At 41.5% G+C, this 115,622-nt stretch overlaps 14 protein-coding genes and 2 pseudogenes across 20 annotated transcripts; 1 reads left to right on the forward strand and 15 right to left on the reverse strand.

The window, feature by feature from the left end:
* Positions 1–2,262: 2,262 nt before the first annotated feature.
* LOC118308866 (odorant receptor 131-2-like) lies at positions 2,263–4,876 on the reverse strand. Its single transcript, XM_035630294.2, has 4 exons — positions 4,731–4,876; positions 4,480–4,620; positions 3,493–3,757; positions 2,263–2,653 (listed from the first exon to the last, which is right to left on the reverse strand). The coding sequence occupies exons 1-4, from the start codon at positions 4,874–4,876 to the stop codon at positions 2,276–2,278; spliced, it is 930 nt and encodes a 309-aa protein (XP_035486187.2). The 3' UTR covers positions 2,263–2,275.
* A 1,245-nt stretch (positions 4,877–6,121) lies between these two features.
* On the reverse strand, positions 6,122–10,267 carry LOC118309521 (odorant receptor 131-2-like). Its single transcript, XM_047332555.1, has 4 exons — positions 10,114–10,267; positions 9,337–9,475; positions 7,673–8,173; positions 6,122–7,016 (listed from the first exon to the last, which is right to left on the reverse strand). The coding sequence occupies exons 1-4, from the start codon at positions 10,176–10,178 to the stop codon at positions 6,714–6,716; spliced, it is 1,008 nt and encodes a 335-aa protein (XP_047188511.1). The 5' UTR covers positions 10,179–10,267; the 3' UTR covers positions 6,122–6,713.
* Positions 10,268–14,763: 4,496 nt separating this feature from the next.
* LOC118308910 (odorant receptor 131-2-like) lies at positions 14,764–17,603 on the reverse strand. The gene is made up of 3 exons (XM_035630366.2): positions 17,538–17,603; positions 16,544–16,663; positions 14,764–15,624 (listed from the first exon to the last, which is right to left on the reverse strand). Exons 1-3 carry the CDS (start codon positions 17,583–17,585, stop codon positions 14,809–14,811), a joined length of 984 nt encoding a protein of 327 aa, XP_035486259.2. The 5' UTR covers positions 17,586–17,603; the 3' UTR covers positions 14,764–14,808.
* A 1,992-nt stretch (positions 17,604–19,595) lies between these two features.
* On the reverse strand, positions 19,596–23,816 carry LOC118308867 (odorant receptor 131-2-like). The gene is made up of 2 exons (XM_035630295.2): positions 21,454–23,816; positions 19,596–20,393 (listed from the first exon to the last, which is right to left on the reverse strand). The coding sequence occupies exons 1-2, from the start codon at positions 21,664–21,666 to the stop codon at positions 19,596–19,598; spliced, it is 1,011 nt and encodes a 336-aa protein (XP_035486188.1). The 5' UTR covers positions 21,667–23,816.
* A 48-nt stretch (positions 23,817–23,864) lies between these two features.
* LOC118308912 (odorant receptor 131-2-like) lies at positions 23,865–26,161 on the reverse strand. Its single transcript, XM_035630375.2, has 2 exons — positions 26,006–26,161; positions 23,865–24,655 (listed from the first exon to the last, which is right to left on the reverse strand). Exons 1-2 carry the CDS (start codon positions 26,159–26,161, stop codon positions 23,867–23,869), a joined length of 945 nt encoding a protein of 314 aa, XP_035486268.2. The 3' UTR covers positions 23,865–23,866.
* Positions 26,162–26,499: 338 nt separating this feature from the next.
* LOC118308868 lies at positions 26,500–27,519 on the reverse strand (annotated as a pseudogene).
* A 702-nt stretch (positions 27,520–28,221) lies between these two features.
* LOC118308905 (odorant receptor 131-2-like) lies at positions 28,222–30,158 on the reverse strand. The gene has a single exon (XM_047332727.1). It carries the CDS (start codon positions 29,446–29,448, stop codon positions 28,657–28,659), a length of 792 nt encoding a protein of 263 aa, XP_047188683.1. The 5' UTR covers positions 29,449–30,158; the 3' UTR covers positions 28,222–28,656.
* Positions 30,159–31,188: 1,030 nt separating this feature from the next.
* On the reverse strand, positions 31,189–36,147 carry LOC118308870 (odorant receptor 131-2-like). Its single transcript, XM_047332556.1, has 3 exons — positions 36,115–36,147; positions 33,281–33,394; positions 31,189–32,616 (listed from the first exon to the last, which is right to left on the reverse strand). The coding sequence occupies exons 1-3, from the start codon at positions 36,145–36,147 to the stop codon at positions 31,789–31,791; spliced, it is 975 nt and encodes a 324-aa protein (XP_047188512.1). The 3' UTR covers positions 31,189–31,788.
* Positions 36,148–36,275: 128 nt separating this feature from the next.
* On the reverse strand, positions 36,276–38,656 carry LOC118308908 (odorant receptor 131-2-like). The gene is made up of 2 exons (XM_047332557.1): positions 36,930–38,656; positions 36,276–36,302 (listed from the first exon to the last, which is right to left on the reverse strand). The coding sequence occupies exons 1-2, from the start codon at positions 37,632–37,634 to the stop codon at positions 36,276–36,278; spliced, it is 732 nt and encodes a 243-aa protein (XP_047188513.1). The 5' UTR covers positions 37,635–38,656.
* Positions 38,657–39,837: 1,181 nt separating this feature from the next.
* Positions 39,838–41,737, reverse strand: LOC118308871 (odorant receptor 131-2-like). The gene is made up of 2 exons (XM_035630298.2): positions 41,585–41,737; positions 39,838–40,874 (listed from the first exon to the last, which is right to left on the reverse strand). The coding sequence occupies exons 1-2, from the start codon at positions 41,735–41,737 to the stop codon at positions 40,062–40,064; spliced, it is 966 nt and encodes a 321-aa protein (XP_035486191.1). The 3' UTR covers positions 39,838–40,061.
* Positions 41,738–44,063: 2,326 nt separating this feature from the next.
* On the reverse strand, positions 44,064–46,888 carry LOC118308903 (odorant receptor 131-2-like). The gene is made up of 2 exons (XM_035630358.1): positions 46,058–46,888; positions 44,064–44,971 (listed from the first exon to the last, which is right to left on the reverse strand). Exons 1-2 carry the CDS (start codon positions 46,208–46,210, stop codon positions 44,147–44,149), a joined length of 978 nt encoding a protein of 325 aa, XP_035486251.1. The 5' UTR covers positions 46,211–46,888; the 3' UTR covers positions 44,064–44,146.
* Positions 46,889–47,907: 1,019 nt separating this feature from the next.
* On the reverse strand, positions 47,908–50,288 carry LOC118308872 (odorant receptor 131-2-like). The gene is made up of 3 exons (XM_035630299.2): positions 50,136–50,288; positions 48,952–49,722; positions 47,908–47,943 (listed from the first exon to the last, which is right to left on the reverse strand). Exons 1-3 carry the CDS (start codon positions 50,286–50,288, stop codon positions 47,908–47,910), a joined length of 960 nt encoding a protein of 319 aa, XP_035486192.2.
* A 1,437-nt stretch (positions 50,289–51,725) lies between these two features.
* LOC118308873 lies at positions 51,726–53,720 on the reverse strand (annotated as a pseudogene).
* A 2,025-nt stretch (positions 53,721–55,745) lies between these two features.
* Positions 55,746–57,928, reverse strand: LOC118308907 (odorant receptor 131-2-like). The gene is made up of 2 exons (XM_035630363.1): positions 57,779–57,928; positions 55,746–56,569 (listed from the first exon to the last, which is right to left on the reverse strand). The coding sequence occupies exons 1-2, from the start codon at positions 57,926–57,928 to the stop codon at positions 55,814–55,816; spliced, it is 906 nt and encodes a 301-aa protein (XP_035486256.1). The 3' UTR covers positions 55,746–55,813.
* A 5,513-nt stretch (positions 57,929–63,441) lies between these two features.
* Positions 63,442–76,961, reverse strand: matn4 (matrilin 4). 2 transcript variants are annotated; one of them, XM_035630345.2, is made up of 16 exons: positions 76,826–76,961; positions 75,945–76,120; positions 75,457–75,615; positions 75,050–75,281; positions 73,725–73,847; positions 73,072–73,194; positions 71,945–72,067; positions 69,552–69,674; positions 69,321–69,443; positions 68,624–68,746; positions 67,423–67,520; positions 66,867–66,998; positions 66,356–66,539; positions 66,094–66,246; positions 65,022–65,126; positions 63,442–64,828 (listed from the first exon to the last, which is right to left on the reverse strand). In XM_035630345.2, exons 1-16 carry the CDS (start codon positions 76,905–76,907, stop codon positions 64,770–64,772), a joined length of 2,118 nt encoding a protein of 705 aa, XP_035486238.2. In that variant the 5' UTR covers positions 76,908–76,961; the 3' UTR covers positions 63,442–64,769. The 2 variants fall into 2 exon arrangements, with proteins under 2 accessions (XP_035486238.2, XP_035486239.2); XM_035630346.2 differs by lacking the exon at positions 71,945–72,067.
* rbpjl (recombination signal binding protein for immunoglobulin kappa J region-like) lies at positions 76,865–109,897 on the forward strand. 6 transcript variants are annotated; one of them, XM_035630348.2, is made up of 16 exons: positions 76,865–76,999; positions 82,413–82,548; positions 82,830–82,946; positions 83,413–83,509; positions 88,893–89,043; positions 93,325–93,459; positions 93,649–93,719; positions 93,873–93,988; positions 95,452–95,629; positions 96,380–96,517; positions 97,700–97,812; positions 100,168–100,308; positions 100,488–100,643; positions 101,009–101,112; positions 103,768–104,119; positions 109,496–109,897. In XM_035630348.2, exons 4-15 carry the CDS (start codon positions 83,473–83,475, stop codon positions 104,102–104,104), a joined length of 1,677 nt encoding a protein of 558 aa, XP_035486241.1. In that variant the 5' UTR covers positions 76,865–76,999; positions 82,413–82,548; positions 82,830–82,946; positions 83,413–83,472; the 3' UTR covers positions 104,105–104,119; positions 109,496–109,897. The 6 variants fall into 6 exon arrangements, with proteins under 6 accessions (XP_035486241.1, XP_035486240.1, XP_035486242.1 ...); XM_035630347.2 differs by having other exon boundaries at positions 76,887–77,025; XM_035630349.2 differs by lacking the exon at positions 82,413–82,548 and having other exon boundaries at positions 76,893–77,025.
* Positions 109,898–115,622: the final 5,725 nt, after the last annotated feature.

Consider the following 115,622-nt stretch of genomic DNA (forward strand, 5'->3'; position numbering starts at 1 on the left):
TCGGTGTGTAGCTGGAACGTCAATGTGCGAAGTTGAGGAGTTGAAAACTAGCAAAGAGCCACTACGCTAATTAGCTTTTTGCATACAATAGCATTTAGCGTTAGCTGGTTTCAGCCTTTAGCCTGTTTTCGGCTACATATCGGCTAAATCGGACGACACACAGACTGTGTATTCGGGAGCCGTCTGGTCTGTTCAATGTCCGATTCAAACTGATTCCAATGTTTGTGTTCACACTCACAGCTCGTATGTCCAGGTGTCGTCTGCAGAAGTCCAAGGTTGTGGAACATGAGTGAAAGCAGAACTTGACTGTCTCCTACGGAAACTGTCTGAGGTCTGTCCAGAAAGTTGCTTGGTTTGTTGCAAGGGGCCTTTTTGAAGAAAAGAAATAATTAAATTAATGAATAAAATAGAATAAACATAAAAAGTGGTCTAGTTATAGTTTGCACCAATTTGTTTTGAAAGTGCAATGGCCAGCGGGCAAACTCCCACAAGACGGCAGTGACATTTGCAGATGTCCCGACCTAAACTCGATGATATTCAGTTTTTAGAAGAGAAAAGTAACGAAAACCTCAAAAAACAACCAACAATCTTTGGTTTTACACAGGTTCATGTTTCAGGAGTTTCTCGCTTCAATATTTTTTAATGGTGATTCATATGTGATTCAAATGAAATCTCTAAACAGACTTCTTAGCGCGGTTGACGCTGCGTTCGGCTCGTTGCTGCTCGAAAGATTAAAGGGCCATTACACTAATTTGACACGTGTCAGTTTGCTGGACAGTTGTACACTGGCATCTGAAAGCCATGGTCCAGTGACAGACTTTTCATCATGGACAATGAGTTCCAGTGTTGCTGGAGCTTGAAGTCAGGACATCCTGGCCTTTGTCCAAATGATGACACAGTCCGTCAAAATGATGACTTACAATCTCTTAATGTTGATTTCGAGGTTTTATCGTGAGATATTTCAAAGTCAGTGTATTTACTTTCTCATGGCGTTCTGTCACTCTTCATGCTTTTTTTTTTTTTTTTTTTGGCAGGAATTAGTTTCCATAGTTTACGCATGAACTGGGACATGGAAAATTAGATTACACCAGAGAAACACTCATCACTTCCTCTGTGTCAGTGTCAGGGCTCTTACTGAAACTTAAACTCAGCGCAGATGTTTAGATTTCGTCCACCACCCCCTCAGTTTAAAAGTTTAACATGAGAGAGAAGGAGCTTCCTGCTGGAGGTCCGTCACCTTATCCACCAGTAAAGGGAATACAGTTTCCCATCAGCTATGAGCATAGAAGCCAATCACTGATGATCCCTACCTCTGCAGATGAACTGTTCATGACCGACAGTGAGAATCAACTGAGATCAGATGGAGTTCTTTTTTCCTTCAGTTTTAGTTACTTTACAAAACTGACAATCTAGTAATATATCAGTAATTCAAGTTTTTTTTTGTTGAGAATTAATTTTTCAATTTTAATTTGGTGATGATACAGGAATTTAACACAAACTAGACTTAATGGTGCACAGCTCCCTACATTCTCATAAAAGCAGAGAAAACAAACAAAAACTGTTTTATTGATATTGATTAACATCTAACCACTGTGCCCACACCTGTAAACTATATTTACATTTTGTTTAATTTGCAAAATTACTTTGTATAAACTACAAAAAAGTTTGAAATTTACACCTACCCATTAGGAAGAATACAAACTTTTTTTTTCTCGCAGCTGCTGCCATAGATCCAGAGAATGTTCCTATTAATATTTCACACTGGGAAGCGGCTGCATTTCATAGATATGTCTGTGGTGATGAGTCCATCTAGTGGCCATAATCTGTTTTTACACCTCAGTGTTGAAATGTGCATCTGTCTCCACCTCTTCACTTTCCTTTCCTCCTTTACTTCTTTCGACATGCCAGCTCCCAAACGTGAAGGCAAATCACCTGGCTCGCCCCCTGGTGGCTGCCTGCAGTATAGGTCTTAAACATGAACCTAAATGAACGTCATGTTTTTGTGAAGAATACTTGAAACCAGATATTGTACCATAAAATCCTCCGGAAAATGTTTACTGTCGTTATAAATCGGGTGAGAAGCAGAGTCATTTTCTCATAGACGTCTGGTTTTTGCAACCAGTGGAGTCGCCCTCTGCTGGTGATTCCAGAGAATACAGGCTTCTGCGTTGGCTTCATTTTCCGGACCCTGGTGACTTCATCCATTTTTATACACAGTCTTATACTAAACGAAGTCAAAGGCACTGGAGCAGCTGTCTGGACCTTCTCCAGGGTCCTACTGTACCAACTTCCCCCTCCTTTCTGCAGAGTTGCAGCGTTTACAGCAGAAGTGCCGCCTGATGTGACCGCTGAACTTCTTGTCTCTGACGCCGTAGACGAGCGGACTGAGCAGACGCGGGAGCACGTTGACGAACAGGAAGGAAGTGAAGACGATCTTGGTGCGGGCCTGGGGCCAAGTGGTGACCAAAACCACGTTGATCGAGGGAAAGATGAACGACAGCATGCAGAGGAAGAGCTGGACTCCGTGCAGCAGGATGGTGTTGCGGGCGTTTCTGGTCGAGGCCTGGGAAGAACCCGAGACCGCCCGGGCAGCGCACAGGACCTTCAGGTAGGTGACGATCAAAGTCAGGAAGACGCAGGAGAACAGAAGGATCTGATGGGAAGGTGTGGGAGAAAGATGCAGAGATTTAAAAAGATGGCCACTTCATTCTGCCGCCAATCAAAACTCGTTAAAACTAAGTGCTCCGTCTACCAACTTATCTTTTTAATATTTGTAATATTTAATAAGTGTGTGCGATGACTCGCGTGTAGTGATCTTGTGTATGATGTAATTTGTAAACTGGTCTCCCTTGTGAAAGAAATGGTGAACCTTGAGTTTCCCTGAATAAAGATCGAACCTGCAGTGCAGAGCCTTTGTCTCCCTCCTCTGGTAGTGAGAGTAATTACACTCAGTCCCTTCCCACCTAAACATTCGGATGCTTCCCTCGTCAGCCTCGGGCGAGGCCAAATTGTATTGATCGCCCCCTGGTGGCTGGCTGCAGTACATGTCATAAACCCCGCCCCCTCCATGTTAGCAGGTGGGACATGGACCAAAAGAAAAAAAAACTAAGTAGATGTTAAATAAATGTTTCCAAAGATGGTTTCTGTCATTGTAGGTATTTCTTATCACACTGATGTATGTCCAAGTGTTCGTGCTTCTCATCAGTTTGGTTTTAACTAGTCATTTGATGTTATGAAAACGGGGTGAAACTTAATGTTTGGCAGATGAGACTGACTTCTGATTGGTCGAGCGCGTGTTTTCGACGGGACATCGATTGAAAAGGCACCACTCCACAATCACTCCCTGCGTCGTCCATCTTTCTCTGCTATCTACAGTCACCACGAACACCAGATTTTAAACTCTTGTCAATGTCAACTTCAAATGATGGTTATTTTTCAGTCCCTCACTCCAGCTTTGACTAAACAATGTCAGCGACGCGATCAGTATTTCACCTGAACGACCAAACCTTGAGCCTTGTGGTACGGCGCGTTGTAAAGAGAGGTGGTGAAACAGACGACAGTCCCCGTGGAGGCAGACGGCGGCTGGACGGCGAAGAGGATGATGATGTCTGCGAGGCCGGGGATGAGGGACACGCCCCAGATGAGAGCGATCAGAGCGTGGGCCCGCTGCACGGTGCACATCTGGACGTGGTGAAGAGGCCGGCAGACAGCGATGTAACGCTCTACTGCCATGCCAGCCAGGTTCAGAGGACTGTTCCTGTTCAACACAAACACACACCATACGGATTTGTTCACATGATTTAATCCAGAAATTCTGCACTAATTCCAATGGAGCCGGGGACGTGTTTGTATGTTTTTGTTATGTCTCATTATTTATTTCTTTTTTGTTGTATTTGAGACTGTGACTTGACATTTTTTTTTATGTCTTATCTTGTTGATCATATTTTGTTTTATTAATTTGAATATGCAAGGTAACTTTAATATAAGGCTGTCGGATGTAATGCGGCAAAAAAGTAAAATATTTCCCTAAAACTGAACTAAATGTTGCTGGTTGTATAATATTAAAGATTTTAGACCTATTTTTTTTCCCCCCTTATATGTTTATTGGCTTTTAAACATACTGATTGACAAACAGCCATACATAAAAATAAAAAAAATGCTCCCCCCAATAACAACAACATTCTCGGTAATAAAATAAATAATTAAAGAAAAGAAAATACATTTAAAAAAAGCACATAACAGATACATCATGTAAACGCCCCCGTTGTGCGGCGAATAGAGGAATATCTCATCCCTTATCTCTTATCTTATCTTACATGTGTCGGCTGATTCACATTCCCCCTCTGAAAGTTCTGCTGTTCATGGTTGAAGTTGTAGTCATACACCTCTCGCGGCCCACAGGGTTTTCCTGTGTCCAGAGGCAAAGCTGCGGAGCCGGAGGAAACCTGACGGACGCACACGAACACGCACAGGACCTACTTGTTGGTGGTGGTCAGGAGCAGAATCATGGTGCAGCAGGGGGCAAAGCTCAGGGGAACCGTGTAGGTGAGGATCTGCAGCGCCACGGAAACTGTCAGCATGAGCATGTCGTTGATCACCAGGTGGATGTAGAGCACATACCTGCAGGGAGAGGAAGCGGCATGAGGCGGACAAACTACCAGCCGACACTGTATTATCTTCGGCGTCAGAAGGAAAGAAGGAGATCACACATGGCGACTGCGACCTGAGACCTGGGCTCTCGCTGGAACACCTTGTTCTTAAAGTAGATGTGCACAAAAGCGCCGTTGACGCAGTTGATGATGACGCCGAGGGCGAAGGAGGTCAGGTTCTTGGAGAGAGCTTCGTCCAGACTGTCCAGACGTGTGGATGAGTTCATGTCACAGCTCGGTTCAGCCAGAGCTGGACAGGCAATCCATCCAGACTCTCACACCTACTGTTTAATAATTCATATTAACAAATCACCTGAAAGACACACCCTCTTTTTGCTCTTAATTCTTACAAAATGTTTTTACAAAGACTTTATATCTCATTTGATGAAAATGAATGAGGAAAAACAACATGAGAACCAATATCTGAAAAATGCATGATCAATTATAAGAAAGACTGTGGTTAAATTAAAATAAAGTTGTGATTTATTAATGAAAATACAAATCAACAGAAATACAGAAACACCCTATCAATAATAAGTATGTTACAGTTAATTGTCCCCCCACTGATTGATCAAGGACAAAAATAAAATTCACAAAAGCCAATTGTTATCAAGTTAATTGTAACATTTTTTTCCATAATTGTTTTTTGTGATACCTGATGAATCAAAGCTAAACAGAAAGAAGAATAGGACCCAACAACATTTAAACTATTCCACCTTTAATGCTGAAATGTTTTTATACAACTTGCACATAAATAAAAAGAATTATTCAGATATTACGATGCAGTTTGTGCAAAATGTTTAAGAAAAACTAGCGATTTAAAGAAGGTTTTTTTTTTACGTTAAGAGTTAAAGGTTTGTTTGTTTAAAGGGGGAGACGGAGCTGCTGTGTCTGGCTGCCAGATGTGATATTGTCTCACATGTAGAGATAATCATAGACAAACTTACGTACTTGGTCTGAGGTGCTGAGCCGAACAGCCGTCTGCGACAGTGAGAGGAACAGGAAGAGATGAACAGGTTTTATAGATTTGAAATGCTCGTGATGCCGTGAGATGAGATCAACATGAAGAGGTGGGAGAAGGGAAACTATGATGTCAGAGTTTGAAATACAAGTGAGTGAAATTAAGTTTGGTTGAATTTCGGTAAAAATAAATATTTGAAACACTGAAATGTGGATTTATTATCAACGAGACAGAAGTGACAAAAATTATCATTCAATCGGAAGGCCCCTATTCATTTTCTGTTGATCAGCAACTCAGTTAAACAACTAATTAATCAATTTTCTATGTCAAAAATGTTAATAAAATCCCGTTCTTGCGTTTCCTCCTTCAAGCCCGGGTTTTCTACCAGAGGCCCGGGGATGTGAGCTGTCCCTTCCGGGCCGCGCCCTTCTGGAGACCTCGGAGGATGTTCGATATTTGTCTGCAGGAAAACACAGTGTCAAAAGGGCGTCAAAATTTAGAATAACGCAATTACTATTGTCATAAAACTTTGTTGAAAGCATTTCACAGAACCTTTCCACATGACCTTCACACACAGAGTGCAGGCAGCATTATTATGAAGTCGAACAAACATGGACGGGACATTGATAAAGTCCAGAGAGTCGTTACAGCGACTTCATCAGAGCCAAAGAAGTGCATTTTATAATGAAATAATAATAATCGGTCGACCCGTAATATAGAAGCAGGTGGGTACATCGTCTCAAATGGACCTATCTCTTTTCCTACTGTCACTGGGTATGTGAAGGCCCTTTAATGACAAATGCACTAAACATCAAAACATCCCAGTTCCCATGATGCTTTGTTTAAGAGTCTTTACAAATTAATCTCACAGTATTTTCCACACTTTCTGAAGTCGCATGTCGTCATATCCGAGTCACAAATTGATATTTTCACCATGATCTGTCGTCCACCAACTCGGGACCCCAGTGTCTCTGGACATTACTGAGATATATATGAATATCAGCACACAACAACAACTTTTCCAACAGTCACCATGAATCCATCGGCCGCACGCCGACTGTACAGAAGGCCGTGAAATTCAAACCACGCGAATGCAGCAGAGCTCAGGCGGACGGAGCAGTGGACGGACAGTCAGTGGCGCTCGTCTTCGGGTTCATCCGAACGTTCCCTCTCTGTAACGAGGGCCGGACCCTGGCGACGGTGTGGCTCCGAAACGCCAGGTGCCGCAACCAGTACTTCCTGAACAGCTCGTCCCGGAAGCCGTAGATGATGGGGCTGAGGAAGCGGGGGATGATGTAGACGAGCAGGAAGAAGACGTAGCGGATCTCCAGGCTCAGGCGAGGGAAGATGGAGATGAGGGCGGCCTGCAGGGAGGGAACCACGAAGGCGAGCATGCACAGCTGCAGCTGGAACAAAAAACACGTGGGAGAATCTTTGAGTCCAAGCTTAAAGCTACAGTGTGTCATATTTAGACAAACTTATTCACAGAAATTTAACATATGGTCCATAACTATGTGTTCATATATGTATAATCACCTGCGACAAAGACTGAGTTAAATATAGTTACATGAGGTGGACCCGACCTCCGTGTGAGGCGCCATGTTTGCTAGGTCGCGTCGAATACGGTTGTTGCACAAAACCGTTCCAGAATACGTCGCATTTGCGTAAAATTTCAGCGCTGCCGGAAAAAGGGGAAATGGAATCAACGGTGCGCCACCATAAAGTGTCCCCTGTCGGGTGCTCAGTTGGTTGAAGTTTGCAACGTTACCACCAGATGCCGCCAGAAAATTACACACTTTTGCTTTAAGAGTAAACTAGTGCGATTCCATGATCACTGAGGACTTCTACTGTTCATGTACAGAATATTGATAATGTGCACAAAACCTCAAAACAAAGTGAATGTGATATGTTTTGTAGTGAAACCAAGTGGGGTCATTTTGATGTTAATCTCAATTGTTGACCTTTGCTCCTGAATGAAAAAAAGTGTCCATGCTGCAAATCTCAACCGGCCTTTCTGATTGTGGACATTTTGACTTGTCTGTTAATGTCAGGTTTTGTATATAGATGCTGGTTGAGTGTCATCACTGCTCAGCTCACGCTGCACACTCAGGGGCGGTTGCCCGGCTGTGACACCCACCTGCACCCCGTGCAGCAGCACGGTGTTTCTGGCTCTCTTCACCAAGGCCAGGCCCGCGGAGGCCGCCCGCGCCGTCAGCATGATCCTGCAGTAGGTGTAGAGCAGCGTCAGAGCCACGCCGGACAGGTACGTGCCGTCGAAAATGCAGTTCTTGTAGTAGTTGGCCCGGTCGGGGAAGAGCAGCGAGTGGTCGCAGAAGATGGTGGTGCGGAGGAAGCTCGGGGGCTCCGTGACCAGGATGACCAGGAGGTCGGTGATGGGCGGCGTGGCGGCGAGCAGGAAGATGACGCAGATGAGGAGGCGCGTGCGAGGGACCGTGCACATCTGGATGTAGTGCAGTGGGAAGCAGATGGCGATGTAGCGCTCCACGGCCATGCCGGCCAGGATGAGCGGCGTGGAGCGGGTGGTGAGGACCGCTGTCATGATCTGAGGGAGGCACATGGAGGTTAGAGGTCACATGAGTTCAGGGGAGAATTCCCAGGAGGGGGTCCTTAATAGATAATGGATGAAACCACATCGGACACCTCAGGTCCAGTGTGTTTATTTCCAAACTAAGTCTATACTCAACACAACCTCTTACTGGGTTTACAGGATCAGGTCATGTGACTGAAATCACTTGATGCTCGATGGGAATGATGTGACAGAAAGGGGCGGGGCACCTTAACATGACATTGTCATGGTTATATTGTGAAATGTTAAAAATATAAATCAGTCATATATAAAACAATGTTCCCATCTGCCATTTACTGGAATTTCTGAACTGTCTTTTAACTTCTGATGACTAATCTATTTATTTCTGATGATTTCATGTCTTATTTGTTTAAATGGCCTTGTGAAGCACTTCGTAATCTCTATTAATAAAGAATATTCCTATATTTTCTATCAGTTTTCCCACTGTATCGAATATTTAAATTCTTCAAATGAGAGAAATGTCAATTTAGACTTCCTGAAGTTGACCACATCTTTATTTAAGGTTAATAAATCTGACGCCAGTAGACAGTAAATTACCATAGTCCATGTAGACCATTTTTATTTAGGCTCGTGAACAATTCTTTACACTTTACAAAAATCAATGACATTTCTGTGAATGATATTCATTTTCTCATTCAACTGTCTGCCCTCGTCATTCTATCATGATGTTATAAAATACTAGTCATACTGAGTTGGGCGTGGATTAGAATTTAGGCATTGATTTTTTAAATTTCTCAGATCACAATATGTGATATGTCCCAGATTATCAAATTCAGGCAGATTTTTTGGGAACATTTATGGGTGTGGCATGTCTCCCCTGGGTATGACATCTATATAAAATCTTAGCGATCACAGAAAGGTCTGGTGTCGATCTAACGTGTGACCTAGTTATCGGAAAGAATTGCAAAAAGCGTACCAGATTACCCAAATTCACTGGCTCTACTTGTGAGATCTGTACGTCTGTGATCAACACGTTGTAGACATTTGCACTGGTTGTCATCAAACATCCGATCCTCTACAGTGTGAATAATGCAGCAGCAGTTCAAGACAGTGAACTTAATCCTTCCACTTTGGGAAGAACCTGTGACAGAACCCGGGCCGAGGTGGTGTCCACTCACCAGAAGGCAGCAGACGGAGGCGTGGATCTTCCTGAAGATGTAGCTGGCCACGTACAGGGCCGTCACCAGGGTCAGCTGCAGGGCGTCGTTCATCACCATGCAGATGAACATGATGTAGCGCGGGTTCTCAAAGAAGATGCTGCGGTCACAGACGGAGCACCGTGTGATTCACATGATCGTTCTAGTTTCATCATTAATCTCTGTGCTTTTTTCATAATAATCAAATATTGTTAAAATACATTGAATGTAAAAAAAAGGGAACATTTACTGAATATACTCTTCTTGTATTTTTTAAATAATTGTCCAAAATGCAAAGATCATCAAGTCACCATTAAATTAAATTGAAAAATATCATGCAGCAAATCCTCACACAAGGTGGAACAATGCCTCTTTTTCTATGTTTTTGCTTTAGGAAATTTCTAAAAAGATCAATTACCTTCTACAGAAATTGCCAAATAATCTTCTGTGAACGGACTAATCAATTAATAGAGTTATCATTTCAGTTGCAGATTACAGGACAGAGACAGTGGACTCATCGTTACGCGGTGTAGTTAAATCTGTTTGATAAGACAAACAAATTATGACAAAATGGAAAAGATTGGAGGCAGGAAATATCCAAATTAAGTAATCAACATATGCATTTTGTTTAGGAGATGCTGCTGCTGCTTCTGCTGCTGCTGGAATCAACTTAAACAACATGTCATTGAACTTAACTTCTGACTCAGTTACATGTTTAGAAATAAAAGCAGAAACTTGTTTCAGGCAGCGGGTGTGTACCTGTGTCGCAGGAAGGTGTGCACCATGCTGCTGTTGATGACACTGAGGGCCAGCCACACCAGCATGGCCACTGAGTTCTTGGTCAGAGCGTTAGTGAAGCTGTCTTTGGGTGCAGCCGCAGCGCCCCCTGTCTGTCCAAAGCTGGTATTGCTCATCAGCAGGCCCAGAGGGCTGAAGGTGTCCATCCTCGCTGACGTCTCCTGCTCAAAATCTGAAGAGACAGAGAAATCTAATGGGATGCTTTACAGACAAAACAATTGTATTCATACAAAGCAATGCAATGATATATTTAAATATAATAAACACCAAAGCAATTGTAAGATTCACAAGGGGGCATATTTTTTGAAAGTTTGCACACGTTATAATAAATGGGTTGAATATTTTATCACTATTTTACAGGAGCATGCATGCACATAATCATGACACATAAGAACATGCATGAAATACATGCAAGGTTATATAAAATACAATAGCGTCATATTTTCTTATGATAAATATACAGACATCTTAACCTGTACAAACCTACATCCACAGAAATCCCATTCACACGTCTTCAGTTCAGTTCATGGTTCACAGTCGTTTAAAATGTACATGTTGCTTTGAAATCTGCATGAACATCAGAGGAATCTATTTATTATGATGACAAAGAATTTTTAAAACAGCATTAAAAACATTTTAGTTAGTTTGCTTTCTAATAATCTAAAACTTGCACACAGACCAAATCCTAACAGGTGCAGATTTTCTCCATTTTGGTGCTACACTTAGAGGCATTTTTTAATGAACAGGATATATTAAAAGTAACATAATGTGTGTTTAATTCATTGTAATAGATAAACATATAAATATCTGAGCTCAACATGATGTCCTGTGATGATGTGGGACACAGTACTCCTGTTACACAAAAGTTTTATAAAATGTAAATCATGTATTTACAGTATTACAAACTTAAAAACTTACTTCATTCATGATCTCTTGAGTCTGTAATGAAAAGTTTACAGGCATTAGAACAGAAAAAAAACATCTCAAATTTCCTTGGTTATATACAGTGTGAACACCTATTTAATACTTACAAATTCATAATATTAATACAAAGTGTGTGTGACACACAGTCTTTTCAACCTTTTAAAAAAAAGAACATTACACACTACCTTTTTTACAGTAACAATAAAGCAAAGCATAACAAACAATATTCACAGACAATAAACTGATGACAGTCTTCTCTCTCCTGTGAGACACTGACTGTCAGTGACCTCCTCCAGCAGCCTGGGCTCTCGAATATAAAGTATGTCGCATTTGTGTGTGTGTTCGTGCGCGCGTGTGTGTATTGATCAAGTCGTCATAGGGATAGGGTAAAGGTCATGTTTGTCTGATCTCTGAGCCACCAAGAAAGATGAGCGGGAGAATAACTTGAATTAATTGTCAAATATGATCTGAGTGAATTTAAACAGAAAGGCCATTAAATGAAAAGTGTATTTAAGTTGATCACTGCTGATGGGTGTGTTATAAGACTATCTATCTATCTATCTATCTATCTATCTATCTATCCATCCATCCATCCCTCTCTCTCTCTATCTATCTATCTATCTATCTATCTATCTATCTATCTATCTATCCACTGTCTATCTATGTATCTATGTATCTATTTATCTATATATCTGTTTATCTATCTATCTATCTATCTATCTATCTATCTATCTATCTATCTGTTGATCTATTTATCTATCTATCTATCTATCATCAATCTATCTATCTATCTATATCTATCTATCTATCTATCGTTTACGTAATACACCCAACCTGACATCAAATCATAACCACAGTTACAACATGGTTCAAATTACAGGGTGTTTGTGTGTGTGTGTGTGGGGGGGGGGGAGGTGACGCCTCTACAGTAATTAATCCTCAGAGACGCCTAAAAGAGGTACAAACCATACTTTGGGAGGGGAAGGGCTCATTCATATTTCATATTTTCGTATAATTGTAAATATGATGGTATTTTTGTTGACACGTCATAACTGTAAGTAAAGATGGACGAAATGACAGACTGACTCACGATTGGTCGAGCGCGCGTGTGTGGGCGGGACCTCGATACGTCGGCGGTTCCGCTCCACGATCGCCACTGCGAAAAAAAAAAGAAACGCAAGATGGCGTCATCCGTATTCGTGATATTTTGGCTTTATTTTTTTCGTACAACAGAAGAAAGTGGGAGACGCGTCGTCCATCTTTATTGACAGTCTGTAATGCTTGTGGAAGAATCCTGTTGGTAATTACTATTCAGGCACCCCTAAAGTGGACCGTACCATTTCTCAACCTTGACGTCACATGAACGTCTGGTGTCCTCGGATAAACCAGCATCGTACGTACGAGTCGACGGAAACACCCGAGGTCAACGTCAGTCTCCTTAACATTTTAATCTATTACCTTACAGTTAAAGTGTCTGACTAAGATTGAACTGGCGAATGCTAACGTTAGCTAGTTTATAAGTTTTGCCAGGTTTGCTAAATAATATTAATCAGCTGAAGCTGACGTAGTCTAGCTAATGTTAGCTAGCTGACATTAGCAAAACTACGTTAGCTAACTAATGTAGTTAGCTAACGTAGTTTAGCTAGCTGACATTAGCTAAACTGTTAGCTAACGTAGTTTAGCTAGCTACTGTTAGCTAATGTTAGCTAGCTGACAGCCTGTAATTATAACGTTAGCTAACATTGCTGCTTTGTCTTGAGGCAGTGGAGAATAAGTTGTTGTACATATTTGTTTTGACATCAACACAGAGATTTATATTTCATTCTTAGCTGTCTTTGTGTAGCTATGTTGGTGTAGATAGTATGTTGCCTGTTTGGTACAAACTTTTTTAACAGGCTTCCCTTTTGTTTTCACTCAGGTGTTTTACCTGTTGGGGGTAATTGAGCGATATCAAAGTCAATGCAAGAGGACAGGAGACACACCCTGAGACCTGCCGGTGCTTAATGAAACAGTAAGTTAGAGTTTTAATGTGTATTTTCTGTAGCTGTCACACAAGCTTAATGATGAGCAGCATGTTGATGGTGGAGCTTTACATTGATGTGCGTTTGTGTTAAGGAAGCAGAATGACCGGCAGGTATTAGTACACAAACAATATGACTTGTAAGACTTCAATTCACCGAAGCACACGTCTGCGTTGTACCCCCAATTGCTCGTAAAATTAGCACTCATAACCAACAGTGAATCATACTTGCTTACTGTAGGGTGATTGTTAGAAGCGTGTGGGGCAGATGGGGAAGCACATGACTCCTGACACAGCTTGACAAATCACCCTCTCCAAGTATGACTAACCTGCGCTTGTCATCATGATTAATTTATTTCTAATTTGTATAACGGGGTGTCAATGTTTGTCTGTAGTTTCTGTTAGTGAGCATTTGATTTTAAAGCCTAATGTGAAGCAGATTGACATGTATGGTTTCAAAATATAAACATGTCTCAAACACAATTGATGTGATATTATCTTTATTTACCCAAAACAAAGTAAAATAACCGTTTTGGGTGAACATATTTGATTGATATCAGTAGATATAGATCTAGTTTTTTTCCCCCCTGACTTTGTTGTTGGGGAAATTGAGACATTGCATTGTTTTCAATTTTCAGTTTTTTAAGACAGAGCATAAACTGAATTTGAGAGAATTACTTTTCACAACGAGGTATCAAAGATGTAGTTGATGAATTGAAAATACAGTAATTGCCGTCATTAATTTAGTGAGTCAAAGATACAGTTTACATAAAGCAACAATGTTGGTGGACGTGTAGTGTAGAAGTGAGATAATGGTTTTCACCACCAGATGGTGTTGTAGTGATGGAGCTGCCAGTGTGTGCTCTCTCTTTCTTTGATGAATGAGGAAACCTCCATAATGAACTCTGAAATTCTGCATAACATGTCGTCTTGAAGACAAGTTGTCATAAACAAGTGTTGGAACGGGGTCAGATGTTTGTCTGTTGACTCATGTCCAAGAAGCCCGGAGCGTTTCTCTAGTAACTATAACTGTAGTTCCACCAGCTCACTGTGGCTCCCTGTTAAGTACGACTTGTCCCAGTGACCACACCTGATGCTTTCATTACATTTCTATCATTCACTGTGTCAGTTTAAATTTTTCTCTCAGACCAAATGCTTAACACAACTTTTTTTCCCCCCTTTATTGTATGAGTAAGTGCACATATAAATATATCTCTTCTTCTTTGAGCCTCTGCGCCAGCGGCAGCTGTGGCTGGAAGCAGCATGTTTTGTGGTGGTCCGTCTGTCCCATTCTCGTGAATTCAGTATCTCAAGATCGCCTTGTAAACAATGTTTGTCCATAACTCAGAATATTTGAATGCTTATTTTGAACAAAAAATATATTTAATGGAATACAAATGATGAAGTAATGACATTTTATATCCAAAAGGTCAGAGGCCAACTTCGCTGTGGCATCATTATGTTTTGCATAAACAGTTTCCTTGCCATTATTTAAGGTTATTTTTCCTTATGTTATAAGTTGAGTGGTTGGCGGAGGTCTTCGACAGTGAGGCGGTAACTAATAGTTTTTACCAGCACTAACCAGCCATAACATTCATTTGCTAGAATAAAAAAATATCCAAATCTATTGTCTTTTTTTAACATTCATAACTAGAGGGTGTGCCTCAACAGAGATGAAATTTTCAGTCAAAACTTTAATTCTATATAATCAGTTACATTCTTTGCTGGTGCTGCGGTGTCACACTTTGCGGTTTCCCCCTGCACCTGATGCTCAGGAGGTACATCCTCAAGTACTTCCTGAACTTTTTGTCTCTGACGCCGTAGATCATCGGGCTCAGGAACCGCGGCAGGATGTAGACGATCAGGTAGTTGGCAAACCTGATCTCTAGTATTCTACCGGGAAAGATTAGATGAAGAACCAGCTCCACGCTGGGGGAGATGTAGGAGAGCAGGCACATGGCCAGCTGGACACCGTGGAGCAGGATGGTGTTCCTGGCTCTATGGGCGGACCTCTTCTCTGTGGATATGGCCCTGGCCACGAACATGATTCTGAAGTAGGTGAAGATTAGAATCAGACACACGCAGGAGAAATAGATGATGTCAAAGGCTTGTCTTTTGTACGCAAGGATCGGGTCTTTGAACACGTTCTGGCGCAGGCAGAACACCGACTCGTGAAAGAAGCTCAGGGACTCGGTCGCCAGAGTCACAAATAAGTCCGTGATATCTGGAGCCATACATATAAACCAAATCAACCCGATGACCATGTGCGTTTTTCTCACTGTGCAGATTTGGGAGTGACGCAGAGGTTCACAGATAGCTATGTAGCGCTCTATGGCCATGCTGGCCAAGTTGACTGGGGTGTTTCTGGTGGTGAAGACTGCCACCAGGATGAAGAAGCAGCAGAAAGAGACGTTGATCTTGTAGAAGATGTAGCTCAGAACAAACAGCGTGATGGTGACCGTCAGCTGGATGGCGTCATTTATCACCATGTGGATGAAAAGGATGTAGCGAGGGTCTTCGTAAAAGGTCTGGGGGACGACAAGGGGAGAGATGAAGTTGGTAAGAGAACAGATATGGTTCGTAGTGTGAGTGAGGAAAGAATCAGGGAGTCGGATGGTGGCTGGTGTTTAGGAAAAAAAAATTCTGATCAGCAACACTGACCATCTTGAAAATGTATAATTAAATTATAAAAAATAACAAATGTGTGTAGGCCTGGAAACAATAATTATTAACAGTTAATCTACCAGTGATAACGTTGATCAAACAATTGTTTGGTCTATATTAAACTGTACTGAATAGAGAAACATGCAGATTGTACTTTTCAGTTAGTATTTGGAAAACTGGAAAATGTACATATTGGTTTACAATAGAGCTGCAACAGTTAATGGATTTATCGATTATAATCGATTACTAAACGTGTCACAAACTATTTTAGTAATTCATTAATCGGTTCAGAAAGTTTTTATGAAAAAAATGATCTAAGTTCATCTTCTTAATTGTGAATATTTTCTTGTTTCTTCGGCCTCGAAAACAATAATTGTTTACAATTAATCTGCCAGTGACATTGTTGATCAAACAATTGTCTGGTCTATAAAACATTAAAAAATAGAGAAAGGTGCTGATTTCAATTTCCATGAAAATTGGAAAATGTACATATTAGTTAACAAATTTAGTAAACAATCAAATTGATTGCTAACAGCTTCAGCAGTGAAAAGGTTAATGTCACTTATGAAGCAAAAAGCCAGAATTCAGTTTCTAGCTTCTCAAATGTGAAGATTTTCTGCTTCTGTCATACATATCTGCATATGTGCTCTTTTAAGTTTACATTATTTGCAGTACAAGCAGTTGTACACTTGAGTTCTAAGTAACTGAGCGATATTAATTTTTGGCACTGAAATTATGTTCTTATTATCTGTGAGTGCAGCAGTTCAGAAAGTTTGTTTGTACCTGGTGTCTGAAAAAAGTGGCGACCAAGGTGCCGTTGATGTAACTGAGGATGAGCCAGACAAGAACCACGATCAGGTTCTTCACAAACGCTGTGGTGAACGTGTCTCTGATGAATGTGAGCTGGTTCAGCAACAGAGGGAGACAAAGAGAAGGAAACAAAAACTGAGTCTGTCTAGAGTTCAGATCTTAATGTTTTCATTGTGTTTCTATCTGCTGATATCAGCTGACCTGCTTTAAACTTTAACTAATGGTAAAAAAAAAATGCATCAGGTATAATGTTTGATTTGTCATGAGCACTAACAGGCATGTTGGCCTTCTTCACTTTTACAATCACACAATCTAGAAATTACATTTATATATCCATATGATCTTGTAATTATATCTGCGTTAATAATAATAACAACTGTCAGGTTAAAAATGACAAAGAACAATTTCTTTTTCTTTTCCACAATTATTCAAGATGGTTCATCAGCTAAAATCTGAATTAAGAGTATTGAGATTTTAAAGTAACACATCAGTACATGTATATAGATTTAACAGTACATGAATATGAGCTGATTACAATCAGGGGTCTAAACAAGATATTGTAGTTAATCTGCATATAACTACATAAAACAGAATCATGTTTACTGCAGGTTTATTTTCAAGCATCTGACCAGAACATAAAATGGGTCCTGTTCATATTTGTTTGAGTAGGAACCAGAGCAGGATATGATTTTATTTTGCTGCATAAAGTAAGCTTTTTTTAAAAGTTTCTGTAAATCGTAATTCTCCTTTTCAGATGTGGCCACAACTAAGAAAATCATGGTGGCATATTGAACTTGACAACATTTTCTTGCTTTAGTCTTTAAGGAATAAACGGCTCAAGACTTAAAATGAAATAGAGAAAAATATTCAGATCAAAATTAACAACACAACAGTGCATGGAAATCAAAAAAACTGTTTTGGATTTAATTTCCTAACATATGACACAAAAACAGCTGTGTCACCAAACCTGATAAGGAAAACTCATGTTGGCTCCTGGACCCACTGATAAGTTCATATTTCACTCAGACCTGAGAGAAAGACAGAGAGTACAATACAGAAACGGCATAATATAATCAGTGTGATAAATCTATTTACAATAATTCTCAATTGAGACCACATCTGTTTAGATGACAGCAGTTAACTCTAATGAATTCCACTAATGTTCCTGGTTGTTGCTGTAAACCTGAGACTTTATTCTTATTATTCAGGAATTTGGGAAAATGACCCTGAAATTCACTTTTTGTATTAAACAAATACATCAAAACGTTTCCCCACACCCTTTGCTTGTAGAACACAAAAATGTAACTTGACTTTTTAATTTGAATTCCATGACATTCAGCATTCTGCAATTATTCCCTCTTCACAATCAGCCTTTTTTTTTCTCTTCCTCACATCTGTCTGACATGAACATCAACTCACTCACATTACATTGCATATACCATATACTTCCTGTTGAAACATCTACTAGTGTTAATTATTTCATTAATATTGACAAAAGCTCGTGCATACAGGTTTTTTCAAATGTGTACATATTATAATTAATGTCTAGTGTTATAATATAAAGCTAAATACTTTTGCAAAGATCAGTCAGCTGATCTTTGCATGCAGTAATTTTCCTGTACAAAACACATGTAATATTATGTAAGTATATTAATGCATACATTAAATTTTTTCCAAATATAAGAGCAGCTATTCCAAACACATTTGAAAGATTTAAACAATTTAAATTTAAATAAAGCTTGATTAACAGTGTTAATATTTGGATGGAGAATGTGCTGTAGTCAGGAGGAACTACCTCACCTCTGCCTTGTTCCACCTACCTGAGTCCAGGTCCGACACTGACGGCAGACGGCTCCACACATGAACCTTAACAAACATATCTGGGCATAATTGATTTTCTTCCAGTGTCGTCACCCTCCTCATTGTTCAACAGAGATAAGAAGGATTGAGGTAATATAGCCATGGAGGTTAAGTTTTCACCTTTTCACCCCTGTCCATTTGTTTGTTTTTGAAACTTGTTGGAATTATGGGACATGGGCCAAGAAAGAACCCATTAAATTTTCGCGCTAATGCAGGAATTCTTTTTTTTATCACTTTGGTCAACATTGCGAGATAGGGAGTTTTAGTTGCTGTTGACATATTCACAGATTTCCCAGGGAATAATTCATATTGATGAATACAAATTAAGCATATTTATCGGGGGCTGATATCTATGAGGGTTGGAGCCCAAATTAATTTCGAATTTTGGATATTGTTTGTCTTTTGGTTAATTTCTGTAGACTCTAACATGAATTTTGCCCTAAATCTGTCGGGTTTAATTGGATTTTTAGTTATTATGTGGGATTGTAATGTTGCTCCGCCTCTCTGTTGTTAAAGTGGGAGTGGGATCGATTGTTTTAATGGATGAGTTTGGGTCACCTGTGAGAATGGGGAAGCGGAAGAATTTAATATAGGTGGCTTAACGCCAATTGAGTCTATTGTTGTTAAGATTTTTTTTTCTTTTTGGAATTTAATTAATCAGTAATCCTTTGGTCAATAAAGTGCCCTTGTTAACTTGGATCAACAGGCCCGGTGTGTGTTGGATTTTGGATTGCGTGTCGTCAACCTTGCTCAAGCAGCGGCTTTAGGACTGAATTATTATGGAAACCGCTGCTGCAATGAGTGTGTGCAATTTGGCTGGGGTTGACAGTTGGGGCTCTACTGACTCTCTAATTAAGAGAATGCCGTTAAAGTTTTTTATGTTGATTAAGAATTGTGTTAACCAAAAAAATTAGTCTAAATGAAACCTGGAAAAAATGAAAGTATTGGCACAAAGTTTGAGGGGTAGTATTTGTTGCTTTTTACTCGTAGGACTCATAGTATCCTCATATTCAATGTGAAAACAAAATCACAAGAATTTGTACAGCAAATGATCACACATTGTTGCAGAGATCACTGATTTTTACATGTTTGATAATATACATGAGCTGTTTGCATGGATGTGATTTTACACGGAGATGCTGTCACTGCAGTTTCAGAGTGGGCATCACGTTTGACACTGTGGCCTCATTCGCTGGTTGCTTGTGCTCACTTTACACAGCAGGTACCTTCTCACGTGTCGCCTGAACATCTGGTCTCGCAGGCCGTAGACAACAGGGCTGACGAACCGCGGCAGGATCTGGATAAAGACATAGATGGCAAAGTCTATGGCCTGTTCTTGTTGGGGCAGCAAGTAGAGCAGACCTTGTTTAAACATGGGCCCCACATAAACAAGCATGCACAACAGCAACTGGAAACCGTGGAGGAGAATAGTGTTTCTGGCTTTTTCGAAGTTCACAGTTGCTCCCTTGGCGGCAAACAGAATCCGGAAGTAGGCGTAAAAGAGCGTGAGCCAAACCAAGACGAGACAAACGATGTGTGATGCGTCCCTCTTCTTCATGCTGTAGGTGCTTCTGAACACTTTGTCTCTGGAACATAACGATTCTGAGTGAAAGAACTGCAGCGGCTCAGTGACCAGCAGGATGAACAGGTCAGGGAGGATAGAAACGGCTCCTGCAGCCCAGATCAAACCAATCAGGACGTAGGTGTTCCTGACGGTGCAGATCTGACCGTGGCGGAGGGGGATGCAGATGGCGATGTAGCACTCGACCGCCATTCCAGCCAAGTTCAGTGGGGTGTTGAGGGTAGTGATGATGGCAACGATCAGCAGGATGAGGCAGAAGGGTACGTTGATTGTACGCAGGGTGTAACTGATGATGTGGAGGAGGGTGGACAGCGTCAGCTGCATCATGTCGTTTATCACCAGGTGGATGAACAGAATGTAGCGGGAGCTCAGACTGAAGACCTGAATGAAAAATGAGGCGAGGAAAAGGGAATAAACAACAGACAAACTACTGGCAAGCAGCAGAAAACAGGCAAATACAACTGACTCACCACAAGTCACAAAAACTAACCTTGTTACTTTAATTACATTATAATGATAACATCAAATTTTAACCAAATCTGTGATCAATAGACAAAGCTTCCCTTCCTGTTAGAGGTGGACGTTTTCTGAACATAACAGGACTTTACGAATTTCTATATGACAAATCATGAAATCACAGATTGTCTATACTGAAAATGACTGATACTTAACAAAAAAAACATAGAGCTAGTAAAAGTAAGCCAGATCATATGAATGTTATCTACTTCTGCCAACACATGGGGTTTTTTTTGTCTTTGAAAGGAATTTTGTTATTTTGTTTTATGTTTTAAATTTATAAATGATTAGATAAATATATCCTCGATAATTAAATGGGCACATTGTATAATGTAGTTATACCTATCCTTTGTACTTTTTTTTTTTTTAAAGCTATTGAAACAACAACAATGTATTTTGTATGTTTATTTAATTTCATTTTTGTGTCTTGCATACAAAGTGCCCAATCCTCACAGGTTTACAAGACAATCACAAGACAAGATCAATTGAGCTGATCAAACATTTCATTAAGTTTCTTTACAAAATTAAAAATGTTTACACTAAATATTTTCCACTCCCCTGGAGTGGCATTAAACCTGTAGGTCTCCAGGGCTAATGATAGTGTTCCTGTGCGTAACTGTGCACTGAAGGATCCTTGTCTTTTATTCAAATTATATTTCACTGTAGCGCCTTCTTTATTAGACAAGTATGGAAGTTTCTTTATACACAAGAAACAATTTTGCTCCTAATCTCCTCAATATCATAAAGTAACCTGTTCTTAAAAAGGAATGAAAAATCGTTCGCATGTAATAGGGAATTTATCTGTATGTTCTGTATGTATAAATTCATGTTCCTTTCAGCAGACTGGGAAAGAATAGTAACGCTGAATTTTCCCTTTTTTTCCCACATCAGTCCATCCTTCCCACTGTTGTGTATAGAAACAGACCTGGTGCTTTCTGAAGGTGTGGACCAGAGTACCGTTGATGTAGTTAATGGAGATGCAGAGAGCTGCGACGATCACATTCTTGGTCACAGCCGTTGTGAACGTGTCCCGGTTGCTCACGGTTACAATAAAAGAGCCATTGACAGATGAAAAATTCATGTCTGGAATGGCAGAATCCGTCCTGTCTGAAACAAACAGATAATGTGTGTAGGTCATTCTGGGCTCTCCAAAGTGTGAGGAAGTCGGGATATTTTTTTAAAAAAAATTTTTGCGGAAACTGACAATCTGACAATAGGCCATCAAAAATATCTGCCTGTGTCACAAACTGTTGAATTTATCCTGAAGCTGCATCAGGTATTTCAGAGGAAATAGTAAAATAAGACCCGGTGCTGCCTTTGTCTGAGGTAATTAATAGTTAAGGATTATTTCCTCTTAGGAACCGCTGTAAGAAGAAGACAACTGGCTCATTGTCCTATAAATTTGCCCAGACTGACTAAACAGTAATTCAGAAATATCTGTCAATAATAAATCTAAATCACAGAAATATATACATGACACAAAGCACATACACGATGCAGCAATCGAATATATATAATGGCATGATGATACACCAAAATGACTCAGTCATTTGGTCCACGCAGGATCAGTTCAATGCAGTAACAGCAGTAAGCATGAAAAGACTGTTCATACCCATTAGGAGGTCACACACTTTAACATCTGGACGGCGTCTTGTGGCAGCTGATGCAAGGAGTTTATATAGGTTGATACAGTAAATGACATTTGGGATTATTGTTTGTTCCCCTATCCTAACAGGCCTCCAGGTGACGAACACTGAGAATGGCCTTTTCATTGAGGTAGGAGACGTCATGTCTCAAGCTAGTAAACCTCTGAGAAATTGTATATTTTTAGATTCTGGGAGAAGGAAAATATTTTTAAAAAATTGTTCATAAATAAGTTTAGATTTGGAATATTTTTTAAACACAATTATTGAACTTTAATCGTAGAATCAGCTTCACAATATTATGCCAAGGAGATTTAAGAAATAAGACGAATAACCAGTAAAAAAGAATTCCTTTATTTGTTTAAAGAGCAAAAACAGGGATTAGATTGTTAAGAGTTTGTGTAAATAAACTACACTCTCGTACAAAAAAGCACTGCATTGTCTATAAGATCTATGAAGAACTTAATGCTCTTGTAAACAATTGTGTGCTCTAGTAATTAATTTAATTATAAACACATAGGTTGTATGGATATGAATGATGATCAACACCATTAATATCCTTACAACCTATGTGTTGTATGGACACTGACCCCCACCCACATACAATTACAAAAAAGGGGAAAAAGTGGCTTCTTTTGAAAATGAACAGAAATAGTGAACCTGATTCCCCCTGGAAGTTTGAGTAAAAGCAGCAATTTGTATAAATTTCTCAACAGATGATTTACAATATATCACTTTTTTTCACCGTCATATTTTTAAGACCGTAATTCTCTTTGTATTTTGATTTTGATTAAATTTCCACTATCATATGATTTGTGTTCCACAAAGAAATTTGGTCAACTTTGAGATATATATATATATATATATATGGGGCTGCTCTCCACTGCTGGAGACAGCTTCTGACTAATCTTACTAATAATTCAAGAAAGCTGGGACTCGTCATCATCAGATACATTGTCAATACAACAACGGCGCGTTCACAACCACAGCCCATTTAGGGTTCTAAAACAGAACTTTGATTAAAAAAATGAACAGCTGTTTGTTCAACAGCGCGATGTCAGTCGCCTAGGCTCAACTACTGCGTGTCACTTTTTGCCGTTTCAAAAAGAAAACTGCAACCAGCAACACCGCGGGCTAAACATGCATGTTGAGAACGGGCTCTACACTAGCCCCCATTCTCAAAAAAAAAAAAAAATCTAAAATGACCACTTGAAGCTGTTTTTGCCTATTTGATAAATGTTTCTTTATTCTATCGATTCTTGCACTTTTGGGTAAAATCTTAATGGTTTAATGGACTTATTGTAAGTTGCTTTGGACAAAAGCGTCTGCTGAGTGTAATGGTTGAGACATGCGCTCTACTGACTGCAACTCTAGTAAAGAGAATGTCGTGCTTTTATAACTGTTATATTTTATGTAGTTGTAGAATTTTGTGCCTGTGTAAATTAAACCTGAAAAATGAGAAAATAGTGCCACAAAGTTTGAGCTGTAGTATTTGTTGCTTTATATTCACTTGTAGGACTCAAAGTATACTCATATTTTTGCTGCAATGTGAAAGGTAAAAACAAAATCACAAGAATTTTAAACACAATTGATGACACATTTTTGCAGAGAGGTCAATGTTTTGTAGATGTTGGATAATATACATGAGCCGTTTGCATGGATGTGATTTGACCCAGAGATGCTGTCATTGCAGTTTCACTGTGGCCTCGTTCGCTGGTTGCTTGTGCTCACTTTACACAGCAGGTACCTTCTCACGTGTCTCCTGAACATCTGGTCTCGCAGGCCGTAGACAACAGGGCTGACGAACCGCGGCAGGATCTGGATAAAGACATGGATGGCAAAGTCTATGTGCAATTTTTGTTGGGGCAGCAAGAAGAGCAGACCTTGTTTAAACATGGGCCCCACATAAACGAGCATGCACAACAGCAACTGGAAACCGTGGAGGAGAATAGTGTTTCTGGCTTTTTTGGAGTTCACAGTTGCTCCCTTGGCAGCAAACAGAATCCGGAAGTAGGTGTAAAAGAGCGTGAGCCAAACCAAGACGAGACAAACGATGTGCGACGTGTCCCTCTTCTTCATGCTGTAGGTGCTTCTGAACACTTTGTCTCTGGAACATAACGATTCTGAGTGAAAGAACTGCAGCGGCTCAGTGACCAGAAGGATGAACAGGTCAGGGAGGATAGAAATGGCTCCTGCAGCCCAGATCAAACCAATCAGGACGTAGGTGTTCCTGACGGTGCAGATCTGACCGTGGCGGAGGGGGATGCAGATGGCGATGTAGCACTCGACCGCCATTCCAGCCAGGTTCAGTGGGGTGTTGAGGGTGTTGGTAATAGCAACGATCAGCAGGATGAGGCAGAAGGGTACGTTGATTGTACGCAGGGTGTAACTGATGATGTGGAGGAGGGTGGACAGCGTCAGCTGCATCATGTCGTTTATCACCAGGTGGATGAACAGAATGTAGCGGGAGCTCAGACTAAAGACCTGCAGGAAAAATGAGGCGAGGAAAAGGGAATAAAGCAACAGACAAACTACTGGCAAGCAGCAGAAAACAGGCAAATACAACTGACTCACCACTAGTCACAAAAACTAACCTTGTTACTTTAATTACTTTATAATGATAACATCAAATTTTAACCAAATCTGTGATCAATAGACAAAGCTTCCCTTCCTGTTAGAGGTGGACGCTTTCTGTACATAACAGCACATTAGGAAATCTGATCATTTCTACATGACAAGTCATAAAATCACAGATTTATCGACAGATTTTATAATGAATTTGACTGATTCATGAAAAAAAACCAATATACTAAACCGGAAGCAAGATCATAGGAATATTTGCTAGAAAATTTGTCTTTTTAATGCCCTGCTTTTACCCTAGATAATCAAAAGGGGCACAGTGTACATAACTTGCTATTTTAACTATTATTTTTTGAAAATAAAAAAACATGTATTTCATTTCATTTTTGTGTCTTGCATCCAAAGTTCCCGATTTTCACGAGTTTACAGGACCGTTAAAAGACAAGATCAGGATGTATAATTTTTTACAGCACAGTTAACTAAATATTTTGCCTCCCTTCTTGAACTTAAAATCTCAACTCAAGTTTTTCATAATCATCCACACAGAAGTTTTTAATTAAAATAGAGTTTTACATTTTACTAAAAAGTATGTCCCTATGTCCTTGAACATAAACAATTATTTGAACCTAATTCTCATAGTTTACATGGACATCAATCTATTTACCAGAAAAATAGTGTGAACATTTTTTGATGACCTTAATCCAAAGGTCATACTCGGAATAAACAATAAGTGGAGTATTTTGATTTTAGTCACATTATGTTGACATGTATACGTATTAATACCATTATAACATCCTTTTAGAGTTTGTGCAGCATTTTGCAACATTGACTACTTGAAGTCATGATGCTCTGTAACATATAAACGGGAATATAAGTGGAATATGTTTTTAGCAATTCATGTAAAACAGCATAACCTTTAATCAGCCTGTCCTCCCCTGGAGTTGCCTTAAACCTGCCACTGTAATGATGGTGTTCCTGAATGTACAGTAACACATCACATATATGAATTATAATTCACATAATTAGGGTTGTAAAATTCTTCATACACAGGACACATTTTTCTTCCTAATCTCCTCAGTATCCTACAGTAACTTGTTTTGGCAAAGAAATGACAGATCATTCACATTAATAGGGATTTTAACTGGATATATGTACAAATTAAAAATTTGATGCCCTAAATTTTAATTTAGCATTTTTTAATTTTCCTTTTCCCCCCTCAATTCAACCTTCCCACTGTTGTGTATAGAAACAGACCCGGTGCTTCCTGAAGGTGTGGACCAGAGTACCGTTGATGTAGTTAATGGAGATGCAGAGAGCTGCGACGATCACGTTCTTGGTCACAGCCGTTGTGAACGTGTCCCGTTGGCTGGCGGCAACAATAAAAGAGCCATTGACAGATGAAAAATTCATGTCTGGATTGGCAGAATCCTTCCTGTCTGAAACAAACAGATAATGAGTGTAGGTCATTCTGGGCTCTCCAAAGAGTGAGGAAGTCTGTAAGAGATTTTTTTTTTTTTTAAGTGGAATCACTAAAACAGTCATTCAATATCTGTTTTGCAGGAAACATCCCTCTTTTATTCCACTCACAGAAATAAGTACATGACATAAAGCACATACAACATGCAGCAATGTCATATATATGATAGTATCATGATACACACAATGATTCAGTCATTTTGTCCACGCTGGATCAGTTCAATGCAGTAACAGCAGTAAGCATGAAAAGACTGTACGTACCCATTCGGACGTCACACACTGTAACAGGGTTTGATGCTTGTTCTGACTGTACACAGCAGATGCTTTTTCAAGTGATGTCTAAATGTCTTCTCTCGTAGCCTGACACGATAGGACTAATAAACCTGGGCAGTACCTGGATGAAGATATAACTAACAAAGGTTGCATGAGCATAATTTTTCTTTCTTACAATATGACCTATATAAGTCAGCATACACAGCAGTAGCTGAAAGCCATGAAGCAGGATTGTATTCCTGGCCTTTGTTGCATCTCCATCCTCTTTAGCAGCTTTAGCAGCAAAGAAGATCTTAAAGTACGTGTAGAAGATAGTGAGCCAAACACCAATTAGGGAAATTGTGTAGGAAACATCCCTCTTTTTTAAACTTATAGGGTGTCGGAACAGGTTATCCCGCTCACAAAAAATAGTGGAATGGAATAACCGCGCAGGCTCGGTTGCCATAACAATAAACACATCCGGCAGCGTCGAAACTGCACTCATGGCCCAAATCCAACCAATCAGAATGTATGTTCTTTTGATTGTGCAGAAATCGGCGTGTCGCAGTGGTAAACTAATAGCGATGTAGCACTCCACTGCCATTACAGCTAAATTTAATGGAGTGTTGAAGGTGGTGAAAAAGGCAAAAGTAATGAGGAGGCAACAGAAGGAGGCATTAATTTTGTAGAAGAAATAACTAAAGACTAACAGGCTGATCGTTACAGTGAGCTGCAACATATCGTTCAAGACCAGGTGGATGAAGAGGATGTAACGAGGATTCAGGTAAAATATCTGAAAGAAAAGAAAATCAGTCAGTGTCACTGTTTGATTCTCTTAGCCGTCCATGTCTTTCCACTACAAATAACAATCACTGATAATTGAATGAAACGATGATAATAATAGTGATAATAATAATAATAACAATAATAATAATAAAATGTAAATAAAAGGCCTTAATGCAGATCGTGAAATTATAATCCCCATTGCTGGTTGATAAAATTACAACAATTACACAAATAGCAGTATTTATTACCAACATAAAAACACAACAATTTAAGATACATATAGAGAGTTGGGGCTGCACGGTGGCGTACTGGTTAGTACTTTCGCCTCACAGCAAGAAGGTTCTTGTTTCTAATCCCGGTTCAAACCAACCAGAGCCTTTCTGTGTGGAGTTTGCATGTTCTCCCCGTGTGTGCGTGGGTTCTCTCCGGGTTCTCTGGCTTCCTCCCACAGTCCAAAGACATGCAGAATGGGGTTAGTTTCATTGGAGACATTCACGTTCGTCTCTGTATGTGGCCATGCGATAGGCTGGCGACCTGTCCAGGGTGAACCCCTCCATTAGCCCAATGTCAGCTGGAATTGGCTCCAGGCCCCCCACGACCCTTAAATGGATAAAGCGGTATACGATGGATGGATGGATGGATAAAAGATTTTAAAAGTGGCTCGTCATGTCCCACCTGTAACTGTGGCAGAAAATAACAGTCTTACAAATGAAATGTTTTATGAAAAATTTGAGTTGTGTTTCAAAAAGGGGAACGTTTTTTTGTTCTCGTTGGTTATTTAGCACAGCAACATGAACTTTGCTCTTGTCCAGGGTTTGATGCTTGTTCTCACTGTACACAGCAGATGCTTTTTCAAGTGATGTCGAAATGTTTTGTCTCCTCGAGAAAGAAGGCAAAATATTTAGTTTCAGACCAAACTGTAAAATATCCAGAAATGTATTAATGAAGTCCTTACAAATCCTAGGCCTCCAGATGAAGAACACTAAAAATTGACTTTTCATTGAAGTAGGAGACGTCATGTCTCGAGCTTGTAAACCTTTTGACAAATTACATGTTCATAGATTCCTGGAGAAGGAAGGTATTTTTGAAAAATCTATTAAAATTTGTTTAGATTTAGAATTTCTATAGTAGAATCAGCCACAAATGATTATTCCAAGGAGATTTAAGAAATAAGTCGAATAACCAGTAAAAATTAATTCGTTCTTTATTTGTTTAAAGAGCAAAAACAAGGATTGGATTGTAAAGAGTTTGTGTAAGTGAACTACACACACATACAAAAGCACTGCAGTCTTTATCTTGATGTCTCTGCTAGTATGTAATGTGTTTTCTTTTCGTGTCCTTTAATATGAAGCAGTTAAAGTAAAGCAGGAGCATATTAAAACAGGACTTCATCATGGCCTCTTTAAGATTTTTCTTTGCGGATGAGTGGTAGTGCTTGTTCTACAGAGCAGATATCTTTTCAGGTACTTCCTGAAAGTCTTGTCTCGTAGCCCATAAACAACCGGACTGACGAGTCGAGGCAGAACCTGAACAAATATGGAGATGCTGAAGCGAACGGCCATCACCTCTTTTGGGAACATGTATGTGACACTATTTATCATGAGATGGAAAACATAGGTGAGCATACACAACAGCAGCTGGAAGCCGTGGAGGAGGACGGTGTTCCTTGCCTTCTTGGCATCTGTATCCACTGCCTGTGCAGCGAACAGGATCCTGAAGTATGAATAGAAAAGCGTGAGCCAAACAATGACCAAAAACACATAGTTGTATGTATCTCTCTTCTCTTTGAGACTGGGGTTCCTGAAAATGTTGTCCCTCAGGCAGAACACTCTGGAATGAAAGAATTCCACGGACTCTGTGGCCAAGGTGAAAAATAAATCTGGCAGCACTGAAAGTGTACTCAGCACCCATATCACGCCGATCACGATATACGTCTTCTTGACCGTACAGATCTGGTTGTGGCGGAGCGGGAAGCATATGGCGATGTAACACTCTACTGCCATAACGGCAAGTGTCAGAGGATTGTTCAAGTTCGAAAATATAGCAGTCATGAGCAGAACTATGCAAAAGCACACATTGAGAGTGAAGACGATGTAACTCATCACATGCATGAGGGTGAAGATGGTCAGCAGGATTATATCATTGATCACCAGATGGATGTAGAGGATGTAGCGAGGGTTCATGTTGAAAACCTGCAGGGGAGCACAGCAGTGATAAGGAGACAAGAGGAAAAGAACAGACACAGTGCAGATGATTACATGAGACACAGTGTGGTGTTTATGACTTAAGGGATGAAATGAATGAGACGAGAATCAGACCTGGTGTTTCTTGAACGTGTGCACAAGGGTGCTGTTGATGTAGACGATGGAGATGCACAGAACCACAGTGATCACATTCTTGGTTATGGCTGTTTGTATGTTGTCCCGGCCGGAAGGCACTGTGGAATTTCTGCCAGCGTTTGAAAGGCTCATGGCTCTAAGGACCCGAGTCTGTCAAACCTGTTTCATCCGAGACAAATCTTATTGTAAATTAGAACAGAAAAGAGTTTTAGCCTGACTGATTCATCAGCTGCCTTTCACAGATAAATTGGTCCCAGCGTTATCGTATTTTACAGAATAAACAATAAAGAAAAGATGAGCCTTTATGTTTATATTTTAAATGTAAAAATATCTTAATTTAATTCAATATATTTCACTGTATTTGTGTCTTAACTTTTTTTTTAATACCCATTTATGATATACATTTTGACATAATATACATACTGCTGCTTTGAGTGTTCTAGTGAGCCATAATGAACAAAACCAGCATCCTGAATCAAGTGTGTCTGAACACACTATATGAAAACAATGAAATCAACAAGGTTCAAAACAGGTTTCTGAGAAATATTGTATGATAATAGGTAAATAAAAATAAAATAAAAAAGGACAATGATCAATATACTGTCTCCTTATGCACACTGAATAACAGTGAAAGAAAAGCTCACCCACCTTGGTGTTGGTCACTTACAACAATCATACGTACCTTAAGTCTGATGTCTTTTACAACACTATATATATAGAAGTTACTGCAAATGTCATGGGATCAGGAACGTGTGTGTGTGTGTGTGTGTGTGTGTGTGTGTGTGTGTGTGTGTGTGTGTGTGTGTGTGTGTGTGTGTGTGTGTGTGTGTGTGTGTGTGTGTGTGTGTGTGTGTGTGTGTGTGTGTGTGTGTGTGTGTGCGCGCGCGCGCGCCCGCCCAGTCAGTTAAGGGTCAGCAAGAGTCTGCCTGTAACTAGAGTCTGACCAATTCATCAGTTGGCTGATTTGAGCTGTTCACAAACATCGATATCCGTGATTATTAGTCAATATGAAAACTTTTATTTTACACAACAAACAATGCAAACAAAAAAAAAAACTGCATTTCAGGGGACTGTTAGGCTTTACTGAGTGACATTCTAGGTGATAAAATCTATAATCAATATTTTTTAAAATTAAAATGTAAGAGATTATGTATCTCTCTTAGTGATGAACTCAGAGAATTATCAGCTGAATTTGCAGCTCCCCATTTACGTATATAAATACAGATACACATTCATACATACATATGTATGTATATCTATAAATGTATAATTCATGATATAATGAATATATATGAAAATCGCACATCGATAGGACTCTACATGATTTATTATAATTTTGGCTTTGTGTAACCTTTCGATTTGTGTGTGTTAAAAAACAATCAGCTGTTCTTTATCACGGAGGGATTTATTATATCTACAGGTAACTGTTATAGTTTCTCTGACTCTTTAAATACAGACATTCTACAAACATTTCTTGTATTTCATTCAATTTATTGTAAAGCCCTTATCAGTATCATCAACTGTATGTGTAATGTATAAAATATGACATTACAATGTAGATTAGCTGGAGGTTTTAATGATCACATGAAGGCCTGTCACCTTAACTACTTGCGATAAACAATATTATCATAATTTCAAGGACATGTTTTGAGACTGAATCATGTAAGCTTGCAGTAAAGGCCTATTGGTCATTGGGTGTGAAAGTCCTACACAATTTGTGTTGCTGCTGTGAGAAATGTTACCCAAAGTTTAGATTAGCGATAAGTCCACAGACAAAACCAGCAATTTGAAGACACGGTGCCTTTAACAAAAAACAAAGAAATCCCTATTTTCTGACATTTTATAGACCAAAGTAATTATAAACCCGTAATTTATTTATCATGTGACGAGAACAGATGAGAGGATAGAAGCAGCAAGACTTGTTAACATTCATTCTTATGTCAACAAACACACATATTAATGTCGTATGACGAGTCGATAATCTGATTATAGTGACAGGCCTAATCACATAAGTAGTTAATTCTGCTGCAGAAGCCTGCAGTCTGTGGTTCATGCTTGAATTGGTTAAATAACCAATTATTTAAAGTTTGTTAATTAATGATTCCATGAAAGGGTCAGATTGTTTTCATTCTTAGTGCCATTCATACCTTGAAATCTTTATTTAAAATCGTTCTTGTTGGTTATTTAGCACAGCAACATGAACTTTGCTCTTGTCCAGGGTTTGATGCTTGTTCTGACTGTACACAGCAGATGCTTTTTCAAGTGATGTCTAAATGTCTTGTCTCGTAGCCCGTACACGATAGGACTAATAAACCTTGGCAGTACCTGGATGAAGATATAACTAACAAAGGTTGCATGAGCATAATTTTTCTTTCTTACAATATGACCTATATAAGTCAGCATACACAGCAGTAGCTGAAAGCCATGAAGCAGGATTGTATTCCTGGCCTTTGTTGCATCTCCATCCTCTTTAGCAGCTTTAGCAGCAAAGAAGATCTTAAAGTACGTGTAGAAGATAGTGAGCCAAACACCAATTAGGGAAATTATATAGGAAACATCCCTCTTTTTTAAACTTATAGGGTGTCGGAACAGGTTATCCCGCTCACAAAAAATAGTGGAATGGAATAACCGCGCAGGCTCGGTTGCCATAACAATAAACACATCCGGCAGCGTCGAAACTGCACTCATGGCCCAAATCCAACCAATCAGAATGTATGTTCTTTTGATTGTGCAGAAATCGGCGTGTCGCAGTGGTAAACTAATGGCGATGTAGCACTCCACTGCCATTACAGCTAAATTTAAAGGAGTGTTGAATGTGGTGAAAACGGCAAAAGTAATGAGGAGGCAACAGAAGGAGGCATTAATTTTGTAGAAGAAATAACTAAAGACTAACAGGCTGATCGTTACAGTGAGCTGCAACATATCGTTCAAGACCAGGTGGATGAAGAGGATGTAACGAGGATTCAGGTAAAATATCTGAAAGAAAAGAAAATCAGTCAGCGTCACTGTTTGTTACTCTCAGCCGTCCATGTCTTTCTACTACAAATAACAATCACTGATAATTGAATGAAATAATAATAACAATAATTAAATGTTAATAAAAGGCCCCAATGCAGATCGTGAAATTATAATCCCCATTGCTGGTTGATAAAATTACACCAATTACACGAATAGCAGTATTTATTACCAACATAAAAACAACAATTTAAGATACATATAGACAGTTGGTTTCCTACTGAATACACATGATGTCAGCTACACATTGGTTGTCGTTGAACACTTCCGTTCCTGTGAAAGCACATTTAAATCCACTAAATCTGGATTTGGATCAGCACCAAACCGCACATACTCATAGATGACAGTACAAAAATATGCCTTTTCCCCCCAAAATTTCCATTAATTATTCAATGGGAAAAATGCCTCAGAATGTTAAAAAAAAAAAGAAGATCTCTCTATGTTTGTAAAAGTGATCAATAAAATTCCTGGATCAGCTCCTTTGTCCGGATCAAAATTTATTGTGTTCTTCCTATAAACAGCAGTCCCTTTAAATTGAATCAAGCCACACCAAATCTCAATTTCATGGAAATCTGTTCTGCAGTTTTTGTGTGCTCCTACTGACAAGCAAACCACCTTGTCGTAGGTAATACCGACAAAAACGAAAAGAAAACATTCTGACCTGGTGTTTTCTGAAGGTGTTAATCAGTGTGCCATTGATGTAGTTGATGATAAGGCCAAGAGCCACAGCAATCACATTTTTGGCTACAGCTGAGCTCAGAGACTCTCCATAACTCTGACTCGACACATTAAAGTTGGAAATGGAAGAATTCATGGAGACGATATGAGGATCCTGTCACCCTCTGTTACAGGGAAACATTTAAAAATATTTTAATGTCATGTTGATTTTGAACAGCCAATTCAAGTTTTAATAGGTTCTTCTTTGTACCAAAAATTTTCTTATTTTCAAAATGTTCACACAATTGCAGCAATACATTGGTCAATTATACATACACAGTAAAGTAAATCTGAAACCAAACATTAGATAACATTAGAAGTAAAGAAACCTCAACTGCAGAGCCAGATGCTGAATAAAATATACAATATACATGAAGAAAACACATGGAGATTTCCATCTATATATCAGATAGATGCTGAATTTAGGAAATCAAAGTAATTATTGTAAGTTAACAAGTGCTGTACAGAAGTATTAAATGCATTTACAGTTAAAAAGGATTGCAGTGCTATAAACAACATAATGATAAAATAATAGTGTGATAGCATCAAAACCTTTCCTACCTCCGACGGTGCACCTAATTCACCAGACATCAACTAAGCCTGAAAGCAGATTGTTGGCTTTATATCAAGCTGCATGAGTCCTGCATAACGTCAAAGATTATGTCATTGTGTTATTCAGCTGTGTGGGAGTGAACATGAGCTTGTTGACACTGTCAGTCTATTAAAACAATTATAATATTCTGCTTATTTCTAACATATTTGTGTATTCTCTAGTTTTGAACTTTCCCCTCTTTCTAAACTAAAAGACACAGGTGATAAATTAAAGAAACAACCAACATCTAGTGTCTTTGTAAAGTGTTGGGCCACCGTGTGGCTTCAAAACAGATTCAATATGACTTGGCAATGACTCAAACTCTGTGAAATCCAATTTAAAATACTACAATTTAGGATACCGTAATTTCCGGACAATAAGGCGCAGCGGAGTTTAAGCCGCAGCAGCTAAATTGAATGATTTGTACATCAATAAGCAGCACTGGACTATAAGCCGCAGGTGTTTTAATGGTTAATTACCATATGTAAGAGTTCGTGCAAAGAGGGGACTGTCCGGAAAGAGATGGCTGCTTGAGGAAGCTCCCATTTATTAACATTTCAACAAACAAGTTGCATATTTGCATAACGTACTAAAACCACCAAAGTCCTCATCTTCAGTGTCGGAAACGAACAGGCTCAGGGTGGCTTCGTCAGCCACTCTCCTCTCTCCTTCGTTGTCGCTCTCAAAACCAACGAACTCCTCTTCGTCACTGTCGGAATCGAACAGCCTCTGAAGGGCCTCAGCTGAGCCTGTGGCGGCGTCCTCCTCTTCATCATGCAGCAGTCCAGCCTTTCGGAACCCTTCGGTGATCGCGGATGTTTTGACACTCCTCCACGCCATCAGGATCCACTCGCAAACTTGAGCGAAAGTTGCTTTTCGCTGCTTTAACCGTGGACCGCGGACCGGTCATAGAGCCCTTAGAGTTAAAGTTGGTGGACTGTAACCTGTTAGATTTATGAGGTCCCCTAGTGGCCGTTAGCTGTAAAAATCCATAGATTAGCCGCACCGTTATATAAGGCTCAGGGTCGAAAAATGGGGGAAAAAGGCGCGGCTTATAGTCCGAAAATTACGGTATATATTTTTATTCTACATGCGATTGATTAAAGAGATCTGACTACTTCCTTGCAATAATTGCATAAGTTAAACAAGAATAGCTCTCATAGTGCATACCTCCGCCAAGCCCCAACAGTCCCCTTAAATACAGTCATTTTGTATTTTAAAGTCAGAGACAATGCCCCCAAAAAGGCCGTAAATGTCAATTTTAGGCAAAGTGACAAAAAATTTCGCTGAATCTGTGCTAAAATTGAATGTATTTTTTTCTTGGCCCATGTCCCATCCTTCCAAGTTTTGTGCAATCTGTTCAGTAGTCTTGCACAATCGTGCTGACAAACAAATGGACAGAGGCAAAAATAGACCCAATCTCAATGTCCACACTCAATGACTCACAGACTTTGAGGCACGTTCCTGTTAAGTCCGTGAGGGGCTTATTGTGCGTCCACACGGGACGTGACGCAATTTTTTGATGTGGGTAGATTACATTCAAAGTCAATGCACAGACACGACAAGACACGAATTTCACAGCACTGACTCGGGCAAAGGAAATGGTGCGATATGTGTAATGTGAATCAGGCGAAATTCACGGGGCGTCCATCGATCAAGTTGAAATATTTTAGCAAGGGTGATATATTCACAACACGATAGCCAATGAGCGTTGGGATCCTCCCTCCGCACCTTTCCTCAGACGTCCTGTCATTGCATCAGGAATGGAGGATCACTACTGTGTCTGTGTGTGCGCCGCCAGACTAGCTAGTTAGCCCCAATTAGCACAGCCACTTTGTGTAGCTTGCCCAGCGGCACTCCCGTCTGCCTTTTTTTCATGTTTTTTCATGTTTTTTCAACAGTTCATGTTTACCTGCGTGTGTGTCTTTGTCTGCGTGTGTTTGTTCAGATTTGTCAGAGAAAGTGGAAGGGATTGAACGGGCAAACTTTCATGCGAGTGACACAATAATCACAAATGTTTGCTTGTGACCAAACTCGCAGGAGTCGCGAAATTTTGCGTCATTGATGCAGACTTTGTCTGAGGGAATTACCCACAGTTCATAGCGTTGTGATGTGAAACATGGGGTTACCAGGGGGAAGCCAGGGAACGTTTAAAAAAAAAAGAAGGTAAATTTGAACTCAAGTACCTTGGCCGAGTTTCCCATTTTGACCAGCGCCATATTGGCTTTTTTGCAACCAGACTTAGAATTGGGGGCGGGTCTGACTGAGACCTCTCCCATTGCGCGCCCACCTACACCTGCGACCATGCACTGATTGGACGGACCAGCTGTCAATCACAGTATCTACGCTATGGTACTTTATCGTCTATTTTACTCTAATTGAGACCACAATGTACAAAATGAACATTTTGCTGTATTGAAGAAGACTTGAAACTAGCGATTATTTGAGACTATGAACTCCTTAGAAAATACACACTAACACACATGGTGTTTTGCTACAATTTTCAAATATTCCCTGCACCAGTATTGCCATATGTATGATGATGATCTCATTTGTGCAAAAATGTTGCCCTCTGTATTATATGATAGATAATGACAAATATACATGATTTATGATAATTTAGTCTTTGTGTACCTCTCTGATTAGTTGTTTTTTGAAAAAAACGCAAAGAGCTGGCCTTAAAGCGGCAGTAAGCGATTTTGGAGAAAGCTTGTTTCTATCATTTTACAAAACATATATTGCTTTAGAATCGCTAACTGCCCCTTTATGGACTGAGGGAAATATTACATCTTCAGGTAACTGTCATAATTTCTCTGACTCTTTAGATACAGACATTTTCCAAACATTCATTGTAATTAATTTAATTTATTGTAAACTCCTTGGATGGATGGATAAAAGATTTTAAAAGGGGCTTGTTATGTCCCACCTGTAACTGTGGCAGGAAATAACAGTCATTCAAATGTTTTATGAAAAATTTGAGTTGTGCTTCAAAAAGGGGAACTTTTTCTCGTAGCCCATAAACAACCGGACTGACTAGTCGAGGCAGGACCTGAACAAATATGGAGATGCTGAAGCGAACGGCCGTCACCTCTTTTGGGAACATGTATGTGACACTTTTTATCATGAGATGGACAACATAGGTGAGCATACACAACAGCAGCTGGAAGCCGTGGAGGAGGACGGTGTTCCTTGCCTTCTTGGCGTCTGTATCCACTGCCTGTGCAGCGAACAGGATCCTGAAGTATGAATAGAAAAGCGTGAGCCAAACAATGACCAAAAACACGTAGTTGTATGTATCTCTCTTCTCTTTGAGACTGGGGTTCCTGAAAATGTTGTCCCTCAGGCAGAACACTCTGGAATGAAAGAATTCCACGGACTCTGTGGCCAAGGTGAAAAATAAATCTGGCAGGACGGAAAGTGTACTCAGCACCCATATCACGCCGATCACGATATACGTCTTCTTGACCGTACAGATCTGGTTGTGGCGGAGCGGGAAGCATATGGCGATGTAACACTCTACTGCCATAACGGCAAGTGTCAGAGGATTGTTCAAGTTCGAAAATATAGCAGTCATGAGCAGAACTATGCAAAAGCACACATTGAGAGTGAAGACGATGTAACTCAGCACCTGCATGAGGGTGAAGATGGTCAGCAGGATTATATCATTGATCACCAGATGGATGTAGAGGATGTAGCGAGGGTTCATGTTGAAAACCTGCAGGGGAGCACAGCAGTGATAAGGACACGAGAAGAAAAGAACAGACACAGTGCAGGTGATTACATGAGACACAGTGTGGTGTTTATGACTTAAGGGATGAAATGAATGAGACGAGAATCAGACCTGGTGTTTCTTGAACGTGTGCACAAGGGTGCTGTTGATGTAGACGATGGAGATGCACAGAACCACAGTGATCACATTCTTGGTTATGGCTGTTTGTATGTTGTCCCGGCTGGAAGGCACTGTGGAATTTCTGCCAGCGTTTGAAAGGCTCATGGCTCTAAGGACCCGAGTCCGTCAAACCTGTTTCATCCGAGACATATCATATTGTACATTAGAACAGAAAAGAGTTTGAGCCCGAGTGATTCATCAGCTGCCTTTCACAGATAAATTGGTCCCAGCGTTATCGTATTTTACAGAATAAACAATACGGAAAAGATGAGCCTTTATGTTTATATTTTAAATGTAAAAATATCTTAATTTAAGTTCAATATATTTGGCTGTATTTGTGTCTTAACTTTTTTTTTAATACCCATTTATGATATACATTTTGACATAATATACATACTGCTGCTTCGAGTGTCCTAGTGAGCCATAATGAACAAAACCAGGATCCTGAATCCAGTGTGTCTGAACACACTATATGAAAACAATGAATCCAACAAGGTTCAAAACAGGTTACTGAGAAATATTGTATGATAATAGGTAAATAAAAATAAAATAAAAAAGGACAATGATCAATATACTGTCTCCTTATGCACACTGAATAACAGTGAAAGAAAAGCTCACCCACCTTGGTGTTGGTCACTTACAACAATCATACGTACCTTAAGTCTGATGTCTTTTACAACACTATATATACAAAAGTTACTGCAAATGTCATGGGATCAGGAACGTGTGTGTGTGTGTGTGTGTGTGTGTGTGTGTGTGTGTGTGTGTGTGTGTGTGTGTGTGTGTGTGTGTGTGTGTGTGTGTGTGTGTGTGTGTGTGTGTGTGTGTGTGTGTGTGTGTGTGTGTGTGTGTGTGTGTGTGTGTGTGTGTGTGTGTGTGTGTGTGTGTGTGTGTGTGTCCAGTCAGTTTAGAGTCAGCAAGAGTCTGCTTGTAACTAGAGTCTGACCAATTCATCAGTTGGCTGATTTGAGCTGTTCACAAACATCGATATCCGTGATTATTAGCCAATATGAAAACTTTTATTTTACACAACAAACAATGCAAACAAAAAAAAAAAACTGCATTTCAGGGGACTGTTAGGCTTTACTGAGTGACATTCTAGTTGATAAAATCTATAATCAATATTTTTTTTAATTAAAATGTAAGAGATTATGTATCTCTCTTAGTGATGAAGTCAGAGAATTATCAGCTGAATTTGCAGCTCCCCATTTACGTATATAAATACAGATACACATACATACATATGTATGTATATCTATAAATGTATAATTCATGATATAATGAATATATATGTGTTTGTATATATGTTTTTTTTTTAATCCCTTGTATCGGCGCCCAAAAATCGCACATCGGTAGGACTCAACATGATTTATAACAATGTTGTCTTTGTGTACCCTTCCGATTTGTGTGTTTAAAAAAAAAACCCAGCTGTTCTTCATCATTGAGGGATTTATTAAATATACAGGTAACTGTTGTAGTTAACTGACTCTTTAAATACAGACATTCTACAAATATTTATTGTATTTCATTCAATTTATTGTAAAACCCTTATCAGTATCATATACTGTATGTGTAATGTATAAAATATGCCATTCCAATGTAAATTAGCTGGAGGTTTAAATGGTCACATGAAGGCCTGTCACCTTATCTACTTAAGATAAACAATATTATCATAATTTCAAGAACATGTTTTGAGACTGAATCATGTAAGCTTGCAGTAAAGGCCTATTGGTCATTGGGTGTGAAAGTCCTACACAATTTGTGTTGCTGCTGTGAGAAATGTTACCCAAAGTTTAGATTAGCGATAAGTCCACAGACAAAACCAGCAATTTGAAGACACGGTGCCTTTAAAAAAATACGAAGAAATCCCTATTTTCTGACATTTTATAGACCAAAGTAATTATAAACCAGTAATTGATTAATCATGTGACGAAAACAGATGAGAGGATAGAAGCAGCAAGACTTGTTGTTAACATTCATTCTTATGTCAACAAACACACATATTAATGTCGCATGACGAGTCGATAATCTGAATATAGTGACAGGCCTAATCACATAAGTAGTAAATTCTGCTGCAGAAGCCTGCAGTCTGTGGTTCATGCTTGAATTGGTTAAATAACCAATTATTTAAAGTTTGAATTTTTTTAAAAATAATTAATGATTCCATGAAAGGGTCAGATTGTTTTCATTCTCAGTGCCATTCGTACCTTGAAATCTTTATTTAAAATCATTCTCGTGGGTTATTTAGCACAGCAACATGAACTTTGCTCTTGTCCAGGGTTTGATGCTTGTTCTGACTGTACACAGCAGATGCTTTTTCAAGTGATGTCTAAATGTCTTGTCTCGTAGCCCGTACAGGATAGGACTAATAAACCTGGGCAGTATCTGGATGAAGATATAACTAACAAAGGCTACATGACTATAATGTTTAGGGAACCAGTAGAAAAGAGCCTTATTTACTATATGAGCTATATAAGTCAGCATACACAACAGTATCTGAAAGCCATGAAGCAGGATTGTATTCCTGGCCTTTGTTGCATCTCCATCCTCTTTAGCAGCTTTAGCAGCAAAGAAGATCTTAAAGTACGTGTAGAAGAGAGTGAGCCAAACACCAATTAGGGAAATTATGTAGGAAACATCCCTCTTTTTTAAACTTATAGGGTGTCGGAACAGGTTATCCCGCTCACAAAAAATAGTGGAATGGAATAACCGCGCAGGCTCGGTTGCCAGAACAATAAACACATCCGGCAGCGTCGAAACTGCGCTCATGGCCCAAATCCAACCAATCAGAATGTATGTTCTTTTGATGGTGCACAACTCGGCGTGTCGCAGTGGTAAACTAATAGCGATGTAGCACTCCACTGCCATGACCGCTAAATTTAATGGAGTATTGAAGGTGGTGAAAATGGCAAAAGTAATGAGGAGGCAACAGAAGGAGGCATTAATTTTGTAGAAGACATAACTAAAGACTAACAGGCTGATCGTTACAGTGAGCTGCAACATATCGTTCAAGACCAGGTGGATGAAGAGGATGTAACGAGGATTCAGGTAAAATATCTGAAAGAAAAGGAAATCAGTCAGTGTCACTGTTTGTTACTCTCAGCTGTCCATGTCTTTCCACTACAAATAACAATCACTGCTAATTGAATGAAATAATGATAATAATAGTGATAATAATATAATAACAATAATAAAATGTTAATAAAAATGCAGACCATGAAATTATAATCCCCATTGGTGGTTGATAAAATTACACCAATTACACGAATAGCAGTATTTATTACCAACATAAAAACACAACAATTTAAGATACATATAGACAGTTGATTTCCTACTGAACACACATAATGTCAGCTACACATTGGTTGTCGTTGAAGACTTCCGTTCCTATGAAACTACATTTAAATCCACTAAATCTGGATTTGGATCAGCACCAAACTGCAGAAACTCATAGATGACAGTACAATAAATATGCCTTTCCCAAAAAGACTTCCATGAATTTTACTTGGAAAACTCCCTCAAATTTAAAAAAAAAAACCCCAACAACATCATGTTTGTAAAAGTGATCAATAAAATTCCTGGATCAAAATTTAATGGGTTCTTCGTATAAACAGCAGTCCCTCTCAATTTAATCAAGCCACACAAAATCTCAATTACATGGAAATCAACGATCAAACCAACCATCATACAAAAAAACTGGCAAGGGTGAAAACGTAACCACCTTGTCGTAGCTAATACCGACAAAAACGAAAAGAAAACATTCTGACCTGGTGTTTTCTGAAGGTGTTAATCAGTGTGCCATTGATGTAGTTGATGATAAGGCCAAGAGCCACAGCAATCACATTTTTGGCTACAGCTGAGCTCAGAGAATCTCGATAACTCTGACTCGACACATTAAAGTTGGAAATGGAGGAATTCATGGAGATGATATGAGGATCCTGTCACCCTCTGTTACAGGGAAACATTTAATAATATTTTAATGTCATGTTGATTTTGAACAGCCAATTCAAGTTTTAATAGGTTCTTCTTTGTACCAAAAATGTTCTTATTTTCAAAATGTTCACACAATTGCAGCAATACATTGGTCAATTATACATACACAGAGCCAGATGCTGAATGAAATATAAATGAAGAAAACACATGGAGATTTCCATCTATATATCAGATATATGCTGAATTTAGGATATCAAAGTAATTATTGTAAGTTAACAAGTGCTGTACAGAAGTATTAAATGCATTTACAGTTAAAAAGGATTGCAGTACTATAAACAACATAATGATAAAATAATACAGTGTGATAGCATCAAAAACGTTCCTACCTCCGACGGTGCACCTAATTCACCTGACATCAACTAAGCCTGAAAGCAGATTGTTGGCTTTATATCAAGCTGCTTGAGTCCTGCATAATGTCAAAGATTATGTCATTGTGTTTTTCAGCTGTGTGGGAGTGAACATGAGCTTGTTGACACTGTCAGTCTTTTAAAACAATTATAATATTCTGCTTATTAATAACTTATTTGTGTATTCACTAGTTTTGAACTTTCCCCTCTTTGTAAACAAAGACACAGGTGATAAATTAAAGGATCAACCAACATCTAGTGTCTTTGTAAAGTGTTGGGCCACCGTGTGGCTTCAAAACAGATTCAATATGACTTGGCAATGACTCAAACTCTGTGAAATCCAATTTAAAATACTACAATTTAGGATATATATTTTTATTCTACATGCAATTGATTAAATAGATCTGACTACTTCCTTGCAATAATTGCATAAGCTAAACTAGAATGGCTCTCATAGAGTGCATACCTCCGCCAAGCCCCAACAGTCCCCTTAAATACAGTCATTTTGTATTTTAGTCAGAGAAAATGCCCCCAAAAAGGCCGTAAATGTCAATTTTAGGTAAAGTTACAAAATATTTGTCTGAATCTGTGCTAAAATTTAATGTATTTTTTTTTTTTCTTGGCCCATGTCCGATCCTTCCAAGTTTTGTGGAATCTGTTCAGTAGTCTTGCACAATCGTGCTGACAAACAAATGGACAGAGGCAAAAATAGATCTCACACGGGACGTGACGCAATTTTTTGATGCGGGTAGATTACATACAAAGTCAATGCAAAGATGCGACAAGACACGAATTTCACAGCACTGACTCGGGCGAAGGAAATGGTGCGATATGTGTAATGTGAATCAGGCGAAATTCGCGGGGCGTCCATCGATCAAGTTGAAATATTTGAACTCGGGCGATATATTCACAACACGATAGCCAATGAGCGTTGGGATCTTCCCTCCGTCACCTGTCGTCAGACGTCCTGTCATTGCATCAGGAATGGAGGATCACTACTGTGTCTGTGTGTGCGCCGCCAGACTAGCTAGTTAGCCCCAATTAGCACAGCCACTTTGTGTAGCTTGCCCAGCGGCACTCCCGTCTGCCTTTTTTTCCTACAACAGTTCATGTTTACCTGCGTGTGTGTCTTTGTCTGCGTGTGTTTGTTCAGATTTGTCAGAGAAAGTGGAAGGGATTGAACGGGCAAACTTTCATGCGAGTGACACAATAAGCACAAATGTTTGCTTGTGACCAAACTCGCACGAGTCGCGAAATTTTGCGTCATTGATGCAGACTTTGTCTGAGGGAATTACCCACAGTTCATAGCGTTGTGATGTGAAACATGGGGTTACCAGGGGGAAGCCAGGGAACGTTTAAAAAAAAAAAAAGGTAAACTTGAACTCAAGTGCCTTGGCCGAGTTCCCATTTTGACCAGTGCCATATTGACTTTTTTGCAACCAGACTTAGAATTGGGGGCGGGTCTGACTGAGACCTCTTCCATTGCGCGCCCACCTACACCTCCGACCATGCACTTATTGGACGGACCAGCTGTCAATCACAGTATCTACGCTATGGTACTTTATCGTCTATTTTACTCTAATTGAGACCACAATGTACAAAATGAACATTTTGCTGTATTGAAGAAGACTTGAAACTAGCGATTATTTGAGACTATGAACTCCTTAGAAAATACACAGTAACACACATGCAGTTTTGCTACAATTTACAGATATTCCCTGCACCAGTATTGCCATATGTATGATGATAATCTTATTTGTGCAAAAATGTTGCTCTCTGTATTATATGATAGATAATGACAAATATACATGATTTATGATAATTTAATCTTTGTGTACCTTTCTGATTAGTTGGTTTTGAAAAAAAAGCAATCAGCTGGTCTTAAAGGGGCACTATCTAAATTCCCACTCACACTGAAGAGTCAATGTATTTATTCTTAGTGTCATTCATACCTGGAAGTCTTTGTTCAAAATCGTTCTCGTTGGTTATTTAGCACAGCAACATCAACTTTGCCGCTGTCAAGGGTTTGACGCTTGTTCTGACTGTACACAGCAGATGATTTTTCAAGTGCTGTCTAAATGTTTTGTCTCGTAGCCCATACACGATAGGACTGATAAACCTCGGCAGTATCTCGATGATGATATAACTAACAAAGTCTACATGACTATCATATTTAGGGAACCAGTAGAACAGAGCCTCTTTTACAATAGGGGTCACATAAGTCAGCATACACAGCTGTAACTGAAAGCCATGAAGCAGGATTGTATTCCTGGCCTTTTTTGCATCTCCCTTCCCTGATTTAACCTCTTTAGCAGCTTTAGCAGCAAAGAAGATCTTAAAGTAAGTATAGAAGAGAGTAAGCCAAACACTAATTAGTAAAATTATCTGGGAAACATCCCTCTTTTTTAAACTTATAGGGTGTCGGAACAGGTTATCCCTCTTACAAAAAATAGTGGAATAGAATAACCGCGCAGGCTCAGTTGCCAGAATAATAAACAAATCCGGCAGCATCGAAACTGCGCTCATGGCCCAAATCCAACCAATCAGAATGTATGTTCTTTTGTTGGTGCACAACTCAGCGTGTCGCAGTGGTAAACAAATGGCGATGTAGCACTCCACTGCCATGACAGCTAAATTTAATGGAGTGTTGAAGGTGGTGAAGACAGCGAATGTAATGAGGAGGCAACAGAAGGAGGCATTGATTTTGTGGAAGACAAAAAAAAAGACTAACAGGCTGATCGTTACAGTGAGCTGAATCATATCGTTCAAGACCAGGTGGATGAAGAGGATGTAACGAGGATTCATGTAAAATATCTGAAAGAAAAGAAAACAAATCAGTCAGGGTCAATGTTTGTTACTCTCAGCCGTCCATGTCTTTCTACTACAAATAACAATCACTGATAATTGAATGAAATAATAATGATGATAATAGTAATAATAAAGGGGTATAATGACACTAATTGTTATCATGATTACTAGTAGAGCTCAAGGCCCCACAGACCCCAAATAATCAAGCCAATAAACAATAAAGATCATGAAATCATAATCACCATAGCAGATTGATAAAATTAAACCAATTACACTAAGAGCAGTATTTATTTACAACATAAAAACACACAACAATTGAAAAATTTAATAAATATCTAGACAGTTGGTTTCCTACTGTATCCACATGTTTTCAGCTACACATTGTTTTTTGTTACATGTTTCCAGCTCTTTTTTTTACCGATCAGCTACTGAGAAAAGACTGTTCCTATGAAACCACATTTAAATCCACTAGATATGGATTTTTATTTGAATCCACACCAAATTGCACATACTCCTAAATGACTGTCCAATAAATATGCCTGTTTTTCCAACAATTTCCATGATTTATACCATGGGAAACATGCCCCAAAATGTTTAAGAGAGTGATAAATAAGATTCCTGGATCTGCTCCTTTGTCAGGATCAACATTTAATAGGTTCTTCCATTAGACAGTCAACAACAGTCCCTTTAATTTTAATCAAGCCACACAAAATATCACATTCTCATAGATATCAGTCCCCTAAATATGCCTATTTTTTCCCCATCAAGATCAATGAATTATTTCCTGGGAAATAAGAGAAAAAGTCAAAAAACGCTCCCACAATTTAAAAATAAGTCCTGGATTTGCCCCTTTGTCTGAATCCACAACAACATGTAAGGTAAAGTAAATTTAATAAATGCAATGCTCTGTCTTGGCCCATGTCCAATCTTTCCAACAAGTTTCATGGAAATCTGTTCAGAAGTTTTTGTGTATTTCTGCTGACAAACAAACCAACAATCAAACCAACCAACAAACAAAAAAACAGACAAACTTGAAAACCTAACCACCTTGTTGTAGGTAATACCAACAAACATGAAAAAAAGCATTCTGACCTGGTGTTTTCTGAAGGTGTTAATCAGTGTGCCGTTGATGTAGTTGATGATAAGGCCAAGAGCCACAGCAATCACATTTTTAGCTACAACTGAGCTCAGAGAATATTGATCAATCAGACTTGACACATTGTAGTTGGAAATGGTGGAATTCATGGAGACGAAATGAGGATCCTGTCACCCTCTGTTAAAGGGAAACATTTAAAAACATTTTATAATTTTTGATCTGTGAATTCAAGCTTTTAACAGGTTCTTTTTACCAAAAATATCATCTTATTTTGACATTTTTCAAACAATTGCAGTAATACCTTGATACATTATGCATAGACAGTAGAGTTAATCTGAAACCAAACATTACATGACATTAAAATTAAATCAACCACAACTGCAGAGCGAGCTATGGAATAAAATATAGAAAATACATTAAAAACCCACAATAAACAGATGAAAATAAATATGTATGTTTTATACATTAGAATTGGCGTTAATCACAAATAGTGTGCAAATTCTGAAAGGTTGGTGTGCAATAAGAAAAGCATAACATGGCAGAGTATAATGAATGCAGAAAATGTGTGCACAGAGGTAAGGCAGATGTAAGCTGATGGTGAAGAAAGCAGTATTGAATTAATTTGTTTTATAGTGTCCATCCATACATCATGAATCGTCTAAATATATTTGCAGGTTTTAAATATTTCTCCAAACCGATAACATTATTTTCCTTTAATACCAGTAGTAGTGCTGCAGAATAATCATTTTGAAAAAATTATAAGAATTACATACATTTTTAACCTTTTTTTCTTTTCTAATGAACAGATTTGCTTTTGTTCTATTAGAGATATGCTGAATTTAGGAAATCAGAGTAATTGTTAGTTAGCAAGTGCTTTACAGAAATATTAAATGCATTTTCAGTTAAAAAGGATTGCAGTACTATAAACAACATAATGATAAAATACTCCATAAATAATACATATATAATACATATATAAGCATCAAAAACGTTCCTACCTCCGACAGTGTGACTAAGTATCAACATTCACCAGACATCAAATAAGCCTGAAAGCAAATTTTTGGCTTTATATCAAACCGCATTAGTCCTGCAGAATGTCAAAGATGATCTCATTGGGTTATTCAGCTGTGTGGGAGTGAACATGAGCTTGTTGACACTGTCAGTCTTTTAAAACAATTATAATATTCTACTTTTTAATAACTTATTTGTGTATTCACTAGTTTTGAACGTTAATAAATTAAAGGATCAACCAACATCTAGTGTCTTTGTAAAGTGTAGGGCCACCGTGTGGCTTCAAAACAGATTCAATATGCCTTGGCAATGACTCAAACTCTCTGAAATCCAATTTAGAATACTACAATTTAGGATATATATTTTTATTCTAGATACAATTGATTAAATAGATCTGACTACTTCTTTGCAATAATTTCATAAGCTAATCTAGAATGGCTCTCAGTAGAGTGCATACCCCAGCAAGCCCCAACAATCCCCTTAAAAATAGTCAAGCTTTACAAAAGTCATAGAAAATGCCCCCAAAAAGGCCCGAAATGACAATTTTAAGGAAAGTGACAAAACGTTCACCCATTTTCAGAATCTGTGCTAAAATTTGATGGATTCTTTCGCCCATTTCCCATCCTTCCACCAAGTTTTGTGGAAATCTGTTCAGTAGTTTTTGCACAATCATGCTGACAAACAAACAAATGGACAGGGGAAAAAATAGGCCCAATCTCAATGTCCACATTAACGGACTCAGACTTTGAGGCGCATTCCCGTAAACTCCATAAGGGGCTCAGGTCTGTCCTGTCAAATCAAGGGCTCACCTGTCGACTTTTTGAGCCCTTTATGGCTACTTTCCATAAGTCAGCATCGATGCAGACTTTGCCTGAGGGAATTACCCACAGTTCATAGAGTTGTGATAGTGAAACATGGGGTTACCTGGGCGAAGCCCGGAAACGTATTAAAAAAGGTAACCTTGAACTCAAGTGCCTTGGCCTTGAAGGCAGTAAAATACGTGAAATATAAAGTCCTAAACACATCATAGTCAGCAACAGGTTTTTGCATTGTCAAGTTGACGTGCTGTCCCATTTCCTATCTGTACCATTCCAGGCCCTTGCAGACTCTCCCAGGAAAGTTTGTCATCTGCAGAACATTGGAATGAGCAATGACTTGAAACTAGCGATTATTTGAGACTATGAACTCCTTAGAAAATACACACATGCTGTTTTGCTACAATTTACAGATCTTCCCTGCACCAGCATTGCCAGATGTATGATGATAATCTCATTTATGCGATAATTTTGCCCTCTGTAATAAAAATAGATAATGAGAAATATTACATGATTTTGGATAATTTTGTCTTTGTGTACCTTTTTCTGATAATTGTTTTGAAAAAAAACAATCAGCTGGTCCTAATCACCGTGGGAAATATTACATCTTCAGTCAACTGTCATAGTTTCTCTGACTTTTTAGATACAGACATTCTCCAAACATTTATTGTATTTCATTTAATTTATTATAAAGTCCTTAAAATTATATTATCATACTATATGTATACTGTATAAAATATGACATCCAATGTACAGTAGATTAGCTGGAGGCTTAAATGGTCACATGACTAGATAAGACTGCAGTCTTTGGTGCATGTTTAAATTGTAAAAAAAAACCTGATTATTTAAAGTTCGGGAAAAAATTAAAATTAATGATTCAGTGAATTTGCTGATTGTATTGCTTGTGTTGCTTAATATAATACAATGGCACTATCTTAATTCCCATTCACACTGAAAAGTCAGTGTATTTATTAGTGCCATTCATATCTGGAAATCTTTGTTTCCAGATATGAATGGCAACATTAACTTTTCCATTGTCCAGGGTTTTTTCTGCTTGTTCTGACTGTACACAGCAGATAATTTTTCAAGTACTGCCTAAACGTCTTGTCTCGTAGCCCGTACACGATAGGACTGATAAACCTTGGCAGTATCTGGATGATTATATAACAAACAAAGGCTGCATGAACATAATATTTAGGGAACCAGTAGAACAGAGCCTTTTTTACAATAGGGCCTACATAAGTCAGCATACACAGCAGTAGCTGAAAGCCATGAAGCAGGATTGTATTCCTGGCCTTTGTTGCATTTCCATCCCCTGATTTAACCTCTTTAGCAGCTTTAGCAGCAAAGAAGATCTTAAAGTAAGTATAGAAGAGAGTGAGCCAAACACCAATTAGGGAAATTATGTGGGAAACATCCCTCTTTTTTAAACTTATAGGGTGTCGGAACAGGTTATCCCTCTCACAAAAAATAGTGGAATGGAATAACCGCGCAGGCTCGGTTGCCATAACAATAAACACATCCGGCAGCATCGAAACTGCGCTCATGACCCAAATCCAACCAATCAGAATGTATGTTCTTTTGATGGTGCACAACTCAGCGTGTCGCAGTGGTAAACAAATAGCGATGTAGCACTCCACTGCCATGACAGCTAAATTTAATGGAGTGTTGAAGGTGGTGAAGACAGCCAAGGTAATGAGGAGGCAACAGAAGGATGCATTGATTTTGTAGAAAACATAACTAAAGACTAACAGGCTGATCGTTACAGTGAGCTGAATCATATCGTTCAAGACCAGGTGGATGAAGAGGATGTAACGAGGATTCAGGTAAAATATCTGAAAGAAAACAAAACAAATCAATCAGTGTCACTGTTTTTTACTTTCAGCCGTCCATGTCTTTCTACTACAAATAACAATCACTGATAAGTGAATGAAATAATAATGTGATTAATAGTAATAATAAAGGGTATTTATCATGATTACTAGTAGAGCTCAAAATGCCTGTTTTCACCACATCAAAATCAATGATCTATTTCTTGGCAAATCAGTAGAAATGTCCTTTGTCCAGATCCACAACAAAATGTAATGTAATGTAAATGTGACACCGTTTCTTGGCCAATGTCCCATCTTTCGAATAAGACAAACAAAACAGTAATAAAACCAACCAACAAACAAAAGTGGACACGGGTGAAAACCTAACCACCTTGTCATAGGTAATACTGACAAATAAAAAAAGAAAGAATTCTGACCTGGTGTTTTCTGAAGGTGTTAATCAGTGTGCCATTGGTGTAGTTGATGATAAGGCCAAGAGCCACAACAATCACATTTTTGGCTACAGCTGAGCTCAGAGAATCTCGATAACTCTGACTCGACACATTATAGTTGGAAAAGGAGGAATTCATGGAGACGATTTGAGGATCCTTTCACCCTCTGTTACAGGGAAACATTTAAAAACATTTGATAATTTTTGAACTGAGAATTCAAGCTTTTAACAGGTTCTTTGTACTAAAAATGTTATCTTATTTTCACATTTTTCAAACAATTGCAGTAATACCTTGATACATTATGCATAGACAGTAAAGTTAATCTGAAACCAAACATTAGATAACATTCAAATTAAATTAACCACAACTGCAGAGCGAGGTACGGAATAAAATATAGAAAAAACATTAAAAACCCACAATAAACAGCTGAAAATAAATATGTATGTTTATACATTAGAATTGGCGTTAATCTCAAATAGTTTGCAAATTCTGAAAGGTTGGTGTGCAATAAGAAAAGCATAACATGGCAGAGTATAATAAATGCAGAAAATGTGTGCACAGAGGTAAGGCAGATGTAAGTTGATGGTGAAGAAAGCAGTAATGAATTAATTTGTTTTACAGTGTCCATCCATACATCATGAATCGTCTAAATATATTTGCAGGTTTTAAATGTTTCTCCAAGCCGATAACATTATTATTTTTCATAAATTTTTAACCTTTTTTTCTTTTCTAATGAACAGATTTGCTTTTGTTCTATTAGAGATATGCTGAATTTAGGAAATCAAAGTAATTGTTGGTGAGCAAGTGCTTTACAGAAATATTAAATGCATTTTCAGTTTAAAAAAGATTGCAGTACTATAAACAACATAATGATAAAATACTCCATAAATAATACAATGTGATAGCATCAAAAACGTTCCTACCTCCGACAGTGTGACTAAGTATCAACATTCACCAGACATCAAATAAGCCTGAAAGCAAATTGTTGGCTTTATATCAAGCTGCATTAGTCCCGCAGGATGTCAAAGATTATGTAATCGTGATATTCAGCTGTGTGGGAGTGAAAATGAGCTTGTTGACATGGTCAGTTTCCTAAATAAATTATAATATCATTATGCTTATTACTAACATAAATGTGTATTCACTTCCTCCTCCTTATAAACATAGACACAAATTAAAGAAACAACCAACATCTAGTGTATCTAGTGTGGCATCAAATCAGATACAATATGCCTTGGCAATGATTTAAAGTCTTCTAAAGAAATCTACTGGAGAATACTTCAATTTAGGATATCAATTTTTTTCTACATGCTATTTATTAAAGGAATCTGACTTCTGCAAATCTGTGCAAAAATGTAATCGTTTTTTTCTTTGCCCATATCCCATCCTTTAACCAAGTTTTGTGGAAATCTGTATCAGAAGTTTTCGCACAATTGTGCTGACGAACAAACAAAAGGACAGGGGCAAAAACAACCTTGTTGATAGAGGTAACAAACATGACCAGTTTGAGTTTTTATTAGATTCTGACCAGACTGTACTGTATTTACTCAAGTCTTGATGTCGATAAATGACTTCTTAGGATATGCTCAGTTTACACAAGAGATAACTTTTCAGATACCTCCTGAAAGCACAGTCTCTAATGCCGTAGATGATTGGACTAATGGCTCGTGGCAGGATCTGGACAACAATATAGAGAGTAAAGAGAGAGTCTTTATAGTTCATAGGGGACCATTGCTGCAGAACTATTAATAACTGAGGGAATGCATATATGGCCATACAAAGCAGCAGCTGAAACTCATGGAGGAGGATTGTGTTTCTTGCTTTCTTGGCATCTTTGCTGGCTGTTTTTGCAGTGAACATGATTCTGAAATAAGTGTAAAAGATAATGAGCCAAACTATAACTAGAAAAAACATATATGTGATATCTCGCTTCTTGATAATGAGGGGATCTTGGAAGACTGTTTCCCTGAGACAGAACACTTGGGAATGGAAGAAGTCCATTGGCTCTGTGGCCAAGGTGATGAATAGATCAGGAAGAACTGACAACATGGTGGTCGCCCAGATTAAACCAATCAGCATCAACGTCCTCTTGACGGTGCAGATCTGCACGTGGAGGGGGACGCAGATCGCGATGTAGCACTCGACAGCCATGCAGGCCAGATTCAGAGGGGTGTTTTCAGTGGTCTGCTGATGACGAACAGGACAATGGCCGTAGTCACTTGGGTCATGTCGTTAACCACCAGGTGAATGAAAAGGGGAGTCGTGTAGAAGATCTTGAGGGGAAATGCAATGGCACGAAAGTAAAAAAAAAAAGAGAGATTAATTTCATTCAGTGTTGACATTGCTCAATATTAGATTCATAGCTTTGATAACTTTTGACTGATCTGATTTGCATTTGTACTTGGTCTTACTAAGTTTTCTTTCCCTATGAACTGGCACACAAAAACACTATAGTGTGCACTCGATGCAGGTTTACCTGCCTACAGAGAACTATACAAAGTGCACGCAAAAATCGGTAAGTATTGATTTAATGCCGAAGTCAGCCTGCCTGTGGATGACAGGAAAAAGTTGAAGATGTTTTGACAGAACAATCACTTGGCCACCGACTCGGTGAGAGAGAGAGACAGTTGGGCAAAGAGCAAGGAAACAGATTTCATGAGCTATTGACCTACTGTAGAGATTGACCTTGAGTACTCGACCAATCAGGCATGTTCAGTGCTGCAAACCCTGCCCCAATGGTTCATGTACTTTTGTTAAGTACTACCCCTCGTTCAGGGACTTCTTGGGGGTAAAACCATTTCTCCAGAACTAAGTTTAGACCCGGGTCCCTGCGGTGCAAATGCAGTGTTCCTGCAAAGTTTCCAATAACCTCGTGAAACCTCCTACGAATCCTATAAACACAGCTATAATGTCTTCTGCATGCATTTACACCTCCATTGTAGAGGTTCTTTACATTTAAACATGTTTTTTGTGCTGTAAATTAAATGATGTGATTGTACCGTGAGATTCATCAATGCTGGTGATGATATTGAGATTTCTTACAAAAGTTATAAAGATCATAATTTGAACACCATGTAACACAGGCAACAGACCACTGCAGCAACCCAAACAATGACATTTACCTGATTCAGGTAGAACATTCAGGCGTTAAAGCAAGATCCAAGTGGGGTTGTTAGCTTTGTGCGACTGTTCTATCAACCAAATATACATGTAAAGTATGTAGATGCTGACATCAGCAATAAGGTCAAGTAGTGAAAATTTTGATGATATGCGTATTTATTTGTGTTTTGATTGAATTTACTCCTGATTGTTTTTCTTTTTCTAAAGCGTAATGTTTGTGTCAGTGAAGAGTAATTTTGCTTGGTTTAAAAGTGGCTGCTGATGACAGTTATGTTTTGTGTAGTTAAAGGAATATCAGACCTGGTGTTTGCTGAAGGTTTAAATAAGGCCTGCATTGATGTAGTTGATGGGAAGCCCAAGAACCAAAACAATAACATTCTTGGTCAGAGCTTTAGAGAAGGAGTTTGGAAGCTGACCAGCCGCTGTCACATTTATAGATGATGCGTTCATATCTTGAAAAGGGAAGTTAAACCTAACAGAAGAGAGAACATAATCATGTGCAGGGATTAGTAAGGACATAATTTTATAGACAGAGGTGCAGAGTTGCAAAGGGTTATTTGTGTTGGCAGGAAAGATTCCCCATTAAGTCATTCAAAAAGAGCAGGAGATCAGGGCAAAGAGGCTAGTCAAAATAGATACATCAGTAGAAGTAACGTATTGGTAAACATTCAACAAGGAAATATGAAAAATAGAAATAATTTGTACAATGTGAACATCATATATAAAGTGTGAACACAATGGCACATAAGGCAATGTGCAATGTGATTTTTGCACAACTGTTTAGCACATGGCCTTAAAAATATAGATGTCATTTTTAAGTTGTTTTGCATTTGTCAAGGAAAATAAATCCTTGATCCACCGTTTTATAACCGCAGATTTTTTTTTTCTTTTTCGACTGTAATCTGCTAAAAAACAGGGTGAACTCACTAGCCTGAGTGCACATACTTATACTGTACATACACACATGTACTTTCACTGAAACATATACTTTCACAGAAACACATATCCATATAAACAGTTCATACACATAGTATGTACATGCAAACAGACAGGACTGAGGCAATATTAATTAGCAATTAGTTCATTGCCTTGTTGATAATGAAATGAACATTTATCAATTGCCACTGTTATTTTTTGATATTTTACAGTAAAGTGAATGAGACTATATCGCTCATAAGTACTGTTTGGTCATAAATTATTAAAATCTTGAAAACTTGAATTGTAGTGAAAAGATTCAGCTGAAGTAAAAACCTAAAAATGTTCTATTACTACAATCAGTTCCCACCATGAGCAATCACTAGGCGACTGTGGAGGAGAAAAAACTCCTTTTACACGTTATAGCATTAACACAAAGGCATGTTTGAACTTAAATATACAGTAGCTGTTCCTGCAGCCTCTGATTAGTAAGGATGGTTACATATTTAACACCAAATAGTTTTTGGACTGTACGCAGAGTAAATATTAGTTTGCATGTCTCAGAAAGCTCAGATGCTTTGCAAATGGTCTAATATCTGTTAATGGTAGATTATGGCTGGACATTGCAGAACCTGTGTGGTGGTTTAAAATCTGTAAAGATTTATTCCGTATAGAGAAACCTTACCCCAGGCAGACGATCGGAGAATCAATCTATAATATGAAAATCAACATTTCACCTACTGGAACTGAAGTTAATGCATTTAAAACTAATGTAATCAAAGCAGCCGCATTTGAAAAAAAAAACACACCCTGCTTTAAAAGCTGTAAAGAATTTCTCATCATGTCATCCATCAGTCGTAGAAAGATTTTCTGAATCTGGACTGTTTGCTCTTTGTCACTTGATTTATTCAATTCTTTAAGCAAAAGTTCCAGTCATGTATCAATTAAGTCTACATACATGCAAACAATCCTAAAAGTACAAACTCACAAAATTGAGCATTCAGGCACGTACCTGAATTTGATAAAAAAAAGCGTTCACACCAAACGCAAAGCGAATTTATGTGTTGTATTACTCGCGCGAGTGACCATTTGTATTTACTTGCGTGAGAAAACACAACCAGAGAATATCCGCCAGTTGTTTGTCGGACGTGGACGTCGGGAGATATTTCAACGCTAATTGTCTTTCGCGACATCGATTTTCCGTTGCGTTTGGTGTGATCGCAGCATTAGAACTATAAACCTCAAAGTTGAAGCTTTATGAAGGCTTTATTAAATAAAACACATTACATAATTATCAGTTATGGCTGTGCCTTTGGTTGATACAGTGCTTTTGGTTCATTCAAATCATTCATGAATTCCAAAGGTGCTTTTAATGGGTTGAAATTTTAATCTGAACACAGGACAAGAAGCCAGTTACAAAATAGGCAAGATGTATTCAACTCAGTCACATATGAGTGTAGCAGCAATAACATACATTGCCAACATTTATGAGTTTGGATTCATGCAAATGTATAACAGCAGTGTCCGGTTAAACTTTACATTGTATGGATTTTACTACTAAAGAATTGTAAAGGCAAGGAAAGCACAAGCTAATTTGAGTATTTTGTTTGGAAAATCTTTAAGATATGCTAACTACACAACAGATGCCTTTTCAGATACCTCCTGAAAGTTTGGTCTCGTATGCCGTAGATAATTGGACTAATGGATCGTGGCAGAATCTGCACTATGACATAAGTAGCAAAGAGGGAGTCTGTATAATTCTTAGGAAACCATTGCAGCAGAGCTTGTTTTAAAAGGGGCTCTGTGTACGTCGCCATACACAACAGCACCTGAAACCCATGGAGGAGGATTGTGTTTCTGGCTTTTTTAGCATCTTTGCTTGCTGTTTTTGCAGTGAACATAATTTTGAAGTAAGTGTAAAAGATAATGAGCCAAACTATAACAAGATAGACCATATAGGTGATATCCCTTTTCTGGATAATGTGCGGATTACGAAAGGCAGTTTCCCTGAGACAGAACACTTTGGAATGGAAGAAGTCCAGTGGCTCTATGGCCAAAGTGATGAAGAGATCAGGAAGAACTGACAGCATGCTGGTCGCCCAGATTAAACCAATCAGCATCAACGTCCTCTTGACGGTGCAGATCTGCACGTGGCGGAGGGGGACGCAGATGGCGATGTAGCACTCGACCGCCATGCAGGCCAGATTCAGAGGGGTGTTTTCAGTGGCGAACAGAGCGATCAGGATGAAGGTGCAACAGACGGAGACGCTGAATTTGTAGATGGTATAGCTGATGATGAACAGGAGGACCGTCAGTGTCACTTGGATAATGTCGTTAACCACCAGGTGAATGAAAAGGATATACCGAGGATTTGTGTAGAAGATCTGGAAGGAATGAATTATTTAAGATTAGATAAGATTATTAGATTCATCTTTATTTCAGACACATACAGTAGGTCCATATCATAAAATATAAATACAACACAAGGACAATATAACAAAACCTGCACATTTCAGTTCCCTAGTGATTAAAATACACAAAGACATCTGTTCCAATGTTTCCAAAAACAACATGAGTACCTTGTGTCACTTTGTGTTGGCTCAGTCAAGGCCCTTGTAATTATTGTTTTTTAAAGTGTAAATAAAATTCTTTCACACTGCATGAAACTTCTGGTAACCAACATATGTCTAGCACTTCCCTATCTCGGGAGCTTGAGCAAGATTCTCAGCGCATCATTAAAGGCCACCTAATGATGCATAACGATATTCTTCAATATTAATAATGTATCTAGTAAAATTTTAAAATTATAAAGTTCCATTTGAAAAATAAAACTCTTGCAAAGACAACTGCAGGCCTATCTGAATATTTTAATATTGGGTGTTTTGAGATCCATCCTTTATTTTTAATGTCTGTGTTATTGAACAGTATTTGTCAAGTCAACTTCATTGTCAATTTCTGCAATATGTTCCAGATATTCAGAGGAATTGAAAATGTGTTTACAAAAATAAGATAAGTAATATATACAATACATTAATTCTAATGGTGTAAAAGTAAGGCAAAACAAAACGACAGAAAAACTAAAGAAATTGAAAATGTGCAATGGAAAGGAAATACTGTACAGTATGTGAAATATACAGGACACTGAATGAATACATTGAAAAAGTGCAATATATGGGACATAGAAGTCAGATTAAATATAATAAATGTAGAAGGCACTGATGAAGTGACAATTTGTTCCTGAGGTAGCAGCAGTCCCTGAATGAGTAACTTAACAGATCCGACATAGTTCCTGTAGAGCTGTTGAAAATATCCTGCCGGTATCAATAATCACTGTTTTAGATACACAACATTTCTCTCAGCAGAGACTAGGGGAAATTGGGATCGACCAGCCGACCTTCGGGTTAGTGGACGACTGACTCTACCTCCTGTGCCACAGCGGCCATGTTCTGCATCCCAACCAGTTACCCAATATTACGAGGATTTAGATTGAACAAGTTGATCAGGAGGTCACTTAATTTAAACGTTAATATTTTTAACATAACTTTAGTAAAAGCATCCTTATTGTTTGCATGTAATGAAAGAGAACCTTGTACCTGGTGCTTGCAGAAGGTGCGAATGAGGCCTGCATTGATGTAGTTGATGGAGATGCTGAGAACCACAACAATCGCATTCTTGGTCACAGCTTTAGTAAAGGAGTCTCGATACGCAATGACCACGGTCATGTTGCCAGATGACGCGTCCATGTCTCAAGTCTGAAGATGTAACACATGAGAAAACTAGATGGTAAATATTGAGAATAGTTATATAATACAATTGAAATGTTAATTGTTAAAAGATGTTTTGGAATATAAGCTTCCAACAGACTCTGAAATCATCAATGTGTTCTGTTGAAAAAGCACATCATCAGAAAAGCAGCACTGTTTTAATGGGATCTGATGAACTCCACGATTTTTATTTGAAGAAAAAAACATTAACATTCAACACTTGCCTCAACATTTTCATTCTAGAGATCAATAGGGTAAAAAGAAAAATTGATAGATATCAATATGAAAGTCACTGAGTTGATTGCTTATATGAAGACAATAGTTTTTGTATAACACGTGAACACATGAAATTTTGTTAAATCTGTGTTAATTGACGTACATTTACATGCATGTCGAACTTGTTTTGTTGATGTATTAAGGGTCAAAGGTTTTTACAGAGGAGATTTTGTATATCCCTTTTAATACCTCCATAAATCTGAATATACAGTTAACACCCATTTAAAAAAAATCAATCTTCAACATGTTTGTTCGTAATGAAATGTTCTACAAATCAGACTGTAAATGATACAAGAAATAACTCCTCAGTAAAAAAACCTTCATAATATGGACAGGAACAAAAAAGAGTTTGATTTGTTTAAGCTTTACTCAAGTAGAGATTTTTTGGACTCAAAGTGTGACATATAAAATGTAAATATATCAAATATAATTAAAATCTACAGACCTTAATTGATGAAGTGAAGAACAATAACAAACTAAATGTGTATTTGGGATATTTTCTTTGCTCAATTATGAAAGATGTGTAATGGAAGCAAAAATAGCCCAATATCTCAATTTTCACCACTGCATGAAAGACTTTGTTTGTACCTGTAGCGTCTGACCTTAAAAAATACAAAACTTCTTGCACATTGTTTTGTGAGTTAACAGTTGTGAGCATTTATTTCTTTCCAATAGCTTGAAATATAAAATAGGCTGTTTGCCTCAGACTCAGGATAAAAATCAGTTTATTCATATTCAAAGTTGGAGTTAATGAATTTTAAATATTACATTAAGATTATTAATTTGATTTAAATATTATTGTTAATAATTTAAAAGAACAAGTGTACTCATTTTCACTTTTGCTTGTCTTTGACTTTTCCACTACTTCATAAAAAAAAACGAATCGAATGATTAATCGTTTAACATTCAAGGTTCTTAAAAAGGTTCTTAATGATCGCTTTTAATCATTTTTGTAACTTTAGTATAGAATATCTTTCATATCTGAGGTTCTTATTTCTTAGTCTTGCAGACTGATATTGCAGCAGTGACCTGGGATGTAAAGTATTAATGTCCTGCAAAAGAAGAGGAAAGAATAGAAGTTATAGATTTACTGTTAAAACACACCACTCAAACATGCACCACCAACACGCCTGTGTGGTCTCACATGTTTGTTGTTAGCTCGCTTGCATACAGTAGAAGAAACGGAGCCTTACCTGAGTCGCTTCGTTTACATCACCACACCAACACCGTCGCTTCAGAAGAGCTCAGACTTTATATGTAGTTTGGTTGGTAATCGGCCACGGATTTGGAGGGTTACGTGAATTGCCAGTAAACATCTCAGTGTGCTGAATCTTGCATACATATATTCAATGTGCGATTTGTGAAAAAAATTATTCGACCGTGTTAAACGGGAGTGGCCTCGAACTCCCAACCTCTGGCATGTGAGACGGACGCGCTAGCAAGGAGGCTAAAACCCATCGGCCCTAGAGACTGTCGCTAGCACGTCTCTTCACGCGTTGGCTAGCTGACCACCGTTACACATGCAATGCCCTGGGATTGCTCAGTGGGTTTCAACCCTCCCTCTGGTACAAAAGGTTGGGGGTTCAATTCCATGTCATCCCAGTGTGCCCTTAGGCAAGGCCCTTAATGCTACCTGCTTTGATATTTGTAAGTCGCTTTGGACAAAAGCGTCAGCAAAATGAATGTAATGTAATATGTTTTAAATTAAATCCCCCTTACAAATATTTCTGCTTGGTACAGAATGTTACCAAAAAGCCGTGCATTGATCAAGGCTAATGAAACCAGGATCATTTGGTAAATTAGCCCCAATGTCATCTCTTGTCTCACGAACACGAGCGCTGACAGTGGGTGGTCCATTATGGATTTTATCGGATTTTCGTCGAGCAGTCTATCTCACTATAGACTGTTCACGTTACAACACTTTACTTAGTTTAAAAATATATATTTGAGAGGTACTTTATATGGTCTATAGGTGAAGTAGCATTGAGCACTTTGAAGGGGGCTACATTTTGTCTCCAACAGGAATAAAAATGATTCAGTGGAGGCGGGGATATGTAGACCAGAAAGGGGGAATTCCAACGCATCCCCCTGGTAGATCACACCCTGCATCTATTGATGCACTTGGACGCATCATCAGTGAAAGTACCTGGGGTCATTGGAAGTTTCTGGCTTTTTGACTTCAACTTTCTGAAGCTGGATGGATTATCTTTATACTCCCCGAGGGGGAAATAGACTTACAGCAATGGTCATTACCAATGTACCCAAATGCAGAAAAATAATGCTGATGGCGTTTCTTTTTCATGTGCCGCAGATAACCCAGGAGGCCGTAGGAGAGATAACAGAGATTTTACTGTGAAATCTTCTGCTCCCACTTTAGTGGTCATACACTGTGCACGTCATCCTCTTCCGCCTAAATTAAATTCAAAACATACATTTTCTGGGGACGTCGGTTAGCTCACTTGGTCACGCCGGCGCCCCATGAACGGAGACTGGAGTCCTGCCGCAGTGGCCACGGGTTTGACTCCGGCCCTTTCCTGCATGTCTTCCCCCCCACTCTCTCCCCCCTTCACGCTAAATACTGTCCTGTCAGTATCGGTTCATAAACCCACCACCTCCATGTTAGCAGTTGCAACATGGACCAAACTAAATAAATCAAAGTGCACGTTAAACAAATGTTTACAAATGTGTTTTTTTTGTCATTTAAGTTAGTTCCCATCACACTGATGTATGTTAACATGCTTCTGATAAATTTGGTGTCAATAAGTTATTTGATGCTACAAAACACAGGCTGGATTTTGTTAACACTACAGTACTAACGTGAAAGTTTAACGTTATAACGTGATCCGTTTTTATTTTTCCGCCGTAGCAGCGATACGCTTCCATAAATCTTTTCTCTTACAGCAGTGGTTAGTTAGAATGTGGAATTTAAAATGTCCCACATGTTATAATGCCCAGGCCTAGTAATGTGGGATGGAGTCAGCTCTGCCTGTTGGGATCTTTTGGTAAAAAGAAATCTCTCTTGCGATGTTTTACTGTGTTTTTAACGACTTTATCGTGGCCCTGAGGGCCTGAAAGTGCAAAATGATTGACTGGCTTTGTTCGCTTTGGAAACAAAACATTTGGAGTTCTTCTGTTCAGCACCTCATCACCAGCTCAAGTTGAAATCACTTTGTATGACTTTCCACAGGAAGGACCTGTGGGACCTCCTGACATTTCCAGTAAACCCTCGGTGTGTTCAGGAGGTGAGTCATGCTGCAGGACACACATCATCCTTCTCATCAGCAGCCTCATTAGGCCCCGACGGTAAAGGTCACACACACACTGGGGCAACTTGTTATGTAGCATCCAGCATACACACACACACACGCACACACACACGCACACGCGCACGCACACACAGCATCAGAGGGATTTATTAGATAGGTCTTCTGAGAGAGTTTCTTATCATCGTGAGCTATTCTGTTATGTGATCATTAGGAGGAGTATTTACATGAAATGGCTTTTTTTTTGTAAATTGAAAAACATGTTGCTGCATACTCAGTGGAGAGCAGCTGATTGACTGACAATTAACAAGGTTGTTTGAAAACAAAACTTTTCTCAGTGGACTGTGGCTCTTTGGTCACATCAGCTGGAAATCCAGTAGGAGGACATCATTGTTTGTTCCTCGCTCATCTCAACTTTTACTGTAACACAAATTTGCAGAAACTTTGGATCAATGCAGATTTTTTAAAAGTTGTTTCGCATCATTTCAAACTTGACAAGAGAACGTTTGAACGAGCAGATTTGAATCCCCCCGCTCTCATCCTCAATTCATCAAACTCACACTTGAATGGATTTTCATACCCTGTCAACCAATTCAGAGCTGAATGATTAGTTGATTGATTCATAAATCAATGGAAAGATTATCCTCCAAAATCTTTGTTAACCGTGTAAGTAATATTTTAAAGATTTTTTTTAAAAATTTGTATTACTTAGGACTTGTCAATAAATAGACTCTAAATAAATACGTGAATGCGAACAATTTAGGAAATGTTTTGTTCCATTATCTGACGTTTAATTCATCTCTCTAGGTTTAAACGTTCAGATTCATCAGTAATGAAAGTATTAATATGCTGCAGAGCTCATCAGATCCGCTAAAACTTTTGTTGTACTTTGTGTTGTTTGTTCACAAAAGGGAAGAACCTGCTGGGACAAACACGTCTTGCGTCACGGTCTGTTGAGAAATCGCGTTTAAGGTCATCGTCAGTAACGACGGCTCTTCGTCTGGAAGCAGACGATGATCCCCACGGAGCTGCTCTTCAAACGCAGCACATGACAATCCACGGGGAATTTGCTTTGTTGCTTGCAGAAGTTCACTTACTTGCATGACTCTTATGACCTTTCAAAAAGCGAAAAAAACAAAACAACACTTAAACCTTCTGTGGATTTCGTCTTCTGGGTATTCATCGTCATTCAAATGGAGTCGAGTTGTGAAGAAACTCATCATTACACGTGTAAACAAGAAAAGTTAAGTTTAAATAAAAGTTTTGAGTTCATTGCAGTTGATCACCCAGTAACATTTTATTTTATTTTATTTTTTTTAATTTTTTTTTACCCCTTTTAAAAACAGATAAAAACAATAAAGTTAATATTGTCACAGAAGCACAAAGTAGTAGAGCCTGACATATGTGGATTTTTGGGGGGCCAATGCGATAAATATATATATATATATATATGACGGAGTATACAATTTCACATACTGATGTAGCAGCAGTATATATTAAAAAGAAAATGGTGTTGTTGTTGTCAAACCCTCATGGCAAGTAAACCCTCAAGTAAATGTTAGACTATAGAATCATGAGACTAGAGCTGCAACAATGAATCTATTAATCGATTAGTAAATTAATCTCCAACTATTTTGATAATCAATTAATCGGTTCAAGTAGTTTTTACGAGAAAAAAAAAGTCAAAATTATTTGATTTCAGCTTCTAAAACGGAATATTTTCTGGTTCCTTTGCTCCTCTGTGAAATTAAACTAAATATTTTTGGTGTGTGGACGAAAACCAAACATCATCTTGGAGTTTTGGGAAACACAATCGACATTTTTCACCATGTTATGACATTTTATGAACCAAACAACTGAACGATTAATCGATAAAGTAATCATCAGATTAATACATTACTTTCATAATCGATTAATCTTCACCCCCCAAAAAAACAACGCATCACTTAGCAGTGAAAAGTTGACTCTTTTATTGCCGTCTGTGCGGTAATACAGGGATTCATCAGAAAAATATGAAAAGGTAAAGCAATTAGAAAATATACAAAAACATAACAGGTGTTCATATATAAAGGAGAATAAATTTGCGGTCCTTTTATACAAAACTGCAAAAAAATTTACCATCGCTGAGTCCGTCACATTAATGAATTCATTATTATTAATTAATACATGTTTTAATTAATACATCTTTTTGGGGGCCTAATAGTTTACCCTCTTGGTGAGAGGCACGGATTTTTTTTCACTAAAGTTGTGTCGGTCAATAATATCTACAACAGACGCAAAGTGGAGGAAAGTTGTTGGTTTGCGTTTTGACAGACATGTAAAAGAATAATCAAACATTTTGAGGCTGTTGCAAGACACAATGTAGAAAGTGCAGATTGAAGAACAAATTAAATTTTATGTAAGAAAGGTTGTATTTATTGAGTGACATACTACTGATTATATTGATATGAACACCTCAATCAACAACAGACCACAGCTTTAGTGAACAGTGATACTTCACACTTCCCTTTGTTTTCAACATCTGGCCTGCGATTAAAAAAACTAGTTTTCTTCGGGAAAACATGTCACGATTTAGTATGAAAAATGGGAGTGGTAACAACACTTCATTTTCTCTCTACTGTTGGTAAAAAAAAGAAGCTATAAATACATCATATTTAACAAAACCGTACAAAACAGATCAAGTATAAATAGGGCACTGACAGAAACAGACGAATGCTGTGTGACTGGAAAACTGCTGCTCGTGTTTTCAGTGAATAATGTTTTGTGTCTATAATCTAATATCTACTGTACATTGATTACATTTAGTTTACAAAGATACAAACAAGCCCACAGTTGTCTTTGTGTTGGTAACGTGTGTTTTACAATCTCTTGAATTTATCCTCAATTCTGTTTGTGTATCGGATCGTGGATACTCAGTTTTTAAATTTCCCAGAAATTTCCCAAATGGTTTAATGTTCATCCGTTTTATGAATTTATTTTGTACCGTTATCGGAGTGGAAACTGATGTGTTGTTGTTGTTTTTGTTTTTTTAAAGATAAAACATTACATCTATTCAAGAAATATGAATCAATATCACAAACTGATGAATGCCGTCCTCCTAGACGTGAAGATCAACAGATCTCGTGAAGGCCACAAAGGCTTTGAGAAAAGACACTTTGGTTCGTCCATGGATTAGAAGGGTTTGTGATTCTTTCCAGGATGTGCCCTCCTCCTCCTCCTCCTCCTCCTCCTCCTCCTCCTCCTCCTCCTCACTCTGTCATTCTTCCTCCGTGACGTCCAGATCACTTCTTGGAGAGAAGCTGGTTCTCCAGCTGCTCCAGACGAGCAGTCATCCCAGCCAGTGGACAGTTTGTTAAGGAACAATGCAGACGTACTGTATTGGCATTTACGTGAATACATTGACTACATGCATGTGCATATATATACAGAAATATATAGAAATATAGAAATTTGAATAGATTAATCGAGAAAATAATCGACAGATTAGTCGATTATGGAAATAATTGTTAGCTGCAATTATTAACAAAGGATATGTTTCTGTGTGAGCTGCTCCAGGTTGCTCATGGTCGCCTGCTGGAACTCAACCAGACTCTCACAGGCACATGGGTCCTTCACCTCGATCTCCCCCTGACTCTCCTCTGCAGACGAAAACAAAATCAGTACATTCAATCAAAAATACACCTTCACTTGATTTGTGTCTACCTGCACTTCACATTCGTCTTGAAGCACTGGAAACTGCAGTTCAAACTTCAGCAGCATATGAATTATTCAGCTTTAGTGTCCCATTGGACCAACTCAAAACTTAAACACATAACATAATGTTAAAATGTTTGTGTTTTTATATATTGGATAAGCTATGATTATATTTTATTATTACATTTGAATGATTTTTTCTCCAACTGTCATGTCATATTGTTATCAGTAGATGGAGCCAAAGAACAAGTCATGTTGAATAAAATCTTTTAAAAAGTTGATAAGTAATTATTCTGAGATTTTCTTATATATGATAATTGAAATTCATATAATATATATGATTTCTTTTTAAATCAGGGTCTGAACAATGTGGCATATTGATCATAATTCTACTTTTTTACACTGTTCCTACTGTGCGGTGAAGCATGATGTATCTTTAAGCTCATTGTGTTTATCGAAAGCAAAATCTGTATCTGCAATCAAGAAACTGATTCAGCAGTCAAAGATTTTACAGTATATGTACGTTTGAGTTAAATATACAGAATGAGATATTGTGGAGTTGAGGCTTTCATTAGCACATCGGTGAAATACTTTGTTTCTTTTTTTCAGTCCATCAGCTCGTTTCTTACTGCTGATCAGCTGATCCACATTGAAAGGCCATGATGAACCATGGGAAGTAATTGCTACTGTCACCTACTATCAAAAAGATTCCTAGTGGAATGTGTGTGTGTGTGTGTGTGTGTGTGTGTGTGTGTGTGTGTGTGTGTGTGTGTGTGTGTGTGTGTGTGTGTGTGTGTGTGTGTGTGTGTGTGTGTGTGTGTGTGTGTGTGTGTGTGTGTGTGTGTGTGTGTGTGTACACGTTGTTAAAATGCAGTTTTCTCTGCTGCAGTCCGGCGCAGTGGAGGATTGTACCTGGGCAGACGTTGAACTTGAGGTTCTCGGCGATGGTGTTGATGGCGGTGAAGTCAGTGGTGTAGTAGAAATGTTTCTCCACAGGCTCCGACGCGATCTCACGAAGCTCATCTTCTACGGCTTTTCCGACGCCCACAGCGTACATGGTGATGCCTGTGCACGTGCGCACAAATCACGTGTGGTGAATGTCAACATTAATCTGCAGCGATTAGACAGGGGACAGATCCAGAGAGCAGACGATAGACCGTGGGGGGGTCTTTACCGGCTTCTTTGGTCATCTTGGCGTACTCGGTGATGTCGTCCTGGGACCGTCCGTCCGTGAAGACCAGTCCGATTCGCGGGATGTTGCGGCTGGAAGGACGAGCGCCTTCTGCCTCTGAGAAACTGTTCTCCACCATGTGTTTCAAGGCCAGACCCGTCATCGTACCTTTCTCCATGTAGTCCACCTACACACGGACAGAAACAATGTCTGAAGTCCAAACTGCAAAAGTCTTTGTCGGAGTGAGTTCTACGTTAATTTGCATTCATATCAATATCATAATAATTCATCTGGTGATTCTGATTCTATTTGCACTATTCAAGCCTCCTCTTGTGGAGGCTATTTGTTTGAAAATGAATGTAGGCTCGCTTCAGTTTCATTATCCTCCATTATCCCATTATTCCCCTCATGCTCCTTTTTGGGAACTCTTGATAATACTTTACGTACACTGGTAGTCGATGATGCACCTGGCGTTAAAAAGATAATCTGTGAGCGTAAAAACACAGACACTGACCTTCATGACCGCAGCCTTGATCTCATCAGCAGAGTGGTACATGTTGAGAGGGAACTCTGTCCTGACCCGGCTGGAGTACTGGACCAGACCGACCCTGGTGCCGTGAGCGGACACGTCCAGGGAGTCCACAACCTGAGGCGCAGGAGGAGGTGCGGGATATTCATCGGACATATGACGCTCATATCACTCTTAACTAGTACTAACACAAATTCTTTCCTGCCACCGAGTGTGGTTCCTTGCCGGGGAGCAGGAGGTTGTGATGGCTGCTCGCCAAGCAGGAAATAAAAATGGAAGCAAAACAAGGGTCAAATTTATGTATATTCTAAACTTTCTGTGTTATGTACCACTCTACGTGACCATGCAAATGTGCCCTTTAGGGACAAATAAAGTGTTTTTGAACTTGAACATTTTAACGTACTTTTTGTGCTATCATGTGATTTTTGAAAAGATGTTGTGTTGTCATGTAAGGAGGGATGCTCCATTCGGCTTGGTCTTTTTTGTTTGTTATTTATGATGAAACGTGTAAAACAGTTGTTTATATGAAAACCTGTCCCACCTGGTTGACAAACTTTTTGACCAGCTCAAAGTTCTGTGGGCGGACGCTCTTGGAGCCGTCGATCAGAAGCACCAGGTCAATGTTGGCAGACTTGCAGGCTGAGGGAGAGAGAGACGTTGTTGATTGAGAACCGTCCCGTATAAATAACTGAACAATATTTTCTAGCTGTTATGGAAATGCCTCTATTATTATTATATTAGCCCTGTGACCATTACATCCAAAAATATTTCCACAATATTCTTTTTAACAGCAGGCAAATATATCAGCTAAACTTGAAGTATTCAGACACAGGAGCATTTGGAAAACTGTAGATAGTTTAGATCTGCTTTCCGTTTCTGGTTGCTATTGTCGTTGTCATGGTTACGTGATGTCTTGCAGGCGACCCCAGCAGTTGGAGCTATGCTCTTTAAAGTATAAATCTTGAAATTGAGATGTCACAGATCTCCACATGACGGTGCAGTGTGAGGAGTTACTGGCAGGTCTCACTTGGCCTCCTCCCGGAGAAAGAGAGAATTCAGAAGAAGATCGTCCTCTTCGTTCCTGCCAGTTTCTTTTCCCAGACAAAAAAACTGAGCTGCTTTTAACATCAGCATGAGATTCAGATCAATTTCTCATCCATCTTTTATTTCAGCTCCTGAGAAATAATCCCCACGTCTTTTTTCTCACTCGGACCATTAATCTGAGCCCTCGATGGTTTTTCCATTCTGGAGGGCTCATCTACAGTAGGTGTCTCACGGCTTGGTACATATCTGAGCTCAGCTGCATATGGTTCATATCCCTAATGTCCAGTTCTGTGTTTGCTGTTTTATTACTTGTCTTTTCATTTTGCAGATCTAAATAATATAAATGTGACGTCCTGCTTCGTGGTAAATGGATCTTTTCTAATCTTATTGACCACATTCGTGCCCAAGGACACATCGGCATGTGGAGTGGGGGAAGTGGGGAGCGTCTCCACTTCCTGATCCACATTTGCTTCAGTCAGCTCTTGTTCCTGCGTCCGTCACCTGCAGCTTTTCTTTGCGGTCCTGCAGGACCCACAGGATCTTACTCCCGACTGCAGCCTCCGTCCAAACTAAACTGAACTTTATAATTAGTTACTGATGACATCTAAAGTGAACCTGTCCTGTGATGCACCTCACTGGAAAATCAAATGTCTTTTTTTTTTACACTGTCCAGATAATGAATCAGAAGGTGGACTCACTGCCGCAGCTCTTGCCGTCCTCCTGCAGCAGCTGTCCCTCCGGACAGATGCAGTAGTAAGATCCAGGAGTGCTGACGCACTGGTGCTCACAGCCGTGCTCCACTGTGTTGCACAGGTCCATGTCTGCAGATGCACAGGTCAGTCACACAGTTACACAAACACATCTCCGTGGAAAATCTGTTTTGGGAACTTAGTAAAGCACATTTTCATGAGTACCATCCTAGTCTGCAGAGACTGTCCCCACCAATAAAAACACAACCACATAGGTTGTTTGTTGAAGCAGCTTATTACGACGTCTGTGGTTGTTTTAAGGCCGCAGACCTCTAGCGGTCGTTACGTACACGACCACCAGAGGTCAGCGGTGGACCTGGTAAGTCTCTCAAGTGTATTTCCATTGAGTTGCTCATATTCTGTAAAGTATAGTCGTCATACAGATTCTCTGCCATGTCACCCTAACCATGACCCTTACCGTTATGACCTCATCAACCATGTGTTGGTAAAGCACTTAATAGCCCCATAAATGCTCTGAAGCAAAATAGGTATTTGTGGCGTACAACCGCCTGCCACCAGTAGAGGCGCTGTTTTAGGAAATGGGCTACATAGGACATAGTTTGTCGTTTTGAGATCTAAAAACGAGTGTGTGTGTGTGTGTGTGTGTGTGTGTGTGTGTGTGTGAGAGAGACAGAAATTCACTGACTTGTGCAGGTCTTCTTGTCTTTGTTGAGTTTGAATCCCTTGTTGCAGTCGCAGGAGAAGACGCCTGGTGCACTGATGCAGATTTGTTCACAGTTGTGTTTTCCATCGGCGCACAGGTCGATGGCTGAATATCACACACACAAAAACACAAACTTTCAGTTACTTCTAATTGATTATTAATGGTTGTGTGTGTGTGTGTACACCCGTGTATTTGAGCGAGGACCCGACTAACGTGAGCAGGTCTTCTTGTCCTCGTTGAGTGTGTATCCTTCGTTGCAGTCGCAGGTGAAGACGCCCGGTGCGCTGACACAGATTTGCTGACAGTCGTGTTTCCCCTCAGCACACAGGTCAATGGCTAAATAACACACACACACGCACACATTGAGTTAAACTCGGACTGTCTGTCTGCGTGTGTTGAAGACACACCGCCATTTTACACCTTCATCAGGACCTGTAACGCTGTTGTACAGACATTGGATGCAGTTCTCCTAGAGGGCAGTAGTGAGGTCGTCCTTATTGAATTGGAGTGAATGGAGCTACATGGCAAAAATAATAATTAACAGCTGCTTCTTGACTAAATAAGCCACATTTTAATTTATATTAATGTGCCATTGTTTGTCTTAGAGGGAGGGAACTTAACGCTAGCATTGTGCTGCTCACGCAGGTCAGTTAGAGATTTACTAATGAGGATGTGAATGAAGCTCTGGTGGAAACAAAATGGTGAATGTTGTACAGTGTCTTGCTGTGTGACACATCAAAAATCACTACGATTGAAAATGTGCAAATCTATATCTATTGTTTCTACCCCTTATATTGAAAACGTAACAAAAATTGTATGGAGGTGTTAACGTTATTTTGAGGCTAACAGCTCCATTGGCCCCCAATTCATTGTGGACTACCTCGTGAGCGCCCCCTATACTACCCGGAAGTTGTTAGTTTAATTTCTCCCTATATTATTAAATTCTCTGATTTCATTTTTAGTGGGGTAACAATGTGAAAAGCATTAATTTCTTTCTGAGCCAAAAAGCATCTTTAAGTTATTAATGTAAGTTCATTAGTAAGTGCTCAAGAGGAGATGATGAAATAGATGCAACGTTAAAAACAAATCTGTGATATAATCTCTTTCATTCAGTTGGATTCTTATATCATACGAACTTTACATTTTAAGAGAAACGAGGTCAGACTCAAGTTTGTCGTCTTCATAACCTCTAAATGATCCCATGTATTCAAACCGTGAGTTATAAACCAGGTGTCTTCAAACTGCCGATCCAGCAGGAATGTAACACAACGTAATTTAGAATACTTCTACCGCCGCTGCGGTATTTGGGTTAAAAGGACGACACAATTACACGCTGTGCGACTGGTGCTTTGAAGATTCGCATGACGGTTGTAAATCATCTTAATTTCTCACTTTTCCGTCAGCGAGATGCCAAACTGCAGGTGTTGCTGTGGAACTGGACCTCGGTGTGTACGAGTGTATGTGTGCAACTGTGTGCATGACTGTGTACAAACATGTTGGCGGCATATGTTCCCATGCATACAACATGCTTGTTTGTGAATGCAGGATGCATAAGTGTGTGTGAGTGCAACTGTAGCCATGTTCCTTTTTGTCTCTAGATTTAAATTAGGCCTCCGCTGATGTTTGTGGAATACAGCTTCCAGTCAATGAGAGGTTTGTGCTCGGCATCTAAAGATGGTGAGACACTAATGATCCTTAATATGACCACAAATCAAAGTTATCGTAGTCAAAAGTCACGACCACATGCATTTCCTGTGACTGCACAATGGCCATGTTTGATTTTGAACACAATTCATTCACTCCAGCAGTGAGTATAGTGTGTACACAGTGAACTACATGTGAGTGTAGTGACTGAAGTATCTGATTTGAGTAACGGCACCAGTGGAGCGTTGCCACCATCTTGTGGCAGTTACCAGCACGGGCCAATGACTGTAAATGTAGATGGACGACATGACAGCTCCCAAAAGTGAAGCCAAATCGTCTGGATTGCCCCCTGGTGGCAGGCTGCAGCATAGGTTATAAACCCTGCCCCCTCCATGTTAGTGGATGGGACATGAACCGAACAAAACAAATCTAAGTACACGTTAAATAAATGTTTCCAAAGATGGTTTCTGGCATTTGAAGTAGTTCTGATCACACTGATGGATGTTCAAGTGTTTCTGTTTCTGATCAGTTTGGTTTTAATTAGTCATTTGATGATATCAAATCAGGTTGAGCGCGTCTATCAGCAGGACCTCGATACCACAGCTCCACTCCACGATCACTACTGTGCAGACTCTTAATGACCTCACCAGCGCAAGATGGCGGCGCCTGTATCCGAGATATTTTGGCTTCATTTCTGTACAACGGGAGGAAGTGAAGACGCATCGGCCATCTCATTTACAGTCATTGGTACAAACTCGTTTTTGAATATGGAAATTGGCAGATTGATTCGTACGCTGTTGCGTCTGTGAAATCATAAAATCAGCTGGTACCATATTCCACAGATAAACTGTAGGGAACAGTGTGTTAGTGGTTGTTAGGCAGGTTTCACCGTGTTAGAATAAACCGACACCAGCAGAGGTCGACATGCCTTCAACAATCGATCTACGACTGGCACTACTTACCCTGGCAGGTCTTGCCGTTGTCCAGCAGCCTGTATCCCTGGTTACAGCGGCAGTGATAGCCACTGAGCACACTCACACACTCATGATCACAACTGTGGTTCCCAAACGAACAGTAGTCGATCACTGAGGGGAGGAAAGCAGCGAGGCCATAAGCAGCGGAGAGAACAGCAGTAAAAACCAGTGTGATTGTGTCAATGTTCCCTCGCCTCCAACAACCTACAGTCCCTTTTTATTTCGTTCTCAAAAAGTTGATACTTCAATTTTAATGAGGCTGACTCCTCCTCAAGGTTACAACTGAAGTTATGGTTAAGCATAAAGTGAGTCTGAGTCTTGAAGAACTTATAGCTTCCTTTTTTAATTCATAGATTTTAGTGTTTGTGAATAAAACTACTTTTGTGAAAGTTGTAGGAGTCCAACCAGGTCTATACCGGTGTAAAAGTAAATAACGGGACGTATGATGTATCATAATTTCACAGGTAACGTTTGAAGAAACTAATGCAGCTGATCTTTTAACTGTGACAAACAGCAGCAGGAGGGAACATATCACACAATCACACTCGGCTTCATGAAGCAGCAGAGAAATCAGCAGCTTGTGAAGATCAGAATCTGTTTCAGCATGAACGAACATAACGTGAATTAACAGCTGATAGCCGAGAGCCATCAGGGGTTAAACACCTCGGGCCGAGCAGGTTATGTTTTCATTTGTTGCTTTGTTTGTTTGTCAGCAGTAAAATACTGAACGGAAACGATTTGCACCAAAGAGAAGAAGCCGCTTCATTTGGTGCAGATCAAGAATTTTTTAAATCGTTTGCCAGATTTTTCAACATTTCCCTCAATTGCTCCGCAAATGATTTTGATCTTGGTGTAAATCAGTCAGACATGGGACATGTGTTTCTAAATTTGGTACAGATTATCAGACTACTGCATCTTCTTTTTCTAGACGTGTGTGTGTGTGTGTGTGTGTGTCTGTGTGTGTGTGTCTGTGTGTGTCTGTGTGTGTCTGTGTGTGTGTGTGTGTGTGTGTGTGTCTGTGTGTCTGTGTGTGTCTGTGTGTGTGTGTGTGTGTGTGTGTGTGTGTGTGTGTCTGTGTGTGTGTGTGTGTCTGTGTGTGTGTGTGTGAGACTAACTTGAGCAGGTCTTCTTGTCGTCATTCAGTTTGTATCCTTTGTTGCAGTCGCAGGTGAAGGAACCAGGGGAGCTGATGCAGATCTGTTCACAGTTGTGTTTCCCCTCAGTGCACAGATCGACAGCTGAAACACACGTGCGTGTATCGAGATGTAAGGATTCACTCACTTCATTCGTTAAATGTACGTTAAGAAAATTATTTCCTTTCTTGCATGCCAATTTAGAAGATGAGATCATTTATTAGTCGCACTATGAGTCGCACATTTGCAGAGTTACAGCAGCAAAGGTCAAAATAAGAATCATCAGTTCAAAAGTAATAAATCAGCAATATAAACACAAGGACGTATAAACAATTCAAATAGTATGTACAATGAAAACGGAATATATAAAATGTATAAAGCACATAGATTTATACAGATAGAAAATGAGTATATATTTTATATCATATAGTATAAACCTGTCTGCTGTCAGGACAACAGGTAACAGTGTAGTGAAGCTACTGTAAGTCTGACCACCATGTTGTTGACTGGTTTTAATAATGTGAAACAGATTTTTCTGTCCAAATGGATATAAACATGTTGTCCTTGAATGTTTGAACCTGATCGTCTCTTTTGCAGTTTTTTATTAAAAGAGACTTTTGTCCGTTTCTTTTTACCTGCGCATGTTTTCCCGTCGTCGCTCAGCGTGTATCCGGGCAGACAGAGGCAGTGGAAGGAGCCCGGCGAGCTCTCACAGATGTGCTCACAGCCGTGATCCGACTCCAGACACAGATCCACGCCTGCAGCGGAGAGGTTGAGGTTGATGAGATCAGCTGACTGAGAACTCAGAAAACATCACAGGCTCCGACACGAACACTCAACTTCAACTCTGTGTCGATGTGTTTCGTTCCGTTTTTTACACGCTTCGTTCACTTGTTTGAAAAAGCCGGGGCATCGTTGGAAAAAGGTCGTATGTCTGTGAGCCGATCATGATTTGGCTCCATTTGAATCAAACAGAAGACATAACCACATATTTTTACCATCAAATTCTTATTTGCTAACTTTAGGCTGTTTTATATCCTGAACTTGTGAACTCGTTTAGTAGTAAATCCAGATTATTTAGATTTTGTATTGTTCTACTACATTACCCACAGTGCATCAGGAACCGCTGACCGATCGATGGGAGATGTTGTGTTACGCTGACGGCAGCTGACGTGGCCTCGAGCAGAGATGAGGAGCAAACTACAGCCTGAGGTTTGTTTTAGTCTTCAAAAAGACTTTATACTACTTTTGTTAACAGACAAACAAAAGCCTGTTTTTTTATCTAGTGTGCAGTACGAAGAATAGCAGGATTAATGAATAATATAGAATATTGAATTTGTGGAGGAAGAGTTAAGTTGTCTGTGTGGTTAGATGGGCGTAGATTTTATATTGTGGCTCGACATTCAAAGTGTTTTTAATCACACAGAGAGTCAAGTGTTGCCATGAAGTTCGGCTCGCAGAGCCTCGGCTGCAGGTTTTCACTCGTCTCGTGTTGAGGTGTCGTCATATAAACGTAATCCGTCGGTTGAGATTTCACAGAAATGTGATGTCAGATCCGTAAACGACGACTTGTCTCATCGGTCAGGTGTTTTATGAGATTATTTCGGGGGAAACTTCGGGAGGTTTGGGGAAACTGAGGGTTTAAGTTTTCACATTCTGGTTAAAGTATTTCCTTTTCTACAAAAAATTCAGCTCATTTCACTCATTTAGTTTTTTCTCTTACAGGAAATAAGGTCATGAAACCTGAAACTATACAAGTCTGAGTAGAACATGAGCCAAGCGCTGTTTGATCTTTGTTGCAGCACGTTATGTTTTTCTTAACGTTTACTGTTCCAGGCAGACGACCACGTTTTAAGGATCCTGATCTGACTGAAGAAAACAGAGTCATTAAAGAGTCAAATGTCAGCGACACTGTGTCTTTATAGACAACGATGTCATTTCCTTCCCGCTGCCGTCTCACCACAGAGCTTGTCCTGGAACTGCAGTCCGAACTGGTGGATGAGATCGAAGGACTCCACCAGGAAGACGTGGTCTTCGAACGGCGGCGACGCCATGGCCCTCAGCGAGGTCATGTCGGCCCTGGCCACGCCCACGGCGTAGATCTCGATGCCCTTCTCCCGGGCCTCGGCCGCCACCTCCGCCACGCGGTCCTGGGGACGTCCGTCGGTCACGATCACGACCACGTTGGGGACCTGAGGGGGGAGACAAGACCCACGGATCAGAGCTGAGCTGAAGCAGGGCGGAAACGTGGTGCGGAGTTAAATTCACAGAGAGAAAATATCTGTACTGCGTGTTTACAGGTGCTGCTGAAGGATGTCAGACATGTACAGTATCCATCGTGTGAAATCAAAGAACAGCTTTTCAGACCTTTGGCCTGTCTCCCTCCTCGACGATGAAGGCATTGTCCATCACATATTTGATGGCGAGCCCCGTCATGGTGCCTTGAGCGAGGGGGACGATGTCATTGATGCCTTTCACCATGGTGTCCATTTTGCCGTGTGTCTTCAGAGAGAACTCACTGCGGACCTGCAGACGAGAGAGACGCTGTCAAAGTCCACTCGTCACAGAAACAAGTGCTGACGTTGTCAGCCTCAAAACTGAAAACCGCAAGCGGAGGGAAGAGAACGACGGGAAAGGAAAACGCTGCGATGCTTTCGCTGCCATCAAACAGATGTCAGTAGTCAGAGTAACTAACAAATCTGATATGAATTACAGGTTCAGCCTGTTTCATTTTCTAATCACGCTTTAAACAACGTCAGTAACAATAAGAGCTCGAGGGACAGAAAGACAGAGGAGGACTTCCTGTATCATTAACATGGACGAAGAGATCCGGATGCCGAGCGCCGCGCGTTTACCTGGCTGGAGTACTGGACCACTCCCACTCGGGTGGCGTTGGCGCCGATGTCCAGCGTGTCCAGGATGTCGATCATGAACTTCCTCATGGTCTCGAACTCGTGCGGCCTGACGCTGCGCGAGCTGTCGATGAGGAAGACCAGGTCCACGGGACCGGACTTACACTTCTGATCAGGACCTGGGACAAAGAATAAAACTACTGAACACACAATAATCTCATCGTCCTTGTCATCGTAGTGTGTTTTTGTGTTTTCCAGTCTCACGTGTGTGGAACAAAGCCGCAGCAGAGGCCTCCCTCTCGCCCGCCGGTGTAACTTTCACATTATTTACCACCTGGACTCACTTATTCTCTTCAGCCGCCACGTTGCAACTGTTTTTGTCTTTAATTTCTTTTCTTTTTTTTCAGTCAACAGCAGTGGTGACGGAGGTCTAACATCATCTGAGGGTTGAGGTGAGTCTTGTGTTTTTTAGTTTTACGAGTTGGAAGAGAAATGTCCGATTGATGCTCGTCCAGGATTCCTTCACAGAGGCTAAAAAGTGAAAGTCGTGAGAGACCCGGGTGAGTGAAAGCAGACGGACCCGCGGGACTGTTGTGGATCCAGTCTTTAGTTTTCAGACGCTCGTGAGCAGTGGCAGTTTTTTTTTTCTTTAACATTTTAATAAATGTGTCTACTTCAACGTCTGGACATATAAATCAAAGTCAAACTTCAGCTGCAGATACAATGAAAACCATATTGGAATATAAAGGTCTGATGGATGTTCCCCCAAAACATTAATGCTCGTTAAAAAAAACAAGTCCTCTGCATTCGAAACATTGGCTATAAGTTTTTTGTTTCGCTTTTGTCTTGTATTTTTCTGTCGGACAGAGTCTCTGCAGACTGACCTGCTTTGGGCCGGGCGGCGGCGAGGACGGCCAGGTTCAGCAGAACGAATCCGCACAACGCTCCGAGCTGTCTCATCTTCATCCTGACGACTCTGATCTAGCAGACGGGGCTGCTCACAGCTGGACTCGGACCGGGACCGGAATAATCTGTTGAAGAGGGAGAGAGAGAGAGAGGTGTCGGCTGAGAGACGGTGTTTGTGGTAATATGAGAGGACGTGGGTTTATTCTAAGTCCTGCTGGAGTTTCTTCTAGCAAGAATCATGGCTGGTTTGCACTTACTGTATATGTGTCCTCACTATTAGATGTGTAGGTTACATATACAGTTTATATATACAACAATTTATTTCGTTCATCCCAAAACAATTTTACAAAACAAACAGTACATCTACATGGGTCAAGAAAATACACAGGAGATCATGTTCATGTTTGTTCTTACTGTATATGAGTCGGGAGGGACTGCGGTTTTAACATGAACCGGTAGTTGAACGCAGGAGTGAGTAATCACATTAATGAAGGCTCAACCCTTCATAGAACAGAACCTTCATTAATGTCATTTGTACCACATGCGTGGCAACCAACCTCGATGTCACCCGTTGGCTTGTGAGCAGCCATTTTGAAGTCTCGAGTTTCACAGTCATTTTCTCACAGACTTCTATAGAAACAACCAGTGAGTCGCCCTCTGCTGGTGATTCCAGAGAATACAGGCTACAGGCACATTTTCCAGACGGCGTCCATTTTTATAACAATCTATGGATTTAACCATAGAAATCATCTGGATCGCCCCCTGGTGGCTGGCTGCAGTATGGGTCATAAGCCCCGCCCCCTCCATGTTAGCAGATGGGACACGGAGCAAACTAAAAAAATTAGCAAAATAGACGTTAAATAAATGTTTCCAAAGATGGTTTCTGTCATTTTACGTAGTTCTTATCACACTGACATACGTTCAAGCGTTCATGTTTCGGATTAGTTTTAATAAGTTATTTGATGCTATAAAAATGGGGGGAAACGTCTTGACTGACAGCTGAGACTGACTCACGATTGGCCGAGCAGGTGTATGGACTGGACCACGGTCACTACTGCACAGACTCTTCTGGCTCCCATATTCAAGATATGTTAATTTTTGATCAGTCGTTCATCTTTATTTACTGTCTTTGGCTGTTAACCTACTGTTTCATGTCAAAATGGCTGCTGCGAGAAAAACTCTATCACAAGCACAAGTGCTTTGTCATGTTGTTGGGAGAAGTGAACCGCACAGGTCTGTTGTAATTGGCGCACTCATGTGATCAGTTGTGAATTTGCTGGTGTTTCAACAATGTAATCGCCCACGAGGGGGAAGAAACACCAGTAAATTCTTCTGCGTGTGTGTGTGTGTCTGTGTGTGTGTGTGAGAAGCGATGATAATGTCGATGACGGCCGTGCGTTGCATTGGGACATTCCAGTCCTGCCCCGTCGTAAAACACTCGGCTACAAACACCTGGTTAAGGTGCAAAGTCTGCTAATAGAAGGTTGTAGATAAACACACACCGAGTCCCTCATCTGCTCGTGTGTCTGTCAGTTTCCCTGGAGGCGATCGGCAGCAGCGCGGGGATAATGATAATGTCTGGGAAGTGTTTATGTCCGGGGGACTTGGTCAATTCAAACCGGCAGGATGAAAAGCCAGCTCTCTTTCTTCCTGTCCTCAGAGGGGCGGGGTCCTTCAGGGCTTTATCGGTGTCTGATTGGCGGCCAGATGCCTGTGGTCATCTCTGGCTCCGGCCCGAGCGATGAGTCATCAGACGCCGCCGAGCACAAAGGCTCTTTTCTCTGCTCTTTTCTCTCGCACGTGTTGTCTTTTGTTGTCCGGGTGCGTCTCGGCACGTGAACGGAGCGTCAGCCAAACATTTGGAGAACGTTATTTGTGCTTTTTTACGTTTTCAGGAATAGGCAGCGGTGGTGACCTGCACGGTCCACAGGCTCAACAACAGTCAAAGGTCCCACGTAAACACTCATCTACTGGTGACTGTTATGATCACTGGACGTTACAGTGCTGGTCCTATAGAAACCCTTCATACCAGACCAAAGCAAAACGATAACCGCTGCCTGTTGTTGACTGAACTCTTTGGAACTGTCGTCCCCACAACGTCAGACCAGGTGGATCTGCTGAGTAATTAAAAGATCATTTTTATAGGTTAATCCATATAGTTCGGGCTCGAAAGCCAATTTATATTAGTATTCAGTATATTATTTTTTCAGTATTTAAACATTTTAACATTGTTGACTTTAAAAAGTTTCCAGTGAGCGCATAGTACGAACTTCAACTGTAGTTTGAATTAAATAACCCCCTATAGACATTTTATTAAGTGCACGATTACAATTTGATTTAGTTTTTCGAAAATTATAGATGTGGGTTATGAAAAGACGTGACTGTAAAAAGTAAAAGGATGGTGGTTTTTATGAAATTTCGAAACAAAATGAAAACACACCAAAGATTATCTCAACACACACATCTGCCTGTTTCAGAGTTTGGTCTCCGTCCAGGTGTGTGTGTGTGCGTGCGTGCGTGCGTGCGTGTGTTTAGGACAAAGCCTCCTCAGTATAACTCTGTAGCTCAGTAACCTCCTCCCCTTTCCTGTCTCCTTCACCTTCAACTACCCCACCAACAAATCTACAACGATACTGCTGCTGGTCAACACGTGCACCACACACATACACACACACACACTGGTCCCCACAGGCCGACAGACAGACGTTTCTATAATTATCCACAAAGAGAATCATTGAAGCTCAGACGCGATGTTTTCTCGTTAAACGTTTCATTGACTGGACGGAGGCGAATGAGGCGACCGAGGCGACGGCTGCTCCTTGCGGTGACTGTGACTCGGTTAGTGTCGTGTTTCTCAGCACGGTTGTTAAAAATAGAAATGGAGATTTCCTATTTCCTTCAATTAACACGACAAACAAATGAAAACCACGCGTCTGCTCCCCCTGCCACCTTCTGGAGAACAGTGCACACGTGTTTTACTCAACAATCACACATTGTAGTGTGGAACTGCCGCATGAAATCACAGCGTCATTAACCCTACGACCTTGCGTGTAATCTGACAAAATGTGCATTGACTGTAAAATGTTGAGAGAGTAGCGGCTAACTGGACGTCGGGGAGTCGCGTGATGCTGCATACTGGAGGTTTAGCCGAGCACAGTTTTCAGGGCAGGTTGTTAAAACGGAGTCAAAGAGCAGCAGCAGCAGTTGCTGATGTTAGAACGAGTGTTACATCACCACAACAAATGAAACTGTGGCTCCGTCTTAAAATGACTTTTCATGTCCCAGGCAGTAAAAATCACTATGCTTTCATCCGGTATGATTAAAAATTAAAAAATCAGCCTCGTTGTTGTTGAACATCTGCGTTTATGAAACTGAAGCTGATGAAACGAGATCAAATAAAAATCAGTCGGGACTGAAAAAGTGCTTTTAGAGCAAAAACATTTTTTTAATGTCTACCATCAAAGATTTTACTGCCTTAAAATTACAAAAGTACTTTTAAAAAGTTAAAGAAAAACACTTCGGTCTTAAGAAAGTATTCAAGTGTATTATTATCACATCTGACGGAGGTGGAGCTCTATAACGACTTTATTTAATGTGGGATTATCTCTGGTTTTTTTGTATAATGGTTATAGATTCTACAGTAATCCATAAACATGCCTTGTGTTTTATTAATTAATCACTTTTTATATGTAAAAACGTTAAACGGTAACTAGTAACTCTGGCTGTCGGGTCATTGTGGTGGAGTAAAAAGTTCAGTATTTTTCACCCTGAGATGAAGTCATGAGTATAAAGTGGCATGAAATGGAAAATCTGAAGTACAAGTCAGATTTGTAGATTGTTAGTACAGTGTTTGGTTAAATGGACCAAGTTACTTTCCACTGCTGCTGTTTGGACGATATCGTGAGATCGTGGATATAGTTCCAGGACATTCCTGAAGACGTCGCCCACCGTCTGTTACTCTGAACAAACTAAAGCACAGAGCATCACTTCATGACAGAATGTGGGGAGGCGGAGAAGTGGGAGTCACATGCGAGTTCTTTGGCTTCTTTGCACTGATTTGACTTGTGTTAACATTCAGTCGCCTTAAACAGCCGCACACGTGGAGTTCCTGTAAGTGCTGCCCCCTAGGGAGCAGGACATGTTAATGCGTTTTCCAGATTTCCTCTACTGGGAGTCAGCGAACAGAAGTAACTCATTGAGCCCATCGTCACTCTGTGGCCTCTGCAGAACACATTACACTGACAACAAACTAGTTGAATCACCGTGTGTTACATATTCGGATTATCAATTATTCATTTTTGTCCCTAAAATGAGAAAAATGCGGAGACAAAAATGACTGTAAATGTCCTATAGTGCGATGTGACATTTTCAAAACCTCAAAAACCTCAAAATATTCAACTTACTACTACGTATGGCAAAGAAGAGCAAAAAAATTAAAGAAATTCTAGCACTTTTGATGAAAAAGATTACTTTTCAACAAGATTATCAATGACAAACAAAATAGTTGCTGATTCATTTTCTGCCGATCAACTAATCTATTAGTTTCTATTTTAGCTTCAGAGGAGCTCGTCACATTTTACAATATTTGTCCTTTTTCCTGGTGTCGTGTATGATCACCTGCATCAAGGGGTCAAAGGTCATGAGGTTACTGTGTATCAAGAGACTTACTGGTTGAGTAATGACTCGATAGAAATAACAATAATTTGCATGTAAGTTTTTCGTAAACTTGTGTTTAAATTTAGAGTTCTCATCTTTGGTCATGTGAGGCAGAGATTTAACATATTTCAGTTTTTTATAAATCTCCGAAGCATTTCCTGACTATTGGGACTTAAAATTGTTCCTCTGGCGTCTCGACACCAGCTCACACTGAACGAATCTCTTTGGACAGAATATCTCATTTCCACTTTTGGAAGCAGCAGAAGCTGCAGCTCCGTCAGGTTCGTGGTCCCCTGGCTTTTACTCGTTGTTTTTCTCCCCGGTGACTGATTGAAAGCTCAGGCCTCGTTTCTCAGTCCTGCTGTTTGTTCTCATCAGATCGTAATGTGTCTAACAGCCTCTGTCTCCGCAGCACAGAAACAACCAGCACACAGCAGCCGCCTGTACGACAGAGGCGGCTGAAGGGATACTTCTTTTCACAACCTAAAAAACATCTCAACCTACTCCCTGAGCTACTTTGTTCACTAATAATCGGTTCTGTTTCAACATCTTATTAACTTTGGCTGCGCACTAGCGCCCTCTGTAGCCGCCAGTGACAATTCATTCTGTAGATCTCATCTTTCACGTGGAGAAAACGAAGCCCGTCCATCTGTCGATCAGTGTGAGACCCACTTACTGAACTTAATCACGACCGAACGGTGAATATTCCTCATAATCCAAGTCCCCTGGAAGTGTTGTCGCTGTAACAGACACAACTTCATCTGTAATTAACTGGATATTTTTCCCTGAATTTCACAAAAAGGGTTTTCTGGATGAAAAATCGCTCACTGTCGCTTTAACACAGAACCTATTTAGGGGTGTTATGATTTTTTTTCACAGATTGTGTATTGTCTGTTTTCTGCCTGAAAGACATCGGCGAATGGGAAAGAGCCGTCGTCGAACAACAAGAACACCAATATGGCTTTTGCAGTTTGGACCAGATAAGAAAATGTCGAATACTCCGCCGTCTGCACATAACTGCGGTGTTTGCGTTCAAGAGAAAAAGGTGTGTGTGAGAAACCTGCGGCCCAGCAGCAGGTGACTATCTCCTTATCCACACACACACGCTCGCACCAGGACCAGTGGTCAGATAACAGATCCGGGATGGAGTGCAAACATGCACACACGAGCGCACACACGCAGACACACACTTGTGTTTTCTGCCGAAGCCTCTCTTACTGTAAATTGACTGTAAGCTGCAGCAGTGGAAGCTGATCGCTCTCAGGTGGAGGTGACGGACGGACGGACGTTTGACGTGTTTTTCTTTCGCCTGAACCCATTTTCCAGTTGACCAGCGTGAGGACGGTGAAACTGTCTGTGGGGTGAACGTGTGTGTGCAACACGTGGAACCTGCAGCTCGGCAAACCAGAGTGAGAAGAACCACAGGGAGGATCTCGAGTTCAGGTCAGATTCAGCTCGCGACAGTGGAGAGTAATTATCTGTTACCAGCTGTTTTTCTGTGCTAATCAAAGATGAGAATGAAAACCGATGTTGACGTCATGTTGAAGTCGTTGTGCTCTGTGTTTTGGATCTGAATCGCATCAACGCTTCGCCTCCGCTTGGAAAGAACTGTTGCTTAATTGCGTTTAGGATGAGTTTGCTACAGATAGTGGACCCACCAGCGAGAGGAACGGCAGATTTCAACAGACCATCAAGCGGCAACACGAAAGCCGGCCGCTGCCCCGGCCTGGATTAAACAGCTGTTGGACCTGGTGCTGGACACTGAGGGCCATTGTTTTATTCCCCCCCCCCCCCCCCCCCCCCGCCGTAATGACATCAGCCACGAGCTGCCGTGCAGGTCTGTCGAGTACAAAGAGGCTTTGGCGTACGTTTAACCCTGACGTTATCTTCAACACTGTTGTGAAAGCAGAGCGACCATGGACCTGGGGAACGCCGCCTCCTGCTGAAGACGGCGCAGAACGCTCCCGTCATGGAGGAGTCGGACGATGTGGAAGATGGCAGCAAAGGTGAGCAGATGATGAAGACGGAGTTGAGTTGTTGGTGTACATTTCGGGGGGGGGAGGAGTTTCATTGATCCACTCCAGGAATAAGTTGGGTGAATCAAGGGGCTCGTGGATATAATAACCTTGAAGGTTTCTGAAAATCAGTCAACTGAATCTAATGACCATTGCTTTCTTTACCTCGGAATTAGCACTTCATTTTTTTCATTTGGAGTGGGTCCTCTTCCATGTGGTTCCAGCTCAGACAGGACAAACCAAACACTGGCTCTAGAGAAGGACTTTCACATTTTAATGTCGCCCGAAGGCCACCGTGGGTTTTCCTTCAGGCTTGGAAAGGAAGGAAGTGGTATTCCGTATCTTGCATTCTGCAACCTCACCACTAGATGCCACTACACACTGAACTTCAGGTGTGTCTCGCTCCGTCTCTCTCAGCTCTTCAACATGTAAACAATTCTCTGTCGATGAACGACATGTTGTTTTGCTGTGTTGCGTTGCAGAAGTCAGACGACCACACGTTCTAGCGCTCGTTATAAATATTATTTGTGTTGTAGCCGTAATTAACCCTCAGACTACGCCGTCACGTATATAACAGTCCATGTGCAGTTACATCTTATTTACTTTTCTCACACACTCTTATCAATCATCTGACTCGTGACCCCCCTGATAACCATCCCGTGACCTCCTGCCGGGGTCGTGACCCTGAGGTTGAGAACAGCTGACAGATGATATTTGACCCCTTGCCGACGTCCTGTCGGAAATACCTCTGCGTCTCAGTTTGGCAGAGGCAGAGTAACAGGCAGCAAGCTGACGTCGAGGCGTCATTAGTGCAGCCGCATGTTCTCACAGATCAGCAGCCTCCACTTTGGTTGTTTTAAGTTAATATGTTCATGTCTTGCGACCGATATTGTCCTATTATATCAAGCATTTGCTTATAGTTGGATTCCATGCTGTTGAACTCCCTGTGCGTCCCAGTGAGCACATGTGGTTTTCTTTCCGCAGGTTGTCGTATTGCAGGCAGCTGTGATTGTTTGACATACTGTAAGAATATCTGAGGCCAAATCCGACCTCTCGTTTCCGACCAGGTGTCGGAACCAGGGCCCAACATTTCTCAAGATAATTCTTGAGATAACGTCAATTCTGCCGCACAGATGTTCATCCACTGTTTGACCGAAACACCTTAACACGTGTTGGACATAGATTGCTGACATGTTGTATAAACGTTCATGGTCCCCAGAGGAAGGAATCCTACTGACTCACTTTTCTTTTAGCGCCACATGCTAAGTTTTCACTCATTTGTTGAAAAATTTCAACATCTACCAGATGGATTTTCTTTGATTAAACATGGCACATGTGTAAACATGTTCATGACACTTTGTGGTCAAATACTTATGACATCAGCCTCAGCTGTACTTTGCACGTAGCACTACTTAGCAAACTAGCCGAGAGAGTTGCTTAGCGCTTGGCGCCACTTTTGAAACGTTTTAGTTCTGGAGGGACAGAAACGATGACGCAGACGCCCACCTTCTCTTCCTGATTGGTTCTTATCAGTCACGACTCGACTACTAGCGTTGCTCACACTTCCTGTCAGTGACAGTTCCACCTCGTCGTCGCTCCAAGAAATGAAACCCCTGCTCTTACGTTTCACCGTCGCTGTTCCTCGTTCGTAGTATGCAACCAACTGCAGAGTAGACAATCTGCTTCCTGTTTACACTGGCCCGCACGTGACCAGTGTACGTGATATTTGTTTTCAGGTGTGTGAGCATGTAAGAAGATTCAATTCTGATCCAGAGCTAAAACGCTTGTTCGTTGTATTAAAAACGTATTAATGTGGATGAATGATTGAAGATGACCCTCGAACTCAGGTAAGATTAAAGCAGCAGGTGAATGAGTGAGGTTTGGGGGGTTGTGTGTGTGTGTGTGTGGGGGGGGGTAGGTAAAAAGGGACGAGTAACATATACAGTGTAGTTTCTCTGTATGTCTGATTGACAGACTGGATTCACACTGAGATGAAGACAGATCATCTCTGCGGTTCAGAGGTTAGAAAGAGACAAGAGCGACGGGGATGGAGACACGTGTTCATACAAACTGTGGCTGCACGTGTAGAGACTCAACAAGGTGTGTGTGTGTGTGTATGTGCGTGCGTGCGTGCGTGCGTGCGCGTGCAGTGAGACAGGCGGAGAGGCAGCGGCCGGTCCTGGAGGTGGTGTGGGGCCTTGACTGACAGCTGGAGCCCACACTACGATGAGGACACAGCACTTCTTGTTCAGTAGCTGCAGATTGGAACCAGATGCTGACTCTGCTACTGTTCGCAGTTTCCCTGGGTGCCTGGCTGTCTCACCGACTGTCTGTCTGTCCGCCCGCCTGTCTCACCCACTGACTTCCTGTGTGACGGACACACACTGTTACTGTGTGGCTGCTGGATTATCTGACTGACTGTCTGACTGTCTACTCACCTGAGCACCGATCCTCAACGACAGACTTCAGACGTCTATATTCATCCGTCACACTCCACTGTCTAGTTCTGGGCTATCTGAAGTAGCGCTAATTTGCCGTGAATTCTGGGTAAATTATCAAAATATCTATCAACTTTTCAGCTGACCGAGCAAACTGCAACCAAAGTCTCTTTACTAAAAAAGAGATTGTCTTCTAGAAGAACTCCCACAACTCTTGACCCTCTGGTTACTCACGTCACACCATCGTTACCAAACTATGAACCACGTTTTCCTCTCGTCCCATTGGTCAGCAGGTGTCACTGGTTGACACTTATCGTGGTCGGCGGCTCTTAGTTCAGCAGAGTAGAACGAACGTAGGTCCACCTTTATATTTTGTTACCTTTTTGGTGAAGCTAGTTGTTTTTCCATCTTCATATTTTTTACGTGAATGATGAACGTAGACTTTAAAAAGATGGACGACATGGCAGCTCCCCGAGAGTCTGGATTTTAGGTCATAAACCCTAACAAACTAAAAAAAAAAACTAAGTAGATGTTTAATAAATATTTCCAAAGATAGTTTCTGTAATTTGAGTTGGTTCTTATCACACTGATGTACAGCATGTTCAAGTGTTCATGTCTCTCAGTCAGCTTGGTGTCAACACGTGACTTGATGCTACAAAAACGGTCTGAGACGTCATGATTGACAGCTGAGACTGACTCGTGATTGGTCGAGCACGTCTATCGGCAGGACCGCGGTAATGCGGCTCCCCTCCTCGATCACATCTGGCTCCAAATGACGTCACTGGCACAAGATGGCACCGCCGCCTGGCCTGGTTCTGTTTCTTCTTCATTAAAGTTTTTCGGTGATGAGCAAACAACTTGTTTTTGTTCCAACGTCTCTTCTTCCTCTACTGTATTACAGTCATGCCTACTGTAGTTTTCACCGCTGTCCACTTGTTTGCGCTGTAGTTTGTTAGTTAGTTAGTTAAACTATTGAACAGATTTTAAAGAAACTTGGAGGAAGGATGCGACGTGGAATTTTTTATATCACTTTTCTTAAACTTTTCTGAGATATGTTGTTTTATGAAATGCAACTTGATGAAAATAATTAGGCATATTTATGTGACTGACATCTCTGAGTGTGTGAGAGTTGGGGCGGATACAAATGAAAATCCGGATGTAAGGGGAATGTGGTGTATTAGTGCCATATACTGTAGTTCACAGGTTCTTCCTTTTTTCTGTGACGTTTCAGAAAACTTTGCTTTAAAGTCGCTTGACGATTATATGGAAACAATGCCAGTGTCTAACTTACATTAATGACCAATCACCAGAGACCAGTTAAATCTGTGACACCCCCGTCTCACTGTATTAAGACCACTGGCCTGTGTAACTGTCTGTCTACCTGTCTCTCTGCTCACTGGTCTTTCTCCCTGAACACCAGCTCTCACAGAGCATCACCTCCAGGCAACCAGTGTGAACCCACTCTCTCTCTCTCTCCCTCTCTCTCTCTCTCTCTGTCTCTCTCTCTCCCTCTCTCTCTCTCTCTGTCTCTCTCCCTCTCTCTCTCTCTCTCTCCCTCTCTCCCTCTCTCTCTCTGTCTCTCTCCCTCTCTCTCTCTCCCTCTCTCTCTCTCTCTCTGTCTCTCTCTCTCTCTCTCTCTCCCTCTCTCCCTCTCTCTCTCTCTGTCTCTCTCTCTCTCTCCCTCCCTCCCTCCCTCTCTCTCTCCCTCTCTCTCTCTCTCTCTCTCTCTCTCTCCCTCCCTCTCTCTCCCTCTCTCTCTCTCCCTCCCTCTCTCTCTCCCTCTCTCTCTCTCCCTCTCTCTCTCTCTCCCTCCCTCCCTCTCTCTCTCTCCCTCCCTCTCTCTCTCCCTCTCTCTCTCTCCCTCTCTCTCTCTCTCCCTCCCTCCCTCCCTCTCTCTCTCCCTCTCTCTCTCTCCCTCCCTCTCTCTCTCCCTCTCTCTCTCTCCCTCTCTCTCTCTCTCCCTCCCTCCCTCCCTCTCTCTCTCTCTCTCTCTCTCTCCCTCCCTCCCTCTCTCTCTCTCTCACTCCCTCTCTCTCTCTCTCCCCTCCCTCCCCCCCTCCTCTCTCTCTCTCTCTCTCTCTCCCCCCCTCCCTCCCCCCTCCCCTCTCTCTCTCTCTCTCTCTCTCTCCCCCTCCCTCCCCCCTCCCCTCTCTCTCTCTCTCTCTCTCTCTCTCTCTCTCCCTCATTCATTCAACACCATTTATAATATTTTTATCTAAATTGATGCTTATTAGAATTAAAGGTCTAAATCACTAACAGGATTTTTTTTTATAATGTTTGGTTTTCTTAAATGAATTCCTTCCTTCATCATCTCACTTCATTCAACTTAATTATATATAAACACTAAAATCCTGAAATAAAAATATAGCACAGCCAACACAAGAAAAATCTGAGACAAGATAGAAATATTTTCCAACAATCCAGATGTGTTTGTCTAAACCTCTTCGATGGATAACTCACTTGAGTCTCTCAAACATTTACAAAAGTTCATCTATGGAACCAACTCAAAGCCTCTGAACCTTAAACCTCTTATATGTGAATAAGAACCTTTGTTTCCATCAGTCATCACATGCGCAGCTGATTATTTCAGTTTATATATTTTTACCCGATCAAACTTCAGAGAAGAGTGAACATGCTGATGGAACTTCCCCAGGAGTCAGAAGATGCAGAGGATGTTATCATCTAAAACAGAATCTGTGTCCAATCGGATCAGACAGAGAAAAGCAGCAAATCATCGCAGTTTACCAGCTGAAATAAATAGTTTCGCCTGAAAAACTCTCCCAAATGAACGATGAATTATCGAATCGAATTTTCGCAGCATCCACATCCACTGAGCATCTCGAATATCACCGTATTCTTCCATTTGTCTTTTAAATTGCCAGTCGTCAGCACATCTCCATTTCTTTTCTCTGTCTCTTCTCCCCTCGTCCCGTCAGAGGCACCGATGCACCGGCCCGGATGCTCCCCGGCGGACGCCGCGCTGCTGTTCCCCCCTCCCCTGCCCCCCGACCCGCTCAGGCCGCTCACTCACCTGGGGACGCTGCTGGCGGGACACGACGCACCGAGGACCGGCGGCGGCTGGGACAGGTGAGCTGCACACAGCCTCTGCGACACACACACACACACACAGATGCCCCGAGTCACGAAAGGCGTTAGATGACGCTTTGCTGTGTAACTTATCCCAAACTTCTCCAGACGCGTCGCTCCGGGACCTTTCCTGGGTTTTACTCACTGCGGGAATGAGCCGGTGGAGGGATGATGGTGCTGTGTAGGTATTGAAATAGCAGGAGGGGGAAAAACTATTGGGGAAGGCAGAGACGACCCCCCCACACACACACACACCCTTCCTTTGAAATCCAAACGACGCGGAGTCGGGGAGGTTGGAGAGGCGCGGTTACGCGCGGGGCCGTTACGCGCGGGGCCGTTACGCACGAGTCACGCCGGCATCAGGGTGATTAAAGTGAGTGGGGGGATTAATCTCACAAGTAGGGCTGCAATTTACGATTATTTTCATAATCGATTCATCCGTCTGTTATTTTTTCGATTAATCTATTTAGTTGTTTGGTCCATAAAATGGTGAAAAATGTCGATTGCCTTTGCAAAAGTCCAACATGATGTTTTGTTTTGTCCACACACCAGAGATATTCAGTTCACTGTCTCAGAGGAGCAAAGAAACCAGAAAATATGTACATTTAAGATGCTGAAATCAGAGAATTTTGGAAAAAAAAATCATGAAAACTACTTGAACCGATTAATCGATAATCAGAATAGTTGGTGATTAATTTAGTAATCGATTACTAATTGATTCATTGTTGCAGCTCTACTCACAAGTTAATAAAGTTCGGCTACACTTGAGACAAAATGAATGCACTTTGCACGAAATACTGTCGTAATGATCAATTAGAAAGTGCGAGTTGTGTTGGTTTAATGCTCATTCTTCATTCTATTAACTGTCCTGATGAATGTGTTTTGTGGCCCTTCAGTATTATCACTACTTCAGAATGACCCTTGACAAACAGACACGTTGTCATATTGTAGTTGATCTTCTGGTAATTCATCAGTCCCGCAGCTGTGGATTCACCTTTCCATGATATGCGACTCTTATTCTTGGTTTGTGTGTGTTGGGCACTATTCGATGCTTCCTCCCTTTATCACAGACGATTTATCTTCATTTTTATTTTTACATCTATCTACTCCATCATAATAAATGATAGATTTACAGTAGTCATTCAAACTAGGCTCGATCCCAATAATGCTGAGGTTTCCAAACGTGTTTCCAAAATCCACAGCTCGTAATGCTCTTATGTAGCCTGCTCTAAAGTTTATCTGAGGTTAATGTGAGGCTTCAGCAGCTGGAGTTTCATTAATCAGGTGGTTTTTCTTCCAAACTCAGTCTGGTGCCAAATTCACCCTTTTGTCTTTGCTTGTCAGAATTCTAGGTTGTTGGTTTTTCTGTTGCAGTTTTCTGTTTGTCTGTTTCTTTGTTTGAATCATGAGTAAAAAAAGTAACAATAAGTAAATAGCAGACAATTCCCCACTGATGTACTGAGGCAAACAGATCTGACACTTTCCCGTGAAGCAGAAAATATTAAATGAACCCATCGACCGGCCGTTAAACCTTTGAGACAAGGACGGAGTGAATCTGTTCACGTGAGAGGAGTCGCTTTGTACAAAGACTCATGAAAAACCAACTCACAATCCAACGTTGAGTCACACTGGGACTGAGACGCGTTTCTCTTTTCATAGATTCCAACCTGAACATGCGAAACATGCGTTGTTTGCCGTCGTCTTACAAAATAACCCAACGTGAGCGTCCTTCGACCTGTCGATTGTTGCGTGGAGAGAATGTCCCTCTCTGTTTTCTGTCACCTCCAGGTACGTTGGGTCTGTTGTGCCGCAACATCCGACGTTTCCTCTAGAACATATTTGTTGGTACAGTTGTGTAGAGGTGTAATATCTGGGAGTCACGGCTGCTCTCTCGCATCAGGTGCCGGACATCGTGCCATTATATTATGTCTCTTTCTGTAGATCTCATGTAATATCTGAACAAAGTCATAACAAACGTTTAAGTAACGCACATCCACGTCTGAACGAATATGAAGCCAGTGTTACATGTTCCGTGACGGCTTTAAAAGTTGCCGCCATTGGGACATGAAGTTTCACCAAGATGACTTAGGGCTGGAAGGCGACACCGGAACGAGTCTCAGGTCGCCGAAGGTTTTCGAACGCCTCGTCTCAACAACGCGCCTCTCGTTCCAGTTTTACGACGCTGACGCCTGCGGAGTCGTGTTCGCTGACACATCGAGCAACGATTGTAGTCATTACAACTCTTCGACCTCTGACTAGAACAACCTCCGGACGAGAGGACGCACTTTTATTGGGGAGGTGAAAGTGAATTCCTCTCCTCCTCCCTCCCCCACCTCCGCTCTGTCTTCTGTCCATTCTGTTTTCCCTGTGTGAAATACCAGCTGAGCTCCTGACACACTGACCTGTGACCTGTGAAGAGGGGAAGGTCTAATTTAGACTCCTGGTGGCACCCTGGTGACTGACCACACACACACACACACACACACACACACACACACACACAGTCAGTCAAGTGTGAACCCTGAACTGTGAACTGTGGACAGAGGAGCACGGGGTCGCTGGGATTCCCCCTCTCATAAGAACAAAACAGTCAGTATCCAGCTCAAACTCGTCTCCTCCTCTGAATACCTGGACTGTTGAGTTGTACTGAGAGATGAGCAAGGGTCTGAGATGAAAACTTGGACCAATAGTAAGAGGATCGTTATATTGGAATTTAAAAAAAAAGATCTGACCACAGGTTTGGTATAACAAATGTTACTTACACCTTTATGATGTAATTTCTTGGAGAATCTTTAAATGGTTCATATCTCAACAATCTCTACTACCAAAAAAACCGCAATGGAAGGATGTACAAAGGAAGTCAATGCTGCGTTCCATTATACCTCGGAGCTAACAGCTCGGAGTGACGTCACACCCGAATAACACGGGTTTGCGTTCCAGTGGCACATTTGGTCGGGTGGAAACACAAGATGGACGCCTGCTAGCCATTGTTAGCAAAAACTAGTCCATCATAACGCGGCATTTTACGCACACGAAGAACCGTAGTACCACGTCCACAGACGGTGACCGGACAGTACGATTTATACACGGAGCGGCCATCTTGGATATCGAAGTTGAGTCAAATTTCCCACGAGGGGCTGGCGTTCCAGTCGCAATTCCGAGTTCCAAGGTATAATGGAAAACAGCAAAACAGAAGTGGTGAGATGGAAGAGATTGGTTTCCTGTCAGCATTTGTTCTGTTATTGCAGATGTTTGCTCATCTTCCAAAAAACAAGCATGGACCAACTCACAATAAGAAGATGTAGGAGCAATACAAAAGGAAAAGCCTCACATGGACTATGACACGCCCACCAATGTCGTCACAGTTCACCAGCTACTTTTTGGTGCCAGCTCCAAACCAACTTTTCAGGTTCCGATCCAGTTTTTGTGTGGTGGAAACTCTTAGAATGGTTCAAAGTTGCCTGTTTCCTGTTGGTGGAAAAGGATCATATCACAATTATTGAATATAGATGCTGCATTACTGCATTATTTTACTGCATCCAATCATTTTTCCGCAACACATAACATGATTGGATGAGCATTTTACAACACTGTTTCAAGTCTGTGTCACACACACAAGTCCTTTTTGTTGCCGTTTATTTTTGTTGTCCTCAGTCACAAATTTCTGCTCTATCTTTCCTCCTCCTCCTCCTCCTCCTCCTCCTCGCTCGCTCGCTCCGCTTCGTGTCAACAGTCTTCATTATGAGGAGCATTCCTGACTCCGGGCCCCGGGGTTGTAACTCTGCGTCCGGCTGCTCATTACAGCGTCGCCGCAGAGAGAGAATGGCAGCTGATGTGACAGCTGCCATTGTTAGCGGAGCTACACGGGGCCGCCGGGTCCGTGACTGCTCCGCCCCGCTCAGACGTTCACCTGCTGTTCAGCCGATAGTGTGACGACACAATCGCACACACACACACACACACCAGTTTGATTCTATCGCAGAAACAAATGGAACAATTTTGGATTAATTCGCTCCAACAGGGGAATTAATGAGCAAGTTTCCCCGCAGCAGACACACGCATGAGTAGAACATGTACTAATACTATTTCGGTAAATTACATAAAATATATCAGATCATATTTTACAATTTTATTATGGGAATTAGTTTTACTTCTGCTTTAAAAAAGAAAAAAAGTATCAAAAAACAAACCCCTGTGAATGTGATTAAAGCCTCTGAGACTTCGGTTCTGCTGAGCAAGACAAAACTTGTTAGTGAGTCAAAGTGTTCTTCGTCCAATCAGGAGGCCCGACCCGGGGTTTCAAGGCAGCCAGTCACTGGGAACAACGAGGGAACCGGGAAGAGAAGCCCATGCCGACCAGAGCGTCATCATCCTGCACGCCAAGGTGGCTCAGAAGTCCTACGGCAACGAGAAGAGGTGACGAGGAGCCGGACAAACAAACGCAACACCTCCGAGAAACACGTAGAGCTCAGGATGATGCCGACGCCAGCGTTCTCTCATCAGTCAGGATTCTTCCCAGATCCTGACGCGCAGTCTGTGTTGCTTCAGAGAGAACGGTTCAGGTTCATGGGAATAACATGTTTGATTGTGTCACGTTACCTTCAGGTTCTTCTGCCCTCCGCCCTGCGTTTACATCAGCGGTCACGGATGGAGAGTCATGCAGGACCATCTGAAAGGTGAGGAAACTGAGATATAGGCAATTTAAGAGGAACATTTTCCTCCGTGTTCCATGTAATTCTTCCCTCTGTTCCTCCATTGTCCTTCTTCCCTTTCATCCCTCGTCTGTCTTCTTCCCGTTCCCCTCCTCTCGTCCTGTCGTCCTCCTCCAGCGGCTGGTTATGGAGACTCAGTGTATCGCGTGTGTGGCTACATGTGTCTGGACAGCTCCAGTCAGTCGCAGGCAGACGCTTTCAAACTGGTCTTCGATGAGCAGCCAAACTCCAGGGTGAGTCGATAACACTAGAAAACATCTTCTAGAAATGCAGCCTTCAAAGACGTCGTGTGAAATATCTGGTTGGCAGATAGACAAAGGCTTAAAGTTGGTGCACAGCTCTTCTTGGAAACTGGGGAATTTGAGTTGGCCTCAAAATGATCAGATCTAGTGCAGTAAGCTGCGTTGACTTTTTGAGTTTTGCTAACTCTTTGTCTCTTGCGGAGTGGGTTTGTTAACTATCACACATTGTCAACACATCTCCAGACAGCCTTCAAGTTAAAGTCTATGCGGTCGTAGCGGTGGGACGTTTTTTTCCTTCTGCGCTTCAGCTCAACACTAACACCTCATCTTTTGAGTGAAGACAATGCACCAACAGCTTCCTTTCATTCAGAAGAATGTCCCTTCAAATGATTTCCTTTCTGAAGCTGAATCAAGTTCTAAAAGCGACTGGTGCTTAAATGAATTAAATTATACTTTTTAAAACTGTAACTGGAGCCAAGTTAGTGATGAACCTGAGTCTGAGACTCTGAGATGAGTGACTGATGGCGACCTGAAGCTTGTCGTGTCTGAGCGACAGACAGCTCCGTGTGTTTGCCCAGACGAGACAATCGGCCCCCTTCAGTGCAGACGACTGTTGACTCGACAAACAGTCGCGTCTGACGGAAGAACTGCCGCGCGCCTGTAAACGCATCGTGTGTGTTCACCGGCCTCCCGCTGGCGTCCCTGCTGAGAGAGAACGTCCAGAGTCAAACTCATCCGGACATGATGACTGCACGTACAGGTCACGTCCACACTAATACTTTGGTTTTCAATCTCATCCCTTGTGCTACAGTTGCACCTGGCGTCCACACTAGTGGACAGGTGGAGTATTCGAGCCTCTTGGAAACACTGCTGGATCTGATTTAGTCTGAAAACTATGTTTTAGTCTGGACGGACAGAAACTGGAACATTTGGACTAGGTTGACGCAGTCCCCAACATTTGCCTCCTGATTGGTTCTTATCAGTCGCGACTCGACGACCAGCGGTCAAGGCAAAGCGTCTCTTACTGTCAGTGACCTCGTCGTCGTTTCAAGAAGAGAAATCCCTGCTCTTACTTTTCACCATTACTGTCCCTCGTTCGTAGTCATTTTGTGTAACTAACCACCCAACTGAAGAGTAGACACTCAGCTTCCTGTTTTCACCAAATACGCACGTGATCAGTGTAAGTGAATCGTCATCTGTTATGTCTTCAAGTGGACGGAGATTATATCTGATATGGAGTTGAATGCTCATCTGGACTGAGATCATTTAGTTTAAACATTGTAGCCTGGATGTAGCTAAAGATGGCCGACATGACAGATCCCCAAAAAGTGAAGCCAAGACATCTAGACTGCCCCCTGGTGGTTGGTTTCACACACACCCACTGCGGTTAGGGTTTCTGACCAAAGATGGCCTCTGTCATTTTATCTGTCTCTGGTGTGTCTGTGCCTCTGCAGCAGATGTTCGCCTGCGCCAAGACGCTGTTCATCTCCGATCAGGACAAGAGGAAGCACTTCCGCCTGCTGCTGCGACTCTTCTTGGGCAGCAGTCAGGAAGTGGGTTCGTTCCAGAGCAGACTGATCAAAGTCATCTCCAAACCCTCGCAGAAGAGACAGTCCATGAAGAACGCTGACCGTGAGTCGCCTCTTTATATTCTCGCCGCTTTTTCACTCCTCCAGAGGTTGATTCTCATGGTAACTCAATTTATGTTTATACACAGTTTCAGTCATTACAAAAAGCGTTTTTCTAAAACTTTGTTCTGATGCTGTTTATTCGCAGTTTCAATTTTTTATTCCACTGTGAGAAAACAAAACCTTAAGTCGTTTCCAAAATCCTGCGCATGCAGAGACTGGTCCCAGGTTGAGCTGAGCGATTGATAGCTGGTCGTGACCCCCTGTACATGTCGGGTCACTGCAGGTCACAAGGTCGAACACCTACACACACACACACACACACACACACACACACACACACACACACACACACCTACACTCAAAAGAAACATCATCCTGACAGCTGAGATTGCAGATTAGGTGACGTTTGATCGCTCAGGTTTCTGAGGGAGACTCTTAATCTTGCTGCTTCAAACCTGTGTGTGCGTGTGTGTGCGTGTGTGTGCGTGTGTGTGCGTGTGTGTGCGTGTGTGTGTGTGTATCAAAGGTTACAAATCATGCCATAAAACCAATAAAAGAAATGAACCAATAAAATGCACATTCACACAGGCAAAAAGGAGCTTGTACTGTGTTGTACAGTGTGTGTGTGTGTGTGTTTAGCATCAGTTTCAGTTACAGCATCTCCGTGTGTTTTCAGTGTGTAACTCTCTGTGTGTTTTCAGTGTGTTTCTCTCTGTGTGTTTTCAGTGTGTATCTCTCTGTGTGTTTTCAGTGTGCATCTCTTCGTGCTCCCGAGTGGCTTTGTTCAACCGCCTGCGCTCACAGACGGTCAGCACTCGTTACCTCTCGGTGGACAGAGGAGCTTTTGTGGCCAGCGCCAGACAGTGGACAGCCTTCACCATCACCATGGGTAAATGTGTGTGTGTGTGTGTGTGTGTGTGTGTGTGTGTGTGTGTGTGTGTGTGTGTGTGTGTGTGTGTGTGTGTGTGTGTGTGTGTGTTCATGACTTGTGTACAGTAAAGGTCATATTGTGGTCACTGTTAAATTTAAACCAGAGGGTCAGAGACGTTTCAAGAATCCAGAAAAATCCCATTTAAAGTCATTTTCTTAGAGAAACTCCACCATTGATTCACCAACTGATGAAACGTTAGCGGCAGCTCGGCTCAGAGCTCCTCAGAGACGCCCCGTGTCGCCGAACAGCGTCGGAGAAACACCGATTTTTAACGTGAAGCTGCTTTATTCAGTGTTTTTACTGGATTGAATCAGCGGCTCTCTTTGTTTCTGAGAGGAGGAAACATCTGAGGAGGATCCAGCTCCTGAACCATGAACACTGAGGGAATCCCACCCAGGAGAAACTGACTAACATGAAGACTACAACTCCCATGACCCCACACTGCCCTAATTTTGGATTTTTCTTCTCAATATTTAAGTTTCTGTTAATATTACAAATGAAAAAACATCATATAAAATGAACACCAAATGTCCTGGTAATCTAAACAAGCATTCTCAAATGTATTAACCTTGACGTTTGAAATTCACTCCATGCTGCAACATATAAACATCTGACATATCTATATAACCAGGGCTGTTAACGTCTGCAGGAGTCAGGAGACACTGAAACAGGGTCGACCAGCGACAGACGCTGGTGTCAGACCAGTCACCAGACGGCTTCTCTCACCACACGGCCACCCTGCATAAATACAGTCAGTGTGTGCGAGTGAGTTATTCACCAGTGTTTCCCTCACACGCGTCTGGAAAAGGCCGTTCCAAAGATCTGTGAGGTTATTTATTTAACACAGTGCCCGGTGCCCGCGGACCTCCCACCACCAAGACCTTAACCTCAGTCCTTCATCTGTCTGGACTCTCCTCCTTACTGTCACTGCACACACACACATTCACACACACACACGCACACACACGATTTTACTCGTCTGTAAATTACTTTCTTCAAAAAGATCTAAACTAGTGTAAATACATTTTTTATTAATATACATTATATATGAATAGTCAAACCCATGATTTGTGTGTGTGTGTGTGTGTGTGTGTGTCTGTGTCTGTGTCTGTGTGTGTGTGTGTGTGTGTGTGTGTGTAGTGGAGGACCACAGTGCTGACCAAGGGGACTTTGTGCTGAGCGAAGGCTTCATCTGTTACGGCTGTGTGGTCCAGTTAGTGTGTACTGAGACTGGAGTAGCTCTGCCACCAATGGTAAAACACACACACACACTCTTACACACTCTCAAACACACACGCACACACACTTACTGTACAGGTATGTGTACTAGAGGCTGCTCAACTTCGGATTTTGATGAATGTCGAGTAATCGCTGATGATGCTGTGAATAAAACCTAAAGTATCTGTATTTCCAGAACCTCATTTAAACACTGAGAAAAGTCACTGACACACAGTGATGTGGTTCCTGGCGGTGTTGGCAGCAGTGTGTCTCTCTGGTGTCACAGACGGACACAGCACTCAGGGCCTTCAGCTTCCATATGTCAGTGATGGAGTGAAACTTGGTGGAAGGATGAGACACGGACTCAATGAAGAACTTTTTTATCACCTTGTGAGATAAAAGTTTTTGGTTTTCTTTACCTTTTTACACATTTCCCAGTGAATAATGCTGCATTCCATTATACCTCGGAACTCGGAAGTCTGGATTTTTTGCTCCATTACAGTCTCGGAAATGCAACTGGAACGCCTCTCTGAGTCGCAAGTTCGACGTGGACAGTCGGAGGCAATTCACCATCCCGGGTTCCGAGGAAAAATGGAACTCGGTATAATTCATGGATCTTGAATAAAAAGATCTTTACTCAAAGATATTTATGGGGACTGATATCTACGAGCGTGTGAGATTTGGTGCTGCTGTTGGGACTGTTGGACCTTGGCCTTTCTGAGTGCCATTCTAGTTTAGTGCAGAATTAATCCACACTGGGCTTTCAGTCCTTTTACAAGAGACATCATGTGATATTGTTTAATGGAGTGGACAATTCCTTCTCTCTTTTGTAATCTGATTTAGCAGTGTTAGTGCAGCAGTGATGCAGGGGAGTTGAAACCTTCCAGGCGCAGTGTGATTGTTCATAGCTTCAGCAGAAGGTAAATCTGCAGCCGTCTCACCTGATTATTTCAGGTTTCAACCACACAGTCGAGGTATAAGTGCTCTCCTTATCCCGTATGTGTCGCAGATGTGTCACAGATGTCTGTCTGTGTGTGTGTGTGCAGGTGTTACATAACATGCTAATCCCAAAATTGCTTGTTATGGTTCCTCTCATCATCCAGTTTAAGTCTCCCCGAGACGAACCGCTGAGCAGACCCGTTCTCTGCGCCTGCTGAACTGCTGTCATAACAACCTCGGCCGTGGGCCCGGCGGTGAAGGGCGTCGGTATCGCTGCACCTCTGGATGTTTTTAAAGTCGAGGCCTACTGCTGCTTGGGCTTGTTTGAAGACGCAGAGCTTCTCCCCCCGGCGTGGCGAGCAGCTCGGCTGCGGTCGACGTTCAGGGGCCGCGGAGACGCGCGGGCCTGAAACGTTCAGCTGCATCAGCAGCCGTGCGAAGACTCGAGCGTGAGAGCAAAGTGCTTCGCGTTCGGCGTGCGGTGCGCATTTGCGTGTGTCGGAGCTCAAGGTCGGGAGAGACCAGAGGTCTCTCGCCGCGCAGCCTCCGGCGATGTGCGGACCACCTGGTGGACCGACAGTTTGTACAGCTTCCTCAAAATCTCATTACTCCGCAGTTAGCAGCGTTCGGTGGAGGCAGCAGGAGTTTCTCAGCTGTGTTGTTTCTGCCACTCAGCCTAATGTACATTTGTCAACGTCCTTCACGGTTTTCAGGAGCCTTCTGTTATTTCACCCGGCGGACTACCCGAGTCTTTTGACCTGAACAACTTCTCTTCCTCCTCATGTGAAGTGCATCAGGTTGAATCAGATTGCTTAGGAAATGCTGTTAACCAAGTTCTATCTAACATTAGCAACACATTAGCTTATCGTTCCATTATAATCTCGAACTTGGAATTACGATCCTCCGAGTCGGTAGTTATACTAATAACGTATAACAAAAGGAGAAAAGAAATCTGAACCAAAGTGATGCCCCACCCATGTTTTTCTGCAGCGTTAGCTTCAGAAGCTAATTGAAAAGGAAACTCTCTAACTGCCATGTCACATGAACGCGTTGCTTCAGCGTTTTGATGATGGTTTGGCCTGACTCTTGGCGCAGGGGCTTAACATTATGACGCCAACGACTACTCACAGTTTCCTGCTTCGGACATAGACGGTTTTCGTGCAAACGTGCCGTGCCAGCGGTCCATGGAATGCAAAAGGGAAGTAGCCAGGAAATAAACTTCACAGGTTGTTACCTACACCTGCCTCCTCTCTCCAGCTTCATTTTGATGTTTGATTTGATAATGTTCTTTGATAGGCTGCCGTACACAAGCAAAGCAAATCAAAGCAACAGAACCACAATGCATGACGTCACTTACGTCATAAGCATAAAGTCATAAATATGTAAGTTTGAGTGGAAATTATTTTTGATTGTTGGTTTTCCATTTCACTTGTCTTGCTGAATGCCACCAGGTGATCCGCAAGGTCAACAAGCAGCACGCCATCTTAGACGTGGACGAGCCCGTTTCGCAGCTGCACAAGTGCGCCTTCCAGTTCAGAGACAGTCCTCACGCCTACCTGTGTCTATCTAATGACACCATCGTACAGTACCAGGTGAAACTGACCCGCTCTCTCTCTTTACTGCAGCTCTTTCCCCCTTGTTCTTTGCTTTTTGTCCACTCTCTGACTCCATCCTCCTCTGTCTCATTATTCCCTCCTTCTGTTCCCACCTGGCAACACTAGTCACACCTTCATCTTATCAAACGTCTCCTACATCCTCTCTTTCCCTCCAGGCTCCGTCCAGTGTCAGAGACCCGAGCAGAGTGGTGCTGAACGACGGATCCTGCTGGACCATCATCGGAGTGGAGACGGTGGAATTCACCTTCAACGAGGGTCTGGCCTGCATCCAGACACCAGTTAGTCCTTTTCCTGTCATCACAGGGTTAGAGGTGAGTTCCATCAGACGGGTGCGGAGACACGCGAACATGCACCAACACTCAACGTGTAGGTTCTTGAGATTTTAACTGTTTAAACTGTCCAAAGTGACTGAGGACAAATAAAGGCAGGCGCCTTATTCAGACCTGGGATTAACATCCGTCCTGAGAGGTCCGATTACATTAAGACAACTTTATAGTTTGTTGGTTCACACCAGGCATTAGAATGTGTCCAGTGAGTGATTGAACTGAAAATGACTCGTATGTTATGTCCCCATATCTCAAAGTGATTAACGGTTTGATTTTAAAATGACTGGAGACTCCTTTGTTATGTTCTTTAGCAACAAGTTTATATTCCACCCCCCCACCCCTGTGTTTAGGTGAACGGTGGAGGTCATGTGGCCATGTTGGAAATCCACGGAGAAAACTTTGGCCCTCATCTCAAAGTCTGGTTCGGCAACAGTGAAGCTGAGACCATGTTCAAGTGAGTGGAGGAGTTGAAGGGTTGAAAGTCAAGAGATGAAGTTATAGAGAGAGTCTGGGGTTTAAACTTCAGGTTACTTCAGATACTTCAGGTTCAAAATTCACATAATAATCAGCCTGAGAGGCCCAATTGTCGCTCTCATGCAGCTTCACCACAGAGGCCCCTGGTGTGGAGCTGAGCAGCACAAGGGGCAAATTAAAGATGCAGTTGCCTTGTTGAAGTGGGACTGCTCATAAAAGTTGGCCTGAGTATGAACATTTTTATAGCATTTTTTTGTAAAAAAAAAAAAAAAAAGAAGAAAAAAAGAGGCAGTTTTAACGGAAATTATATTTCATTTGACCCAGATTCCCAAAGCAGTTATTTAGTTTTTTGTTGAGGAATTTCAATAAAACACAACAGACTTGTTGCCACTGTGTAAGAATCACACTGTAATTGTGCCCCACATAAAACAGTGAACGCACACACACACAAACACTCCTAGCTTAGCATAAAGAAACAGGGGGAAACAGCTAGCCAAGCCGTTTTACAGATATTTGCATTAAAGTCCTTCTCCTGTTATTAATTAAACTCACCTGTTCTTATGAATTATATTTTTTTTTGTGAAAAAGTTACGTTAGTAACTTAACAGTCATAGATAACACGAGGCTTTGTCTTGTGTAGGTTATCAAACAGTCAATAATGTGTTGCTAATGTTAGCTACCTTAGCTAACCTTGCTTATGAAGCTAATTAAGTGTTGCTAACATTGATCCTCATCCCCAGCGCTGACTGCTACTTTAGCTAACTCAACTTGTAAAGCTAATGTGTTGTCAACGTGTGATAAGCCTTGGTCTCGATCCCCAGCTCGAACTTAGCTACCTTAGCTAACCTAGCTTGTAAACTAATCGAGTGTTGCACACATTAGATAAACCTCGGTCCTGTTGTCACCAGCTCTTACTCGCAATTCAGCCTGTAAATTACTGATGGTTAGTTGCACCGGGCTTCTCCTCTAACACCCCTCATTTTGCCATAGCATTACACTGACGCTATGGTCATATGGTCCTTTATTGAATAATCTGTAGATTATTTTCTTGTGGCGTCTTCAAATGTCATGTTTTTGTCAGATCCTTTCAAAACCCAAAGATATTTCATTTACAGTAATTTACAGACAACAGAAAAAGGCCAATTATCCCAACACAGGAGAAACGGAAGCGAGGTTTTGTGTGTTTTGCTTGAAAAAGTACGAAAAGTATCAAAATAGTTGAATCTGTCGTCTATAATCACTTTTCACTTCATTTATGTCTCAAAGAGTTCTGTTCTGACTTTGTTAAGGTAAATAAAATATCTGGACATCACTTGAGAAACAATTTTAAATATTCCAAAGTTCATTCAGACATGCAGGTAATTTACTGAACTTTCCATTTTCCATTTTTTCCATTCGTTTTGAGAAACCAAACTTTGACTGGATCTGACAGGCATAAAGGGGCTCACTGTATGTTATACTCGTCGCTCTGTTAATCTCAGCCGGGCTCACGGGGAACAATCCTCTCCTCTAACTCTCTAACTCTGGGCTCCTGTAAATTCCTGAAGTGCACGGCAGAAACTTGACATCCAGGCGTCTCCTCGCAGCGTCTCACATGACGCATCGCGAAGCAAAAACGACCCCGCTGACGTCAAAATCCACCTCAGAGCCCACAGCCGAAGTGCTGAGGCATCGTACGCCGGGGCCTCTGGCCGAGAGCGGCTCGCCGCGAGGTTCTGCAAACACTCGCCCCGTCGGCAGCGTGGAGCGAAGCCATGTTTGTTTAACAGTTAACCACAATGTGCTGTTTGTACGAGAGGCTGCAGCCAATTAGGAACACGATCCCTCGCTGCCGTGCCGGGAGTCGGGCCGGTGTGAATAAAACACCTTTATAAAAGATCGTTCAACATGTCTGCCGCTCGCTAGTATTTCATATCACCAACTCCATTGTGCTCAGTCTGTCGTGTGATCATGTAGTTATAGGGAAAAGTTTAGTCTGCAGGTTCTTCGGTGCTGGTGCTGAATAAAAAATGTTACCATATGATTTTCTCATTTTCAAACTGCATTCTGTTTTGCATCTCTGTTTTTGGTCTCCACCACCTGCAGGGCTCTTTGGCTCTTCAGCTGATCTTTTTTTTACAGCTTTTCCTTTGAAAACTGCTCCTGCTGAGAAACTAAACTGAACCAAAACAGTGAAGCCGAGCTGGTTCATAAAATTTCACATAATTTACAACTAAATTTGATGCTTGTACCACCCAGAGAGGATAAATAGTTAGATGTCATATTTATGTCGGTGTATTATGAAACAACGAGGTAGATGTTATTTTTATTACATTTTGGTTTTGGGACCTGCTAACCTCACTTTGGAAATCTGTTTTTTCATCTGTGTTATGCTTTGTGAAAAATCTATTTGTTTATTCAGCGTTAATCAACAAGACAGATGGAAGTGACACAGCATAATGTATATTGTTGAAATATGGGCGGCTAGAAATTACTTCAAAAAGGTGTAAGTAGCTTTCTAAGGAGTTGACGGCTAATAAAATGTATGAAAATATTATATATATAATATTTAGATCATAAACTTTAAGGTCTGAATAGACTCAGCATCACCAGATTGTATCACAGACATCGTCTCTCCGCTCGTTTCTCTTCCCAGATCTCCCAAATCTCTGCTCTGCGTCGTTCCCGACGTCTCCGTGTTCAGCGACAGCTGGCGCTCCCTGCGTCGCGTCATCATCGTCCCTCTGTCTCTCATCCGACTGGACGGCCTGATCTATCGCACCTCGTTCAGTTTCACCTACACCCCCGAGCTGCTGCCGCCTCCGTCTGTCCGAGGGGGAGGAGGGGGAGGAGCAGCAGGAGGAGGAGGAGGAGGAGGAGGAGGAGGGAAGAGAGACGGAGGGATGGACGGGGCCCAGGAGGACGACGTCCTCTTAGAGACCATCCATCAGGAGTTCACCAGAGCCAACTTCCACCTCTTCATGCAGAGTTGACTGAACTGTCCTCAGGTGAATGTCACAGACACGCTGATTATTTGATTTTTGATCAGTTGGTCCGGTGTCAAAGAACTGTGCACATTTTCGCACAACTTTGACGTCACAGGATTTTTCCCTCTACAGTATGTCAATCTTTAATAATGTCTATTGGATCAGAATATTCAACAGGTTCAAAGGAAACTGTCAGAATCATTCGATTTAAGTATAAAGCTATGGTCCAAAAATACCAATGTTTAATCCATTTCATTCCCTGAAATCATTGAGCTTATTTTAAGGTGTGATTTGTTACTTTTCTGCATTAAAATGTGTAAAAATCCACCACAACTGAGTTATACATGTAGTTGAGTTGTGATCCCACATCAAATTTTCAAACCTGGTGAAATGTGTAGTTCCTGAACCATCATCACTGACTTGAAGACTTCAACTCCCATGATCCCACGCGGCTTCACCACGTCACCAAATCCTTGTCTTCAGTTATTGAGCTGATTGAAACGACCCCAGGTTGCAGAAAATAACATATTGCGTATTAACGAGAAAGTGACATTCAGACTAATGGTTCATTCAGACCTTCCTCCCTCCTTTCCTCTCTCCTTCCTTCCCTCTCTCCTTCCTTCTTTCCTTCCTTCCTTCCTTCCTTCTTTCCTTCCTTCCTTCCCTCCCTCCTGCTGCACTTGTTGTGATTGTTCGAATCATCTGCCTTTTTTTGAAGGGCCGTAATTCAAAACAGTCTTTTAAAAAAAGAAAGCGATACTTCCCCTCCAGAGAGCTATGGAGTCATAAGTATTATATTATCCCTCACCGGTTGTGAGGAAACCAGTCTGAGTGGACTCACTGTACTCACGATGTGTTCAGCGTCACTGAGAGGTGATCAAACACAGAGGAAAATCAACTGTGACCTCAAAGAAGAAGACGTGTAGAGAGCTACAGAGTGATACAGTGAGCGGGAGGATGTTTTTTATTTTCTTCTGGAGAACGGACAAGCGAGTCGAGGGCAGTGTGTTGTGTTGTGAGAGAAAGCAGCAGTGAAACAGCATCTGCTTTCAGACTAGAATTATTTCTTTAAGGCAAAGAAAATCGTAGTCGACTGAAATCAGATTTAGAACCATTTGATTGGTTGTGGTGGTCTGTACGTTATCTCTCGATTAACTAAACCCCAGTGAACTCGACCTCACAGATTGAGGAAAAAAAATGAAAGTTTTCTTAATATTTTTCAATAGTTTGGAATCGGTTCATGAAAGTGACCGGATGTGTAGAAGCTAAAGCTAAAGCAGTAGGTCACTGGTGCAGCTTTGCTTTGTTTTCCAAACGTATTGATTTGGAAAATAACATGTGAGATCCTCCATCGGTTCATTTTGGTTTTTGGCTCAGTTGTTCTCTACGACACGTTTGATCAGCGAAGGCTGAAGGGACAGACATTCTTTGGTCCTCGTCCACGACTTCCTCACATCGTGTCCCTTTGTCCCCAAAATCTCTCGCCCCCGTAATCCAATTCATCTGGAAGCAGCAACAAACCGACGGAGCTGATATCGGCCCGACCCCTTTTCTGCACTTTGCTCCCGCTGCACGTTTGATCTGCGGGAGTTAAGTTATGATTAATAAGCGTGTGGTCGAAAGCCCCTTTGTTCCGAACGAGTGAAGCAGGAGCTAATCACACGGGCGAGACGGGACCTCCCACGTGGATGAATTGCTCTATGGAAAACCAAAATTCCTTTCTGTTTTCATCCCTCGCAAAAGTTCTCTCTACTTTACGTGGCAACTTCTCCGTCTCAACCTGAACTCTGTACCAGGACGTTCTCTGTTCATCAGATCAGCTGCTTCCAGAGCAACTTCAGAGAAGTCACGTCATCAATCAGTCAATCAATCAATCTATCAGACTTTATTTGCGCAGCACTTTTCATACAAGCACAACGTAACACAAAGTGCTTATACAATAAACACATTGTCATATCCAGACTTATCTGGCCAATGAGTGTTGGAATATTGTGACAATAAACATAGAATAAACAAAAAATCTGAAAGTGTACGCATGAGAGCACGCAATTTGTTCCCACGGCAACAGGGCGACATATTAAACACCTGCAGGATCATCACAGGAACCTTCGCAGCTGACGACGCGACGACCTCTTTATTGGTGTGTGGACGAGACACCGACGTGGCGCTGGTTTCTCTTATCAAGGTGGAGCTGATGGAGAACGGGATAGAGAGCGGGCGAGACAGTGAAAGAGAGAGAGTGAAACAAAGAGCGCTGCACACAGTCCCACAATCAGGCGACGTTAGAGACTGTTATAAACGTGTAAAAAGATTTTGGGACCGGGACAAATTAGACGACGGCGAACCATCGCAGTCTAGGTAATCAATGGGAAACAATGATAATATCCCCACATGATCTTTAGCTATGGCCACTAGGGGGTTCAGTGAGCCAACACAAACTGCGCCCCTGCTCTTGGTGTGACCTCTAATTATTGTAAAAGTATTTGAAAAGTTTCTTGGGACTAAATAAAAAAAATAAAAGCCGCCAGTTTTCACTCTTCTTTTAAACTTCGGGGATCGTTTTCTGATCGTCTGTTTTTAAATCGTCTCTCAAAAAATGATTTTTACCAAATGACTTAATTGTTTTTTGTTATAAATTATGTTACTTTTATCCTTTTCTTTTTACTTTTAACCATTTAGAATTTAAATGAATTACTTTATTTGCCGTCTTTTATTTTAAAGGATATTGTATTATTTTGCTATTCATCTTGGATGTTTTGTACTTAGACATTTTAAAAGATGAGATATTGATGTTATTTTTATTATAATAAGTATAATGTAGCAGGTCCTTCATCAGCCGACCCTCAGGCCGACGCGAGTTCTTCACCATCCCTCCGAACCTCACGTGTCTTGTATTCTGAAGGGAACAGAACGGCATGTGTCTCTCTTCCTGCGCCCGTTCTCCCTTCCTCTCCTCTTCCTCCTCATCCTCCTCCTCATCATTAACAAGACAAACATGTGCGAGAGAGGAGGAAGGAGCCGGGTAGAAACACAAGACCCTGCGGTCTCGGGGCTCCTAATCTCTATCATGTGGGAGAAGCTTCAAACTGAGAGATCCACGTGCCCAAAACAGCGACGCCCGCCACGTTTCCCTCCGTCCCGATGAATGAGAAGCCAAATGAAAAGAGCCATTCTTAGGTTCCCTTCTGTTGGAACACACCTCCATTCTTCCCTCGGACGCCTCAGACCCCTCAGCTCCTCCGCTCGCGGTGCTGTAAGGTCACTTCTGCTGTTTTGCCTCACGCTGAATGAAAGTCTTTCTTCACCACCGAGAGTCGTTAAGAACAATCTGTCACCACAAGCTTCTTTGTGTTTTATGATTGTTTTAGGTCGAATAATGAGATCAAACACGACCTTTCTCTGTTTTACATCACAGTTAAATACAGTGCTGACGTTCCACCTGAATCTACGACGTGGTTTGTCTTTTCAAACTCAATTTACAGACGTTAAACTTTGACGGGTTGTCATCATGTGGTCAGACTTACGCTTTATTCCACGATAAGTGATTAAACGGCATAAAGGTTTCCTTCTCTTCTACATGTGAATGTCCTGCCTGTTTCCCTGCACTGGCTTCTTCTCTGTGCACAATGTTTGAATTTATTAGGAACTGGTCGCTGGATTTTGAGATGGTGCCAATTCGTCAGGATGCTTCAACCAAAGTGCGTCAAGAAACAAATCCCAAGGTTTTCAACGGCACAACTTATACGGCTGAGTCCAACAGGAAAGATTCCTGGATTTGCCCGTTTATCCGAATCCACTCCAAAATCACGCACCAACCAACCACCAAATATCATGGAAGTCGGCTCAGTAGTTTTTGAGTAAACCTGCTGACTGACAGACAAACAGCAAAGAGAACACAACCTTGTTGACTTCGTTGACATCAAGAGGAAATAATCCAGAAACTCTTTGTAGACTTTGTACATATGTTTCATAAATGTTAGTCATGTTGTTAAAACCGTCAAGATGACAGGGTCCGTCACAAAGCCGTCATTAATGAGACCCTTCAGAATTTCTTTCTCTGAACAAACTTCTTTGGCTTAAAAAAACCTCGAACCAGAAAACAGAGACAATATTTCTCCAAGATGTAAATTTGACAGACAACAAATCAAGATGGCCGACGCGTCTCCACTTCTCCCACACTGTACAAAAACGAAGCCAAACATATCTCCGGATACAGTCGCTGCTCCACCTCTGGCGACGAGAGTCTGAGCGGTGGCGATCGTGAAGCGGAGCCGCGGTATCGAGGACCTGTCGATGCAGGTGCTCGACCAATCACGAGTCAGTCTCAGCTGTCAATCAACCTGCAAGACCGAGGTTCATGGTCAACGTGAAAAGCTTGAGGCTCGGATTATCTCGAGGTTTTTAGGTGTGGAATGATGTTGTTGGATGGAAGTGGTTACACTCAGGACACGTTGTACGGTCGAAAGGGGTCGAGGACATTGGACCACAATAAAGTTTTGAATCCTCGCGTGCGTCGGCGTGTTTGAACAGAAGCAGAACGACTGAGGGGCCCTCGACCTTCTCGCGGCAGTCTGAGCTCTCTCATGTCTTCCACGGTGCGGACGAGCCCCCCCCCCCCCCCCCCCCCCCCCCCCCCTCGTGTATTACAGTGGCATAAAGGAGTCCACTGTCTCAACTCTGCTCTGCGCCACCGCGACCCTCTTCCTGTATATCATCACCTTGACATCTCTGTGATGGACAGGCGGCGGGGCGAGGAGGGGGAAAACGCCAGAAAATGCCGAGAGGGCGAAAAAGGAGAAGGGAGGAATCGGGGGAGAGGCCGAGTGCAACGGGGATCACGGTTTAGATGGAGAGAGAAGTAAAGAACTGGAGAGACCAGGAAGTTAGTGAACGGATGGGGGAATAAAAAACCTGCAAATGAGATGAACAGATAAGGGGTCGATGGAAGGATGAAAGGCTTCAGGCTGAAGGAAAGAGGGCAGAGAGGGGTACCGGGGCCAGATAACAGACAAGCCGAGACAAGAGGAGACTCTTTGTCCGGCCACAGTTCGGTCTGACTGTAGGACACTTGTCCTCGGGAGGAGACGACGGCGCTGATCAGTGGACATCTCCCGTTGCTCACAGCTGTTCGGCCGCCCGGTGACAGGATGTCTGCCGGGAATCCTCCCGTCCGTCAGTGCAATCAGAGAAATATGAGCAGAATGCTAATTGTCAGAAGCTAACGGAGCGTGGGAAATATGGGAGGAATGCTAATGATGGCTAATGGAGATTATAGCCAGGTGGCAGCGGCGGTCGTGGCCCCGGGAACAAAGCGGGTTTCGGCGAAGATGAGACGGGGGGACCGTGTTTACGCTGAACAAGCCTCCTGCTTCTTACTTCTTCTTCCCCTTTTTCCAGGAAATGATCGTGTGATCGGCTGACCCAGGGGATCCAGGTGGAAGCTGTTGCCGCCTGGACGCAGACGAAAGCTGCCTGTCAGCTCTTCCTCTCCTCTCCCGCGGCCGCTGGCTCTGCCCGCAGATGTGTAGTCGCAAAATTGACCAAAGGTTTTGGAAAGCTGTTTTAAAGGCATCATTTTGCTTCTCTTTTGAACTTAAAATAGCATCTTCAAGATTATTTTGATCACACAGTGACTTGGAATAAGGAGAATGGTGCAGCTTTTCATTCCCACCCTTGATAAATGTCCACATTAACAACCATCCGGCTGAATGTGTTTCGCTGCTAAATAGTGGGACTTGCCAGTTTCAATAAAGGTTTTTATGGGAAAACTTGTCGACAAAAGGTTCGAAACCAATCGACCATCGAGTCCCTGCAGCATCTTTATTTACTGTTTATGAGCTGATATGTGAACTGAGGGCGTGAGAGGTGAATTCAGATGTTTGAACACTGGATTATTGAGGGAAGTATTTAAACAAGAGATCGTCCTTGATTAAAAAACTCCTGGTCCAGTTTAACCCCAGAGAAGAAGCAGCAGGACGATGATGATGATGATGATGATGATGATGATGACGATGACGACGACGACGATGATGATGATGATGATGATGATTTGTCACTTCAGCTTTCCACCACTGGTCAACCTGAACAATCCAACCTACAGACAAGTCTTCAGTCCAGTCCTGACAAGAACAAATACAGATGTTCATTCCTCCTGTTCACTGCCGTGTGTACTTGTACTGTACTTGTACTGTACGTGTACCTACAGTATAATGTCTGTGTGTGTGTTTACGTGTTTGAGTGACTGTGCCCATCAGAGGAAGTTACCCCAGATACCCAGACGGTGCCGGGTCACACGTCGAGCGAGATGCTGAGCAGAAAAAGAGTCTGCGGGCCTCCGCAGACGCGAAAGGCCTCGCACCGTGGTGCGAAGGGTGTTTTACGAGCTCGCGGCGAATCTCGTCCATCATCATCATCATCAAACAGGCCAATCAAGTCTGAGACGGCCGACATCCGGAAAATCACCTGGTTGTGGAAATAACCGCCGAGGTGCGTTACCCTGCAGGTGAGATGTGTCTCTGGCATCGTTGCATAACGATTTTTGTTTTTTTTTAAGGTCAGCTGTGAAGGGGCACAATCTGAAACACTCCAATCCACTTCCTGTTTCGGATAAAAACAACAACAACAACAACCGGGTCCAGATTTGTTGACGGTGCAGAGTCCAGCCGTTCACAGTCGAATGGTTTTACTGTTGAGAAAAAGTCCCGGCTCAGTTTCCTTGTTTTCAGACAGAAGGTGCAGGACGTCGTCTGGCAAACAGATGTTTCTCTACAGGTTTTTATGACATTAATACGGAGCCAAGTGCCAGTTAGCACCAGCTGGGAGGTGTGTGTGTGTGTGTGTGTGTGTGTGTGTGTGTGTGTGTGTGTGTGTGTGTGTGTGTGTGTGTGTGTGTGTGTGTGTGTGTGTGTGTGTGTGTGTGTGTGTGTGTGTGTGTGTGTGTGTGTGTGTGTGTGTGTGTGTGTGTGTGTGTTGGGGGGGTTGCATAATTAAATCATGAACAAGGAGGGATGTTTTTAAAGATAACTCATTATGTCTCATTCTGGAACTAATTATGTTTTCAATCTTAAGTATTTAATTTTTAGCAGGATTTAGTGCAAATTCAATCGCATCTGAGCCAAATCATAACATCGGAACTAGTTGTTATAGCAACTCATGTTGAGTGCACAAAACCAGATATTGCCAAGTAAAATATCATAGTAATATATCAACCACAGTGAGAGGAGACAGGATACAGAACTGTGTGTTTTAATGGAGGTCGACCTTCGGTGGAGTTTACTGACCTTCACATCCTCCTGCCAACCTGGGAGCTCGATGCAAAGGCTGCCCCAGGAGGACACACACACTCACACACACACACACACACTCACCCACACACACACTCTCCCACACACACACACAAACATACACAAACACACACTCAAAGATAAAGAATTTCTATGCTATACGTAACATAAACATAAAGCAAACACTGAACGCAAAAACGTATTGACTTACCCTACACACACAATGATGAACAATGGCACGCACATGTACTGTTCACACACACACACACACACACACACACACACACACACACACAGCAGTGTATCCGTTGAACAGCTGGAAAGTAGCGATCCAGTGTAAGCTCATAGCGAACTGTGTTCAGGTCAGGGTTGGGTCAAATTACTTTCAGGTGTAGTTACATGGTCATAAATGTTTAAATGTACTAAATTAGTAATGTAATCTAATCTCTATACTTTTAATGTGGCTAATAAAAGTGTTGCACCTTTACTTTACGAACACAGACACAAATATTTTATTAAACATAATATTTCAACGCATATGAAATGATTTTTGCACTTTTAGCATTTTTATAGTCGCCAATGAGCTCATTCTTATTTTTGTAACCAAGCAACCATCTGCGGTGTAGACAATCTGCTTCCTCTTTACACAACATGACCCGTGTGTGTGTGTGTGTGTGTGTGTGCGTGCGTGCGTGCGTGCGTGCGTGCGTGCGTGCGTGCGTGCGTGCGAGCGAGCGAGGGAGGGAGGGAGGGAGGGAGGGAGTTTGTTTTATCACCATGCTGCAGTATGATGTGTTGTAAATATGTTAATTGTTTAATTAGAGCCCTAAAAGTGCAGTGACTGATGGGTAATCGTGCCTCTCATCTACTACCGAACTGATGACACTTTGTTCAGTTATTCACACATCTGAACTGAGAGAGGAGCTGCCAGGGGGTTGATCAGGGGGTTGATCAGGGGGTTGATCAGGGGGTTGATCAGGGGGTTGACCAGGGGGTTGACCAGGGGGTTGATCAGGGGGTTGATCAGGGGGGTGATCAGGGGGGTGATCAGGGGGTTGACCAGGGGGGTGATCAGGGGGGTGATCAGGGGGTTGATCAGGGGGTTGACCAGGGGGTTGATCAGGGGGGTGATCAGGGGTGTGACCAGGGGGTTGACCAGGGGGTTGATCAGGGGGTTGACCAGGGGGTTGACCAGGGGGGTGATCAGGGGGTTGACCAGGGGGTTGATCAGGGGGTTGATCAGGGGGTTGACCAGGGGGTTGATCAGGGGGTTGATCAGGGGGTTGACCAGGGGGTTGATCAGGGGGTTGATCAGGGGGTTGACCAGGGGGTTGATCAGGGGGTTGATCAGGGGGTTGATCAGGGGGTTGATCAGGGGGTTGACCAGGGGGGTGATCAGGGGGTTGACCAGGGGGTTGATCAGGGGGTTGATCAGGGGGGTGATCAGGGGGTTGACCAGGGGGTTGACCAGGGGGTTGATCAGGGGGTTGACCAGGGGGTTGATCAGGGGGTGTGATCAGGGGGTTGACCAGGGGGTTGATCAGGGGGTTGACCAGGGGGTTGATCAGGGGGTTGACCAGGGGGTTGATCAGGGGGTTGATCAGGGGGTTGATCAGGGGGTTGATCAGGGGGTTGACCAGGGGGGTGATCAGGGGGTTGACCAGGGGGTTGATCAGGGGGTTGATCAGGGGTGTGATCAGGGGGTTGACCAGGGGGTTGATCAGGGGGTTGACCAGGGGGTTGATCAGGGGGTTGACCAGGGGGTTGATCAGGGGGGTGATCAGGGGGGTGATCAGGGGGTTGATCAGGGGGTTGACCAGGGGGTTGACCAGGGGGTTGATCGTGAGGAAGATGGAGCGATGAAGGAGCTTCACAGCGGTGACTGGACTTCTCTGGTGTGTTGGAAAGAGAAGAGGAGGGGGCCGCCCAGTGTGGGACAGGGTGGGAGGAGTTAGAGTCCGGGTGGGCTGAGCGGTGGGGGGAGAAGAAGAGGAGGGGGAGGGAGAGAGGACTGCCAGGAGGTGCCTGTGTGGAAGGTACCACCTCACTCCAGTTTATGAGACCAGCTCTCTGTTTGGACATAAACACTGTTAAAACTGAGGAAACATAAAAATATTCATTTGATTATAAACTGGTCCAATATTTCTATTTGAATAATTCTGTTTGAACCCACAGCGTATATTTAATGTACTATCATAAAACCTGGAATTAAAGGTTATTTACTTTGCTCATTTACGCTCAAAGCTTCTCAATTCAATAATTTCATTTTAACAGTAAAACCAGATGACTACAAGTCATGTGATTAACAAATCCACAAACTCCGACTCAATCTCATTGTCTGGGGTTTTGTGGTCGACAGTGGACGGACACAGTCGGAGAGAAGCTGGTGAACTTAGTGGAATTCAAGAGCCTGATGCTTCCTTCAGGAGGTGGAGACCAAACACTGAGCAAATAAATCCACGGTCGCCAAACAATGCTCATTGTGGGAACTGCTGGGTTTCTCTTTAATAATATCTCGACCTCACTACGTTAAGTGCCTTAAGATGATCTATGTTGTGATTTGGCCCTATACAAATAAAACTGAGTTGAATTAAAATGAAAGAAGATCTTTTAATCTTTTATTTAAAAACGATTAATTTTTACATTATGTGCTGTAAGTAACAACTCATTAAGCTCGAATAGAGTAAACTGAAAGACGTCATAGTGGCCGAGTGATTGAGATGCACAATATATGCACCAGGTTTGACTGCAGCCTGGGAATATGGCAAGTATATCTTTTTTTTTTAATTGTAAAACCCCTGTGTGTAGGATTTAGGAGGATCTGTAATCAGAAATATCACAAAACATTCATAATTCAGAATCAGTGTCCACCATGTTTCACCCCCAAACCAAACAATGACTCTGGAGAGGAAACGTTCACATCTTTTTGTCACCTGCAGGCCACCGTAGCTTCTCCATCACACTGAACCGTTAGAAATATTGAATTGTGACATGCCGGCTATCAATCCACATCCAGTCCTCTGTGACGAGCGTCACCGTGGTGGAGTTTTTGCCTAAGACAAAGGTCTTCCTGGTGCAGGACACACTGATGATTAAAATGCCAGGGCTCGTTGGAAGTACTGGGTAAATAAATCTCGAGTGCAAGTCATTTAGAAGAAATATTTGAGAGAGCTCCCTTATGTCGAGTCCTGGCTCGGACGCAGTCTCAGGTGGTCTGTGCGCTGGAAGGTGCCAGTTCAAACCAGCCCGTATTTGTACACGGCTTCAGATATTTAGTCTGGCTCGGGTTGGGCTGATTTATTGGCCAGCACCAGACACTTAAATGTAAAATTAGTACCAAACATGTGATATGAGCAAAAAAAATCACAGATTATTTGCCTGATTCACCCAAAAAGTATGATATCAGTGATCGTCACTTTCAGACCAGTGCGACATCATTCACGTTATTTATGTCTTTAATGAGATGTATTTACCAGCAATAGATGATCTGTAAAATATTTTTTTTGATTTAGTAGAAGACTTTTTAGTTAAACCCGAGTGTAACATGAAATCACCACTGAAGAAACTTTGAGGTGCATTTTCATTTTAACGCTGGACCACAAATGTGGGTCAGACTAGAATTATATATTTTTTGATATTGGCATGGTGACTGTTAGATTAGGAGATTATAGAGGCATAAATTCTTGCCGTGTCAAACCACTGTGGCGTCGCCCGTTGCTGCTGTTCTGAGGCCTCCGAGTTTGACATTTTGGCAGGTGCCATTTTTTTTTTAAACCAGAAGTAACCATATTTGGAAGAGCGGGGGTTGGGCCCGATAGGGCTCGAGGACACTTCACCTATTGGACGGTCACAAAGAGACCACAATTTACAAGTTTACAATACTGGTGTTATACACCAAGTGAGAAGTAGAGTCATGTTCTCATAGACTTCTGTCGACGTGCAGTCCGTGTGCACACTTTACCAACATGATAGTTACATCAGAGACACAACTCAAACATGGTGAGTTGTCCTCAGAAAGCACAGAAAGAAGCCGAGTACAGGTGATGTGTGATGCTGAGTGCTGAACCCAGGTCCACCTCTCTAAAGCTGTCCTTTCACACGACACATACACACACACACACACACACACACACACACACACACACTGCAAGAGATTAAGCTCACATGACCACCCTGATGCTCCTCTACCTGACCGAACTAAAGGGCCAAGTAAACTTACGTGACCGAGCTAAAGGGTCAAG

The sequence above is a fragment of the Scophthalmus maximus genome, chromosome 6 (assembly GCF_022379125.1).
Source record: "Scophthalmus maximus strain ysfricsl-2021 chromosome 6, ASM2237912v1, whole genome shotgun sequence".
NCBI classification, from domain to species: Eukaryota; Metazoa; Chordata; class Actinopteri; order Pleuronectiformes; family Scophthalmidae; genus Scophthalmus; species Scophthalmus maximus.

What these genes read in the sequence shown, in the direction of transcription:
- matn4 (XM_035630345.2), bottom strand. Translation starts at nt 76,907, where the DNA reads ATGAAGATGAGACAGCTCGGAGCGTTGTGCGGATTCGTTCTGCTGAAC. An exon ending in AGGAGGGAGACAGGCCAAAG is followed by an intron (nt 75,282 to 75,456) that starts GTCTGAAAAGCT and finishes CTCCCCCCTCAG; the next exon opens with GTCCCCAACGTGGTCGTGAT. An exon ending in CAAGATGACCAAAGAAGCCG is followed by an intron (nt 66,247 to 66,355) that starts GTAAAGACCCCC and finishes GCACGTGCACAG; the next exon opens with GCATCACCATGTACGCTGTG.
- LOC118308872 (XM_035630299.2), bottom strand. Translation starts at nt 50,288, where the DNA reads ATGAATTCCTCCTTTTCCAACTATAATGTGTCGAGTCAGAGTTATCGA. An exon ending in ACACCTTCAGAAAACACCAG is followed by an intron (nt 49,723 to 50,135) that starts GTCAGAATTCTT and finishes GTTTTCTTTCAG; the next exon opens with ATATTTTACCTGAATCCTCG. An exon ending in AAAATTATCTGCTGTGTACA is followed by an intron (nt 47,944 to 48,951) that starts GTCAGAACAAGC and finishes TAATTCCCTCAG; the next exon opens with GCAAAGTCTGCATCGATGCT.
- rbpjl (XM_047332724.1), top strand. Translation starts at nt 92,617, where the DNA reads ATGAGCATTTTACAACACTGTTTCAAGTCTGTGTCACACACACAAGTC. An exon ending in TCCTACGGCAACGAGAAGAG is followed by an intron (nt 93,460 to 93,648) that starts GTGACGAGGAGC and finishes CGTTACCTTCAG; the next exon opens with GTTCTTCTGCCCTCCGCCCT. An exon ending in CATGCAGGACCATCTGAAAG is followed by an intron (nt 93,720 to 93,872) that starts GTGAGGAAACTG and finishes GTCCTCCTCCAG; the next exon opens with CGGCTGGTTATGGAGACTCA.
- LOC118308871 (XM_035630298.2), bottom strand. Translation starts at nt 41,737, where the DNA reads ATGAATTCCTCCATTTCCAACTTTAATGTGTCGAGTCAGAGTTATCGA. An exon ending in ACACCTTCAGAAAACACCAG is followed by an intron (nt 40,875 to 41,584) that starts GTCAGAATGTTT and finishes CTTTTCTTTCAG; the next exon opens with ATATTTTACCTGAATCCTCG.
- LOC118308903 (XM_035630358.1), bottom strand. Translation starts at nt 46,210, where the DNA reads ATGAATTCCACCATTTCCAACTACAATGTGTCAAGTCTGATTGATCAA. An exon ending in ACACCTTCAGAAAACACCAG is followed by an intron (nt 44,972 to 46,057) that starts GTCAGAATGCTT and finishes CTTTTCTTTCAG; the next exon opens with ATATTTTACATGAATCCTCG.
- LOC118309521 (XM_047332555.1), bottom strand. Translation starts at nt 10,178, where the DNA reads ATGCTGGTGTGGCTGGCCCTCAGTGTCATCAACAGCAGCATGGTGCAC. An exon ending in CCTCCGTCTGCTGCCTTCTG is followed by an intron (nt 8,174 to 9,336) that starts GTGAGTGGACAC and finishes TGCCTCCCTCAG; the next exon opens with ATCATGACAGCGGTCCTCAC. An exon ending in ATGACACTCAACCAGCATCT is followed by an intron (nt 7,017 to 7,672) that starts ATATACAAAACC and finishes TTTTTGTTCCAG; the next exon opens with CTGCAGCTGTGCATGCTCGC.
- LOC118308912 (XM_035630375.2), bottom strand. Translation starts at nt 26,161, where the DNA reads ATGAATTTTTCATCTGTCAATGGCTCTTTTATTGTTGCCGCCAGCCAA. An exon ending in ACACCTTCAGGAAGCACCGG is followed by an intron (nt 24,656 to 26,005) that starts GTCTGTTTCTAT and finishes TTTTTCCTGCAG; the next exon opens with GTCTTTAGTCTGAGCTCCCG.
- LOC118308870 (XM_047332556.1), bottom strand. Translation starts at nt 36,147, where the DNA reads ATGGCGCTGGTCAAAATGGGAAACTCGGCCAAG. An exon ending in AAATGGGAAACTCGGCCAAG is followed by an intron (nt 33,395 to 36,114) that starts GTACTTGAGTTC and finishes GTGTCGAGTCAG; the next exon opens with AGTTATGGAGAGTCTCTGAG. An exon ending in ACACCTTCAGAAAACACCAG is followed by an intron (nt 32,617 to 33,280) that starts GTCAGAATGTTT and finishes GGCTGAGAGTAA; the next exon opens with CAAACAGTGACGCTGACTGA.
- LOC118308910 (XM_035630366.2), bottom strand. Translation starts at nt 17,585, where the DNA reads ATGAACTTATCAGTGGGTCCAGGAGCCAACATGAGTTTTCCTTATCAG. An exon ending in ACATGAGTTTTCCTTATCAG is followed by an intron (nt 16,664 to 17,537) that starts GTTTGGTGACAC and finishes TTGCTGAACCAG; the next exon opens with CTCACATTCATCAGAGACAC. An exon ending in CCACTTTTTTCAGACACCAG is followed by an intron (nt 15,625 to 16,543) that starts GTACAAACAAAC and finishes GTCGTCCCCCAG; the next exon opens with ACCTTTTACGAAGACCCTCG.
- LOC118308866 (XM_035630294.2), bottom strand. Translation starts at nt 4,876, where the DNA reads ATGAACTCATCCACACGTCTGGACAGTCTGGACGAAGCTCTCTCCAAG. An exon ending in GTGTTCCAGCGAGAGCCCAG is followed by an intron (nt 4,621 to 4,730) that starts GTCTCAGGTCGC and finishes CTCTCCCTGCAG; the next exon opens with GTATGTGCTCTACATCCACC. An exon ending in CTCAAGGTTTGGTCGTTCAG is followed by an intron (nt 2,654 to 3,492) that starts GTGAAATACTGA and finishes CCTTCCCATCAG; the next exon opens with ATCCTTCTGTTCTCCTGCGT.
- LOC118308905 (XM_047332727.1), bottom strand. Translation starts at nt 29,448, where the DNA reads ATGAACCCTCGCTACATCCTCTACATCCATCTGGTGATCAATGATATA.
- LOC118308907 (XM_035630363.1), bottom strand. Translation starts at nt 57,928, where the DNA reads ATGGACGCGTCATCTGGCAACATGACCGTGGTCATTGCGTATCGAGAC. An exon ending in GCACCTTCTGCAAGCACCAG is followed by an intron (nt 56,570 to 57,778) that starts GTACAAGGTTCT and finishes CATTCCTTCCAG; the next exon opens with ATCTTCTACACAAATCCTCG.
- LOC118308908 (XM_047332557.1), bottom strand. Translation starts at nt 37,634, where the DNA reads ATGAACCCTCGCTACATCCTCTACATCCATCTGGTGATCAATGATATA. An exon ending in TTTATGGGCTACGAGAAAAA is followed by an intron (nt 36,303 to 36,929) that starts GTTCCCCTTTTT and finishes GGTCTCAATTAG; the next exon opens with AGTAAAATAGACGATAAAGT.
- LOC118308867 (XM_035630295.2), bottom strand. Translation starts at nt 21,666, where the DNA reads ATGACCTACACACATTATCTGTTTGTTTCAGACAGGACGGATTCTGCC. An exon ending in ACACCTTCAGAAAGCACCAG is followed by an intron (nt 20,394 to 21,453) that starts GTCTGTTTCTAT and finishes TTTTTCATTCAG; the next exon opens with GTCTTCAGTCTGAGCTCCCG.